Genomic DNA, 102,952 nt, shown 5'->3' with positions numbered 1-102,952 from the left:
TTGAGACCCCAAAAGAGTCAGTCAGGATTGCTTGTTTCAGCTGTCTCTATCCATTTAATGACACGTACTGCCTCATGACCTGAGCATCATGAAGTGTGCAGGAATGATAGATATATCTACCAATATGCTCTGATGGAAGCTTTGCTTCCTTGCTCACACTTTATATTTCAAAATGGACCACACTCACTTTCCCTATCCTCCTTTGGAAATGAAACATGTCACTCTTTAGCCATAGTGATCATTGTCCCATTTAAACATTTTTACCTACAAGGGGAAAAAAAAAAAAAAAAAAAAAAAAACAGTGTTACGCCAGAGTAAATATGGTTTTAATATCTTAAAAATAGTTTTCTGAGTGAACATTATTCTTGGCAGATTTCTTATTTTAATAAAGGTAAATAGAGTTTCAAAGCTTGGGTTGTTGAAGCTAGAGTACCAGTACAATATTACAGAAGTATAAGAAACAAACTGTAAGGGCTAGGTGGAAGTAAAACTCAAAAATGCTACTAAACCATGCTATTTTGGGAAGTAGAATTCTAAGGTGACCCTGAGTTTCGTGTCGGTGTCACATGCCCAGAATAATCCCTTCCCTCTGAGTATGGACAAAACCAGTGACTGTGGTAGGATGTCACTCCCTTTTTTGTGTTACCGGAGTCTCTTAGAAAAATTTTGCAGATATAATGAAAATTCAGTCACTTGACCTTAAGTTAGACTTCCAAAAGGAGTCTATCACAGATGGCCCTGACCTAACCAGGTGAACCTCATCAAAGATTCTTGAAAGGTCCAACCAACATAGAAGCAGTCAGAACATTGAAAGCAGCAGAGACCCTGATGTCCTAGCAAATGCCGACTGCTGTGATTATGGAGAACACATTGTACCAGGGAGTAAAGGATAGCCCCGAGGATCTGAGGGCTTGCCCTATTGCAACAATTGGGAACTGAATTCTACCTACAACCAGTGAGCCTAGGAGAGGAACACAGTTCTCACACTTGATCCTAGCCCTGGCTGGCACACTGACTTCAGCCTTTTGTGAGAGACTATGAGCAGAAGACCCAGTGTAGCACTGCCCACACTCCTGACCATCTAAAGTCCTGAACCAATTGGTGCATGTCAGGAGTTTTCATGTACTACATTTATGGTGACTTTCCTTAAAATTGTTATAGCATTTACTCTCTCTCTCTCTCTCTCTCTCTCTCTCGTGTGTGTGTGTGTGTGTGTGTGTGTGTGTGTGTGTGTGTAAACTTAGAAAGGGCTAAACCATAGTTACATACCAAATTTGGTCAGTCAACTTGTGATCTGCTTTGGTTAGAGAAAATAAGTTTACAAGTAAATTGTGTTAAAATGATTAGGCCTTAATTTTATCTTGGATATAGCAATCACTAATTTGACATTAAATTTGAATCAAGAAGTTATAATTAAATAACCAGAAAACTTATGATTCACCTGCAATAATTTCAAGTTTTTCGATGCATAAAATACAAAGTTAACTTCGGGCCAGTCAGAACTTTTTATAGTGATACACTGCCTCCAGACTAAACAAAAGAAAGCAAATATAGAAGATACCCCCATAAAATCTCACCAATATCATCGTAAAAATGTGAGCTGAACAAAGATGGCATCAATGACTATGCCAAACTGTATAGGGGAAAAATGTCCATGAGGCCTCAAATCTATACAAAATACTATAGGTGACTGAGGAAAGCTGGGAGGAGAAGAGCTGGCTTTCCCCAGGGAAGAGCATACCAACTGATTCATCAGTAAGTGCCAAGTAATTTGCCCTGAAAACATACATACAAGTAACATTATAGTAGCTTCATTCACAACCCTCAGACCCAGAAAGAACCCAACAACCTTCAACAGTGAATGGAGAGCAAAGTGTAGCAGGTCCATAGAACAGAGTACTTCACTGTAAAAAGACAGACACTCTTGATATATGTACCCACCCATTCGAGTGATTATGAAAAGTATGCTGGCCGAAAGAAATTTTGCCACGGGTTACTTCTTATATGACTCTGTTCCTGTGTCATCCCAAATACAAGACAATTGGAAACAAATCCATGAACAAGGAGGCGTGACTTCAAAGAGCACTGGACAGTATTTTGGTGAAACTGGTCCCTATTCCAATGTGGCTGGTTACTGTATGAAAATAAAATGTGTGCAGTTCATAAAACTGTAAAGCTAAACTGGTCCACTGCATTACATGTTGATTTGAAAACCCATAAAATAAATAAAACTTAAATAACTCAATTCAATAAAGTAAATAAAATGGATCCAAGGCAATGAGGTAAGAGCCATAAAACTCAAAGAAGTGGCAAACATCTATGCCTTGTTTGATTCTAATCCAGTAGGGCAAATGAAATCATTTAGAGAATATGTTCTTTGCATTAGCATCTTATGATGCAGCAATGTGACTAGAGCATCACCACAAGCTTCCAGAATGTTGTGTCTCACAAGCTGACTCCTACTAATAATTAAGGAAATGTCCACATTATTGTCCATAAATACACTTGTTGCATTAATGTATGTTTAAATGCTGTAACAAACTATTTCCAAATCTGAGTTGTTTAGCACTGTAAAATTTGAAATGTGAGATAATTCACCAAAGATAAGAGCATGGCCTTGTCATTAAGGAACCTGGACTCTAACCATCCAATAACTTTGGCATTTTCAATGGGCTTAATCTACAGGTCTGAAAGTAGCATGTGTACTTTTGTCCACATTCCATGGAAATCTGCTCAACATTCTGCATGGAAAATCGGAAAACTTAGGTTCATTTGTAAGTTCAGGAAGACAAAAAAATTGTCATAAACATTCTTATTCTATGTGCCAATGAAAAGTGAATCTATGTGCTTTCACAATAAGCTGAATAAAGTCAAAATTCTCACTATATAAAAACTTATGATATAAACTTCATTTTATGTGACAAAACATATGATAGTTAATTTCCAAAGCATAATTGTATTGTTTTGGTTTTCTCAAATTTAATTCTGGGAAATGGCTGTAGACTTATTCCCACCCTCAAGCAAGGATGGCCATCATTGTGTACAGTGTGCCTTTCATTGGCTACTTCCTACTTGACCATGTGTTGTTCTAGAAGCTTGTTTATACATATATATATATACACATTTATACATATACATACATACATACGTGTGTGTGTGTGTGTGTGTGTGTGTGTGTGTGTGTGTGTGGCTCTTGTCTGACTGGTGTCTTATCTGTAATAAGAAAGCCACTCTTGGGGCAAGCCTTGACCTAGAAAGTGTTGGTGTGTGGCCTAATGAAGCACAGAAAAGGCAACATGACAAAGCAGGTGCACACATACTGACCCTACAGAGAAGAGGGTGGCACACCCACCATGGCAATGGGGGGGGCATTCAAGGCATGTGTTTTGCCAGCAAGGAGTGAGAGTCAAAGGACCCTAAGGACCACAGCCTTTATTGGGATCTAGGACATGATCACCAATGCAGCTTTCCCAAAGAGAATGTAATGGGTGAGGGTGAAGAGACTCAAATTCTTTGGAGTCCCACAGTGGCTGAGCTGACCCCTGTAGCCTGTCTTCACTGTTCCTGTAGGGTGTGTGTGTGTTAATAGAGCCATTCAGCAGCTGTATCTAGATGCCTCAAAACAATAGCTGTGTAAGCAGATATCCCATGGAGTCACCTCATGGAGCTCGATGAGGTAGACTGGAAACTTGAGATTGTGAGGTCTGAAGCCTACTAATATAACCGCTGATTATTTCCTAGTACTCAAGTGAAATCTTTTACCTGGAAGGGTTGTTTGTTTTTCTAGCTGTTTTGCCCCAGGGTAGTCAATGAATCAATATCCCCGCACTGAAAAATATCCAGCATGTGGTTGATAGGATGAGCCTCTCGGTAATACCCAAAGAAAATTTTTTGGGTATCCTTCTCCACTCTCTCCTGAACACCATAAAACCAATTGTTTGGCTTCTATGGGAAATGTGAAGAACATGCTGGGAGCAGATGTGAGAAGATGGCTGAGCTCCACCAAGGAAGAGAGAGAATAATAGGAATTTTCTAGTCTTTGATCATTAGAAGACCCTGTGGCTCCCCTTGACTTTAACAAAGAGAATTTGTATTGATTTGAAAACAGAGTTTAGATGTGTAGCCCTGGTTGAAGGAAAGCATGCTCCACCCCCAATTTGCTCAGTTCCTTTATCGGACTTGGGGAACGACTTTCAACATGTCTCATTGGCAAAAACATGGTAATATTCCTACAGGGGAAGCCAGAAACTGGTGTCTTTTGTCTTATAAGTATTATCCCTAATAAAAAATCAGGGCTTTGTGTATTTATTTACTGTCAGAAATCAAAACCACTGCCTGTGCATGTACTCTACCACTGAGCTGCACAGCTAACCCCTTAAGACTGGTTAAACTGATATCTTCGTCTTACTCATCTTTCAGTTAAAACAAAAAAATCCACACACCTATTATTCCTGCACCCTGGATACCAAGACAAAAGGATTGTTAATGCAAAACAAGCGTCTGGGTCATACATCAAGACCTTGGCAAAAAGAAAAAATCCTCATTGGTCTGATTTAAACCAAAAGTTAGAGAAAGAATGAGGAAGAGGGAATATTTGTTCCTACAGGCATTTTAGTCATGAAAGGTCTCCTTTCAAACAACTAAGGAGTGATGAAATCCATGGTTATCACTTCCTAAAGAGTCAACCCCCTCCACACACACACACACACACACACACACACATACACACACACACACACACACACACACACATTCTTAGTGAAAATTAACCCCAGATCTAGAGCTGAGCCCGATGAAGCAGACCAGACTTGATTAAATACTTTGATTTTTATCTATCCTCTGTAGAGGGAAAAGCCTTCTTTGTAGCCACAGGGCAGCTTTGATTTGATTTCGTTGTCATAGTGGTACTGAACATAAGGCCTAGCAAATGCTGGATGTGTGCTTTACCATTGAACCATACATCCCCCTGGTTCCATGGAAGGCTGTAGAAGACTTAGTTGTTTTGTCCTCTAAGCTGTTTTGGTTTTTCTCTGATTACTCACAGATGTGAACACATCTAGCTTAGGAATCCTGAGTCAGTAGTGAAAGACCCACAGAGGGCGTAGACCCTCATGCCTCAACTCAGGAAAGGTGCCCCCCCCCCAAATCACTCACGAGAAGCGGTCTTGATGCAAAAGCATGAGGTCTATATTCCAAGTGCACTGGGGTCCACAGCCATACTCCATGTCGGGGTAGAGGACTGGGAACCCTGGGTACAGGATTGAGACAGCTTTTATAGGGTCACAACAAAGCCCGTGCATCATAAACCAATCATCTCATAGCATCCAGTGCGGACCAATCAATTTGAATTATTCAAGCCGGCGTTTAGCCCAGGAAGTCTGCTTTTGCTGGGGCTTCTGAGTGGGGTGACAAGGATCATTTCCTGTGTTCACTCACTCACAGGCACTGTCCTAAACAGCCCTGTTGTAAACAGTCAAGAATGTGACTGCTAGGGGACAGAGTCTGGGGAGAGTTAGGCTAAATTTTTCCATCCTTACAGTAGCATATTTGCATACAGAGTGGGTGGCAGTGCAAAGGCTGCTGCATAGCTGGCTGAACCATGCTCCACTGGAGTATATCCCTTCCCAAGGCCCCAGCAGCAGGGCCCTGGTCTCGAGGGGCACCACCTTTCAAGACATAGCTACCAAAGACAGCAGGACTGGCTCTATCTAAGCTACCATCCCTGGTACCATGCTTCATCATCATGACACAAGCTGATAATCAGGCATCAGTTGTGAAAGACTGGCCAAGTATTCTGTGATTGGCTGTTATGATCTGAAACTTTCTGTTGTAGGATGGTAAATTGACTATAAATCTTCATATCAAGATCACTGACAAAACCTCCATTCTTAATGTCACTGTCACCATGACTACCCAGACACCTGGGAAATCTTTTATTATTTAATATTTACTTATTTTCCTGTATGTGTATGTGTGTGCACCATGTGCTTGCAAGAGCTGGTGTTACAGGCATTTGTGAGCTACTTGATGTGGGTGCTGGGAATTGAACTTGTGTCCTTTGAAGAGCAATTAAACTCCCTTAACCACTAAGCTGTCTTCCCAACTCCAACTTGGCCCTCTTGTTTACCTAATAAGGAGTTTGAGTGGTTTTATTGAAAAGAAGTGTTACAAAATGGTTTCCCTCCTATAGGGGGAATGAAAGTATGTGTCCCATCCCACTCGACTCCTCACTCACAACTTTTGTACTCTCTCCAGCCACATAGACCATGTTATCTTTAGGTTCTTCTCCAGTGCCCTTACCCCAGACTTCATTGTCAGAACTTTGCCTGGATAGACACCCATCTCCTCTTACCTAGAACCCTGTGTTTGGAAAATGTTGGATGTTTAATTCTTTTTAATAAAGAACAATCTATTAACAGCAATACAAGTGATATTTTTGGTGATATATGCTTTATGATTTACTAAAGCTTGCCTGAGGGCACAGAAAGCAAAGTTAGCCACAAGCTATAGAAATTAGGCAGTGGTAGCATACACCTTTAATCCTAGCTAGCCATAGAGCTAGGCAGTGGTGGGACACACCCATAATCACAGGACTCAATAGTCGAGCAGATGGATCTCTGTTAATTTGAGGCCATATGGAGCTACATGTAATTGATCCAGTCCTAAAGAGAAACAGATCACACGAAGGTGATCTCAGCAGTTGGGATCACATGCCTTTAATCCCAGCACTAGGGAGGTATAAAAAGCAAAAGGTCTCATGTAAAGATTTAGTTGCCAGCCACATTGAGTACAGGCAGCAGTTTGAGGATTTGTGGAGCCAGGATCACTCTTCCAGTCTGAGGTAGAGGTAACAGCTAGTGACCAGCTACTTTGCTTATATGATCCTCAGCTTGAACCACAATATCTGTCTCTCAGTTTTTATTAACTATGTTACAAAAATTAATGCTCACAAGATGAACATGATACTAAACCCTTTCTCCAATGGGAAGCATTTATGAAGGATACTGCAGACCTGGCTTTGCCCATTCTCAACATCAACATCTTTGCTTACAGGCATTAGGCAAGGGTCGCCATCCCAATTATCTAGTTGCTGGAAAGATGGAAGAAGCAGTTCTCCCAGACCCTAATAAAGCCTACTTGGAGGTTACTGATAGTTACTGTGTTTTACTTAAAACTGAAATCATGAGACTATGCAGCAGCAGCAGCATGTAGTTCCCAGTATTATCTCTACAGCAACTCTTTTAATGTTTCCAACAACCCCATGGGGAATATTTTGCTATCCTCATGACTCACAAAGAGATAAGTAACTTTTGTAAGAACACACAATATATGTGTTTAGTTTCTAATTTTAAGAAACCTATCCTCTTTTTTTAAAAAAAATATTTATTTATTTATTGTATATACAGTGTTGTGGCTGCATGTTAGAAGAGGGCACCACACCTCATTACAGATATTTGTGAGTCACTAACATGTGGTTGCTAGAATTGAACTCAGGACCTCAGGAAGATCAGCCAGTGCTCTTAACCTCTAAGCCATCTCTCCAGCCTGAAACCTGTCCTCTTAACCAGCACATTTTATGTTGTGAACATTAATTGATTTCTACACTACTTTACCTCCTGCTTTTCTCAGTGAAAAAATCGGTGATTATCCTATCCAGACACTGCTAAAGAACCTATCTTCATTTTTATCCTTCTGGACTTAATTTATGTTGTCAATGTCCAAATGATAAATCGACTTCCTTGTGTCACATTACCATCCCTGTTGGGATTTATTAAACTATGGTGTGTGTGATAGCATCATTTATCAACATAGCTAGGCCAAGACTACATTTCCAAGAATTTCTTTTCCTGTGTGGTTCTTTCTTTATAGTCAGCTACTGGTGAAGTTCTTTTATTTTTTTTTTTTTTATTTTCTGAGAATTTCACATGTGAGTACTGTATTTACATTATCCCCCTTGCCTTCTCCTTTCTCCAACTCCTCATGTCCCCACAACCCCTCCTCAAATTCATGCCCTCTTACTCTTTAATATTGTTGTACATATCACATTATGTAGATACACATGAACAGTCACTATTTTCTAAACATTAAGTGTAAGGTGCTAGGCAATGCTGCGGGGTGTCTATATTACTCCTAATATGCTGGCTGATTTTGTTAATACATGACAGCAGCTAAGCCTAGGAAATCTTCAACTCCTTCCTAACATTCTTCAGCTTCTTTGAATCCTGAGTCAGACATGGCCAGTTGATGACCTTCAGTCTACCAATGTCTGCCGATGATTTATAGCATTGAAGCTGAGACTAATGTCTAAAACGTAGTTTCCTGTTTGTCCTTATAGGTTCCAGCTTGTCCCTGCTCTTTCTTAATCCATCTCTAACTTTTCTTTCTGCCCAATAGACCCTATTATCTAGAGGGAGTATATGGAACATCAAGGGTGGTGCTGGAGGGTTGCTGTGATACATGTAGTCACTGAATGACACAAGATGATAAAAATGTTATCTTGATACTTGAGCTATATTACTGCTAATTCAGGAAAACAGAATGACCATGGGTCTCTGAAATGCTTTGGCTTGAAAATGACAAATGTATCCATGCATATTGGCACATGCCTTTAATCATGGTAAGGTAATTAGGAGTCTGAAGCAAGAGAATGGCAAGTTCAAGGCTTAACTGAGTTTACACAGTGAGCTCCAAACCAGCCTGATCTACATACTATTTGCCTATCACAAAATAAAGGCATAGTGGTGCCTGCCTTTAATTCCAGCACTTGCAAGGCAGAGTCAGGAGGATCTCTGTGTTCTAAGCCAGAGTGGTCCATTTACATAACAAGTTCAGTCCAGCCAGGGAGACCTAGTGGCATAGTGGAACCCTGTCTCAAAACATCAATATATGTATGTATGTATGTATGTATGTATGTATGTATGTATGTATGTGTATATATATATGAATGACAAGTGGGTTGGGGGTTAGATGGCTTAGTCAGTAAGAGAACTTGTCTCAGCATAAGAATAAGTATATGAAACCTAGTTCAAATCCTCAGAACCCACATAAAAACACATGTGGGTTTGCATGTGCTTGTATTCCTACCACTGTGGGAACACACACACACACACACACACACACACACACACACACACACACACACACACACACACAAAGAATCACTAGAGCTTGGGAGCCAGGCAGCCTAGCTTAGGGTTCAGTGATGGATCCTGTCTCAAGGGAATAACACAGGTGTGAAAGCCCAGGACACTGATAGCCTCCTTTGCCCTCCTTGTGTCTGTGGACCTGAGTACCAACATACACACATGGGCATATACAACACATATCATGACATGAATATACACAAAACACCCATTTCCCCCCCCCAAAAAAAAACAGATTATTTCTTCAAACCCTTTGAGCACATTGTCTCTACCCATAACGGGTGCTTGGAATATAAAGGAACACAGATATTCAGTGAAGAGTAAATCTCTCTGTCACGGTTTATATGTCTCTCAGTATCACTTGGCTCCCCCTTCCCTTGTAGTGTATGTCACTCTACTACTCCATCTTCATTCCTTTTATTGAGCAGGTGCACACATTTCTCAGCCACAGTAAGTGTTGGAAAATGATTCACAGGAGAGTCTGCTTCTGGAATGTTACCATTGGCCCCAGAAAAGGTCTGCATGAACAGAAGATGATATATGTATCTGTTGGGGGTTAACTTCTCCTAGACACTAAATGGCTTGAGGTCCTTTAGGTCATCCCATCCACTGTAGAGTAGAAACAACTAATCCAGGATTATTATACACTTCAAACTGAAATTATTCTGTGTAATGTCACATTTTCCATTTAAACCTTATCCCTGAGGAATGATGTTTCCTTACATTCCATTATGCAGAGAAGAAGATTCCCAATAAATTATTTGAAATGAATATTAGGTACTATTTCCAGAAAATATGATCTGATATATTTCCACATATAAACTGCCTTCTTCCACACCCTAAGAGAGTACCCTAAGTACCTCTTAGTAAATGAATCTAGGTCATATTTTTCTTTTTAAATTAATTTTTATTTAAATTAAAAAACAATTTTATTTTACATACCAATACCAATTCCTTCTCCCTCCCATCCTACCTTCCCCCACCATCTCCCCATCCCTTACCCTTTCTGCTCCCCAGGGAGGGTGAGGTCTCCCGTGGTGGATCATCAATGTCTGTCACATCATTTGGGGCAGCTCATATTTTTTCATCTCTGGGTGATGCATGGATGTCTTTGCAAGAGAACCATTCCTGATTTTTCATGGTCCAGAAAGCAAAGAAGAACAACAAATTATCTGGCCTTTTTTCTCTATCACATATTTAGCATGGTAGCAGTAAACTTTGCCCCCACTAGGAAATGGAAGGGACACAGAACAATCATTAGATACAGAAGTTCCCAAATCTTATCCTGCAAATAAGTAGAGGCACTTTTGGTATAAGTGAAGAAAATTAATCTAATTTTTAGATTAATCTAAATTACTCTAAAGACCAGTAATCTTTATGGTCCTGATATCTTTCTTTTGGTATTTCTTCTTTCCATTCTATTCTTTGTCATACATACATTAGTTATTGAAGGTCATATATGACATCTTTCCATATGTTTAGTTTTTCTGCTGAACTTTGACAACTAGATAACTAACTATAGTTTTAAACATATATATACATATATAGTATATTTATATTTAAGTATATATGTTTGTATATATACTTTAAAAAGAAAAATTATACATGTATATGTATACTTAAAAGACAAAAATTATAGTTTCAGGATGGTTATTAAGTTTTAAGTAGTCAAAACATGCTTTTACTGTTTGTTTTGCCAAAACTTGTGACTACCCCAATAGTATACAACTCTAAAGTACCTCATAGAAGGGCTGGAGAAATGGCTCAGCAGTTAAGAGCATTTGATGTTGCTGAAGAGGACTAGGGTTTGGGCCCTAGCACCCATATCGAAACTTGTAGCTGTCTATAACTCCAGTTCCAGGGTATCTGGCACCCTCTTCTGATCTCTGTGGTTACCAGGGATGTACACAGTGCATATGTGTGCATACAGGTAAAACTCTCATGGGTATAAAATAAAAATAGTACTTAACATATCAGTGAATAAGTTGATAAACAAGATATGTTGTATCCTTATAATGGAAGATTATTCATCCAAAAACAGGTTTGAAACAGTAACATGTGCTATAGTGTGGATGATACTAAAAATCATTTTTAAGTGACAGAAGTCAGATGCCAGTGTTCTAAAAATTATACAGCTATACTTGTATTCATACTATAAAAACACAAAGACACAGGGGTGGAGAGATGGCTCATCAGTTGAGAGCACTGTCTGCTCTTCCAGAGGTCCCAGGTTCAATCCCCAGCACCCACATGGCAGCTCACAACTGCCTGTAACTCTAGTAGCAGGATTTCTGACACCTTCACACAGATTTACATGCTCTTTGTACTCACTCATATATGGATTTTAGACATATAGCAAAGGATCACCATCCTACAATTCACACTGCCAGAGAAACTAGGAAATATGGAGGACCCTAAGAGACACATACATGGTCCCTTAGAGAAAGCGAGAGAGGAACAAGATCTCCTAAGCAAATTGGGAGTCAGGGAGTAGGGGGGAAGGGAATTGGGAGAAAGAGAGCTGGAGAAGAGGAGGGGAGAGGAGAACATGGGGGGGGGCAGGAAGATTGAGTCGGGGAAGAATGGAGAACAAGACAGGAAATACCATAACAAAGGGAGCCATTATAGGTTTAAAGAGAAATTTTGCACTAGGGAAATGTCCAGAGACCCACAAGGACCTAACTAATAATCTAAGCAATAGTGGAGAGGCTACCTTAATTGCCCTTTCCTGATAATGAGATTGATGACTACCAGAGCCTTCATCTAGTAGCTGATGGAAGCAGAAGCAGACACCTACAGGTAAACACTGAGCAGAACTCCTGGAATCCAGTTGCAGACAGGGAAAAGTGATGAACAAAGTGGTCAAGACCAGGCTGGAGAAACCCACAGAAACAGCTGAACAATACAAGGGGGAGATCATGGACCTCAGACTGATAACTGGGAAACCAGCATAAGTCCCACCCAGACCCCCCTGAATGTCTCAGTTTAGAGGCCTGGGAAGTCTATGGTACCTCTGACAATGGATCCAAGATGTATCCCTAGTGCAGGAACGGACTTCAGGAGCCTGTGTTCCAAGGAGTGATGCTTCTTTAGCCTGGAGACACAGGGGAGGGCCTAGGCCCTACCCCAAGTGACTTGACAGATTTTGGAGGGCTGCACCCTCCCTGGGGAGTGGATGGGGAGTGGGATGGACAGTATGTGGGGGGGCAAGGGAGGATGGGAGGTAGAGGGAACTGGGATCAGTATATAAAATAATAAAAAAAAATTAAATAAAAATAAAATAAGGAATTTAAAAAAAATAAAGGATAAGAAAAAGCTAGCGATAAAAGAAAGACAAAGACATAATATGATGTCAGAAGGGCAGATTCAGTCCATACTGAATGTGCCAGTTTATTCATACAGCAAACTTAAGTAACCAACCGAAGGTGGGGACAATGGCATAGGACTTCTATTATTATGTATAAAGGGCAAATAGCAATTACTTCTCTTAACAATAAAGGCACTCCATAACTGCAGGTACTCTTTATCTTCTGGGTGAGTTAAACCAGTCTGGGCCCAAGTCTATTGTTATTTTGATAGGAGCCATCCACCATTCAAGGCCCAGGCATCCCGTAGCCTATAAGCTAATGTCTTAAGGACATTAGGAGTGGTTTGAGCTCTCTGAATTTATGGCAACATGGAATGGATTCCATATACCGGTCCTGACACAAGTAGATATAATCCTCCTCACCAAGAATATAGATGCAATGTGTTGAGCATCCACTTTATATATACACAGTAGGAGGGAATTCAGCAGAGGATAAAAAAGGCCATAATCATCTTCAAATTTTTCCCTAAAAAGTTTTGCACAAATAAAAAGTCTTACTGATACCTACACTCTTATTTTGAACTTTACGGTATTTAGGGAGAATGCTTTATTGAAGTAAAATTTGAATAAATATCAGAAGTATCTGACATATCAAGTTTTTATCAAATTTTGGCATATGTTTATATACTTTGTCCATATTTTATCCATCACTCCTTAAAGTTTTCTTACACCACTTTGTGACCTTTTCTTCCACTCTTCATCCCCTCCCCTTAACAATCACTACAAAGGTTTCTGACTGTTGATTTATTTGCACAGTCTATAATACATGAAACAGGGATCAGACAGTATGTGCTCCTTTCTGTGCAACTTTATTCATTCAATATAATTACTATGTAAAGATTGACTGGATCACATGGTAAACACTTCTGGATGAACACTTTTGGAAATGGTCTATCTCTTTTAGCTATATCACTCGACATTGTCCATAGCAGTGTATGAGGTTTTCATTTGAGCCTTATTTTCACCAACAGTTGCATTTGAGTCATTGTAAAGAGGAATATTGTAGGTATGCTTTGATTCCTCACTATGGTTTTCATTCAAATTTCTCTCTAACAGTGTTTCGGTGTCTATTTATCCCAATTACTTTGGCATTATTTCTGGTCAAAGTTCTGCAGGAAATGTCTGTTTATTTTCTTATAGTTGGTTTTGACAGTCATTCATATGTGATAAATACATGATTGCAAAAATGTCCTCTTCATCTACACTTTACTTTCTAGTTCTCCGAACACTGTCTTTTGAAGAAGAAAAAATATTTACTTTGATGAAGTCCCTTTAATCACTTTTTTCCTTTATGGGTTGTATTTTTGATGACACATCTAGAATCTTTTTCTATCCCAGTCCCAGAAAGATTTTCTCCTTTATTTTATTATAGATATAGGTCCAGGATTTCTTTTATTATTGTCATGAAGCTGCTTAATTACTTTTAGCATTATTTGTAGAAAATATTATCCTTATGAAAGACCCACAGAGCGCACGGACCCTCGCGCCCCAACTCAGGAAACGCGGCCCTCCCAAATCACTCACGAGAAGTGGTCTTGATGCAAAAGCATGAGGTCTTTATATTCCAAGTGCACTGGGGTCTGCAGCCATACTCCATGTGGGGGTAGAGGACTGGGAACCCTGGGTACAGGATTGAGACAGCTTTTATAGGGTTACAACAAAGCCCGTGCATCATAAACCAATCATCTCATAGCATCTAGTGTGGACCAATCAATTTGAACTATCTAAGCCCACCGCTTAGCACTTCCGGGGGGGGGGGCGGTGACAAGGCTCATTTCCTGTGTTCACTCACTCACAGGTGCTGTCTTAAACAGCCCTGTTGTAAACAGTCAAGGATGTGACCTTTTGCCTATTTACTGGCTGAGGGCAGGGTCAGGAATTTAAGGTTTAAATTTCTAGCTTTCTATGGTCAGTGGAGACTTAGGGTAAATTTTTCCATCCTTACATTTATTTTACTACATTTTTTATCAGAAAGCATTTGACTACCCCCCCACACACACACATATACACACACAATTTTTATTCAGGTAAATGATCATTTGTGCTATTAGGGATATCTGAATTTTCTATTCTGTTTCACCCATCCATTTGCTATCTTTATTTCAATACCACGCTACCTTCATGAATGTAGTTTTAATAAATCTTGAAGTTACTGGATGCTATACTTCTAAATTTTTTATTTTCTAAGATATTTTTTTTTGTGCTAGGTACATTGCATTTCCAAGTTAACTCTGTTTACTTCGACCCAAAAAAATTAATTGAGTTTTATTGGATTCTACTGAATGTATAGAAATTCAAATATTCTGACAAATGAACTTTAATTTTAGCAACATTTTATTGGTTTTACATCTCTTGGTATTTTTGTTCTGTTGAAGGATGCACCATTTGAAGCATACATTTCAAATTGCAAGTATATTATAGAAACTTTACTAGTTCTAAACTCATTTTCGTAAATACTTCTGGATTTTCTGCAGAAAGAGTCATGTTATATTTGAATAGTCAGGTTTACTTTCTTCCTACTCTGAAAATGTTCAATTTCCTTTTCTTGCCTGATTTCATGAGCTAAAAATTCTAGTACAATCTTACATAAAAGCAACAAGAGTGGAATATTAGGAAGGTGTGTTAAAACACCATGACCAAAAGCAACTTGTGGAGGAAAAGGCTCATTTCAGGTTTTAGCTTATTGCCCATCGTGAAGAAGAGTCAGGGAGGGAACCCAAAGCAGGAACCTGGAGACAGAAACTGAGGCAAAGATCATGGAGGAGTGCTGTCTACAGGCTTGCTTTTCATGCTGTTCTCAGTTTGCTGCTTTCTTTGGCATCCCAGGAACACCTGCACACAGGTACTCCCCACAGAGGGCTGGACCCTCCTATGTTAATGATTAATCAAGAAAATGAGCCACAGAACTACTCATAGACCAATATGTCAAGAGTCGATTCTTCAATATATGTTCTTTCTTCCCAAGTGACTCTAGTTTGAGAAGAAAATGATTTTTTCCCTCAAGTATGGTATTTTTGCTAGATTGAAGTTTCCTTCTAGTCTTATCTTGCTAAATTGTCTTACCAGAAATACAATAGTTTGCATGTGTTGATAGCATAGTTTTTTTTCTTTATTTGTTTGTGAATTTGGGGAATTATCTTGATTAAGTAATAAATGACAAAATTCATTTTTATTCCTAGATAAACTCTAATTGATCATAATGACTCATTTTTATATTAAATATTTTTATTTAATTCCAAAAATTTGAGAAATTTTATGTACACTTACATAAGGTAAATTGGTCATGGTTTTCTCTTTAGTAATGTCTTTTGTTATAAAAATGGTTCTTCAGTTTTTCTCTAAGAGTTCATGAGAATACAAATTCTTCCTTACATAAAAGGTATAATTCATGAATAAAGTCAATTGGGTCTGTAGTTTTCTTTTTGGAAAGGCTTTTCACATCAGAACCATCTGCATGGTTCCATTTAACTGCAAGAGCATCCAGAAATATATGAACACATGGATTCATTACGTATCTGGGTCAACAGACAAGGGAACTCATTGTGCAATTTGAACTCAATACCTGAGTTCAAATCTGCAGCATCAATGTTAAAATCCATATATGGTTGTACATGCCTACAACCCAAGCACAGTAGAGGACAGAGGCAGGTGTACCACTAGGGCTTGCTGGTCACTAGACCAGCTCCAGAAATGAGAGACCTTATCTTAAACCAACAAGGATAGGAGTGATGGAGTATGATGCCCAATATCCTCTTCTCACCTCTTCAAGAATGCAGAATCAAACATAACTATACACATATGTGTGCATGAACCACACACAGGCATACATGAACAATTTAAGAAAAGTGTAAAAAAAAAAGCACGTTATACATTATGCACACATTAGAAATTGCTCAAAGCTTGCTTTAATCTCTGCTGTTTTAGCAGTTGGTTTCTCCTCTCCAGGGCTCTGCCAAAAGACTTACACTTTTATCATACAACTCTGAAAATATCCCATTTCCTGAGCTATGGCTCTGTTCTCTGCTCAGTGGAAACTCAATTTTCTACTCATATGGCTTCTGCTTGACATTTGTAAAGGACTTTATCCAAGTTTAGCTTTGGCCGGGAAAAAATTCTAGAGTAGATCCAAGATAAAAAATGGTTCCTTCATTTTATGGAAACACAAATACCATGGTTCTTCCTGCCTTCTACTATAAATATTCTAGTGTTTGTAGCAGCTTCTCTTGGCTGCAAAATTGTTTATATATTTCATTTCTGCCAATATTTGGGCCACAAAATCCCACAGATATATAAATTTTATTAATATTTTATGTTATTAATATGGATTTATAACTCATGCCAAATAACTTTATTTGTTCATGACTGAGATTATATTGAAAACTATCTTACTCAGGTATATGGCATGTATAGCAAAAGGTATTCATTGTGTCATAGATTTCTGTTGCTATGATAAATGCCATGGACAGAAAAAGCAACTTGGGGAGGAAAGTGTTTATTCCATCATACAATTCCTAGGTCACACTCTATCACTGAGGAAAGTCAGGGGGCAGGAACTTAAAGAAAGAATCTGGAGGCAGGGACTGATGCAGAGACCAAGGAGGAGTGCTTCTTCCTGACTTGCTCCTCCTGGTTTTCTAGTTTGCTTCCTTCTACATCCCAGAACCACCTGCCTAAAGCTAGAACCACTCACAATGAGCTGAGCCCTCCCATTCAAATCAGGAATCAAGAAATTGCTCTACAATCTTCCCTACAGACCAATCTTATGGAGGCATGTTCTTAATAGAAGTTACCTCATCCCAAGTGACTAACTTGTGTCAGGTTGACAAAAAACTATTACATTCTGTTTAGTTGCTTACTCAAAATGTACAGTATAAGCCTAGTAAAGCTACTCTGAAATCATCAATTTAGGACATCCATTTCTGTTTACAAGACAGCTGTCTATCACCTATTATGTTTGAGCCAAGAACAAAGGGAAACACTCAGAAACACATGTAGCACGAATAATAAAAACCCAGAAACAGATACTGGGGTTCAAGCTGAAGATCAGAGAAGCAAAGCAGCCAATCCACCAGAGAGCTTTTTATCTCTACCAAGGCTGGGGAGATTCTGTCCTCAGTGTCACTACAGACTAATTGCCCTGAGATTGAATGTTAGTCTGAGACCCTGCTCCTGTCTTGTATACCTCTCTAGTGCTGGGATTAAAGGTGTGAGCTCTGTTTCTCTTTTAGACTGATTTACTCTCACATAGACCTTAGTGGCCTTGAACTCACAGAGATCCATCTGCTTCTGTCTCCAACATTCTAGGATTAAAGTTGTGGGCTACCATTGCCTCACCTCTATGGATGTGGCCAGTTTTGCATTCTGATCTGCCTCCATCAGTTGCTGGATGGTGCCTCTCCAATGACAACTGGACCAGTCACCAATCTGGTACTTGGAGATGGCCAGTTCAGGCTACTTATTCACTATTGGTAGGAGTCTAAGCTGAGGACCTCCCCGTAGGCTCCAGGGAGATTCCCCTGAGCCAGGCTTCTGCCAGATCATGAAATGAACCCAGCAGTCTCCCTCAGGCCTCTCCCCCTCCATGCCCCCACTAAACTGATTGCTCATGTTCCCATCCCCACCCACCCTCACTCCACTCACAAAATCTCTTCTATTTCCCCTTCCCAGGGAGATCCAGCATCTTCCCAGGAAGTCTCCTTGTTACCTTGTCTCTCTGGGTCCGTGGATTGTAACAAAGTTATCCTTTATTTTATAGCTAATATCCACTTGTTAGTGAGTACATACCATATTTGTCTTTCTCAGTCTGGGTGATTTTTTTTCTTCATCTATTTGCCTTCAAATTTCCTGGTGTTGTTGATTTTAACAGCTGAGTAATACTCTATTGTGTAAATTACCACATCTTCTTTATCCATTCCTTGGTAGAGGGGCATCTACGTTGTTTCAAGGTTCTGGCTATTACAAATAATGCTGCTATGAACATAGTTGAGCAAGTGTCCTTGCAGTATGACTATGCATCCTTTGGATATATGCCAAAGATTAGTATAGCTGTTTCTTGAGGTAGATTAATTACCAGTTTTCTAAGGAAACTCCACACTGACTTCCAAAATGTCTGTACAACTTTGCACTCCCACCAGCAATGGAGGAATGTTTCTCTTGCTCCACATCCTCTCCAGTATTGTGGTTTAATAAGGATCAGGAAAAGCAAATAGGCTGAATAGATGTTTATTCAGGGAGAAATAACTTACAACAGAAACACATGAACACCAACAGGTTCCTGGTCCCAAGGATGCCTTCAGATGCTCTTCTGTCCCTGTGCTGCCAGCAAGAGAGTGATCCAGGCCCATTCCCCAGACCTAGTTCCCCCAGGTAATATCCACCCTTGTCCCCACCCCCAATGGTGACACAGGTGCTGACAAAGTGAATATCTCACTACACTCCAGCATGAGCTGTCACTTGTGTTTTTGATCTTAACCATTCTGACAGGTGTAAGATGGAATCTCAGAGTTGCTTTGATTTGCATTTCTCTGATGGCTAGGGATGTTGAACATCAATTTAAATATTTCTCTGCCATTAGAGAATCTTATATTGAGAATTCTCTGTTTAGATCTCTGCCCCATAACTATATGTATTTGAACTATTATTTCAAGTTTTCCTGTGGAAGAATTTTTAGAACTTATACAAACAATAGAATTAATAACTAACTAAGTAAGAAAAATAGATTTGAGTACTCACCATGTTCTCTTCACTGATTCTGAGTACAAGGACAATGATGAATAAGTAGGAAAATGTCTCCATTTGCACCCAATTTAGCAGAGAAAAAATTTCTATGATGGGTCCAAATAGTTTGTACAAATAAAATCATGCTACAAAGCAGGGATTTTGGTTATCTAGTGATATATACAAATCAGCTGAAAATTTAATAAACACTGTTTCTTGACTGTAAGTCACTTTAGCTTACTTGGAAAATTTTTATTCATAACTTTTTGATGGGGGTTATCTTTTTGTATATATGTTTCTCTTGTTGCTTAATGAATAAAACACTGTTTAGCCAATGAGGTAGGAAGATAGGCAGGACTAGTAGACAAGGAGAATTCTGAGAAATATAGAAAGGGAGAGCCCAGAAGAAGAGTTGCCATGTAGTCTGCCAAAGGAATAGAAGATCCTGGTCCTTCCCTGGTAAGATAAGACCACATGGGAATACTTAGATTAATAGAAATGGGTTAATAATTGAGAGGGAGCTTGCCAATAAGAAGCCCTAGCCACCAGGTAACAGTTTCATAACTAATATGTCTTTGTGTGTTCATTTGGGGCTGAAGCAGCAGAGGGACCAACTAGGTCAGAAAATCCAACAACTTTTCATGCCTCTTCAGTGGGACAATGATTGGAGTTAAGGTAATCTTGGGTATGATCTGCTAGGATTGGGGAAACTTTTCTGAAGGAATGTAATTTAAGATAAGATCTGAAAACAAGGAGATACTATGCAGAAAAAAAAGGAATAGGGAAAACAGACAAAATATATGCAAAGACCTGAGACAACCCATGGGACAGAAAGAAGATGGTGGAAATGATGGATGAGGCAAGTTGGTGTTGTATAGTGGGCACAGACTCCAGATTAAACAAAACTTTCTTGTCTATGTTCAGAGTTTTATTCTTTAATCCATAAACATATCAGAATCTTAAGCAGGTGGGTGGCTCAGATTAAACCAAGTGGAGAGGATACTGAGGTTACAGAAGGAACAGGAATTGATGCAGAGAATGCAGGTGGCCATGAATGGCATTTCAGGTGAGACATGATTGGAGCTGGCATTGGCTAAATGAGTTGCAAAGAAATTGAAGAGACTTAGCTAGAGTCGACCATTGTAAGGAAGAAAAATCAATGGAACTTACAGATGGGTTGTTGGATGGGATTTAGTGGAAGGCAGGAGTCAAGGGTGGATGTGGTGCTAGCCACAGAGACACAGAAAAAGATAACATTTGAAATGTTGAGGTTCAGTATATGTGGAATTAGGGGCAAGCTTAAACAATCAAAATGAATATGATCAGTAAAACCAAGAACATAGATGAGAGCCTAACTATACATATTTATGAATGCATGGTGTCTAGCTAGTAATTAATGTCATACGAGTGGATAAGATGTTGTAAAGAGATGATAGACAGTCTTTCTTGTGTAATAACTCTGATGATTTTCCAGAGAATGATCCAGAGAATGATGAATTGCCAAAAAGAATGCAGAGAGAAAAAATAGTCTAGTGTGGTTTACTGACAGCCTAAAGCCGGTCATATTAATAGCAGTGGTAAATTGTTCTCAGTGTTGAATGTTTTCAAGGGGTATATAAAAGTTATGATTAAATATTCCTGGGGTCAACAGTGTGTAGGGCATATCATAACAGCAGGGTTTTCCTTAGGAGTATGATGCTGAAAGTTATTGTGCCAACTTTTCCTGAGGAAATGAACAGATGTGTCTTCATCCCAGGCCAGGCACTATTGACAGACCAAAAAAAAAAAAAAAACAACCCAATTCCACGCAACTCTAGCTTGGAGCCAATGAGATTACCATTTAGTACAACCCATTGAGAATAAGATATTAATCAAAACCTGGATTTCACAGTACTGGATCATATGCCTTAAAGGCATCATTGTATATTCCTTTTTAAAAGAAGGGAAAATGAGGAAAATAGGAAACAGTATGTTTGTATGTGATACAGACAAAAGTAATTTGGACCCACAATAGGCCTGGGCAAAGGTTGGATATAGAACAAATTATGGAAGCTTTGGGCCACTATATGAAAATATTCTGTAGCATGCCAACAATGATAGTGCCAAATCTTTGTTTAGCTTCATTGTGTTCAACTCTTGTGCAAATCATGTAAGTGTTCCATGAAACAACTTTGCTTTGGCTATTTACTAGTATCAGAGAAAGACTGATCCTTGGAAAATGCTTGGAACAAAAAGTCCCGCAGGATTTGGTTAAATGAAGTATTTGATTAGTTATCATTAACAACATGATGCAAAGCCAGGAAGGACTATTAACTCGTTGTTTTTAAACTTGGCTTCAGCCCTCAGAGCTCTGCCCAAACAGCAGTATTTCTGTGTGTCATCTGTCTTCCCTGAGGACCTCCCAATGAGTCAGAGATAGTCAACATCCAAGGAAAGTCTTTAGAAAAAGGAGGAGAAAGGCCATGGGCACAAGCATGAGTGGCAACCTATAAAGCATGCATACAGAGGAAGCAAGAAGGATGGAGTAAAATGGTGATGTATGTGGCCTGTTATTGCAGCTAGAAGCCCTTTTATATACTCTAGAACTAATTTTCAGTGTAAGATTCAGCACTGATGCTGACCTTTGGATTGATTACACAAATGGGGCATCAAAACTTTCCATCTCCTCCAAATCATCTATCTTTGACTTCAACTATGTCATAAGGCTGTTATTTCCAGCAAATCCTTTCTGGATGAATCACCATTTTAAAATGCTAATCTCCAAGGGATGGACTAAAGCATCATCAGAATTAGCAAAGCTTAGGGGAAGCAGGGAGTTCGGGTTGCAAACTGAAGATGGTGAGGCTGCCTTCCTGCAGAAGGCTGCATCCTTTCAACTGCCTGTCCCTGATCATCTACTACTTCTGCAGATGACTGAGCCAATCCCATTAGTTCTACAAATGGTGTTTGTGTGTGTGTGGGGGGGTACGTTAATCAATATAATGATAACTGCATTGAGACATACCTCTGAGAAAAGTCTGTATGCATAAAAATCCTTTTCAAATTTAGATCTTCAAGGGCACAAATTGATTATTTCCTCGTTGCCATATTAAGCTATTTCTGTCTCTGAAGTGTTCTGAGCTCCTGTTTCACTGCTCTTCTGATAAGAAAGAGTAGTAACTGTGCTAGAAACCAAATTACAACCTAGTTGTATGAAGTCTTTGAAGTTACAGCACTCAATCCTTAATCAAGAAGTCATTAGCCTACATTTCATCACTTTGTTCTATTTTTCTTTTATCCCTCCTGGCCCTAGGTCATGCTCCCATATGTCTTTCATTCTGATTCATGTTCTCTTGCATATACTTCTTCAGATCATATCTGAAGCCAAACTGATATGAGATGCAGATGTTCCTCCACCATTGAGATGCAGACGTTAGTACTCACCATACCTTCCCTGTTTGGCTATTCTACTTTTCCCCTATCTCTTTTCCAACAATTTTGAGGATGTATGGCTGTTGTTTCTGCATCTGTTCATTACCAAAGCTTGAAGGTCATGGGACAAACAGTAGGAGAGGAAATACAATATAAAGTGGAGGAAATCAAGAACAGGCCAGAATGGGACCCCATAAGGAATAACTGGAAATCGTGTTGTTTCTCATTTCTGGCCTTAGTGGTGAGGTCATTTAGCCAAAGTGTGATAGTATTTTGTCTTAAAGATAAGAGCACTGGGAAAGATCATTTACAGACCCAGTTGTTATGTCACGCCAATGAGCAGAGCAGGAATGTGTGCATCTCAGAATGTCCAGTGCTTTCTCTAACAGTTTCAAAATCCCTGAAAATCTCCCCCATGGCTGATCCTAAGTGGAAACAAATGAGAGTGAATTCTGGAAAATGTACCTTAGCTTGAGCAAGTTGCCATATTAGGAAACCATTGAAGTTTACCCCTAATCAACCTTCAGTTCATACACATCTCCTAAACATATATTTAATATCTTAATAAAGATAATATTAGGGCATTGTGCTGCCTAATACAATTACCCCTTGTACAACTGAGAAAAATTCTCTTTTCTAATTTAAGATTACAAAGTTAATTTTTATCTTTGAGTCATGCTCATTTTCTTTCCAAGCTGATTCATACTTTTCCTTTGATATCCTGTCCCTTTCATATTTAAGTTGTGATGTCTTAAGTAAACTTCCTAAGATTTTATTTTGTGGTAGTTAATGAGGTGATGAAAATTGAAAGAAAATAAAAGTATATGGCTACTTTATTTGTATATATGTTCACATAAAATTAAGGAAGGAACACAAGTATATTATTCCTTATATCTACAATGCTCATATGTTCTTAGATGATATCAATAAGGGCTTTTCCCCCCATATTCTCTTCACTCCTTTTTGTTTTCTGCAAGTACTTCAGCTATTCCTTGTTTTTTCTTTAATGGATAGGTGCAAAGCATTGTTCCCAAAAGCTCTGGACATATTAGCAGTCTTGTCTGAGTTAAATTATAATTTTCTATTGATTTTAATATATGACATGGACTATTAAGAGACACAATTGAGAATATCCTATATAACAGGCATGCTGTATTATACACATATTGTGTGATAATTGCAATCTAATATATCTCTGGTAACTTTTTTTTGTGAACAATTGAGTTTATTTTATCATTTTTATTGCATTAAAATAAATCTTTGGCCAGTAGATAAAGAGATTAATAGGACAACAAATTGAGGATGAGTGCTGTTACATTCAACTGACCTTTTGATACTGGAAGAATGGTGTCATGAAAATGTTCACGGTCCCAAAATAGAAATGTAGGATCTTATCTACAAAAGAGTAAAAGGAAAAAAATAAGTATCTCTGGTAACTTTGAACACCCTGTCCAGACAGCGAATTTTCTTTCCTGCTTGTTAATTTAATTTGTTACTGTATCAAGAGTGGACAGGCAACAGTCTCAGCTTTCACTAAATGGAATTTGTGCTGGTCCCTTTGAAACTATAATCTCTCGACCAGCAGATATGGGAAGGTACATTTTGCCAGCAGATCACTAAAGGTGATGTAAATGGTGTCACTCCAATTTTCCTCCCTTTCCTTTCCCTTTCTTTTCTTCTCTTTTCCTGACAGTGTTCCTTTATGTAGCTGATTCTGACATGCAAATTGAAAGTCTTCCTATCTCCATCTCTCAAATCTAGGTAATGTACCCTGCACTGACATAATAACTCTCCCACTTTCAACACTGGCCTCCTGGATTAATGAATATTGGCTAAGTGAGAAATAGCAAAACATCTGTGAAGACATTGTCTAGGTTTGTAAGGTGATGGCCCCTATCTCATGCCAAAACTATGTCTTCAGAGGACTAGTGAACATCTATGAATCCAGGATAAAGAGAAACATGATAAAATCCTTATATGAATATGGCCCACTGCTGAACCTCATTGGTTGTTACTTGAGTTTGAGTTTGGTATAAAAGTTCTGCTCTGTACAGGATGATAGTGAACAAGGTATTCCATATGCTTATAAATGGTAGTTTTGAAAGAAGCATTATGGGTAGAGAAGGTATTCACAAACTAGCTTATTGAGAGGAATTCTTGTGTCCATCTTTCAAAGATGCTATATAGGGATATAAATGCTGCTACTATTTAATTTCAGGTAGTGACCTCAAGTCATACAGAACAACCTATAAAATGGGCCTATTTTCACCTCCAGTCAATTTATCACTTGAACTCTGTGTAGCAGAAGTAGAGGTTATGAACATACAGCTACTTCTTTATTCACTTTACTTGTGCCCCTGGCTTGCAAGAGCTTCATGTCATTGTACCTGTGCCTTCTAGGCCTGCTAGAGTCCTATACCATCTATGCCCCTTCCATTTGATGCTGGAGTGATGCTATGAATGCCTAGGCTTACTGCTTTCCCAGTTTAACAGTATTTCAGTTATGACAAGCAGCTGAGTTTGCATAACTTGCAGGCTCATGGCAAAACCACACACTTTCAAATGCATCAGTCTGCCACTTCTAGCACTGCATCTTCTGAGGTGTATGGCCCCAAATGGCTAAACATCTTGCATCCTAGCCTACACAAAAACTCTTATCTTGTTTTGAGCCCTTATTTAAAACCAGCATTTCCTGGTTCAGAGCCCAAAAGGAAGGTAAAAGGCATCCATTCACTCAACAGCTTCGATTTTAAAGAACACTGAGTAAGAGTCCATCTCTCTGGTACCTAGGCTGACCTTTCTAATTACAACTTGGAAGTAAAATTTTATTATCTACCTGGAATAATTTATGTGTCCACACTTGTGACTAGGGCTTCAAATGTCTGTGGTTGATGAAGTTCACAAATGTCATTTTCTTGGAAAAGAAATCAAAGTCTAGCTGACTCAGAATTAAGCTCTTACTCATCTTTCCTCTCTTCGTCCATAGAGATAGTGTGTCTCCATTTGTTAAAGTTCTCCTCTAAAGCTCATAGCTAGAACTTTGAGAATACACACAGATTGATTACATAATGAAACTATTAACCAGCATACATTTTCAACATGCATGCTAGCTCATGCACCAGAGTTAGAAACTGGTCCCACTGTCAGGGACCTCTCAGATAGCTCCAGCTCCACAACTGTCTCCCACATGCAGAGGGACCAGTTGGGTCCCAGGGAGGTTCCTCATTCATCATAATTCCAACAGGCACATGTCAAATCAACTCGTATTTCTATTCTTTGGAAAGTCTAGTTCAGTTGGCAGTTTATATAGATGCTTCTCTCTGAAGCATTCTATACTAACTGCAGTAAGTACAGATACACAGAGTAAGACTTAGGAACTATTGTAGCAATTCAATAGCCACTTGACAACTGAGAAAGCTAATTTACAAGTGTTCTGTTTTGTATATACTCACTCATATATGGATTTTAGACATAGAGCAAAGGATCACCAGCCTCCAGTTCACACCATCAGAGAAGCTAGGATACAAGGAGGAAACTAAGAGATTCATACAAGGTCTCTCACAGAAGGGGAAAGGAACAAGATGTCCTGAGCATATTGGGAGTGGGTAGGGGCAGTGAGTGGAGAGGGAGTTAGGAGAAAGAGAAGGGGAGGAGGGGAACATTTGGGACCAGGAAGATTGAGTCAGGGGACGAATAGATGAAAGAAATTAAAAAAAGAGAGAAAAAGAGATACCATAATAGAGGGAGCCATTATAGGTTTGAAGAGAAATATGGCACTAGGGAAATGTCCAGAGACCTGTAAAAATGACCCCAACAAACAAATTGAGCAATAGTGGAGAGGCTACCTTTAATGCCCTTCCCTGATAATGAGATTGCCAACTACCTTATATGCCATCATAGAGCCTTCATCTAGTAGTTGATGGAAACAAAAGGAGACACCCACAGGTAAACACTGAGCTGAACTCCTGGAACTCAGTTGCAGAGAGGGAGAAGTGATGAGCAAAGGGGTCAAGACCAGTCTACAGAAACCCACAGAGACAGCTGACCTGAAGAAGGGGGAGCTCATGGACCCCCAAACTGATAGCTGGGAAACCAGCATTGGAATGACTCAGACCCCCTGAACATGGTTCCCAGTTAGAAGGCCTGGGCAGTCTAAGGGACCTGGGACAGTGAAACCAGTATGTATCCCCTGGTGCATGAAGGGACTTTGGGAGCACATTCCCCATGGAGGGATACTCCCTTAGCCTAGGGACATGGGGGAGGGCCAAAGTTAAAGTTAAAACATCCTATCAGTTAACAGGAAATTTTTAGTATATATGTAGTAAACACTGCTAGCAAGAAATTGGTCTACTATACCCAGAAAACATTATTTGCCAGTTAATTGTGCTCAATAAATTTAGGCAAATATAAATCCAACATATCATAGCAAACTCCTCTTATTGCCTATTACTTGGTTTTGTATTTATTCCAATAGGAGTTGATCTTTTGGGTCTGTATATAAAGAAATGGCACAAAACAAAACCTGGGATCATTTTGGCAAACCTGAATGTGGCGGAACCAAGGAGAGGTTCCTGGCTTTTACTATCATGATGACTCATTTTCTAAGGAATAGTGGGTGAGTCACTTAAACTTCCTCCTATCACCCATTTATCATGAGAAGATGTGGAAAGGGACAAACTAGAGATCTGGTTTAAGATGTTGTGGAAATGAGGAGGTGTGGAATTGAGGAGGATGGAATAGGGAAGAGCTGCCCTTGACTTTGACTTTCCTAGGCACCCCTTTCCTGCAGTATGTGGATGACTGTCAGGTCCTGCCCCAGTGCTGCCTCTGGGTGGACAAGTTCAAGGAAAAACAAGGGGAGTGAATTTTGGGAATTCATCCCTTTGTTCTTCACTGAGACCCATTCTGCTGTGGTCCAGGGAACAAGACTGTTGCTGAATTCTACCTCTTGGCACTGCAGATGACTGTCATGTCTGCCAGGCTGTGATGTCAGTGTTTCTCTTTCATTCCCTCTACCACTTTGCCCAGGGTTAGGAAAATCTTCAGAAGACAAGACAGATGTTTGTGTACCTCTGAAGTGTCTTAAAATTTTCCCCTACCTAGACAGGGTTCATATGTAACCCAGGCTGGGCTTACACTCACAATCCTCTTGCCTCAGCCTCCTGAGTGATGAGATTTTTAGATGCGCATGTCATGTCAGCTGTGTGTTTTCAAAAACATTTTCACTTATTTATTTTTCTAACAATAAAAAGAAATATCACACTCTTAAACATTTCAATAGTAGAAAGAAATTTTTAATAATATCAATTTTTCCACTCTGCCTTCCCCATTCTATAATATGTTACCCTGCTTTCTCCACATCGCAAATGCCAGCCTAATAGAAACATTATTTTATTCCTTGTTATTTCATTATACAGGATATCTTGAGGGTAATCTGTGTAAGTACATAGGCATCTTGTTCATTTTTAAAGGCCACCTGTTATTTAGTCATATATGTACTCATAATTAATAAAAGAATTCTCCTCTTAAGGGATATTGATATGTATAGAAACCACTAAACTTTTGCTACTATGCATATTGTTAAGTAAACACTTTTCACACAATCTTTATATGCTTGATGGAGAAAAACACTTAATTTCTAAAGATTCGTGAATTTATCATGTATGGCTGATTTTTAAAACCTCAAACAGGGCATCTTATTTGTCTCTATGTTCTGAGATTTCAAGTCAGTCCAGCATTCTTGTGTGTGCAAGTATTTGGAAATTATTTATTACCCTCCTAGCTTCATGCTCAAGGCCACAATGCATTTTCCCCATTTACTAATAGTATTATAGGATCTGTCTGGCACTGTTTGAATGACTTATTCATTTAATTCTCATTAATCTATAACTTATTTGATAGATTATGAACCTAATTAACTCTCATGTTGTCTGTCAAGATAGTGTTATATGAGTTCATAAACTCATATCCTCACCTTCTTCCGTTATTTCTTCTATCAGAAGAATGATAATAACAACAACATCATCAACAGCAACATCAACAACAATAATAAATGAAAATTAAATTACGATTTGGACTGAGTAACAATGTGAAATACAGGGTCTCCCTATGTAGTACATGCTGGCCTCAAACTTGTGATCTTCCTGTAATTGATGACATGTATCACCACATCTGGCTAAACTGAGTGATTCTTAACACACTTAGTTTCTCATTTTCTGTGACTAAGACAGATTCAGGGGACAGGAGAAAGCCAGATGTTCCTTCTCAATGAATGCTGATCTTCATGAAGATACTCCACTTCAGAGGCCATATCAGAAAGGAAGGCCACTCGACAAAGCTAACTTAGACCTGGAATTTAGGGTGCGCATTAACATTTGCTTATGGGCCTAGAATAATTGTTCTTATCTGGGAGCAATTTTTGATGTGTGGGACTTTTGTTAATGCCAGGTGACAATTGTTGGTTGTCACAGCTGGGGGTTGGGGGTTGGTCCTGGTGTATAGGTGCTGAATGTGCTGCTAAATGCCTTTTAATGCTCAAGGAAACCCTTTCCCAGGAAAGGAGCCTTCAGCCCCTAATATCAATAGCATCCAGCTTGAGAAAGCCTGTTAAGTTATCCTATTCTAAAACCAGTGACACTGAGAATCGAAGACTAAAAAGATACACTGGCTAAAGCATTGTGTCACATCCTTGAGGATTCGGATTTCATTGGTCCAGGCTAGAATCTTAAATAGCATTTTAATGAAGCTTCTTTGGGGTCTGACCAACCTGTCACAGGATTGACACCTACTTTCTGAAGTGTCTGATCTGAGGGAGGCCACAAAAGGGCCCAACCTCCCCCATATTTTGCAGCTGGAAGGCTACTGAAGGAAGTATCAATGGCAAAACCCAAAGGACACAGGAAGACATTCACTCAAATACTGGCGAGGGTAATATGGAAGCCCAAGTTTGGGCCTTTAGTGAGAAGTGGCAAAGACCCTTTTGAATAAACAAATTAAAAATCTTCTAGGTCACATCTACCCCCCCCCCACCAAAAATAGAAGAAAGAAGGAAGGAAAGGAGAAAGAAAAGAAAAGGTCTTCTGGGTCATTGCTCTCAAAGACCTTGACTTGGCAAGGAGAAAGATACAGTTTTGCAGTGGGTATGATTTTAATCTAGTCACACAGCTCTGTGAACTCAATGGCAACTAGCTAGGTTTTATCTTACCCCAAAGCCTCAAAGAAACTGGATCCATCCTGGGAGCAGCCTAGAAACCCTATACTGATACCAGAATGTTGCCAAGCCTGCCCACAGGGTGGAGCCACTGGGCTGGTCCTGCTGTTTCTGAGGGTGGTTTATAGCACTGGAGATGGACACATTTGGCTGCAGGAAACAACCACTGAATCTGTAAAGTTGTAAGTAGACAGAGAACTTCAGTGCCTTATACTCCCCATCAGCTGATCCTTAAATCCCATTCTAAATAGCAGCATAGCAGATGGTCACCAGGCCTAGCCCTTGATTCGTTCCTTTGCAAAAGAGAAACATAAAACCCTGTAGTATGGCCTTGGCGCTCCTGTACTGGCACACCTTGGTTCCATAACACGTTTCTGAGAGGCTGTTTTTTCCCTGGTACAGTGGGCATAATAATGATGAAATTCGAGGGTAGTCATGAGTGTCAAACCAGGGAATGTGTCCAGCTCTAGAGGGTAACTCTGGAATCCTGGGTTGCTTCTTTTTCTATGTGTCCCACAGGGACTACAGCCTTCTGCACACATGCATTCGTTCCAAGGGCCCAGGATCCTTTAGGTCCTGGAGATACTAGCTTTTTTGTGGGAGCTGAGGGGTATGCAAATGGAGAAAAGTATACTTTTGGATGTAATGTGTTTCTACGGCCTCTCGCTGGAGATTTCTGCCTCCGAGTGGAGCAGCCCAATTTCCAGAAAGAAAGGATGGAACAAAAAGAGAGGGGGTGGGCAAATGGTGGGGCGGGGAGCCCTGAACCACTCTGTGTTCCAGGGAGGAGGAAGGAGGGCAGGCCCAAGACGGGAGGGAGGGAAAGAAGGAAGCCGAGGAGGAGTTTTCCAGCCTGGCCTTAGTGGCTCTGGCTCACTGCACAGCCCCTTGGTCTCCTGGCTTCCTCCCTCCCCTTAAGTGTGCTGCACAGCCTGCTGAGCCAGGGAAGTGTCCGCTCGCCATGGGGAGCCCGGGACTCGGGACTATGCTGTGGCTGCCTCAAGCGCTGCTGCTGCTGTTACTGGTATTGCTGCCGCGAGTCCCGCCGAGCCGGGGCTTCCCAGGTAGGAGTTAAGATGGGGGTGTCTCCCCAGCGGTACACCTAGGAACTTCGGAGCCCTCTGCTGAAACCCCTCGCCTCAAACAGTGGGAGGCGTGAAGGGCGCCCTTTGTTTACTCTGAATTCAGTTTTCACAGTCCCTGGGAGCTGTTGAAGTGTGGGGCTCCCGACGGGAAGCATGGAAGAGAGTGCTATCAGATCTTGCAGCTCCAGGAACCTGAGCCTGAGCACCTTCTGCTCCCTGGGCTCCGAGGTTTAAACCTCTGGAGCTGCCATTGGCTTCACCAGCCTGAGGGGCCTTCATGTGTCCTCTTGTCCTGTGCCCTCCCCGCTTCCCCAGCCACTCCACTCCCCTCAGTGCTGCATACTCCGGAATTCCGAGAAAGTTTGCTTCTCTGAGGGAGAAGTGCCAGCTGAGAGTGGTGACATGTGGCACGCACTTGGTTAGCACCAGGGAAAGTGGGAAAGGCTCAGCATTGTGTTGGAGGGCGTGGTCTCCAGCATTTAAGGGCACCCTGGTATTTACTGAGTTTTCACAGGGCAGGGAAAATTTTCTTTGCAAATGCCTCTTTAAAAATCCCTGGTTATCAGGCCCTCTGAATGTGGATGGCAGTTATAGTTATGTGGCTTGATCTGTTGGCGGGGGTGGGGGGTGGGGTGGGGGAGTGGCTGGCAGTGGGACCATGAACTGGCCTTTTGGAGCCCATTCCCTCTGGTGGGATACCTTGCTCAGCCTTGATAGAGGATATCCTGACGGAGCTGGGAGGGTTTGGTCCTGTCTCAACTTAATATGCCAGGCTCCTGACTCTCCAAGGAAGGCCTTAACCCCTCTGAGGAGTGGATGGGGGGAGGGTGGGATTGGGGAGAAGTGGGGGGAGCTGGGGTAAGGGGAGCGAAGGGGAACAGGGGTTGGTATATAAACTGGAAAAAAAACAAAAAACCAAAAACAAACAAACAAACAAACAAAAAAAAACTCTAGTTAATGTCCTCACAATGAAATGTTAACAGAGAGCTTCTGAGGGGCAGGGCACCCTGTGGCCTTGGAATGAAGAGTCAATCTTCGCAGAGGTTTTAGCTATCTGTTAATAGAAAAGTGGTGACATGAATTACAAAGTATGCAAATACTTGTCTATGTGTTCGACATCACAGTGGGTAGTTTAAACCTGAGGCTTGGGAAGAAACACGGAGCTGAGATAAAAAGATAATGAATTCCTAGTTAGGGAGCTGGCTAGATGTAGATTGAGGTTACTTTCACAGTGAATGAATGAATGAATGATGTGTGATATAAAGACAAGATTTGTGTTTTGAGCTGATGCTTGCATGTTTGCAGTTTTGAAGGAACTGATTAGGGGCAAAGTGCAAAATATGCTTTACCTCCGTTGCTAGGGAAGTGTCATTTTATGATTTAGTGTCCCCATTCCCACCTCCTTGACAACAAACTGTGTTAAAAGGAGCTTAGAAGGGAAGGAGAGACAGTCTAAATGAAAGAATCTCAATTTCTGGTTGAGCTTGTTCCAGGCAGACTCCCTTCCTTTTTCATAGGCTTTTCCTCCTCTTTCCTGTTGCCCACCTCCTTTCTCTCAGCTTCTACCCTTATATAGTATAGCTTGCTGCCAAGCCTCAGACACCCACAGAATCCTAGATTGGCCAGCTCAGGCATTTACTACTGCTAATGTTTTGGGACTCGCCCTTGGCTTGCTTGCTCAGTTGGACAGCATGAATGTCCCTCCTCCCTCAGCCAGGCAGCCTCCAGGTACCTCCCTGCTGCTGTTTCTGCTGATTCCTACCCTGCCATCTGGCTTTTCTCAGAAGAGAAGAAAACATTTCTCTGGAGACCCCTCCCATTTTTTTCTAGCGTATTTCTAGACGTTTCGTTTTTAAATTAGTTATTTTGTTCCTCCCCCCCAAACCCAGCTATAGACCTCACACTGTGACTTTCTACACTACAGAATACTACTCAGTTGGAGCCCTGTCTTGCCAAGTCCCAAAGGAGTGTCTTGGGAATTGAGCTCTGCAGGGGCTGTTGAATCCCAAGAAGAGGGGATTTCCGTTCAAGCCAGAGATTGTAAAAGTCTGGGGAATACGCCGCCAGACTTGTACATCTGGAGGAGAATCGTATCCTCTGAGTTCACTATTAGTTGTGGGGTGACAGGTTTTAAAGGCTGCACTCCCACAGTAAATGGGCACCATGTCTCCATGAAAGAAGATTTGGATCTGGAACCTCACAAAGAAGGCTAGGAAATTTGGGCCCCATCAGCGCCATCTAAGCTCTTACAGCAAATCTGTCAGAGAAAGGGCAAATCATTCCCATTACTACCCAGAGAAGCTCTCTGGGGTTCTTCCAACCATGAATTTGAAGCAACTTTTCTGGGCCTCAGGTGTAGTCCTTACAGTCTAGCAAAGACTGTGTGTCTACTGAAACCCACACAAAGCATAATAAGTGCTCCTAGCACAGTTGCCAGTGTTTTTGTTTGGATTATTTAGATGAATGGGACTTTTCATTAATTCTATTCTTAAATGAATTCTTGTAAGCCTCTGTATGTCTCGGAGTTTGGAAGTTCACTCTACCTCTTGCAAACAAAATTGAGGGTGGAGAATGAATGCTGTGGCCATGGAGAAAGGCTTTGTGAGTCCTCCTAGTACTGGATGAAACAGGTAAAGTACTGTGGGTTCATCAGGAAAATTTAAAGCCCCATCAGACCACAGCAGTCAAAGCAGTATTCGGAACTGCCACATCTGGAGTTAAGTATTAGGAGCTGAGCACCTGGCTCAGGCTCTACAATTAAGGTCTCACCAGAAACGGACTAGAAATTTCTATTTGTGTTTAAGGCATATAATCAACTGACAAAATTACTCTGCAATATAAAAGGGGATCTGGTAGAGAGAGGGGGGCATTTTCGTCTGGCATTGTTTTTGTTGAAAACACTTCCCGTACAGTAAATTGTTGCCACTTCACAGATTTGTGAGTTGAACAAGGGACTGAAACCATCATTAAGACACCAATTTCAGACCTTCTTGCTTCTTCAGTCCTTGCACCATAATCAAATACATCCCTCATCCCTTCGTCCCTTCTAGATGACAACCATAACAATCTCTGTTAGTCTCTCTGAAGCTAACTCATTGTCCTTTTTTTGTCAGCCAAATACTGGTCTTTTAAATGCAGTGTGTGTGTGTGTGTGTGTGTGTGTGTGCATGCGTGTGCGCAGGTATGTGAACATGTGTGTGTTCTATAAGTCAGTTTCAGGTATCTTCTTCTGTTTCTTTCCACCTTATTTGTTCTCTGAGGCAGGGTCTCTCATTGAACTGGGGGCTCATCAATTGGGCAAGATTAGCTGGGCAAAGAGGTACAGGAATCCTCTTGTCTTCTCTTATCCAGTGCTCAGATTACAATTGTGTGCCAACATACCTAGCTTTTTATATAGATACTTAGATCTGAACCCAAATTCTTATTCATATGTGGAAAGCACTTTACTTACTTAGTCCATATGCAGTGTGTGGCCCTATAGCAATTTAGTTAAGTTTTCTTTCTTTGTAGATGCCATTGCCTGCACCTTGGAGTGACTCACACAGTCATTCAACTGCTCAAAATTCTTCCCATTATTTACAGCCTCTACGCTTTGGTGAAATTAACTGACCAATTCTTCCTCCCTCCCTCCCTCCCTCCTTTCCTTCCTTCAGTCCTTCCTTCCCTCCTTTCTTCCCAGTGATGGGGATGGGACACATGATCTTCTGTATGTATGTATATGCTTTGTGGCTGAGCTATAATACTCCAGCTCTTGAAATTCTTCTTCTTGATCACTGAAAGGGAAGTCTCCTATCTTTCTTTAAAAATCCCAGCTCCCTGTGGCTGTTTTGTGGTCTTTCTCATATATTTCATGCATTGTATGTTATGCACTCCTCTTCTAGATTTTGAGTTCCTAAAAGCTATGCTTGTACTATGTTTTACCACTATCTGTATTCCTGAGAATGCTTAGCAGACTACCTGGTACTGATGGGTATTTGTACTTATGGAATTTAATGGACCCTGAACCTCTGATGATCTGCAAGAAAGGTGCATGGATGGGTAAATGGGATTTCGTGGCACCACAAATATACACATATAGATATGGCTTGCTGGCCACAGAGGTTCATTTCAAATCCATGAGTACCCTCTGTTTAAGCAATAACTGTCTCTGTTGGGGGCTGTAAGATGAGAGTGCAGGCATGAGCTAGAGTTTGCATTTATTTTTGTTGGCTGCTTTATTCCATATCCTTCCAAAGTAGTTGACCGGTTCCCTTAGTAAACACATGTATGTGTGCTACATCAATTCCCCTTTCAGTAAACACAACTAAAGCTAGTAATTGAAAGCAAAGAGAGTTTCAAGAGGTTTAGTGTTGCCAAAAGTGTAACATAGTATGGAGTTTTTAGCAGCCAAATTATGATTAATATTCAGACTGAAGATTCTCTTACAAAATAGCAGTATGAATAATTGCCTCTCCAGTGCTAGTTTGTAGGGAGGTACTTGAGCCAGCCTCTCATCTTCAACTGTAAGATTTTGGAACTGCCAGCTTCAGTGGGTCTTTTGCTTTGAGAGGGGCTGCTCCTCTCCTGGGATATTTAAATTCTGGTCTGAAATAGAATTGGTTCTGGCCTTCTCTAATGAATTTTGAGCTTTACTCAGAGACTTCCTTTTTCAAGTGGACATGAATGATGAAGAAGTTCTGTGCTTAGAAAAGAGGGCTTCACAAGGTATTCAGTTCCTTCTTTTAAGTACCTTCCTATCTTCTGGGGAACTAGTCACAGTCACCTAGAGTGGTAAATGTGTGATTGGCTCTGGAAGTACCGAAGAGCCATGCAGGAACTTGGCCTGCATGTTGAATGAAGGCTGATGCTTGGAAATGTTGCTGCCTAGATGCTGATGCTAAAGATCCATTGTTGCATTAGAATAACTTTGGGCTTTTGAAATTTTAACTAAAACTCTGGGCAGCTATCCCTACCCCCATGGGGGAAAGCACTTATCCCATCTAAATCTGCTATTCACTAGATGGTCTTCCTGAGCTGAGTGAAAATGGACACTAAAATAAACAAACAAATAAACAGATAGATAAATACACACAAGATGAAATTACCAGAATAGGAGAACTTTAATTCAGCAGTAGGTGGAGGTGGCTTCTCTACTGAACACCAACTATATAGTTTCCAGTTCTCATTTGAAAAGCAACAATGGGCTAAGTGTGGCTCAAAAAGGTATACCACACCTGATTCCCTAAGCTCAAATTCCAACAACCCCCCCAAAGGTAAAAATAAATGAGAAATAAAGAAAAATATTAAACAAAGTAGATATAAACATAGATTGAAATTGTTTCCTGCCCTTGATTATCACAATGTCTGAGGTCTGGAGAAGATATTGAGCTAATATTTGGAATGCAGATGGTCTGAAGTAGTTGTGAATAAGACCCAAACTATTCAAGTTTATATATCTTTGTGGCATTTAGCAAAATTTCTAAGACTGCTTCCCAGTGGGAAAGGAATGGAAGATAACAAAATGTCACTGAATATTTATAATACTCTTAATAAAATAGCCAATGGGACAGGAGGGAAGTCTGGTCATTCTTAGCTGATGAGGCCTTTGGTCATCAAATTGCCCTAGAGCACAGCTCTAAGAGATTTAGTATCTCTGGGAAGTTGAGAAGTTCTGAGGGTAAGGTTCCAAATAAAGATTTAGAGAGAAAAGGAAGTTCTGAGGGTAAGGTTCCAAATAAAGATTCAGAGAGAAAAGCTTGCACCCTGTGTCCTTAGGAGTGCTGCTAATCCGACAAGTGCTCTAGGTAATAAATGGTTACACCTGGATCTTAAGAACACATGGCACACTCTGTCCTCAGAAAGCTCCAGAGCACACATTCCTCAGCCAAATGATGTACTCAGTCATAATTCTTAGCTTATACTGGATGCTTTTCCAGGGAGAAGATAAATGGGGTTGGACCTAATGCCTCGTATTAGGAGTTGTCAATTGAATATATTTGTTTAAAAACCTTTTCATTAATTAATTTTTTTGTTTATTGTATATACTAACCACAGTTTTCCTCCCTCCTCTCCTTCCAGCTCCCATCCACTCCTCCTTGATTTCTGTTCAGTAAGGGTAGGCTCCCCATGGGTGTCAACAAAGCATGGCATATCAAGTTGAGTTAGGATTAAGCTCCTCCCTTTGTTTGAAGGCAGGGGAAAGCAACCCAGCATGGGGAATATGTTCTCAAAAGTCAGCTCAAGTGTTAGGGACAGGTCTTGATCCCACCGCAAGGAACCCTACAAATAGACCAAGCTACACAACTGTCACACATATGTAGAGTGCCTAGGTTGGCCCCATTCAGGCTTCCTAGCTGTTGGTTCAAATTCTGTGAGCTCCTATGAAGCCAGTTTAGTTGCTTTTGTGGGTTCCCTTGTGATGACCCCTTGGTTCATATAATCCTCCCTCTCTTAACAGGATTTCTGGAGTTCAGCCAAGTTCTTGACTGTGGATCTCTGAATTTGTTTCTATCAGCTACTGCATGAAGGCTTTCTGATGACAATTAAGGTAGTCATCAATCTGATTAGAGGAGAAGGCCAGTTTAGGTGCCCTCTCCACTATTGCTAGGAGTCTTAGCTGATGTTATCCTTGTGGATTCCTGGGAATTTCCCTGGCACCTGGTTTTTCACTTACCCCAAAATGTTCCCTCATTAAGACATCTCTTTTTATTACTCTCCACCTCTGTCCTATCCCCAGTCCCTATAATCACTCATGTTCCCATCCCCTACCCCCAGTTTACCCAGGATCTCTTCTATTCACCTTCCTGTGGAAATCCATGTATCCCTGTTTGGACCCTTCTTGTTACCTGGCCTCTCCAGGGCTGTGGATTGTAACCTGGTTACAGCTAATATTCACCTATGAGTGTTTGTCTTTCTGGGTATTAGTACCTCATTGAGGATGATTTTTATAGTTCCATCTATTTGCCTGAAAATATCATAGCATTGTTTTTTGTTTGTTTGTTTGTTTGTTTTACAGCTGAGTAATACTTCAATGTGTAAATTAACACATTTTCTTTATTAATTCTTTGGTTGAGAGGCATCTAGGTTCTTTTCAGGTTCTGACTATTATGAATAACACTGCTATGAACATAGTTGAGCAAGTATTCTTGTGGTATGATTGAGAATGCTTTGGGTATATCCTCAAGACTGGTATAATTGGGTCTTGAGGTAGATTGATTACTATTTTTCTGAGAAATTGCTATATCTATTTCCTAAGTGGCTGTACAATTTTACATTCCTGCCAGCAGTGGAGGAGTATTCCCTTTATTTCACATCCTCTTCAACATAAGCTGTCACCAATGTTTTTGATCTTAGCCATTCTGATATGTGTAAGATTGTATCTCAGAGATCTCAGAGTTTTGATTTATATTGTCCTGATGACTAAGGATATTGAACAATTCCTTAAATGTCTTTCAGCCATTTGAGATTCTTCTGTTAAGAATTCTCTATATAAATCTGTACCCCATTTTTAATTGGATTATTTGGTACTTTGATGTCTAGTTTCTTGAGTTATTTATATAATTTGGAAATCAGTTCTCTGTCTGATGTGGGGTTGGTTAAGGTCTTTTCCCATTCTGTGGGCTGCTGTTTTGTCTTATTGACAGTGTCCTTTGCCTTAGAGAAGCTTGTCAGTTTCATGAGGTCCTATTTATTAATTGTTGATCTCATAGTGCTACTGGTGTAATATTCAGGAAGTTATCTTCTGTGCCAATGCATTGAAGGCTAGTCCCTACTTTCTCTTCTGTCAGGCTCAGTGTAACTGGTTCTATATTGAGGTCTTTGATCCATTTGCAGGGTGAAAGATATGGAACTATTTGCATTCTTCTACATGCCAACCATTTGTTGAAGAGGCTTTCTTTTTTTGTTGTATGCTTTTGGCTTCTTTGGCAAAAACCAAGTGTTCTTAGGTGTATGGATTTACATGCTGTTTTTATTACTATAGCTCTAAAGTAGAGCTTTAAGTCAGGGATGGTAAGGACTCTGGATGTTGCTATATGTCATAGGATTTTTTTTATCTATCCTGGGTCCTTTGTTTTCCATATGAACTTAAATATTGTTCTTTTGAGGTTTGTCTGTAAAGAATTTTTTGGGATTTGATGGGGATTGCATTGAATTTGTAGGTTGCTTTTGATAAGATCACCTTTTTACTTTAAACTCAACAATTCATGAACATGGAAGATCTTTGCATTTTCTGATCCTCTCCAATTTCTTTCTTCAAACACATGAAGTTCCTGTCATATAGGTCTTTCACTTCATTGGTTAGAGTTACCCCAGGATATTTTATATTACTTGTGGCTATTATGAAGGGTGTTGTTTCCCTGATTTCTTTCTCAGATCATTTATAATTTGTATATAGGAAGGCTGCCAAGTTTTTTGAGTTAATCTTCTATTTAGCTAAATTCCTGAAAGTGTTTGTCAGCTGAAGAAGTTCCCTAGTAGAATGTTTGGCATCTCTTATGTATATAATCACATCATCTGCAAATAGCAAAAGTGTAACTTCTTCCTTTACAATTTGTATCCCCTTTATCTCCTTTTGCTGTCTTATTGTTTTAGCTAGAACTTCAAACACTATATTGAATAGATATGAAGAGAGTGGACAATTGCAGACTGTTTTCCTGGCTTTCAAATATTATTGTATTAATTTTTCTGTCCTGTTCTTATAGTGACCTGTAGTGTGATTAGTCACATGTACCAGCAATTTGTTTTTTCATGTCACCATCACAATGAACCTCCACTTGTGTTTAGTGGATACATCTTCAACGAAGTTGCACCCTAGTTTCCTCTAATGATTGGCCTTGGTCTGTGACTTACTGTGTGTGCAACTGAGCTGAGTGACCCTGCCTGGTCCAGGCTTCCAAAAATATTCAATCACACCAGTTAAATTGGAGTCACAAGGTGATATTCAAGCCAATGGTTTTCAGAGCCATTGTGGACTGTTGAAGAAGTGATATTGTTCAAATTCCCCATTTTCTGAAACTCAGTTCCCACATGGTCATTCCTTATAGGAATTCTGTAGACCCATTGTCACTGACTCAGTATTTGTCAGGTCAAGGCTGTGGTAAAATGCTGTTTCTTCTCAGATTTTTGACTCAGCTTTTTAGGGAGTAGAATCATATCATTTCAGTATTAGCTATGTACAGTTCTAATGTCCTCATCCATGTAGAGTCTTATTAATTTTTCTATTGTCATAGCTTAGCAGGGAACCTGTCTCCAAGAGGGTAATGACATGCCAGTAGGAGATGCTTCTGGCCAGCTTCAACCCACCCACTTGGATGGGTGTCCTGGGCTCTATTTAGATTTCTGTAGAAGTTTCTTTTTTTTTTTTTTCATAACCAGGTTCCCCTGAGCAGGCTGCCTCTTTCATCTGCTGAATTTATGTTTTGTGTGACTACTACATATTAAGCACTTTTCTGGGCATAATAACTAGGGAAACTTGAATAAATTATGCTGCAACTCTCCCTGAGACCCCATCCAGCATGTAATTCAGCATCATTATTTATATGAATCCTGAGTGTACTCTCACTCATCCCTCTTTGGTTGGGTTACTTGAGTATTTCTCAGTGGTTTTTGAGAAGCTCCTGCCTCAACGCAAGCTCTTGATCTCTTTAAAGGAAATTAAGGTTCCATAACCTTTGTCTTTACACCACTTGTTTTGAGTTGCACACCTGATTTGTGGTGACATTTTAACAGCTTTACTGAGACATAATTCACCTACTACACCATTCACCCATTTAAACTGTGCACTGCAGAGGTTGTAGCATATTCATAGAGTTCTGTATCCATCACCATAATCAATTTTAGGGCATTTTTATTATCCCCCAAAGTAACCTTATGCTTTTGGCTGTCACTGTCCAAACCCTTATTGCTTTGACTACTAGGCAACCACTAGCCTATTTGCCTCTGTAGATTTGTCTATTCTTGACATTCTCTATAATGTAAAGTTATACAAAACATATCTTTTTGTGAGTTATGACTCTGATTTAGCATAATGCTCCTAAGGTTCATCCTTGTTGTCACTTGATTCCATCTTATAATTATTCCATTCTATGAATATATCCAATTATACTTACCTGTCGATCAGTTAATGCACACGTGGGTTGCTTCCACCTTAAGTCTCTTATGAATAATGTTGTGGTGAAAATTTGTATACAGATCTTTGTGGGGACATATACATACACCCTTGTCTAGATGCCTAGGAATGGAACTTCTGGGTCATATGCTCACTCTAAGATGAAACATCCAAAGATCTACCAAACTTTACCACTAATAATGTATGCTCTAACATATGTACAATCTCAGCATCATTAACCCTTACAACTGATTGTCTTTTCTATTAAGTGGCATCGTACAATCCATGCTCATTCAAAGTTTCCCCTCATATATTGTGTGACTAACCTGTGTCTTTTCTGCAAACAATGGACGGATACTGGCCAAAGAAAGACAATGGTGTCTGGTCTTTCATTGCTGGGTGGAGGAGTACTGCTAGCCAACAATGAACCTCTCAATGAGTGAGAAAAATATTCCCTGTTACATGGGCATAGAAATCTATCTGCAGACAGATTTAGAAACAAGGGCAGGCCCAGAACTCAAGACTGGGAAAGGAAAGGCTGGATATTGTGGTGAGCTTGGTTGTTCTTTTGGTGGATATCATGGTATGTGAAACTATGTTGAATGGCAGTGGTTTAGCCTCAAATGAGATAAAGCTATGGATCTGGTATTATTTTAAAGTATTGATTACTTAAAAGGAAAACAAAACAAAAGCTGTGCTTGCATTTCAGCATGATTCTTGCACCCTTGGCTCATCTGGAATCAAGTAAAAAATTCAGCATGTAGGCCTCTCCTAAGACTTGCTGAATCAGCATCTACATTTTAACAAGATCCTGCTGAGGATCTGTAGACAATGAAATCTGAGAACTGGTCTGATGACTGAGCACATCTCTTTGCCAAAACAGATTGGCTTGTCTGTTTAGAAATGCCACACAATGGCTCACTTCCTCTTCTATCCCTTTTGTGGTTGGTTTTGTCTTCAACATTGAATCTTCTGGACTTCCATTTGTAAGTCCTTTACATTCCTGAGATAAACATGCACACCATTAGATTTCTAATCCCTTCTCTAACTCAAAACACAAGCCTTCAGGACCTCAGCAGTTTGTTTGTTTGTTTGTTTGTTTTATGGTATCTTGTTTTGCTTTCTCTCTCTCTCTCTCTCTCTCTCTCTCTCTCTCTCCCTCCCTCTCTCTTTCTCTCTCTTTGGGGGGCCCTGGACAATTTCTTTTTAAGTCTGCTAATGGGGGCTTGCATAACTTTCCCTAGCAGCTACAAATTTTATCGAGGTTTTTTTTTGTTTGTTTTGTTTTGTTTTTTAAGAACAGTAAGTTGGGTCTAATGGCACAGCTCAGCTCTGTATCCCAGCTACATGGGAAGCTAAAGTAAGAGTATTAGTGAATTTAAGATCTGCCTGGGCTAAAGAGTAAGTACAAAGTCACCCTGGGGAACTTAGTGATAGCCTGACTCAAAAAGCAAAAAGGAAATTGGAGATATGGCTCACGGAATAAACCAAACCAAAACAAACAAAAAAAAAAACCCCTGTTTTCCTTGCACATTCAAGGTCCTAAGTTTATCCCCCAATGTGGAAAAGGACAAAGAGGAAGGGAAGAGGAAGGAGGGGAGGAAGGGAAGAGGGAGAGGAAAGTAATGCAGACAAACCAGGACTGCTGATGCTACTCCTCCTCCTAACAAGACTTGATTCTAATTATTCTCAGAATAATAGAACTAACTGGCCCTTAAACACTGCGGTTGAAATTACCTGTCTTCATACTAGAACCCAATATCAATGAGGTTTGAGGAGCTGGCAATTGGAGGGTGGGTGAAAGGAAGACCAGCGGTCCCGAGAACATACCAGTGCTTACTTTAGGCCCTGAAAATTACACAAATTGGAAAGGCTAGAATGATTGAGTTGTTTAATAGCATCTAAGAGGGTTATTTGTGGTTTATGTTGAGGTGGGCATGTGGTTGTGCACCCCACAATGGTCTATGGAAGACCCAATTGCAGAGTCTGGTGAATTTTAATTTGATAGATCTGGAGTAGGGAATAGTTAATTTGGGTACAGTCTGCAAATTGGTCCAGTCATGCCACATTTGCCCCCTCCTGTTTTCATATTATTAGTCCCGTAAAAGTTTTAAGTGGTAAAAATATTCAAAAGAACATTAATAATTACTTTCTTATCATTGGATCACAGCTGGATTAATTCCCTTGAGTACAGTATGTGCCCACTTGGTGAGCTAAAGATGATATTGACTGGTCTTGACAGAGATCATGTCTTATGACACAAAAAACAGTTTGACTGAAAAGTTTGCCAGTGCTTAATATTAGGTCTTGATTTGGAAAGTGTAACTCGAGATTCAGCTTTAGAGAAATGTTGGGTTTTGAACAGCACTCCAGACCTATGAAATTGCAGACTGCTTTTTACTAGCGATGCCTAGGTATTTGGAACTGCTTCTTCCTCACCAGCAGACTCAACTCGGGACTCATCTTGGAGATCTATACAATTATGTTATAACTAACACTGTACTCAATCTATCCAACACATAACTGTATATCTAGTTTTCTAAGTTTGGGACTGTAACACCCAAATATCCCAAACTGTCTAGAAACTCAGTTCTCATTGTATTCTTTCCAGTCCTTGCCTAAGTACCAATGTTCTAATCCAAGCTAGAAATGGCCTGACCTTTGCTACCTGTTGATAGATTGATTTGATGTTGCCAGGGTTGGAGGCTGAGCACTCTGATTTCTCTGGATCCATTACCCTGCCAGGATCTTGTGATATGATCAGGCTCAAAGCCCTCTAATGTCTCCTACACACTTCTTTGAAGCGCTTCCCAGAGGTACATAGATATCTCCTGCTTATGCATGTTGTATTGTCATAAAGTTGAGACATGCTCAGTACTAAGGTCTACTACAGTTTTTTCCCCTCCTAAACTCAGAATGAAATTTGGTTAGCATTGTGGTGATATTTGGATGTGAGACTTTGAAGAGATTAGTAAAATACCAGGAAGGATTAATTCCTTTCCCACAAATGGGTCCTTACTTTCATAGGACTGGATCAGGTATAGTGATTTTGGGTTATTATAAAGCAAGACTACCTCTCATTTGGTATCTACACACACACACTTACCCTTCTCATTTCAAGCAAGGGTTGTTATACAACACGGTGTCCTACCTTAAACTTCCCAGCCTCCAGAATCACCAACCAAAATAAGTGTATTTTCAATCACCCGGTCTCTGGTGTTTGTCTATAGCAATAGAAAGTGGCCCCAAACACAAGGTTGAATATGTGTCTGCATAGCACAGGACTCTCAGAATTATCAATATGTTAATATAAATTGTTACCCTCTGGCAGAAAACTGAAAGAATAATCTCAAATCATGACTCCCTGACTACTTCTAGCAGCAGCTCCACCCAAGTATGAGAGGTATATAAATTCTCAGGCTCTATCCTAGGACCACTGAGTCAAAAACAGGGTCTTAAGAAAGCTGGGGTCCAGTAGTCTGTTTTAATAGACACTCCAAGTACTTCTCACACAGTCATATATGAGAATCATTCCTGTGGACAATCTCAAATCAGTTTTTCAAAACTTCTAACTAGATTTGTGTTTCACATGTTGTTTTTAGTGAGAACCGTTTATTCATTTTAAATTTTAGAACAGGGCCCTGGGAAACACCATCCTGGTCTTACTGAGTAAAATGAACGCTGCAAGCTTCAGGAGTAATCCTGAGTTCAATCATCTCTCTGAGATTTGCCTTCTGAAGCAGTTTGTATGCACACTCTGTCTGAAAAAAAGTTCTCCAGATCAAAAAGCAGCAGCAGATGACTGATGCAAGTACATATTCTTTTTTGGTTTTGTATTTTTTATCTGAGACAGTGTTTCTCTATGTAATAGTCCTGGTTGTCCTGGAACTACTTCTGTAGATGAGGCTGGCCTTGAACTCACAGAGATCTACCTGCCTCTGCCTCTCGAGTGCTGGGATTAAAGGTGTGTGTCATCACTGCCTGGCCTAAATACATGTTTTCTTTACAGTGTGTTTTTGTGTACTTAAAAGTGAAGAAGGCTGATGTAAGGAGTAAGGTTTTTCCTCCCGCTGCTGGTCTTGTCCTGCCGCCGCGCCAGTCCCAAATAACACACCGAGACTCTGTATTAGATATAATGTTGTTGGCCAGGTACTAGTTTTTTATTGGCTAGCTCTGTCTTAAGTATTAACCCATTTTTGGCTTCCACGTGCTCTAATCTTACCAGGGAATGGGGCAGGCATCTTGTCTCCCCAATCTCTCCATCTTGACTACTCTTTACTACTTTCTCTTTCCTCCTTTTCTCCTAGTCCTGCCTATCTAGCTTTCCTATTGGCCAAGAGTGCTTTATTCATTAACCAGTATGAGAAACATATTTACAGAATGACATCTTTCATCATCTCCTCTTTTCTGTCTAAATAAAAAGAAGGGTTTTAACATTAACATAGTAAAATATATCACACAATAGTTATCAAATAAGAATCACAGTTAACAATATTTAGTCCATTAACATTTAGAAAGATTTGAAGAAAATATTTCATCATCTATTCTCTCTTTGTGTGTCTAAAGTCTTTGTAACTTATCTTTAATCCTAACTAAGGAAAACTATAACCATAACTATCTGTCTTCAACTCCTTCAAAGACCACAGAAGGATAGTATATAAACTCTAGAAATGACAGAGACATTTTGCCTTGTCAGTCACCTAAAGTTCTTTGGTAATCTTTCATCTTCAGCCCATATACCATAGTGTGTCTGGCAGACTCTTCAGTAAAGTAGGAAACTTTAAACTGTCTTCTTGTATTGGCAGTTTGTCAGTCATTTTTTCTCTGTGTCCTGCAGACTGTCTGGCAGACTCTTCCATGAAGCAGGACCTCTGTAGCAATGTCCATCTTGAATCAGCAGTCACTTTTCTGTGGGTCCTTCATGTCCAGTTTATACTTCATAAAGTCAAATAGTCCTGACAAGAGCAGTATCTTGTCAAATTGGCTAGTCTTGCCATATTAGAAGCAAACTCCATAATGCGTTTTTTTTTTTTTTTTTTTTTTTTTGGTGTCCATCTTTCTTTCTGATGCAGTGGTGTTGCCAGGAGCAGTTATGTCTCACTGTCAAGAAAAACCCTAAACCATTATAAATGCCATATTCTGTAGGTCTTTGAAAGGTTTGAAGAATTTCTATCTATTTTAAATACATCTTTGTGCATCTTAAAAAACTTAACTAACTTAACTCTAAGCTTTGACTATCATAAGTAATTATAATCTGTACTACATTATACATTTCATTTGTAAATGAAATATATAAACACAATGCCTAAACAAAAGGAGAAATATACATATCATAAAATTGACCTTAAATTTGTATCAATAAATGAAAATCCATTTCAAAACAAAGTATTAATATCTATACCTTAATCTCCTTTTTACCTTTAAAAAGAATTGGCTGTGATCATTAACCATTTATAGCCAACCACATTTAAATGAAAACAAACATTTATAAACAATATTTGGGAATTTGGGCATCATTCTTTCCAAACTACTTCCTGCTGGTAAAGGGCGCTGTCATGGGGGATTCTAAGAAGATGCAGAAATCCTGGCTGTAGTCTGCAAGGCTGCTTTGTCCAAGCTGTTTTAACTGTAGGATCACCTGGTACTCTGTTTCAGGGGGTCTGGCTTGATCAAACCACATTAGTCTGGAAGGAATCCACAGCTTTTTATTTTTTGTGGAAACAAAATAGAAATCCTTTCCCCCAGTAACTTGTCCTTAGACTTAAATTTTGGAGTCAAAGCAGTGCTTTATTCATTAACCAGTATGAGAAACATATTTACAAAATGACATCTTCTATCATCTCCTCTTTTCTGTCTAAATAAAAGAAGGGTTTTAACCTTAACATAGTAAAATATATCACACAACAGTTATCAAATAAAAATCACAGTTAACAATATTTAGTCCATTAACATTTAATAAAATTTGAAGAAAATATTTCATCAGGCTGAGGAACAGCCCGGGGGCTTGTCCTTCTTCTGTTCGTAGTTCATCCTTTCAGGATCTGACTTGTGGGTGACATTGCTAGTTCGCAGCCAGGGACTCTCTGACCTGTAGGCAGTGGCTCTGTGACCTGTGGGTGACTGTGCTAGTCTGCAGGCAGTGACTCTTGGGCATTTTAGAGTTCAACTTAATGATGTTGTAGAGAAGGTAGAACTCTGATGAACACTCTTAAATGATGCTTTCAAATGTGATGAAAAGAAATTGGAGATGCAGCTCAGTGATAGAACACTTCCTCAGCAGTGCAAAACCCTGAGTTTGAGCTCCAGCACAGAAGACAAAATAAAAGCAATTGACATTTATTGTGAAACCACTCAGAGACCTGAAAAGTTGGAAGTACATCCACTCTTCATTTTCCTCTGGCCTCCCGTTTTCTCCCTAAAATCACCACTCTGTGCAGTTTGGTATAGACTTCTAGGCATTTTTTCTCTGTGTGTGATTATTGTAAAGACACAAGAGGTTGTCAAAAATAATGAATTACCACATGGAGCAACAATGATGGCAAATACATGCAATTATCTCATTTCTCAGGAAACAGAGACCCATGAGATGGCCCTAGATGTGAGCATGGTCCAAGAGGAGACATCTCTCTAGCTCTCTCCCATGCTCACTAAATCAGGTACCATGAGTCCTCGGACAGTGTCTTGGTCCATGGCTGCATCCTCCCTTCCTTTATTCAATTTCCATTGTGTCCCTGGCAATCTGTGTGGACAGTTAAATCTTTGGAGGACCATATGACACAGCACAAATTGCTTTTGTTCCGTCATCTGGTTTTACTTTAAAGGGTAGCTTTCCTCCTTCTGTCTGTGTTGAGTGGGAACAGTTAGGTTTCAGAGCTTTGGAAATGGTTCTGAGTGGAAACAGGAGCTGGCATTAGTTAAGGGCCCCCGCTTTCTGCTGACGTCCTCACTTTTTGGTACCTGCAGTTTTCCTGCTTCTCCTCTGTCTCTAAGATCTAAACAACTGGCAGAGACACACTTGGTCCTTCAAACTATTAAGCAATAGGAGGCTATACTGGAAAAAATGTTCTTTCCCTTTGGATTAGAGTAATGCCTTCATTTATAAAGTTATCCTTTTAGCTTTCTTTTTTTTTTAGATCTAAACTATGGCTGCAATTATAATTTCACAAGCCACATGCTGTCTTCATTGTCTGTGCTAATAAAAAGCAGAAGGGTTGGAGACTAAGGGTACCATCAACGCTGCAGAAGGTTTTTCTATGGTACTCTTCACCAGCAGAGCTTGACTAGGGGATGGAATGTTGTCCTAGATGAAGCAGCTATAGGAGCAAGGCTAAGTCTAAGAGTTCAAGCTACACCCACCATACCACCCTTTTTTCTTGATAAACAATGGACATATAGGAGCATTTTTGATGGAGAAAAAATTAACATAAGGACAGAGGTAAAATTCCTCAGTAAGATGGAACCCCAGTCACCCACAGTGGTAAGCCTCTTCAGTTGCCCACTAAGCGGTGTCATTTTGGCCTATACTTCCTTCTTTGCCTTTCTTTGTCTGCCCATAATTATGCTTTCTGGGTTGCCTCCCCCAAATAAACTATTTGTGCCTTGCTTTAAGGACTGCTTTTGGAGAAGACATACATCGGCTATGCTGGAATTTAAACCCAGGAATTTGGTTTCTGTTCTGAAGTTATTTCAACTGATAAGTTGGTAGCTGCTAAATAGAAATGTGTGATAGGGGTTTCTGTGATAGAAGCTTGACGGTTGTTTTTCTTACTATTATGCAAGAAACTACCTAAAATTTGGTGGCTTAGATCAGTGACAACCACTTACTTGCTCATGACTTTATAGTTTGGTCAGGGCTCAGTGTGGAATGCTCATTTCTCATTGGCATGCTGTTGGTTCTGTGGCTATATCCTGGGCTGTTTGGTCAAAGATGGCTCCTCTCACGTATTTGGTACTTCATCTGCAATGCCCAAGCCCCCCAATCTCCACCTCTTTCAGTCTTTCATTGATCAGACTAGTCTTTATAGTTCCCAACTGTCCAGTAAGATAAATGGAAATCTTTGTATTCAGCTAGCTTCTGATAGAGTAAAAGCAGAGCCTGTTGGGTTTTGGTTGTAAGGCATAGGTCATTGGAATTGACATAGCATCACTTTTGTTGAACTTTATTAGTTAAAGAAAATGACAAGACAGGCCACGTTTTAGGCTGGTGGTAACAGTAGGTAGATTCTCACACCTAATAGATTGAAGTAGTAGTACGAGTGGGAGAAATTGATGCTAGTCAACTATGAAGGAACTGTACTACAGCATTGGTTTGGAAATGCAAATTAGAGATATGAGTTTAATCTTCTGGGTATATTCTGATTCAGGAATAGGCTCCCAATTAATTATGCAACTCTTGTGGCTTGGGTATGAAATGGCCCTCACAGGTCATGAGTTGAAGTTTTATTCCCAATGCTATGTTCAGAAGTAGGGCCTTTGGGAAGTGACTGAACCCTGAAACCTCTGGCATAGTCAGTGGATTAAATCACTGACAGTTCCTAATGAAATGGCATATTGAGAGGCGATGGAAATTAGATGGGCCTCGTTGCAGTAAGTGGATCACTGAATGCATTCTTTTGAATGATATACCTCATTTCTGTATCTTTCCTCTCGTGCTCACTGTCTCCTGACCAGCATGAAGTGAGAAGCTCAAATCCATGTTCTTTTGGCCTTGACATTCTGCCTTACCACTAAGTAATATACTAAGTATACATTTGGCATACACTAAGTGGCCAAATGGTCATGAATTGCAACATCTGAGACCACGAGCCAAAATAAATCTTTATGTTGTTGACCTAAAGTATTTTGTCACAGTGAAGAAACAGGGCTAGCACACTAATGGTATTAGACTCATTAGGTAGAATGCAGCATGAAGACAAAGAGTGTATTCTTGGACACTGCACATAACGGAGTCAATCAACATCTCTGGAAACATGCAAAACTCATTTCACCACCTACCTCCCCTTCCCTTAGATCGTCTTTCTTCCTTCATCAAGGCAAAACATGATTAAATGGACATTTACTAAAAATAGAGCATAGATTTAAATTAAACTTCTAGGACTTCTTGATAATACCATCAGAAAAACTGTATGTATAAGGCAAGATGTTTTTAGATATGACATCTAAAATGATCCATAAAAGGTATGATGTGCTTCATCTGAATTACAATCGTTTACTCTTTAGAACATACTGGTAAGGGAATGAAGAGACAAATCACAGAATGGAGATAATCTTCCTAAATGACATGTCTGTTTAAAGAGCTTTCACCCCAGATGAACCAAGAACTCTCTAACTCATTAACAAGGAAATAACCAACCCCATTATAAAGAAGTCAAAATGTTTGAACAGACACAAAAAAAGGATATATGAGAATATGCTGGACATTATCATTCACCTACTAACAATTGGATGAACATGGCTGATAAAACCTTTGCTTATATCTACCAAAAACATGAACACCATCTCTTTTTGGAAACTGACTTTTACTGTACAGTGCAAATATTGGGAGTGGTTATTACTATCAAGAAGGGATTTGCACAATTTCCAATCCCTATGTAGAGCTAACTACCTATTTTATGTCTCCCTTACTAGAATTTATGAGACACACATCCACAAATTGCTAGCCAGGAACTTTAAGTAACCACTGGCCACCAGCAATTTGAAGCAGATCATTTACTGTAAGCTCAAGAGCATGTGGGTGTCTTCCACCATGCTTTCCCAAGCCTGTCTGGTTACTAGGGCTCCCTAAAAACCTCCCTTTATCTACTTCTTCTGTCCTAATGTACCTAATATTTTCTCATTTCAAGGAACTTGCATCATTTTGGCCTTATGACATAGGGCTTTAGTGTCCTCACTACTATTGGTACTACTAATACATAAGAGATTTATGTCACATTGGAATATTTTTTCTTTGAATTCACTTACACTCAGTGCTAAAGTCTGATATGTATTATTTTACATTTTAGAAACAAATTCTAAATTAGATGTTCAGTAAGAATGCTGATCATATGAAGAATAAGAAACAACCTTTTTCATCTAGTTTGTAAATTTGGAACAAGAATCCTGGATGAACAGCTGCAATGTCCCAAACAATTTTCCATTATTGTGATTCCCAAAGGCCCTCTTCATGCACTTAACATTCTGAAAATTCCCAGAATGAAAAAAAAATATGAGAACATGCAGAAGTTTTGTTTAGACATGTATGTATTTGTGTACTGTGTATTTACATATATGTCTACGTGTTTACAGTAGACATACAAAGTAACAGGTTTTATTTAACTATGACATTTCATACATACTTTATTTTGGTTGATCTTTCTTCCCTACTTCTCTTCCAGATGTGCCTATGCCTACCAGTCTCCTGTTTGTATCCCAGTAGTGCCCTATCCACTTTGACGTCTCTTGTATTTGAGCACCCTCTTTTATCCATCTGCCATAAGTCCTCTTCCTCTCCTCTCATGATCCTCTTCCTAGTTTTGTGACCTATGCCCAGTCCCCCCACACATACATATACACTTATAAAAATTAAAAGTTAGGATTCACATATGAGAGACAACATGTAATCTTCATGTTCCTGAGTCTAGATAATCCTACCTGATATTGTACTTTCCAGATTCATCAGTACTCCTGTGAATTTCATGAATAATGAAAGAAATGTTAAATGAATAAGGACCACATATCAAATGCAGATGTGCTTCAATTCATTAGCCTGCTCATACAAGTAGTGAACAAACCTTCCTTCCTGTAGCCTGAGTAAAGGAAATTGGGGAATTTGGAAAATTCAGTGAAAGATTCAATCAAATCTTTCATGCCATTTGATTGATTTTTTTTTGTATTGGGATTATCACATATTAGACAGCTTTTAAACACACCTGAAATGCTCTACCTGTCCGTTAAAGAGGCATCTGTGAGGACCAAGGTGGTTTCCTGTGCAGTGAAGCCAGGTCACACCACTTCCTGCAGCAGACCAAGTCGTACTACTTCAAGTGTTTAACTCAACTTTTTATGCAATCTAAGGGATTTCTTTTTTAAAAGTTTTATTAGTTATGTATTTTTTTTTTTTAGGTATGAGTGCTCTGTCTACAAGGATGCCCGTATGCCAGAAAAGAGCACCAGATTCCATTATAGATGGTTGTGAGCCACCATGTGGATGCTGGGAATTGAACTCAGGACCTTTGGAAGAGCAGCCTATGCTCTTAATTGTTGAGCTATATCTCCAGCTCAATCTAAGGTATTTCTAATCAGGAACAAACCAGCCTTTTTTCTTTGAAAAAGATTTACTTACTTTTACATCATGTGTATGAGTGTTATGCCTCCATGTATGTAAGTGCACCACATGCATGCTATATATCTGTGGGAGCCAGAAGAGCCTCTGATACCATGGTCCTGGAATTACAGATGGTTCTTGGTCACCATGTGGTTGCTGAGAAGGAAACTTGAGTCTTCTGCAAGAGGATTAGGAGCTCTCAACCACTAAAGCTCCTCTCCAGCTTCAGCCTCATGTATTTATGTTAAGCAGACAACTTAATTCCAATGATAGCTGAGTTTCAGAAAACTGAATTCCTATTATAATATTCAGGCTTTATTCAAAACATCAGGAGAAGTCATAAACTCTAATTTCATGGCTTCTTTTAAACCGACTATGTTTACATGTGCTTCATCATTTGCTCATAAAAATAACTCATGTTTGTAAATCACCATTAAAGCTTAAACTTGAGAGCATCTGTAATTGTTTGAGTGAGAATGCTAAGATATTGAGTTTTCAGTCTCCAGTTGGTGGACTATTTAGGAAGAAGTAGGAGGTCTTCTTGGAGGACGTATGTCACTGGGGGTGACCTTTGAGGTTTCAAAAGACCATGCCATTCCAAGCCACCTCTTTCTCCACCTCCTGCTTGTTGATTAGGATGTAAGTGTCTGCTTGCCACCATTGTTCCCTCTCTGATAGCCGTGGATTGATCCTCTGAAATGATAAGCAAGCACCCAATTAAATGATTTCTTCTAAATATTGCCTTGGTCATGGTGTCTCTTCACAGCAATAGAACAGTAACTAAGACAACATTTAGCATCATATCTAAGACCTTTTCTCATTTCTCTCCTCATCTGTTTCCTACTTACACTCTTGATATGATGTCTTTCCCTTTGTTACAATGCCTGTGACTTAACTATAAAGACATTCAATAGGATGTACCAATTCCATATGCATTTTAAACTTTCTGAAAGCTGGTGAGGGTGGCCAGTCATTTAGCAAGCTCATAGGGTAGAGCTTAAGAACTCTTAACATCCCACTCTACTGATTTTTTCAATTCAAGCCCAATGAATAATATTTATTTTTATTTTTCCTTTTTAACGAAGTTTTTCATTTATTTTACAGACCAACCACAGTGTCCTCTCCTTCTCTCTTCTTGTTCCATCCCCCTAATTCCTATCTATCCCCTGCATCCAGTCTTCCTCCATTCAGAATGTGTCAGCCCCCCCTCCATGGAGTAAAAATAAAAGCATGTCATATCGTGTCATGTTGAGGCAGGACCAAGCGCTTCCCCACTGTACTCTACTGATTTTTATAGAAAATCTGTGTGGCATTCAGAGGATAGCACAGAGGTATTACTTTATTTATTTTTTATTTTTTGTATGTATAGTGCTTGAGTGTGTATACATGAACATGTATTATGTACATGTTGTTTTCTGCCTTATCCATTGATGCAGCCTATCAGCTGAATCCAGAGCTTGCTGATAGGCCTTGTCTAGCTGTCCAGCTTGCTCCAGGGATACCCTGTCTCTGCTTTCCAAGAGTTGGAATTACAAGAAGTTTACCACACCTACCTGACATTTACCTGAGTTCTGGGGATCCAATCTTTATGCCTCCTGCTTACACAGCAATTCCTGTAATTACTGAGCCATTTCCCAACTGCTCCCTGAGTTTTTGATTCACTCATAATTTATTTCCAATACTTCAGAAGTATACGCAAGGAAACCAAATTTTTATGCTAGAACTTGGAGTGGTGGTAGGATCTGGTTGCATTCTACTTATTGATTTGAGTGATGTTACATGGGTATGTTCAGGTTGTAGAAATTCATTTACTAACTTGTGTGCTTGTAAAAGTAAATAGAATGTGTAGAGCTGTGGGGCTGCTTCAGTTGCAGAGTTCTTGTGTTACAGTGTTATGACATTTGAATGTAAAATCTCCCTTATGTCTGAGCTCTTGCTCCTTGGCTGACAGTATGGATGTAGGAGGTCATGGAACCTTTACGATTAAGGTAGACGTGGGACAAAAGTGGTAGACTTTTTGAAATTCTAGCCCAGCTCTGGTTCCAGTCTTATCTCTGCTTCCTGATCAGCCATAACATGAGAAGCAGTAGTCACCTGCCCCCATCACTGTGGAGCCACTACCACCACAGACACTTTTACTGCCATAATGGCTTGCTTTTGATAGAACTGGGAGTCACAATATGCCTCTCTTTCTTTATATATATATATATATATATATATATATATATATATATATATATATTTTTTTTATTTAAATTAGAAACACACTTGTTTTACATGTCAATCCCAATCCCCTCACCCTCCCATCCTCTCCTATCACCCCCACCAACCCCCATCCCATCCCCTTTCTGCTCCCTAGGGAGCAGACTTCCCTTGGGGGAAATCTCCAAAATCTGTCTTATCATTTGGAGCAGGGCCTAGTCCCTCCTGGTGTGTTTAGGCTGAGGGATTATCCCTCTATGTGGGATGGGCTCCCAAAGTCCATTCACCTCTCTTTCTTAAGTCATTTTTTAAATGTTCTATCACAGCAAAGAGAAGAGTAAATAACACACAAGATTTACTCAAAGCCCTGGATTGCTCCTCTGGCACCATAAAAAGGTGTTAAACTTGTGGCAACTAGGCATAGTGGTAGTGGTGGTGGTGGTGGGGGGAGTTATATCTATAATACTAGCACTCAGGAGGCTGGGGCAAGAGGATTGTAGGGTTGAGGCTGGCCCTTATGTAGAGAGTTCCAAGTCAATCCAAGCTACAGATAAAGACCCTTCAGGGGCAGGGAGAAAGAAAAGGCATAGAGAAAAAGAAACCATTTCAGTAGTGCCTGTGTTAGGGAAAGCTGGGAAGACCAGTGGATTGTGACCCCGACCCCTGAGTTTTACTTGAATTTCATGGAAATATTTACTAATGCTGTGTTGTGTAACAAGTCTTCTCCATCAAGGATTCACTTTCCTCCTGCAGCCTTTTTTGTTTTTTTTGTTTTTTTTCTTTTTTCTTTTTTTTTTTTATTCTGCTCTCCACAGCACGTTTCCCTCCCCTGGCGCCCACATGATGTTTGTGCCATGAGTGGCACAGGATCTACTTAAGAGGAGGCATCTGCCACAGAGCAGAGGCACAGTGATAATCAAGTGGTGATTTTGGCCACCACCCCAGGTTACTCACTTATTTAATATTCACTATCCGTGCTTCCACAAGCCAGGGCACATCTGTCTTTCTCTTCCCTGCAACATCTGCAATGAAGAGCTAATTTTCTAAATGACAGCTCCCACAACTCTTGTTTTTTCTCTCTCTTTCCCTTTTAAACATTAATTCCATGACACATGAAATTAGTATCTTCTCTCCCTGTCTCCACAGCACACAAGGGACAGGAGTCTGTTTATTACCACCAACAGACTGAAAGCCATACATCTTCCTTTTCTCCCTGGAGCTGAAGTAATTATGCTTCGTGTGTGTCATTAACTTTACGCAATTCTCTCTCTCTCTCTCTCTCTCTCTCTCTCTCTCTCTCTCTCTCTCTCAAATTTTAGAGACTTGTTTTATTTCTTTATCTTTCTGCTCACCACTTCCTCCCAAAAGCTTGATTCTCTATAACATACAGATCCATGTGGCATTTGTGTGAGAAACATTGACACTAGAGTTTCATGGACTCAACCTTGGAGTTAAGAGTTCCTTCTCATCCCCAGTGCAGCAAACCTTCCCTCTCTCACCAGCATGTTTCAGCCTCCGGAAATGCTTTCTGGTACACTAAGCTTGGATGGCAGCGCATAATGTACTACTTCACTTTGGGATGAAACTAATTCAGCAAAATTCTAGCCGCCATCCTTGTTCCTCCCTTTTAGTTCCGTACAAAAGCCAAGTTCATTTTGCTCTCATGATATTCATATGACTAAAAAATAAAACTCGGGAGTTAAATATTAGGGAATAAATCTGAGAGATCCATGGAGCAACAGGAAACCAATCACCCCCTCTTCTCCACTTTCCCTGACTGAAAAGGCTGTACATCTCTTTAGGCCCCTCCTTATTCCTTCCCTGTGCCCGGTTATCTTCCTCCAAGTCCACCAGAAAACTCTGTGGTCCACTCTGGCCAGCAGAAAGTGGACTCCACCTTTTGAATCAAGGTCAGGACTCCATTGGTGATCTTGAGGCAAAAACACAAACAAATCTCCCACAACGCAATGGCCATTACATGGTCAGAACACAGTGATTGTATTTCTATTAACTCTGATTATCTACAGGATACACATCTAACTTTTTTTAACATTTAATAAACTACTTATTTTTTAACTTGTTATAAAATCTAGTTCATAGTGTTTTGTTTGACCATTTGCTTCCATTTATTTGTCAGTGTTTTGAGCCAAACTCTTGGTATGCTGTCCAGGCTATCCCCAAACTCCTGATCAATCTTTCTACCTCAACCTTCTAAGTAACTGGAAAGATAAATGCTTGCTGTGAAGCCTGGAACCTTTGTCTTTTGTCTTTTCCTTTTCAGCATCTTTCACGGTGTCTCTGTCCTTCTTACGGTGTAGCTCACAGAACTTACTTCCAAAGTCTCACTTGGTCGATTCTGTTCCAGAAAAGCCAGACTTCTATAGTTTAGCCTCTGTCCTCTTTCAGATCATTGTTGATTTGCTTTCTCCTTATTTTTTTTTTCCAGAAGTTGCTTTACCTTCATCATGTAGGTAGCTGGCTAGCTGGCTGCTCTCTCCAAAGTCTATGAAGGTAAATCTCCCTGCATTATGTGTACAGGTTAACATGAAAAGAAAGATACAAGGTTTCAGGCCTGTATTTCTATTAAACTCCTGCGTGTTTAAAAGGAAGTGCCAGCATTGATGATTTGTTTGCGTGGCAGTTTTGAGCATCTGTAGATAGCCTAGACAACACCCTGCACCATCTTCTCTCAGCTGAAATGGGCAATTTCCACAACTGTTTATGGTTTGCTGCTCAGATGTTCGCAAGTCTCAGAGGCTTTCTTTTCATGCTTTGCTCAGTGCCCCCAAGACTTTGATCAGCTGGAAGTTATGGAAGACTAGGAAATTAGTACAACTGGACCAAGAAGGGGCAGGAGTCAGTAGACAAACATCTCAGCTGCCCTTTCCCTGGTTTTGTCTCCTACATTTCCTCAGTAGATATAAGTCTAGGATACCTCTAGAAGTATCATGCTCAGGAGACTACCTTCATGAGCTTCCCCTACTTTCTTTTATCATGCTCCCTACTTTATGGCTCTGCTTCCAAGAATCACTTTCCAAATGGACTACCAGCATTCAATTTCTTGTCTCAGGTGGGGTCTACTTTGGGAGAAACAAAACCCATGAAGATATCCACTCCAGTTCTCATCTACAGATTTACTTTTCCATTTCTAGTTCTTATTCTTTCATTCCTAGAACTACACAGAGATCTACAGAATACCTCCTGAGAGTACAGTACCCATTCATGGGTTGTGAACTTGGATAAGGGAGTATTAATCAGTGCTTTTCCAAGACTAAATGGATTTCATTGTGAAAAGGCATCATACTTTATTTGTTGTTCTGTAAAATTTAGATTTCAGTTGTGTAAGTCTATATGTTTTTTGGGTCACAATATGTAACACATTTCCCACTATGCTTTATAATAAAAAGAAAAAAATAAATATTGTTCTCTGCTAACAGAATTCACCAATTAGTAATTCCTTGAAAGATTAATATACATTTATACATACTGCATTTATAATATCAAACATGGCATTCTTTTGGGTAAATCAAGAAATAAATGACTTTGGTGTGATTTGTTCTTTTTTATTTCTCTTATTTTTAAGATTATAATAAAATTACATGATTTCTCCTTTCTCCTTCCTCCCTCTAAACCATCCAATAAAGTCTTTCTTCCTCTCTTTCAAATTCATGGTGTCTTTTTTCACTATTTGTTGTTACAAACATGTATGTATGTTTATAATTCCTAAATACATAAATTTAACTTTTTAAATCTTCATAATAGTACTTATATGTATGTATGTATATTATTTGTGTTCTTTATAAACCCATACAAATTCAAAATGATCATCATTCTAAACATATCTTTCAATTTTGGGGACAATAATATAATTTCGGGTTAAGTGCAATGATTGAACTGAAATTTTTATGCCTGTAGTTCCCACACATCATGTTTTAACAGCTTTGAGATTTACCCAGCTCTTATCTTTTAAAGCAAGGAAGTCTCCCTGGAACTAGAAATTTGAGTTCAGGAAAAGTAACTGTTTGTGGTCTTAGTGCTATTGAGTTCTTAATTGGTGCCTTTTTCTAGCACATATGATAAAATGAGAAAGTTTTGGGGGGGGACATCTTGAAGAAGAAGTTTTGGTTGTCCCAGAAGAAAACTGTTAATAACAGCTTGTGAGTTGGCTATATTTCCAAATTGGGTTTGCATCAGGACACTCTCCATCCTTGATGTTGGTGCCTGCATCAGATGATCTGCAAAAGCCTTTCCAGAGCTAAGACTCTAAGTTTATTGGCAAACATGACTTCTGCTTGGAAGCCCAAATGGTTCTTCTTAAGTGCTTCTAGGAGAAACAAATTCTGATAATTGCAAACAAATGATAAACCAAACTAACAAGCAAGCTCTTTGAATTAAAGCTATTTAAATGGCTACAACCTAATTTGTTAAATTAGACATCAAGCAGAACAGAAGAATATTTATACAATATGTCTCTATTTTGTTTGTGGCACTGGGGATTGGACCAAGGACCTCACATGTGCTGGGCAAGTATACTACCATTGACCTATGTTCCCATCAATAAATTATTTATATAATATGAATAAGGTAAAAAATATGCTGTGAATACATCTATGCTTACTGGCTAATTTAATAAGGACACAGTCTCCCAAAGAACATAAGTATGACTTTGTAGTGTTTTCTTATCCTGTATACATGCTATGATTTCCTCTGATTTCTCAGGTGTAACCAGTATCCTAAATTCTGCAGTTACCATGTTTTGATTTTCTTTATATTATTACTGAATATATTTCTATTTCAAGTAACATGAATAAAAGCATGCATTAGTATAACTGGACTCATACTGACTCTATTTTTCCTACAGTTTACTTTTATTTTCATTTACTACTATATTTGCATGAGGTTGTGACTTAGCTGAAGAACACTCACATTACTTGGGGAATTCTCATTGTGTAAATATGTCATAGTTCATCTATGTTACTCCTTATGGTTTTATGGACTTATAAAAAGTGCTTTTAGTAAGAAGACAAGTCTTGTTCCTTGGTACAGAATTTTTCCAGAATTCATTTTTCCAGGAGTGGGTTTCCTGGACCATAGTCACGCACGTCTTTGATTTTAGCTAGTAATATCAGGTTGTTTACTAAAGATATTATATTAATGTGAATTTGTGCTACCAGTTTGTGCTTCCAATGCTTGACATCCTTTGTCAACACGTGATAAGATATTTACTTCATGTTTTGAACCAATAAATGTGAAATAACCTTGGCATCTGGGAGAGGCCAGAGAAGGTAGGATGTCTTCTCTAATATATCAACTTGAATAGTCTCTTGAGTTTATCTTCCATAATCCAGGACTCATTAGTGTACAGAAATCAAAGCTCTTTCTTGGCAGTATCTGGCTAGCCTGGCAAGATCCTGATGCTTTAGAAGTTTGGGCCCCTGCCTCTCCTCTGCATTTTTCAAACTCAAAGTAAAATTTGAAAGACCTTTACATGTCTTGTTCATCCAGGAATTTTAGCAGCTTTTCCTGTGAGCTTAGGTCAAGTGGGTCATTACATTACCTGAAACAGACTTCTAAAATCTTGATTTTGAAATTGAATCCCTTTTAGCTTAGTTTCTTTTCATTGTATTTTGTGGAATTGGGTGAACATAACTTAGTAGTTGTGTGTATTGAAGAACACATTAACTCTTGTTAACTGCCTTCCTCTGATTTACAAGATAGAAATTTATCAGTGGAGGTGGCTAACCAACCATTTCATCAAGAATTTATAATAAAGTGAAATTGCTATTTTGGTAATATTTGGGAATTGTGTATATGTTCACCAAGAGAAGAGAAAAGATCTGGCTATTATGGTGCCCATTCACTGCCTGCTTTAATTTCTTACCTAGAGTTCCTTGCTCAGGATGTCATTGAAGTGAATGTGCTTCTGGGAAATATCAGCATTGCTGATCCCTTGGAAAAACACACTAGATGTCCATCATACCTAGAATGCAGAGGCTCCACGCACTGTCTGTGTGTCTCCACATACCTTGATAGATGTTGTAACAGAGTCTACAGATTATCAGTTTGGAAACTAGAATTGTCATCAGTTCAGTTCTACATTGTTCTATAATTTCCACCAATTTGAGTCTCCGTGAACATCATGAATAGTAGCAGACAATATATGAGAACATTGAATGAAAAATGGATGCTTTCCAACAAGAGAAACTTTGCAGAAACAAAACCAAAACCATGTACCTCTCACTATAGGCAAAACTCTCTTAAGTCTTTCATGAAAGGTTTCAAGTGAAGTCGAAGTCATAGTCCAGAAAATATTCCAGAGGAAAAGAATCACAGATGTTCTGTAGCTAAGGAGGCTGTAACCTGTCACTTACAGGAATTTCATAATGTTCATTTCAGGGATTTGGAGGAAGCATCTTTCTACACAGTCTCTTCTCTTCCTCTGTACCATTTAATCTACTGCATTAAAATATCACTCTGCAGCTGGCAATTAAGGGCTGCTGCCTACCACTCTCGGCACACAGTGCAATGATTTTACTGTACTTTCTTAGTACCTTCCGTCTCTTCAATTCAGTTATTCTCAGTTTTGCCATGATCTGCCAGAATTTTGTAAATTATAGCACTGATTGACTGCCAAGAACTATGTACCCATCGTAGCTTTATTTGGGCAGTGTTTTTAAGCCTTAAATACAGTATCTGTTTCTGTAAGTACACCCTTCATGAGGGAGACAAATGTCTCTCTCTCTCTCTCTCTCTCTCTTTTTTTTGATACTGGGCAGACGGCTTGAGCAAATGAGTAGTGTGTTCCCTAACATCTTAAGAAGAAGAACCCCTTGAAAGGATTCTTGTGGAGAAGGGCGCTTCACTGTAAGACAAAGCAACCTCTTGTCATATTCCCTGAAGTGTTAGTGCTTACCTGAAGAGACAAACCCTGCATACTTCTAAGACAACTTCTGAAAAACTTAAACAGTATAGACTCAGAGCTGATGCAGAAATGTAAACAGAGAATCTCAAGTGAATTGAACCTCAAGAAATTGAGTTTTACAAACTGGTTAAAGCATAGGGCATGGAGGCCCACATTTGTAATTCCAGAACTTGGAAGGCTGTGGTGGGGGATCAAGAATTTGGGGCCAGATTTGGCTACACAGTAAGTTTAAATATGTTTGAGATTCAGGAGGTCCCTGGCTCAAAAATTAATAACGATTATTGGGAAAGACAAACTAGAATGACTAGTTTAATAAAGAAAATAGGCTGGAGAAATAGCTCAGTGGTAATAAACTTTGTTCCTCTTGTGGAGGACCTGGGTTAGATTCCTACCACCACACATGGTGGCTCACAACTGTCCATGACTCTATTCCCAAAACATATGATGCCTTCAGCTGGGCGTTGGTAGTGCACGCCTTTAATCCCAGCACTTGGGAGGCAGAGGCAAGCAGATCTCTGTGAGTTCAAGGCCAGCCTGGTCTACAAAGCTAGTTCCAGGACAGGCTCCAAAGCTACACAGAGAATCCGTGTCTCAAAAAAAAAAAAAAAAAAAAGATATGATGATGCCTTCTTCTTCTGACCTTTGTGGGCACAAGGCATTCTTATGGATCATATAAATGTTGCATACAGAGAAAACACTCATACACATATAAAAATAAAATAGAGAAACTAAGAGTAGGGGGCTGGTTTTCATGTGGCCCATACAAAAGGACAAAGAAAGAAGCCCAGGCACTCCTTTGATGTATGATAGGATTGGCAAATGATGACACCACTGACATTTGAAAAATATCATAAACTGAAAAAAATTAAGTTCATTTAATTGAAAGTGAGATCATTCTCTGAGCTATGAACAAGGTAACTAAGAATCACTGCCTCTCCCAGGAAAGCATCCAAGTCATTGGATGACACTTACCAAATGAACAAGGTTTCACTGAGGACTTAGAGGCAATATATGAAAGAACATTTCATTTATATGAAAGAACATTGTGGCTTTGGAAATTGCACACCATGCTGGTTGTTTATTGCTTGTTGGGGGAGGGGAGATCAAGCTGATTCATTCGACTGCGTTTTTCCCAACTGCAAAGGCTGAGGATGAGAGGGAAAACAATTTGAAATTCACACTGCACCCTTCTACCTGCTCTTGCACCCCATTTTTCAAAGAAGGGAATTGAAGCTCACAAACAGAAAGTACCTTCAGTCTGGGCCATACATTTAGTTAGGAGTAGTAACTTCATACCATGTCTCTCAACATTGTTTCCTACTAAAGAGGATGACCAAGAATAGACAAGAAAGTCTAGTATCAGCCTTATGTTCCATGCGACATACCACCTAGGTCCCGAAGAAATCAGGTGGAAGCAAAGCCATCCTCAGCCAGCTCCCAGAAGCCCCTCTCAAGTCTTCCATTCTTAACAACAACAAAGCCAATCAATTGCCTAGATCAGATCTTTGAAATCACCATCTTGGTAGTTCATTTTGCTAAGACACACAGGCAGGAGTAAACTGCCATTGTGACTTCTTGGTAGGGTGAATACATGCAACTAGTTCAAATGAGAAAAGTTTTGAGGGTGAAATCATGCAGTCTTAGTCATAATGCTGAAAGAGAACCACATAGGTCGTTGAACATGTTAATTAAAACTGGGCTGTGGTGACAATTTCACAATATTCACCATGAATAAATACATCTGTATGGATCTCTAAGTTAGTAATAATGGAAGGCCTAAACTAGGACTGTGATGTGCAGAGAACTATATAAATCAACCCAAAATGCAAAAATCAGCAGTTTTTTTCTGTTTCATGGTACTGACACTTTCAATTCTATTTTTTTTCCCCAAAACTACTGCTTTTGAGTAACTAAACAGTCAAACGGTCGTGCATACTACTGTAGTTTATGCTGTTGCAGGAGATGAGCCTGGGGTGGTAACAGAAGATAGAAGGTAGCATATGAACTCATTCCACTGGAACAGTCTAGTGAATCTTCTCCCCTGAATGGAAACATTGTCAGTAAACATTTTCTTCACCTGTTCCTTATGTTTAGCCAAGGGGTCTCTGAAAGCTTTTGCTCAGTGTACAAGGATCTTCCCCAATGTGCATCCCTCTGCATCCTTGCCTTCGGGGTTTTGTCTGTTAGTCTGCCATGTGAATATGAATCATCAAACTAGAGGCTGGCAAACAAACTAAAGATAAAATAACTTCTTTAATTTTAGTGTGGTATTTTTAGGAATATTACACAATGAAATATTGTTGGAGTAGTTTAGGTTTAGAAAGATGCTATCTTTACTTGGTTTCTTGGAAGGAGAAATTCAGATGAAAACATCAAAAAACACTATGTTTTTTAGAGGGGTTGGAGGCCTACCTTTAATTCTCGTAAAGGGACTTTTGTATGACAAAAGAAACACTTTGTTGCCTTATTAGTTTAACCAAGAATTCTACAGCCAAAACTTTGGTTTCATCTTTGGATGTTTCCTTGGCAGTGCCCTGTATTTGATCTTTGTTCAGAAGCTAATGAAATATGCTTTCCCCTGATCAGCAGAGAGCATGGTCCCAGGTGTTGCCTCATCTCCAAATTGTACAAACACTCTCTGTTTTGTTTTACCTGTACATCCACCCCTGTGATACATTTCCAATTTATAAATTATGCAAAGGGATGGACAATTTTAGAATAAAATATTCATATATGTACTATAATAACTTATAAAATAATCACAACTCTATTATAGTAAGCTATGAAAACGTGGCTTCTCTTTAAAACATATTTAATACTATGCTCATGAGCCTAGTGGTGATGTGAAGCAAGCCAATGCCTACAGGATGAGATGAAGTGAGCTGAATGACTAAGCTGTCACTCACGCGCTGCTTGTAGTCTCTGCTTTTGGAGGTAATAACAGCCTTCGTGATTTCCTGGATAAAAGATCTGTTGTTGTTATAGAGCATAGCAACCTCAGTATATGAGCTTTTTCTTTCCTACCTTGGAAACTTTAGCCTTTTAAACTAAAAGCAAAACCTTATCACTTCTCTCTGATATATTCAAGTTGCCAGGCCCCTGTGTTTTGAAGCAATCATTAAGTAAAATAGGGCCAAACGAACACTATGATACCATAACAATTGATTGTTATGAGTACATTTTCCTGGCCTGGTCCCAGAGCCACACCAACACCAAATAACACACAGAGATGCTGTATTAGATATAATTCTGTTGGCCAGTTATTAGTTTCTTATTGGCTAGCTCTGTCTTAAATATTAACCCATTTCTATTAATGTAACGTGGTCTTATTTTACCAAAGAGAGGGCCGGAGGTCTGCTCTCTTTCTGTCCTACATCTTGAATCTTCTCCTACCTCTCCCTGACTCCACCTTGTCTCTTAGTCCCACCTATCTTGCTTTCCTATTGGCCAACAGTGCTTTATTCATTAACCAATAAGAGAAACATATTTAGAGAATGACATCTCCCATCAATTGATCTTAAAGCAAACAGCTCCCAAATGATGAATGAGTGAACATTATAAACAATGCACATACTCTGGATAAAGATGATTCAGGTCCTAGGTCAGATCATGTGAATTTGTCATGCTGTTTAGGATGGTATGCACTGTAAAGCCTCAGCATAAACATTCTTGGAATTTTTCATATAATATTGTTGAGCCTTAGTTGCGCATAGCTGACAAACTGCAGAAAGTAAAATATTCACTACCTCGATCATAATGATCACATTTAAAGTGCCCAGCATCTACATGTGGTTACTGCTTACTCCATTGGGAATTGCAGATACAGGTCATTTTCATCACTGTAGACTGTCATTGGACATCACTAGTAAAGCAAAAGTCGACCTAATCTAATGTAAATAAATATTTATTTTGCTGTTTATTTGTTTAGTTCTTGACACATGGTCTCACTCTGTTGTCCAGGCTGCCCTTGAACTTAGGGCAGTTGTCCTGTCTCATCCTCCCAGATGCTTGAAATGGAGTGGTCACAATGTCCAGTTTCTTCTTGCTTTAAACATGTTTTCTTGCTTACCCCACACTAAAAAGACTCCAGAATTAAGGGGATATCACATATTTCTTTCGAAAATATGTTAGCATGTGTAATAGTAAAGGGTGCTATAAAAGCACGACTCTTAATTTTTAATGTCACAGAGTCTTATTAAGTTCCATTTAATGCTATCATCTTTTCTTCCAGGAAAGTGAGTTCATATACTAAAAGTGTGTTCAGGGTGATTCTGGAGTAGTCATTGGTACTGAAATGAAGCATCCCCAGCACACAGTGAATTCTATCTACTTTCTCAGTATAAAATATTAAGAATGCAGAATGAAGTACAACATTACTAAAATGTAAGTCCAATTCCAATCCCTTTGATTGATGACATAACACAGAACCAATACATCTGCCAATTTAGGTTATGAATCAGGTTGAATGAAGAGATCCTTTTAGCCAATTGGCTTTTTTTCCCATTAGTCTCAAATCTTTCCCCCACTCCCCACTGAATGGTAAGACACCTTATGGAGGAGGAAAGGAACACTGTAGTCATCTTCCAAACTCTAGATGCCTCCTGGAATGCCAATGCAAACAATGCAGAGTACTTCAAGGCCTTCATGGTTTTATCTATGTAGACATTACAGGTGAAAGGGAGAGAGCCCAGGAAGACCCCTCTTTGAACTATGGTGAAGTCGGGAGCAATTACTGTGAAAAGACCTTTGGAATTGGAAGATGTTTGTGCAAGGAGAGCAGAATTACAAATGGTATTGGCTTTAGGTATAGCTGAAGGACAGAATCATCCATGGCGTCTCATTTCAGAGCCAACTTGCCTTTGTGTGGAAGAAGCACAGGAGCGGGCTTTCCAGAGTGGTAATTGGAACCATCTGCAGACTGAAATGATTAGATCATATTAAACCTCAATTAGGAGACTCAAAAAGGGATCACCTTTTATATAGAGACCTAATGAGAAAAAAGCCCTTCTGCTCTATCCACTGTCTCCTTTTTTCCTTCCTTCCTTCCTTCCTTCCTTCCTTCCTTCCTTTCTTCCTTCCTTCCTTCCTTCTTTCCTTCCTTCCTTTCTTCTTTCTTTCTTTCTGTCTGTCTGCTATCCTCTCTCTCTCATTTTTGTTTTGAGACAGGGTTTCTCTGTGTTCTCTCTCTCTCTCTCTCTCTCTCTCTCTCTCTCTCTCTCTCTCTCTCTCTCTCATTTTTGTTTTGGAACAGGGTTTCTCTGTGTAACAGCCCTAGCTGTCCTGGAACTCACTTTGTAGACCAGGCTGGCCTGGAAATCACAGAGATACATCTGCTGCTGCCTCTTGAGTGCTAAGATTAAAGGCACCTTTTTCTTCCTTTCTTATCTTGTGGAAAATCTTTAGCTAATGTGTATGGTTCTTTTTTGCTTCCTGAACTCATTGAGTTTGTCTTTTACTTTAATGTCTCCCTTGGGATTTCTGTTTTGTAAATCGCTCACCAGGTGATTTATAGAAGTTGATCTATATATTCAGGTTGAACAGAAACTGTAAATATTTTTAGAGTAACAACTAAATACCCATTTATTTTCTCTGAACTTTTTTGAAAAATAGATAGGAAGTCTCCATTCATGTTTATATCAGTTTGGATGTATTCAGCTGCAAGAAACACTGAAAGGACATTTATTGTTGACAAAATGACAGAAGTCATTGATAGCTAAAGATTATTTAGTGGCCAAATAAGATCACCAAAGATCCCAGGGTTATTTGTTTATTTATCCATCCTTCCATTCTCTATTGAAATCTGCAATCCTAAGACTTTGTGCCTCATGCTAACAAAATGGCTGCTGCAGTCTCAACCATTATGTATATATAATACCCTCCAAAGTAGGAAGGGAGGAGAATCTCATCCTTTAGAATGTGTGTTTATTTCTCTTGGGGTATGTATGTCTTTGCAGTATGGTCCTCCACAAACAGAAATATTTTCATTAGCCTAATGCTAGTTCCATGGTGATTCCTGAAGCAAATATTGGAATGGACAAACTATTTTAACATGGAATCATGGTTTCTTCCCTGAGAAAGGGTAGCTTATAGCTAAGTCAACCTCTAATATTTTGTTAAGGAGAAATGACTAGCCAAGCCTGGTGGTGTATGCCTGTAACTCTAGCAAATTGATAAGCAACAAAAGCAAGAGGATTTTTTTTAAGTCAAGGTTGTGCAGACTACAGAGCAAGTTCAAGGTTAACTTAGGCAATTTAGCAAGACTCTGTCTCCAAACAAATCTCATCGAAGATATAGCTGATAGAATGCTTCCCTAGCATACTCCTAGGTTCAATCTCTGGTATTAAAAGAGATAAATTAATCAGTTAGTAAGCAAGAAGTCTTGGATTTGGTCCTCAGAACTGCACAAAAAAGAAAAGTGAAAAGAAGGAATGGGATCCTGGCTACTGGACATTGGACAGGCAAATTCTGCCATACACAGATCCTCTATCTTCCTCTTCTCCTCTTGTTCCTTGCTTGCATACTTACTTTGGTACTATTCAAGAGACTACTTGCCTGTCTGTAATCCCAAAGCCTATCACCCTGTGTGCTAAAATGCAGGAGCAGAAGGTAGTAAGGCTTACAGAAAATAGCATGATGGGTTTTAAGGTCAAACAAACTAGATTTGAGTCTCCAATTTACCATTCATAAGCTGTAAAGCCTTGGACAGGTGGTCTAAGCAGTACCTGTCATAGGCTCACACTATGTGTTCTCTTCCTAAGACCATTCACTTGGTCAGAAAACACCTTTCTGTTAAGTGAAAGAATGAACTATTTTATAAGTAGAAGAAAAGTTCAAATGTAGCAGCTTTCAAACTCCTTACTCAGGACTGTGCGGGTGGCTTGGGGGTGGGTGGGGATGGGAAGAGGAGGGATCAGGTAGCAGATGGAGGATGGAGGGAGAGAGTACTGGGAGAGACTGTTGGAATTGGGGGTGGTGTTGTAGAAACTTAGTGCAGTGGAAACTCCATGGAATCTATGAGACTGACCCTAGCTAAGACTCCTACTAATGGGGGATAGGGAACCTAGACTGGCCATCCTCTATAACTAGGCAAGGCTCCCAGCAGTGGGCCTGGGACATCAACCCAGCCACAAAACCTTCACCTCTGTGATGTACTGGGGTAATAGAGGCACAGAACTTGTAGAAGTGGCTAACTAATTACTGATCCAACTTGAGGTGTATGCAATAAGAGGGACTCCAGGCCCGACACTGAGTGGATGGCCAGAAACCAGAGGCTGAATAGACAAAAGACCTAGGTTAGAACCAAACAGAGCTGGCAAGAAAAGAAAAGGTCAAAGAAATGATTCATAATGATATTCTGATATACTTATAAATTGTTGCCTAGGCCAAGGGTCATCAGAAAGGTTTCATCCAGCAACTGATGGGAGCACATGCAGAGATCCACACCCAAATATTAGGCAGAGCTTGGAAACCCCACAGAAGAGGAGTAGGAAGGATTGTAGGAGCCAGAGAGGTCAAGGACACCAGGAGAAACTATCTACAGAATCAACTCTTCTTATGGGCTCACAGAGACCAAAGCTGCAACCACAGAGCCTGCTGGGTCTGAACTAGGTCCTCTGCATGTATATTATGGTTTTTTAGCTTGAGGAATTTTGTTGGACTCCTAACAATAGGAGTGGGGATGTCTCTGATTCTTTTGCCTGCTCATGGGACATATTTCCTCCTACTGAGTTGACTTATCTAGCCTTAAGGTTTGTGCCTGGTCTTACAGCATCTTGTTATGCCGAATTTGATCGATATTACTGGGAGGCCTGTTTTGTTTTTGTTTTTGCTTTTAAGGGAAACAGAGGAGGAATGGATCTGGGAGAGAGAGGAGTTGGAGGGGGGCTGGGGGTAGAGGAGGGAGGAGAAACTCCAGTCTGGGTGTAATGTAAGAGAGAAGAATTAAAAAATAAAACAAACTGAAATCATCATTCAGCCTACCCACATGAAAGTCCCTTCTCACATTGTCAAAAGATTTGTAGGTGGTGGCAGTTACTAAGAGAAAGCTGCTCAATTCTCTCTTACTGTGTCAAAATGCTTGAGAAATGATCACTTAAAGTATGAAAGGATTCTCTTGGTTCACAGTTTCAGTCCATGGTCAGCTGTCTCCATTGTGTGGCAAGGGAGAACAGTATAGAGAAGCACACAGATCAGAGAAGGCTGTTCACTTTATAACATCCAAGAATGGGAGGAGGCAGAGCTGGAGTCCCACTCTTCTTCAAAATCCCATTACCAAGGACCTAAGGACCCTCCCATTCGACTCCATTTCTTAACAGTTTCACAACTTCCCAATATTGCTGCCCTGAGAACCAAATTTTTGGACACACAGGCCTTGGAGAACATTTTAGAACCTAACTGTAGCAACAGAAAAAAAAAAAAAACACACTCATCACTGAATGGGTTTGCTTAAATATCTGCCAAGGTTTAATGTAGGAAACAAAATACTCACTGGGTATTTTGGGCTAAAGGGAAGTAAATAAAGGGATAACAAAATCAGATGCTCTCTAACAAAGGAAGTCAGGAAGTCTGTATCAATGGTCAAATGTTATCCTGATGTTGTCACTCTAAGGTTAGGAAACTTGTTTCTTTGACTACTATCACTACCAGTGTCACATTCTGTTTATCCCGCAATGCTGGTGAGAGGATAGTAGACAGAACATTTCACTTTTGTCAATGTATCCATTAGAGCATATTTCTTGCATCACATACAACCAAGGAAAAGAATAATACTTTCCTTAAGACCACCATTGGTTAATGGGATTTCATGGGACTTAAAAGTTTCTGTCCATGAACCAGGTCCCCTGAACATGGATGTCAGTTGGGGGGGGGTTGGGCAGTCTATGGGGCCTCTGGCAATGGAACCAGTATTTATCCCTAGTGAACAAATGGATCTTGCGAACCCATCCCACATAGAGGGATACTCTCTCAGCCTAGACACATGGGAGAGGGCCTAGGTCTTTCCCCAAAAGATGCGGCAGTCTTTGATGATCCACTATGGCCTTACTCTCCCTGAAAAGTGGATGGGGGATGGGATGATGGGTTGGTATGGAGAATGGGAGGAAAGGAGGGAGAGGGAACTGGGATTGGTATGTAAAATAAGATTGTTTCTAATTTAAATAAAAATTAATTTTAAAAAAGACATAAAAATACTTCTCTTCTGCAAAGAACACAATTTGAGCAAAGAGGCAGGCATGGGAGAACAAAATCTTTACATCCAATTGAGTGTCTAGATTATATAAGTAACTCCAACAACTAAGTACCAAGAAAACAAATGACCTAATAGAAATGGGGCCAAAAACTAAAAGAGTTCCTAAAAGTATGACAAATGGCCAAGAATTATTTTTTAAAAATGCTCAACATCTCTAGCTATCAGGGTGTGATGCAAACTAAAACTGCATTGAAATGTCATCTTTTCCCAGTTGAAATGGTTAATATAGAGATAACAACAAAGATTGACATGGTTGTAGAGAAAGCAAAACATTTATTTACTCATTGAGGTGGAAGTGCAAACTGATGCAAACACTATGGAAATAAAAAAGCAAAAATATAGGAACCATGCAATCCCTCTATATCACCACCATACACTCAGAGGACTTTATATCTTAATACAGAGATATCTGACCATGTATATTCATTGCTGCTCTATTTACAATAGCCAGGAAAATAAAATAGCCTAGATGCCCATCAGTTAATGAATGAAAAATGAAAATGTGGTACATTTATCCATTGAATAGTATCCAATTATAAAGAAAAATGAAATTATGACATTTCAGGTAAATGGCTGGAGCTGGAACTAATAATGATTCTGGGTGAGATAACCCATTTTCAGATATTCATGTTGAAATTGGAGTTTCTCTATAAGTCAGGAATGTAGTAAGGGACCATATTGTGGGGGTAAGGTCTCAAGAGAAATGGGAAGAACACAAGTGAAAGGGGGATTAATGGAACAGCAAGGGCTAAAAGGGATGGGGGATAGAAAGACAGGGCAGAGAAAGGGATTAGGAGAGGATAACTAACCCAAAAGCCTTTTGGAAAGTCATATGAAAACTCACTACTGTAAAAGTTTTCTATGATATGTACCTATATAAAGAGACTTTAAATAGAGCTACCCTATATATAACAGCGTGTCTTAGTAAGGGTTACTATTGCTGTGATAAAACAGCATGAGCAAAAGTGACTTGGGAAGAAAAGGGTTTATTTCACTCATATTACAGTTGGATCATTAGAAGCAATGAAGACAGGAATTCAAACAGGGTAGGAACCTGGATGCAGAGGTCTTGGAGGGGTATGGTTGACTGGCTTGCTTCAGATGACTTGCTCAGCCTGTTTTCTTATAGAGCCTAGGACCATCAGCCCAGGGTTGGCACCACTCACAATGAAATGGGTCATCCCCATTATTCACTACAGGCTTACCTACAACCTCATTTTCTGGAGGTATTTTCTCAGTTGCGGCTCCCCTTCCCTCTGATTACTTTAGTTTGTGCCCAGTTGATATAAAACTAGCCAGCACACAGGGTGACAATTCTTCCACAATACCACAGGCTAAGATATACAAAGCCCAATTCCAGGAAGGAGTTATCTCTTTTGGATTTATTAGTTAGTTAACACTTATAGATCTCCAAACATTATAAGGTATTGTCGTTGCTCTTAGTTATTGTCTCGAACTTGGTGACAATACCTTATTGTTGAAGATACCATATATTTGAGTCACAGGGCATGGAGAAAGCAAGCTGGTATTGACATGGGTATTTTATCCCTAATAGCATTCACATTGCTGGAGGGTTCAATGTACACTACTTAGGGAGAAAAATAATCAATACTTTTACCCAGCTTTGAACACCGTGAAGCATAATAACAACTGGCCTGGCAAAACACTCCCACTGGTGTAAAGAGTGGCACAAATGTTATGGGAGTAACCAGCTACTTTCTGATTGTATTTAAAGCCTGCTTGACAATGATATAGTATCCATTAACCGAGCCAAAGTCTATGGCTGGCTAGGTCATAGGTCCTTGGGAGAGAATCTAATATATTATTCTGCTAAACTGATAAAGTAAATGGCCTCCTAAGTCTTATCTATATCCGTAGTGCATCTTTTAACCTTCACCAGAAAAGCTTCTTTCTGCAGTAGGTTGTGATCAATACAAAGACTCACTACTGGTCCACATACAGAGAATAAGATACTGTGAAGTACTCAGTCCTAAATGGGATGTATGCACCACACTCTTGCAAGGCTCCCGGATCATCTCAGAAGAGGACGCAGAAGGACTGTAAGAGCCTGTGGCAGTTGATGTCTGTGGTGAAAAAGTTTATGTGAGACATGACAATGCTGTTACACACATGAACTCACTGCAGTTGTGGCTACACGCACAAAATCAAGTGAGTCAAAATTCCAGCATTGGTGAGGGAGGACCCATCCCCAGCTGAAGTGCTCTTGCAGTTGGTGACTTCTTGTAGCAGGCTTTTTTGGATTGTCATCCCCCAAATCATGACTTATTAGCACAGAGACTTATTAGCTATGAATGCTCATTCTTAGCTTAGGCTTGTTTCTAGCTAGCTATTTTAACTTAAATTAACCCATTTGTATTAATCTATGCACTACCCCAAGGCTCATTTACCTCATCTACATACATTTTATCCTGCTTTCCTGCTTCTTCTACACCTGGCTGACTGGGCTCTGGCTGCCTGATTGGCTTCCCTTTTCTCTCTACCCTCCAGACCCTCCTCTGCCTAGCTAATGGCTGTTCATCTTTTAATTAGACCAATCATGTGCCTTAAGCAGGCAAGGTGAAGCATCACACAATGTTACATAGTTAAAGAAATGCAGCATAAACAAAAGCAACACATCTTTATGTATTTAAACAAATGTAGGATAAATAAATGCAACACATCTTTACATAGTTAAACAGTGTTTCTGCAACACAAACAAATGGAGTACAAATTTACATAATATTCCATTCCACAACAACTTCTGTGAGAGGTAGAATCAGGTTTCTTCAGGGATACAGTCCCTGAGAGACTGCCCATCCTCCAGTAAATGGGCCTTCATCCACTCACATACATGAATCTCAAAATGGAGTCAATGGGGAATTGAGGGAAGGAAGAAGGAGGAGAAGGAGAGATCACATGAATTTGGAAGAGAAAAATGGAAGTGAAAAGTGAAGTGGAAGGAATGGAAATGGGTGGATCTTATCAAAACACATTACATACATGTATCAAATTCTCAAATAATAACAAACACATAAAAAGGAATGCCTTCCCTTTCATCTTCCAAATCTCTAAAATGTAGACTTGCACGCAGGCTATGAGTTGGGGAATCTAGGAACTGTGCTTTGTAAACTTCCTACCTCCATAACACTGAGAAGTGAAACAGAAGATGCTGTAAATGGGAGCCCCTAAACAAGTTTTGCTACGGCTCATCTATTCATAGAGATCTATAATATGATAACTTATTCCACAAAGGATTTTTTTGTGGTTGAAAGTAGGTCACTGTGAAATACTTCTTTGTGGTTTCTGGTTCTCTAAGCCTTGACTATCTGGTGGTATTATTATTATATACATGACAAAAGTGCCTTCCACAAAGGATTTGCAAGTCCAGATCAGCTAAGATATTTGACCTAGGCATCAAGAAATGCAAACATTGCACCAGACAATTAGTATTAAGTGCTGTGGGCAGTGGTGTTATAGTGCTCGGGAAATATGGAGTTCCTCAGGGAGCTGAGGCTTCCTCTCTCTGGATCCATAAAATAGTAAGAACTGAGAATGTTGGCCTGACTGTTGACATGTTTTATTGTAGAAAAGATCAACCATGCAGGTTATATTTGATCATGAGACATATACTTCCATTTTTGTCCAGGGAAGTTGTCAGTTACATGCTAGACAACCATATATTTCCAGACTTTGTACAAGTCATTGAGTTCTTCAAATCTGGCCCAGAAACGCAGGTATATGAAACTAAAGAAATTTCTCCTAAGGGGAAATATAGCTCATTCTAAGGACCTTGGAATTTATGGTTTGGGGGTTATTTTCTCATTGTTTTTGAGCCACGAAAACCATTAAAATTCCTGCCTTTGAAAGTTTAGGGCTGGAAATAATGGCATTTTCATAAGCACATGGGGATAGTTAAAGTGAACTACACTGATAGGATTGGTCTAGGGGAAAGTGTGGAGAAAAGGATGTAATCTGAATCCCCAAGGCACACTTATGTCTACATGGCAGACTGATGAGAAGCTGTGTCCAGAGACTGATCAGAACAGAAGAAAAACCAAGGAAGCCAGTGTGGACAAAACGCTTATGGGATGGGTTGTTGCCAGTTCATGCTGAATACTCTGGACTATAAAACAAGGGTGCCAAGAGGAGTGTGTGTGTGTGTGTGTGTGTGTGTGTGTGTGTGTGCATGTGTGTGTGTGTGCACTGCTCATGGTGTTGTTTCCATTAAAATCTCAGGAACGAAAGATTCACATGGAATTTTGTCATTTCCTTGAGATAGACTTGGAACAGTGGAATGATTGGATCCAGTGATCTAACGGCAGGCTTTTTCTATATGCATCTAGGTTGCATTCATAGGTTTCATGTTCACTATTTGACACGGAACAAAGAAAAGTCTGTAACTTTGCACAACCTGGGTATTCCAGGTTGAGGAGATCTGCAGCTGCGCAGAACAAAGGGATGGCCTTCTCTGGCTGGCCAATGCTCTCCAAATGGTCACATTTCAGTTGACCTCCTCTCCTTGCTGTTTATTTCCATACTCTCCATCTCTTATTAAGAACACCAGTGAAACAGGGGCCGTTATTATGAGCTCCCTCTACAGAGAGGTTGGAGGAAACTCCTAGGAGAGATGTTTCTTTTCAAGTTCAGTGGAAGGTATCTGGGAAGTAAATGTGTGGCTAAAATGGCCCAAAGTTAAGGGTTGGTGACCAGACTGAAGTACCTAAATGTAGCATTGCTGTGTTCAAGTCTGAGATTTACTTACTGCTTCAAGTGTTAAGGATCTACTACTTCTGGAAACTCAGTATCTAGAATCTCAAAATGACTTGCCTTTAACATCCAATTGACTTCATTGCAAATAATACTGTTTTTTCCCCACTCGGAGTTTATAGACTTTGACAGTAAGGGGGAACTGAATAGACACCCAGTCCTCAGTTTCAGCCTTCATTTCCTACAGATATCCCAAGGCAGCTGTCTATTTCTTTTGTCATTAAGATAAGACATTTATTTCCCTTCTTGGCCTCCACCCACTTTCATTACAGCAGATGGACCTGTTTCAGGTACTGCAAACACTAGGTTCTACTGGGTTGTCTTTGTCTACTGGAGGAACTGAGGGTTGAGTCTGAGTCACATACATTTTACAGCATCTGCTCTGGCTTGAGCTTCATATACATTGGCATCGTCTCAGAGTGAAGTTGACTCTCTTTTCTTTCATTGGAAATTTTCAGATGGCCCTGTGTGATTCCAAAAACAGTCTGAGGTTCATTTTGATTGGCTGAAAGACTTTAGCAATCACAGCCTAGCCAGGTTCACTCTGAGAGGTTCCTGTGCCTTCATGAATGGCCCCAGAAGCTTCTGCTCTTGGTTCCGCATTCTAATTGCATGGATTATGCCAAAGCAATGCTTGGAAACAATGCATCCATACTGTGTGGCTTTTCTTGCTGCAGTTTCTGTTCTCTTTTTTTATTGTAGGATCTGGAGACTCACCACTAGAAGATGATGGAGTCTGGTACTCACACTCTCTATATAAAGGTGAATGCTTTGCTTGTGTGCTGACGAGGACCTGCTGAGGTCAGGAGAATTTTTCTTTAAGGCTGTGCAGAGCAGACCATAAGAAAGTGACCAGACAACACATTGCAGTTCTGATTCTCTGTCCAGGAAGATAAATATTTACAAGTAAATGTGCATAGGCACTCATCCTTCCGAATGGGAAGCAAAGGGAAGAAAAAGAAATCCCAGGAGTGCTGCCTTTCAGCATCCCGTGCTCATTTTAGTCTCCTAAATCTCTTTGCTGTCCTCACTTCTGCAAAGGCAAGCTGGAGCTGATGAAAGTGAAAATCAAGCCTGATTCATACATTACAGCTACAACTGTCCAGAGAAAGCCTCCCAAGGGCAACTCTGCACCCAGTGCTGCTAATGTATAGACCGAATCGAGAATGAGAAACTTGATTTTCATGAGTTCATCTCATGCTCTCTCTGAGCCCTGTGTGGCCCCTAAAATGATAAGTAAAGTGTGTCATTGCTCAAATGAATGTTAACTTAATGATAAGAAATCCAGCTCTACACATTTCCATCAGTAGCCACTCCCAGCAGGTCTAGAAAGCCTAGTCAAGGACCTTCTCTACTGACTCAGGTAAGTATATCCACAAATACTCCTGCAAATACTTCTGTTGCTGCTTCCATGAAGTCAGGGAGCTCAGGGTGGAAATGAAGGTAAACTTAAATGCTTTTTTCTTTTTCCTGAAATTGCTCCTTCCTATTGTAAAGGGAAACTCTGAAGGAAATAGGCTGGTAAAGTTTCATTTTGACATTTGGCCCAAGAATGCATTCATACGCTAGCAAGAAAATACTAGACTAGACTGTTGTGAACTTTCTCAGCTAGCAGGGAATTGAAATAGTTCAGTTAGCCTTTGCCTAAAGACTGTTCTCCAGTTTTCCAGAGAAGTGGGAAGTCTTTGTAAACAATGACTGGTGCCTATGCCCAGGTGTTTTTCCATGTTTGCTAGGTGTTTTTCCATGTTTGCTTTGATTTCTAAACACAAAAACTCACTTGTCAAATACTGTCTCTCTTCATTGTCTTGGGCATTAAGTAAGCCAAGCAAGCACAATTTTTAGTCAGATGTTTGTAGTAAGGAGATACTCTGATACAGAAATCTTCCAGAAAGGTTTTTTTTTTTTTTTTTTTTTTTTTTTGTGAAAGCGTTTTGAGTCCCTAGTTGAAAAACTTTCTTCGAACTTATGCAATATAGAGAGACTCTCTACTTATATAGTAGGGGTTGTCTTTAGGGCATTGTGCTCAGTGTCTACCCTTACCTCATGGTAGATCATAGACCTTCCCTTGATGTCTAAGAAGTCTAAGACTAAATCTTCTCATGATTAATTATTTTTGTTGTCAGTTCAATAGCTTGCTGGCAGCAATCATCACAATATACATTTCATATGCACACACACACACACACACACACACACACACACCAAGCCATGTTAACTACCTTCAGTTTTCACAGTAGAGAGTTAAGGATTTTCATTTTTAATACTACTGTAATGATGAGTATTGAACTTCAGGCTTCATTCATGCTAGGCAACTGCTCTATTCAAGAGTTATAGCTCAGCTTTTAAATGTCAATAATGTTAAAAGTTAGAGGTCACTCACGATTAACTGTGAGGTTAGCTATGGAATATTAAGCTCCTCAGTGTCTGGCACAAAGTAGAAACTCAATAACTGTTTTGAATTAAATCAAATTTAAGGGAAGAGAGAAAGATTAAGTAGCATGCATTGGGTTCCCAGGATGTGACAGTCTATTTATTGATTTGTTTTTCTTTATTTACTTACTTGAGTGCTGTGGATAGAATTTGGGCTTAACGATTTTATTTGAGATAACCATAACATATTCACACTAATTGAGGGAAGGAGACGGTACATGGGGATGTGTCAGTATTATCTATCCCCTGTTTATAGAAGAGGAAACCAGGGGTTATAGAGAGTAGTAGGAAATGAGTCCTGTCACTCAGCTGACCAATGCTGCACTTGAATCTGAACAGGTGTTTCGGCTCACATCCGTAATGCACTAGTAGTTCCTCATGAGTCTGCTGCCACATGCTGCCTACTCCACAGACTCCATTTGATTCAAGTGCCTAGCACCTTGGTCCAGTGGGATGCAAAGGCTTTCCTGGTTAATTAGTTTGGATGTCTGCTTGGTAAACCCTGTCTTAACTCCAACAACACATGATCTTCTTTCTTCTAAACCTTTATGTTAAACATTTTGTTAATTCACTTGGACTACCGCATGGTGCTTATATGCACTTTAACTGCAAATCATTTACTCACATTCCTATTGTTGGTATTAAACTGTCAAAACACCTTCCAAAGATTTGACTTGGAAAGTAATAAAAACCAAAATGCCTTTTGCAAATAAATGAATCCAAGATATTTTTTCCTCCACATGGTAACAGCAGCCCAACTTTTGGCTATGTGGTCAGAATTGATGGAAGAATTTGAGGAGCCAAAATAAGGGAGAAAAAAATCTGCTAATTTCATGCTGCATCCAAATATGTAAATTTGTGATATACAAAAGCACACACAGATCATACTCACATAGAACATAAATATACATAGTAAATGAATACTGCTTGTATAACTTCTTCCAGAAAGAAAGAGTTCCAGGAAGGTTTGTAGGCTTGGTGTGGGCTCTTTACATCTATATCCACATGGTGGAAGTGAATAAACTCTAGAGTAAGCTCTCGTCAATCTACCTAGACCATCTAGGGACTGTTACTTGAATCCTGAGTTTCAGACCCAGTAGCAACTTTCTGAAAACCATTACATGACAAAAAAATATCAGTGAAAGGGAACCTGAAAGCATCAGAGTAACAACAGTGCTCTGTTGCCAAAGTCTGGACTTATCAGCAGCCTTTAGGAGGCAATTCCTAGGCAAAGAGGAACAAGGCCCATGTTCCTTCCTGGCCACATGATGGCGAACTTACTCCATTTACTGGCAACACAGGTGCCTGTGGGGAATGAGGAGTCAGGCAGCTTTAGGAAAGAAGTGTTTGTTCAAAGTCTTAACTCCACCCCACCCCAAGATGTGAGGCCCCAGACAGTGGTGTGGAACTGATAGACTGGCTGCTGCAGGAACTTCCCCACTAAGAAAATAGTCTTGTCTTTTAGCATGGCACTCAAAAGACGGGAGAAGTTCAGCATTATTAGTGACATACTAAGTATGCTCTGGCCTCTGGCCAGCTGTCCTACTTTGTTCCTCTGCTGCTGTGATAAAACACTGAGCAAAGAAATTTGACGAGGAAAGGCTTTTATTTCGTGTTACAAGTCCATCATCAAGGGAAGCCAAGGCAGGAACTCAAGGCAGGATCCCATGGAGGCAGGAACTGAAGTAGAGACTGTACAAGAATGCTGCTAACTGGCTTGTTCTCCATAGCATGCTTAGCTTGCTTTCTTACACATAATATCCAGGTACACCTGCCTAGAGTTAAGACCACCTGTCTCTGTGATCTCGGTGATTTCTCATCAGTAATTAAGCAAGGCATGCTCATAGGCCAGCTGTTCTCAACCCATGGGTCACAACCCCTTTGGGGGTCCCATATCAGATATTTACATTACTATTCACAACAGTAGCAAAATTGTAGCTATGAAGTAGTGACAAAAATAATTTTATGGTTGTGTCACCACAATGTGAGGAATTGTGTTAAAGGGCCACAGCAATAGGAAGGTTGAAAACCACTGCCATTGAGCTATCTGATGGAGATAGTTCCTCAATTGAAGTTCTGTCTCTCATGATTCAAGTTTGTGTCAAGTTCACAAAAACTACCCAAAGTAGCCAAAATAACACTCCTTATGAACACCTGTGTAGCTTAGTTCCAATTAGTAAACAAGAGTACTGTGGTTCTCTTTATAGAGAATATGCATATAGCTGGGAGGAAGCCAGTATGCTATGCACAGATGGCTCGGGTGGAAATTCACTATGGTGTCAATTAGTCTCAAGAGATTAGAATATCACGAAATACGAAGAAGGAACAAGTGTTTATTGAACATTTACTTTGTGCTCAGCACTTTGTTAGGCAATGGATATAGTCTTTATCCCTTTTAACAATTGTGTGTTATCATTGGCACAGGTGCTTGGAGAGTTGAGGTAGCTTGTCTACATCCCACAACTAATTAGAGGCACTTGGATTCATGTTGAGTTATGTCTGACACCCAGGCTCATAGCCATAACATCCTCACCACATCCTTACCTACAAGTATCTAATACACAGTGCACCTTTGGAAGTCCTGAATCTGGACTGTAGCCAATCTGAGAGTGCAAGGGTAAAGGGCTGCATTGTCTAAACCTGTCTCCCTTCATTTGTTTCTGTCTGTAGACACTCCATGGTGCTCCCCCATCAAGGTGAAGTATGGGGATGTGTACTGCAGGGCCCCTCCAGGGGGATACTATAAAACGGCCTTGGGAACCAGGTGTGATATTCGCTGCAGGAAGGGCTACGAGCTTCAAGGCTCTTCTCAGCTGATCTGCCAGTCAAACAAGCGCTGGTCGGATAAGGTCATCTGCAAACGTGAGTAGACCAGACGACCTGTGCTGAGTCTTCAGGGGCAACACTGTTTTTCTACGAGATGAAGCTTTTCACTGGTGATTTTTAAGCCAATTGATTTCCCTGTTATAGCATAAGAGTGTGTGCTTCTTTTGGAAAGAAGGGTATGGTGCACTTTTGGGGGAAAGAGTGTATGAGACTTTCTCCAGCACACTGGTGATATTTGTTCAGTAAATACAGGGTTCTAAAACATTGCTGGCGATTTAGAAACAATAAGACACTTTTAGGGCTTGCCAGAATACCACAGAGGTAACTGGGTAGAGGTGAAAGTCATGGGATAGATGTAAGATGCCCCTGGTAGTAGATTAAATAAAAGGAAAGTCAGGAAAAACAAGTGTTCTGAGGAGTGGGACTTGGCCTTGCAAGGAAAACTCACTAAAGAAGTGGTGCTTAATCTGTGTGAGGGAGTGGGTCCGGGAAGAAGTTGATGCTGCATTTCAGGGGCAATGTATTAAAGATGGTTTGTGTAGTTCCTTGCTTGCTGGCTAACTCTGGAAGTAGGCAGACTGCTTTCAAGACAAGTCCAACTACATTAAAACTGTAGATGGTACAGCATTGGTGAAGCCCGTTTTTGACACATTTATTATGCAAAGTTGCCATCCCTTAATGATTTCCCAATGTTTTCCAAGTATTTAGCATACATTCAAGTTTTGCTCAGTATATGCGAGATATGGTTGGGGAAACTGAGGCTCAGGATTGTAGTCATGTGGTCTAGAATATGTAGATGATATAACTGGATCTGTGTAGTATACACTTAGCAATGTTTCCCTGTGTTCTAGTTCCTGCTAGCTTCCCCACATTCTGAATGCCTTGTTTTTTTTTTTTTTTTGTTTTTTTTTTGTTTTTTGTTTTTTTTTCCTAGAACTGGAACATGAGCCCAGGGCCTGGCAAATGCTCGGCAGATCTGCCACTCAGCTATATCCCTAGCTTTAAAAACAAACAAACAAACAAACAAACAAAAAACCTTTTCATTTTGAGGTAGGATCTCAACAAGTTGAAAGGTTGATGGAAACTCAGTTTGTAGCCCAGGCTGGTTTTGAACTTGCCATCTTCCTTCCTCAATGTAAGGTATCTGGGTTTGTAGGTCTGTGTCACAAGATACAGCCACTCCTGCCCACTTCAGCTTTCTTTAGAGAAGAAAAAGAAACCTCTTACAGAAAACTCTTTCTTCCTCCTGTTTCTCTACCTTCCTTTATTTGTCTATTTATTTATTTTGGTTTTTGATACAGGGTTTCTTTGTAGCATTGGAGCCTGCCCTAGAACTAGCTCTGTTGACCAGGCTGGCCTTGAACTCACAGAGATTCACCTGCCTCTGCCTCCTGAGTGCTGGGACTAAAGGCTCTGCCTCCTGAGTGCTGGGACTAAAGGCGCACACCACCACCGCCGGGCTTATTTATTTTTTTGGTTGTTTAGCTATTTATTGTCATCTAAGAAATCTTGCCTTAGACTCCTGCATCTTGGAATTACAAGTGTGAGCCACCAGCCCAGCTTTTATTTGTTTGTTTGTTTGTTTATTAATTTATTTATGTATTTGTACAAGGGAAAGTCTCTCTCCTATAGATAGTCTGTCCAATGACTGAGTGGTAAAGGATGGTTCCAGGTGTGAAGGCTGAATGGGAACTGCCATCTTCCCTCCAGGCTGCCCCTGAAGAAGCAAGCTGAGGCTAGCTGCTATCCACCACCCTCTGCTGGTGCCCTCATCTTTATCCTGTTTCCCCATTTTTTCACTGTCTACCTTTCTTCCAAAAGTGTTAGCATGCAAACCCTTCTCTCAGGCTTTGCTTCTGGGGAATGGTGTGGCTAGGATGCCAAAGCCACCTATTGTGATGTGAAACTTAATGTCTTCTGTGTGGCATAGAAGGAGTCATTGTTTAATGTCACATGTTATACTCCAGCAAACTCTTCCCTGCCTGTTTTCAGAGTGTCTAGATTCTGAACTTGTGAACAAAAACTAAGAACCATGGAACATCTGATTCTTTCCATTTCAGAAAAGCGATGTCCTACCCTTGCCATGCCAGCAAATGGAGGGTTTAAGTGTGTCGATGGTGCCTACTTTAACTCTCGATGTGAGTACTATTGCTCACCAGGATATACATTGAAAGGGGAACGGACAGTCACGTGTATGGACAACAAGGCCTGGAGTGGCCGACCAGCCTCCTGTGTGGGTAAGAAAATGTCACAGGCCTCAGGGGCCATATCTTGTGAGAGGAGCAGTGGTCTTTGTTGGTACAGTACACACTAACGGCAACAACATGTTTGCAATCTAAATAGCCAGCATTGCATTCAGTAGCTCCTTGGCTCCTAGGCCCAGTCCAAGACCCCAGTCTCTATCTTAGCTGACTTTAATGAAGCCTGCTTCCAGCTGACCTTTGTCAGTTCTTAGACCTGCTGCTATCCTTCCTGAGAACTGATGAGAAATGTGAATTCTCATGTCCTTCTCTACTTCTTGAATTTAAAATTCCAGAGGTGGGCCTCAGCACTTTGCATTTTGGAGGCCCTCTAGTAATCTTAAAGTATTCAAATAGAGGGCCACAAATACCAAGTTCTGATTCTCAAATTTTCAGTGCCTGGGAATTTTCTAGAGACCTTGAGAAAACTGCAAATTTGAATTTAGTAGGTATTGGGAGCCAGGCTTAGGAGGATTGGTAGGCAGAGTTTTCGCCAGGAACACTGGCTCTAAAATATAAACACAGAGATTTAATATTAATTAAAAATGCTGGGCAAATAGCTCAGGCTTATTTCTAGCTAACTATTACAACTTAAACTAACCAATTTGTATGAATCTTCATTCTGCCAGGTGGCATTACTGCTCTTTCAACTTGTACCTCCTCCTGTTTCCTCTCTGTGTCACTGACTTGACTCCACCCTTCTTTTTACCAGTGTCTGTAGTCTGATTTTCCAGCCTAACCTTATCCCGTCCAGCTATTGGCCAGTCAGTTTATTTATTAAAGCAATCACAATGTCATATATTCATCCCGTAAGAGAAGGTTTCTGAATCTTGGAACAGCAGACATTTGAGGTCAGACAATTTTATTGTGGTTGTTTACCCTTGGCACCATGTGACATCTAACAGTGTTCTTGGATTTTAACCCACTAAGTGCATAGTGAAAATATCCCCAAGCTCTGGCCCCAGCCTAGTTGTGGCTATCAGAGATGTCTCTAGACATTTTTTTCAGTGACTCTGGGGAGGAAAAATAACACTTCCATTGACAACCACTTGCCTAGGCGCGGTGGATTCTCACCATTGCTACTTGTAATTGCCCCCTGGGTACCCTTTGCTGAAATAGCTTAGAGATTCTGATTCAATTAACCCAACGAAGAGGCAGCTGGAGGAAGCCAATGGTTCTAAAAGCGTCTCAGATAATTTTACTGCTGGAAATCTAGGATCACTCTCTGAAAGTAGCATTAGAAAATCCCAAGGAAAATGCAAATTCCCTGCCCACCTGAAATGGACGAGCTTAGAAACTCTGGAGTTGTGCCCAACAATCTGCTTCCATGAAAGCCAGCAAAGGTAATTCTGATGTGAGCTGAAGTTGGAAAACCTGCTTTAGGAGTTCAAATTTAGGAGGGAGTTTAACATCATTCTACTCAAAAATACTGTCCTTGGATCAGATGCATCAACCCCAGGAAGAAGACTGCTGGGTAAACAGAATCACGAGATCCCCACAGATGTAGAAATCCAACTTGGGAGTCTGGTATTTCATTAGACATTGAAGCACCCAGCTCTAGGGAAGGTTTTTCTGCCACTGGAGCCTGAATCTCTGAAGTGCTGGTATTATACTGAAGTTCCTCTGCAAGTGGTTGTCACAGAGCATCATTTACTCCTAAACTGTGGGCGCTGCCAAGTCCTGCCCTTGGAGAACATGAAAACGCAATCTCACATTGTTTTAAAATGGATTTTTATACATTCTTTGAGAATTACATACAATGTATTTTGATCATATTTACCCCAAACTTCCTACCCACCCCCACTTTTCTATAGATAAGAGCTGAGCATAGACTAGAAGAGCAATAACAGAGAAATAGTAGTGTCAGCCACAACTTCCATATAATTGACACCATGATAGATGAGAAGGAAAATCTCAGGAGGTAACCATTGAAGGTGCTACCACAAATATAGTGGCTTCTACTGCCTTCCTGGCCTCTATCTCAACTCAGTGAAACCTGTGTGGTACCCAGCTGACAAAGGAATCTACACAAATATTGTTTTAAGATTTAGTGCTGGCCCTAAAGGGGACAGTATGGCAAAGCAGAGTGCCAGAAAATATTTGGCAGAAGCACCTTTCTCTGAAGATGTGGCCTCTACACTGCTCGGCGAAGATGGATAGAATGTGCTGGGGGTGGTAATGAGATCTGGACATGACAATCACCAAGTCCCCATGTTCAGAGCAGAAGGGCACCTCACAGATGCTATCTTTGCTATGGATCTTCATGTGCTTTGCTGTGTTCAAACTAACTCTTGAAAACAAACCAAAGAAAATCAATCAAATATCTTGTACTGGAGGGAGCAGAGGTCACGGTGTAGGAGAGGAGAAGCCCGGAACTCTTTCTGCTAAGCAAGCTTTGGCAGAGCACTCTGGGGACATATTGTTCAGATTTCCAGATTTTGCACAACAATGGAAAGAAAAATGCTGATTGTTCTCAAAAAGCAACAAGCATGTCTAAAGCCAGACCAGATGGCCCTGGAACTTGCCCAGAGGGTGAGGGAAGGAAGGAAGTATGAAATGAACCCCAATTTCAGGCAATTTAATCTACCGTTTGTTGAGATAACTTCAAAGTATATTGGAAGAATGGGAATTGTGTATGCAACTAGGTGGTAATGGGAAATAGGGTGCAGGGTATCCAAGAGCTTAGAATTCCAAGGTAAATGAAAAGAACAGACAGAGTAGGCAGGCACTGCTTTCTGTGACTTCAGTGACAGACAAACTTGAGTTTGTCGCCAGTGAATATTGCTCCAAAACTATCATTACTTCTTTGGCTTCATTAATAAGTTTTGCTTGTGAACTGGCAGAAATAGGTCTCCCTGAGCATAACTCAGAGCCTCAGCCTATTTTAGGAGCTGACACATGGCCCTTGAGTTGTTTCCAGGTTTCCACACAACCTTAAACAGCACATTTTGGCCCAAACTGCTGAGTGATGAGAAAGCTAACCCAGTTCTCTTGCAAACTGGGAGGGAATGGGAGGACTGGGCTTTCTTTGACTCCAAGGTGGTCAGTTCTGAGGTCTGGCTAATTTGTAAGTGCCACAAGTCAAAATTATTTCTCTGTCTCAAACTAAAGTCAAGTTCAGGTATTTAAGAAATGAATAGGGTCATATGAGTGGAGGGAAGGCATACTATAAGCCGCAGGGGAATGAAGTTCAGAGGCCCTTTCCTCTAGTGACTGACACTAGCATTGTATACTGAGATATTTTAATTTCTGTCAGTTTTCATTTATTTGGTTTTCTAGCACAATGGACAGTAAGAGTGAACACAAATCCTCATTAAGAGAATTCATTTTAAGTAGATGCACCTCTCTAGTATGGACCAAAACATTTTCCTTCTCCAAAACAATAAGAAAATAAACCAGATTTAAAAGCATGGATGATGAACATTTAAACATTTAAATGCCTTTTGACATGAAGAGAATCCCCATTTTGTTACTTTAACAAGGGACAATGTACAAACCAGCCTGGTTGTTGGAATTCATCTCTTTTTGATATTTTCTACAGAGTAGAGTGGACAGTGATTCATAACACATATTTTAAATCCAGGAGTAAAATATATCTTTGAGACATGAGATATGGAAATTTATCGCAAAAAATTTGCTGTCTGATGGCTTGGTTTAATCAGTGACCCATGGAGATATTTGTTGGGCTTCAAGTCATTGTCCCATTGCTACAAAATACCAGCAGGTTGGGAATAAATGCACCACTCCATTGTTACAGATTATTTTATACGATTTTTTCTAGGCTGGTAAATACACATACCATCAGGAATATGATACCAGTTTTACATCTGCTTGGTTGATGGAAATACTGGCCCCATTTTTGCCTCATATGATTTACCACTGTCACTGAACAGGCAGACTTTCAGCGAGTGATCTTCTCTAATGAGTTTATGGTCGGGCACCTTTGGCTGTGGTGCTTGCTCTTTGCTTCTCTTCTTGTTTCTGGAAAGTTCCTTGAAATCTTGTAGTGCCAAATAGATGGAACCACTTTCCAGAGGCATCCACAGGGATTGTCCTCTGGCTGGAGAAAGGCAAACAATTGAGCAAGTTTTCAGAGACAAGTTTTGTTCTGCCCTCGGCACTCATTTGCTTCATGTGCCCCCACTAAATAAATTGTTTCTGGCCTCCATCACCACTCTCCAATTCTTTTTAAAAATATCCTTTTATTTGAAATACAATTGCATAGTTTAACCCCTCTATTCCCTCCATCCAGCCCCTCCCAGGTACATTCTCTCCAGTCTTCAGACTCTTATGTTTGTCTCACTCATCTGTTGTTGAGTAACAGACTGCCCAGAACTAAGTGGCTTCAGAGAACTCAATTATTAATCAAAGAGACACTGTGGGCTGGAAATTTGGGCAGTGTCCCACAGGGATGGCTACTCACTGCTATCTATAACGGCTCAGGTGATAATGATTAAGGGACTGCAGGATCCAAGATGGAACTCCTGCACATATAAAACACTAGGCTCAGGAAATCTATATTGACTAGAGACTGACTGAATCTCAGTATTTCCCCTCTTTGTTTTCTTACCACCCACTGTGACCCAAAACCATTTGAATTGCTTTACTGTACAACTGCCTCCAAATTAGTGGAATCTGAAGGTGTCAGAGTCAGATACAACAGCCTAGGTTTGAAACTGACAAAGAATTTTTGAGTTTATTGTTAGTTGTTGACCAAGACATTGTCCCTATGACTTTCCCTTATTTCACACATCTGTCTGGTAAAACGTATTATAGTTCCTGGGTAAATAGTTCTGTTGCCAACATTGATACATCACAGTATCTCTGATTATTGTATCTTCTACTCAGAAAGGAAACTTGAATGCAGAGAAGGGACACGATTTGTCAAATATTTCCAGTGAATGGTACAGGGAACAGAGAACAGGAGTTTCACAGAGGCTTCAGGATTTCCACACAATAACTGACTTTGTAGGCATCTGTACTTCAAGGGGAATAGTAATTATATTTCTATAGTAACTTTTTCCACTTTATTCATGAAATGTATCATAACTATAAGAAGCTATGGTGTCCATGAGTAACTGGGAAATAATAAGCTAAGTTCCCCAGAGTACTAGCATCCACAGCCTGGTCTTATCAACTGAGATAGAGGACAGTTGCTCAAGGAGGATCTAGAATCCAGTTTTTCTGATGCTCTTTGAGGATTTGAATGGAAGCTGTGGTAAACTGTCTCAAGAGAATACACTTAGAAGTTTGTATGCAAAAACCAGGTCAACAACACACAGAGGGGGGAAGAACCTGAGTTCTTAAAACATGGAATGGTATATTTAAATACCAGGACACAAGGAACTTCTGAGAGAGAAGACACATTTTCCAGTTTATAAATGGGAATGCTAGTAGCATTATTTAGTTGCAAACTTAGTACTTAACATTAGGTGTGAAAGTTCAGTGAAGTCATGGAGATAGCACTTAGGCTGGCATGGGCACATAGGGTTCATACAATATTGCTCCCTATATGGTATGACTTATATTTGTTTCATGTTTGGAGAACCTTTCCTTTTGAACAACTAGGCCACTTTTGACTGGCCATTGTTAGGCAGACAAAAGCTGCCTTTGGGAAGCTCCGAGACTCTCCCCACTCCCAGATGACCTACTTTGGAGTGTGCTTGCACTGTCAGCTCACCAAGCAGACACAAGTAAAACAGACAGTGTATCATCCACATTAAGTTTACCTGATATAGAGTCCAAGAATCTTCACTTGTAAATGACATGGAAATCAGTAATCCATCCTCAGCCCCTCTTCTTCAGCTTTACCTTTTATGTAAGCATAATTTATAGAAAGCAGTTACCAGCTAGCTCTGAGCAGTGGAAAGCAGACATTCAACAATTGTCTGATTCACCCAAAACGTTGAAATGCTTGCCTGAATTATGAAAGCATGTCTTCTATTTCCTAGCATAGTAATAAAAAATGATTATTTTAAAGAAATTAGCAACCTCAATTTATTTCGGATAGATTTAAGTGTATTTCATATATTTGTGACACATATACATTATTTTATTAGTTTTTAAAGCATAGTTTTCATGTTTTAATATCATTGGAACTGGGATACATCTTATATATCATGACATAAATAAAACAAAATATGCTATTAAATTTAAGATCAGTGTAATAAGGCTGCAAATTCACAGTCCATTGAAGCATAACATAGAATAAAAGCAAATTTGGATAAAAAGTATTCAATGTTTATTATTTCTTATAGTATATAAAATGAGCAGTCCTTGGATAAGATACAGGGAAAATACATGGAGGCATTTACTTCATGCATTCAGTCTGGGAGATGTGATTCAGTAGCAGAGAAGACATTAAATGTTTGCCCAGATTGTAATAGTATTTAGATAATTATTGGTTGGTATGTAAAGCAATGCAAAGCTGACTGCCACATGCTACCTTTAAATACATTCTCAACCTCCTTGACATCAAGGAGAACTGGTAAAACTCCCAAGTTCCTCCTATGCCTTCACTTCAACTTTGATTACAGGTAATACCACCCAATGTAGAATTGACATTTCACTAACTTCCAGCCCTCATTATCATCCCATCTTGATAATGAGGGGGTGAGTAATTAAAATATTGCACCCAAACCCTGGGGGTCTCAGTGTGAACACATATAAACAGAGAAGTGGTTCTACTACATATCCATGGCCTCCATGTTTGTGGTTCTCTGCTATCTGCTATATGTAATTTTTGGTGAAATTAGCACCCTAATCCACTGTAAAACCTCTTTTAGCATCAGATTCACTTTCACCTCAAATGCCAGAATTTGGAATGACAGCCTTCGATAAAGTTGACACTCTTGAAAGATGTGGTGCATTGAGTTGAATCACAGCAGGTGATAGTGTTCATACATTTGCTTGGTGTTCAGCAACACTATCTTTAAACCAGGTAGTGTCGCTACAACTGAATGGCTTCTGGCTTTAGCTACTGTGCTGTTGCCAAGTCAGTATGCAGAGTTAGGAACTATATACCGAGTACATGCAGCAATGGTAGAGAATGGCAAGTTTGTTTTTGTGCAGGTGAGTTCTAAAAGGTCTTTAAAACTCAACAAGAGGGAAAGGACAGGATGAAAGGACAGATGAGAGATCCAGCAGGAACAATCTCTTTGGAAACAGCAAGTGTCTAAAGGTCTTGTTTGTCAGAATTTGAGTGTTGACCACCAGTTTAATAAGCCATTTCTTGGTTGGGTTATGTTTTCAAGATATGGAGCCTCCAAGAATCAAGTGCCCAAGTGTAAAAGAACGTATTGCTGAACCTAATAAGCTGACAGTCCGGGTGTCCTGGGAAACTCCAGAGGGAAGAGATACAGCGGATGGCATTCTTACTGAGTAAGTGAAACTTGGCAACTGGAATGTTCTCTCTCTCTCTCTCTCTCTCAACATACTAAATAGTTTATTTGTACATAAAAGCATAACATACATAGTATTTATAGTTTGTTTATTGTCTGTCTTTACTACAATACATTCAGTACCTTAGACCTAAAGGCATATAATCAGTTCTTAGATTTCTGCAACAGTTGAGTCTTGTATAATAAATTCGAAACATAAAATTTCAGATTACCATGTGACCCCTTTTTTCTAAAAGCTTTTCAGTTTTGTGGAGGATTTGCTGCTAGGGTTAGAATTATGATGTTTAATAAAAGGACCGTAGTGGCCCCTCACCCCCTGTTTAGTGCAGCTGTCTGTCTCCAGAGTTCAGCAGTTTAGACACAGTCCCACAGACTTGGAGCAGGGTACCAGGAGGAAGGCACTGTGGTAGCATGGGTTCAGAGAAAGCTGACTTGTCTCCTGCACAACTCATGTTTGGGCTCCTTGCCTTCCTATCACATAGCCTATGACTTCCCTCCCCAGTATCTAGCCCAAGCTACTTCAACATGGTCTGCATCTGAGGGAAAGGGGATAGTGGCAAGCTCTTACATGGGCATTTCTTTTGAGTCCCCTTGATGACTCCTGTGATTTTCATAATGAGATGGAGTCTCAGAGAAGTGAGTAGCCACTCTTATTTGAAAGATTACTCTTTTCGGGCTCATCTGAATTTACATGTGCTAATCAAGGATCTTAAGATCTGAAGGCATTTAAAGTCCAAAGTGTCACCTCTGAGTGATGGAATTTCCTGTGACTTTCCCAAGATTTCCCAATTTGCATGCTTTGTTAGCATGCTTCACATATGTGTAGTATGTTCCCCAATGGTGACAATGATAATTTCACATGGACATTGTCATCAAGTATCATCATTTCTAAAATCTGCAGTGAGAAAGTCAGTTTCCTATGCATTAAAAAACTAACCAAAAGCTGTCATTTGATTAGGTTATACCAACTAGTGTGGTCAAATAGCTAAGAAGATAGACGCTATAGTCACCCCTTGCTGTGCAATCTTGGCCAAGTTCCTTAGCCTTTTGTTGCCGTAGTTTCCTTTCCTGCAAAATGAAGACTTCTACTTCCCTAGTAGGAATTCTATGGGAATTAAATAAAATAGTAAATAATAAACCATGCCTGATACACGTACGATTTGTATAAAGCAGGTGACAAATTTTGCTTTTACTAACGTAGTATTAGGATAGTCAAGGGTTCACAGAGAATTTACCATTTGCTCAGAAAGGGCTTCACTGATCCAGATAGAAGAAGCAAAGAATATTCTAGTACCTGTTGTAGACCCAAATTGCCAAATGGCCAACTGAACTGGATTTTGCTCATAAAGCATTGTGTTGTCTTCCCAACAGGGAAGTCATGCAGACTCGTCCCCCAACCCCTATTCTATCCTTCAGTAACAAACCAAGAATGAACAAAAGAATTGCGAACCTCACCTTAGCTAAGGTCAAGCTGGTCCCATGACATGGAGGGACGTTCAGGACACATCTCCTGGAAGACCCTCTGTCTGTTGTGTTTCAAGGGCTCAGATGCTGCTCAGCAGCAGCGCTTCCCTCTGTCCTGTGCAGACTCAGAGCTCAACAGCCGCTCTTTAGGTACACAAGCATAATCCTGCATATTTCTGCTTCCTTCCTTAAGTGTTATTCTAAAAGGCCTCCCTCCAGGCTCAAATTTTCCAGAAGGAGACCACAAGATTGAATACACAGTCTATGACAGAGCTGAGAACAAGGGCACCTGCAAGTTTCGAGTTAAAGTAAGAGGTGAGATTGTTGCTTCCTGATGACTGCCAAAGAAAGATGGACCAGGTCCCCAAACCACAGTGTTCTGGATGCACCCTGTAGTAGGGCTACTACCAGCTTTGGATGAGGCTTCGGTGATGTGGAGGGAAGCATTCCATCTTAATGGCAAGATTTCAGTATGGGTCATGTAGGAAACAGGTCTAGTTCCACAGGAGCCCAAATCTGTCTGTCTAAGAAAACTACCACTTAATAATTTTTCCATCTCTGAGTTAATATCTTCCATAACTGTAGTGAATAAGCAGAGTGATTAGGAGTCTTTCAGACTTTTGGTTACCTGAGAAAATATTTTTTGAAAACTTTGTGTTTCATAGTTTGGACAGGCAGTCAGTATCATTTGCTATTAAGGGCTCAGGCTCTTCATCTGTAGCATGCTAACACCACTATCTCAAGGGTCCATCCCATTGGTGTGGATGGTGACCATTATTGACCATTAGGGAATAGTCACCCTAACCTCCCACTCATTTCACTAGTTGACTTATAACTTCATGACAAACCTTGGGCCTCACCTTCTCTGGTTACTTTATGGAAGAGTGTTCAAGGCTAAGGCTACTCTGGGTTTGTGTCCCCTACAGTCAGACGCTGTGGCAAACTCAATGCTCCAGAGAATGGTTACATGAAGTGTTCCAGTGATGGTGACAACTATGGAGCTACCTGTGAATTCTCCTGTATTGGTGGCTATGAACTTCAGGGTAGTCCTGCCCGAGTGTGCCAGTCCAATCTGGCTTGGTCTGGCACGGAGCCCACCTGTGCAGGTACGTGTGCAGTTCTTTCTCCAGCTAGCATCAGAATCTGAAACCCCCTGATTCCAGAGCAGGCAAAAGCAGCCTTATTTCCTGCACATCATAAAGTTCAGTGTCATCTCTGCCCATCTGAGTGGGTAAAAAAGGTACCAAGCAGCTAATCTCACCTATCTCCTTGTTTTGCTTTTGCCTGTTCTCTGATCCCTGCTATATTAAGAAACAACCTGGAGGCCAGACCTCAGGGCCAGCCTTTAGTGACATTAAGCTGTTTACTTACTTTTCTCCCTCCACTTTAAAACAGGAGGAGGATTGAATTTTCAATGCTAGTACACTGCTGTGTTTAAACAGCATAATTCCTGCCTTGCATCATTGGCTTGAATGTCATACATATCTTGGGCATTTGAAATCCTTCCTCCTGTGTAGAATGAGGAAAGTCACACCTCTTCTAAATGTGATCATCCACTGAATGCTACAACAGAGCAGTTCCTGGTACAGGGTAAGCCTTCAACTCATGCCAGCAGTTCTTACTGTTAAACACCAACTGAACTAGGCATAGCTGAGAGTGTAAAATCTAGGCTGCCTAGGAAACTCTAGACCAATGTTTTATTTATATGCTTCCCCTGTTCTTGATGCCAGATATTTTTTCCTTTGTCCCTTCTTTAACCCTATCATTCAGAAAAGATGGATGAAACTCTTCAATTACATACATTGAAGCACATATGTCTCAGAATCCTCAGCTAAGTATTTACTGTCCATTTTTGTGACACTGAGGCATGGAGTATATTGTTAAATAATCTCATAAATCTATATAACTACTAGCCATATATGGGAATGAATCACTTGAAATAAGTCCAAATTCAGGTATGTTGTCCGTGTAAAATATACACCAATTTAAAAGTCTTAGCACAATAAAGAACATAAAACATCCCTATTTTTTTGTATTAGTTGCATGTTGACATATTTGGATATGTTGGGTTGACATATAAAGCTATTGTCACATATTTGTTTGTACATTTATAATGAAGCTACTAGAAAATTTTAAATTGTACAGTTATATAAATATATTTCTATTGAGCAAGGCTATTCTAGACTGTGAGCCCCAAAGGCAATGTTAGAGATAACTGCCTCTCATTCAGACAAGTAGCCCAGAAGTTGACACATAGCTGTCACTCAGTGTAGTTGACCAAATGAAAATGTAAATGAAAAATGATTTTCAAAGCTAACTTGAAGTTTAAAATAATAGCACCAAGTTCATAAAACAAACATAGTGTGCTCTTATTTTTCTTCCGTAATTTCTTTTTCAGGGGCCAGACTGTTTGCTGCTTTGTGTATTGAGCCAACTTTTCAGGGCTGTTTGTCATTGATCAGTTTCCATGAAAGAATAACTAAACTGAATTGATTCATTTTCTCCGGGACCATATTGAAAGAACAATGAATTTATGTTAGATTAAGCAACTAAGTTCAATGGGATTTGTTACATCAGCAAGAGAAAACTGGGGCACCTTGTCTGTCTATTACTGGTGCTTCATGAACTCACTTCTCAAACCAACCACTTAACATTTGACTTCTCATCTCAGGGTCTACTGAGGGTTTTGTATATGCCTGGCCAAGTTAAGCCAGAACTTAGAGGGCTTTTGAACTTATGTGACCATTTCTGATTACAGCTATGAATGTCAATGTCGGTGTCAGAACAGCAGCCACCCTTCTGGATCAGTTTTATGAGAAAAGGAGACTCCTCATTGTGTCCACACCCACAGCTCGGAACCTCCTCTACAGAATGCAGCTGGGAATGCTGCAGGTGAGGCCTTGAGGCAGAGCTAAGGTGGGAGGGAGAAGCCCACTAACAGGAGGAAGACAGGCACTTCACTAAAAGCAAAGGCCAAAGTCAATGCCTAATCCATTTACGGTGGGTTTAAGGGACCAGCACTTTAGAGACAGTCATTCATTTCTGGTGCTGGCATATAACCTTATTAACATTGACTCCCCAGAGCTAACCCAATCATTCTCCAACCAGCAAGCTTTGTCTGTCTTTGCTAATAAGCTTAATTGGCATGTTGTCCAGGCCTAGCCAAAGAACAATTGTCTTTGCTGATCCTGTCCAGCACATTCATAGACTGGAGGTGATCAATCAGTTATCTTCCCAATAAACTAGCTAAGGAGACAAAAGGCATCCGAAAGCCTCAAGGGACCATATCTCTCCCTGGGAATTTCACCTACTCTAATAGAGAGGCTGCTACTAAATGAGACAATCAGCATGTTGGGGGAGGGTAGAGTTTGCAAGGGATCACACTAGCAGTTGCCTGTTGTTGTCTTGAAGTTGCATAGCAATGAGGGGCTAACCGCTGAATTCTAAAGAAGCAGGGTATGCTGCACTTCTTTTCTAGGATCTCTTGTTCATTTGTTCCTGTTAGAACAGTCTTGGTTTAATCAAAGGCAGCAGTTTACTATTCATGGCAGGAAAAATAGAACAAACAACAAATCTTTCTTTCATTATTCTTTGTCATCTGAACAGGTTGCCCATGAACTGTGCAGAGCCATATGAAATGTTTGGGTTACCTCTTGACAAGAACCAGATTCACTGAATCTGTATCATAAATCCCTATCACCTACTTGCTCTTGTATACCTCTGTCTCCGGGTTACTGTTGCTATGTTGAAACACCATGACAAAAGCAACTTAGAAAGGAATGGTTTATTTGGCTTATACTTCCACGTTCATAGTCCATCAATAAAGGAAGTCAGGACAGGAACGTCAGCAGGGCAGGGACCTGGAGGCAGGGGCTGGTGTAGAGGCCATGGAGTGGTGCTGCTTACTGGCTTGCTCCTCATGGCTTGCTCAGCCTGTTTTCTTTTTTTTAATAAATTTTTATTTAAATTACAAAAAATCTTATTTTACATACCAATCCCAGTTCACTCTCTCTTCCATCCTCCCATGCCTCTCACTAACCCTCCCCATCCCACCCCCAACCACTCCTCAGGGAGGATGAAGCCTTCCATGAGAGATCATTAAAGTCTGACACATCATTTGGGTCAGGACCTAGGCCCTCCCCCCACCCCACCCCCGTGTATCCAGGCTGAGAGAGTATCCCTTCATAGGGAATGGCCTCCCAAAGCCCATTTGTGCACTAAGGATAAATACTTGTTCCATTGCCAGAGGCCCCATAGACTGCTCATTCCTCCTAACTAACACCCACATTCAGGGGGCCTGGTTTGGTCCTCTTCTGGTTCGCCAGCTGTCAGGCTGGGGTCTGTGAACTTCCACCTGCTCAGGTCAGCTGTTTCTGTGGGTTTCCCCAGCAAGGTCTTGACCCCTTTCTTATAGAGCCTGAGACTACCAGCCCAAGAAGGGTACCACCCAACAATAGGCTGATTAATCACTAATTAAGAAAGTGGCCTATAGGCTTGCCAACAGTCTGATCTTATGGAAGAATTTCCTTAATTGAAGTTTCCTCCTCTCAGATGACTTTAGCTTGTGTAAAGTTGACATAAAACTATCCAAAACAACCCCCTTGCTCCTTATAAAATGCAAATGTATATACTTACCTGGTTTTATGGTCCTTGGCTTAGCAAAATGAATAAGCCAATAAATTTGCCTTTCTTCTATATCAGTAAACATTGGCTCATGACCAATTTGGCCTGTTGCTGCTGGGTTTTGCAAGCTAGATTTTTATTAGCCACAACTCCATTTTTTTCACCTGCATGTTGGTTATGACTACTTTTAGGTTGAAGTGATAGAACAGAATTCTTAGTTTACAAACCACCGAGTCACTGTAAACTTGAGTATTTCCTATCCGCCTCTGGAGAGATTTTTATAGCCCTCAACCTTAGCCCATCCTTGTTCCCTTGGGCTCTAGATAAACTGGCTAATTAGATAGTTGGCTATGGCATTTTGGATCTAGCTATTCTTATATTTTATCCTCTCACCAATGTATTCACACTCACCTTCAAGGAAGACTTGGTTGATTTAGTAATACTTGTGTTACTTCATATAGTGCTGTTGAAACAGTGCAGTATTTAAAATTATTTTTCCCATTCAGTCAGATTCATCTTATTTATCTTCTGTTAAGGTTTTTGGCTTTGATTGTCACTGCTACTCCTGGGGGAACCTCCTACCATGTAGTGGACTGAGCCACATCCCCAAGCTTCTTGCCAAAGGCCAATGAACAGCTCAGGAATTGTTTATCCTTGTTTTCTTGGGGTTTAGGTATGGGGAGCATAGGGTAGGGGTATGTGGAGGTTGGGTAATTAGTGAAAAAAAGGGAATTCTGGAAAATATTTTTTTTTCCGAGACAGGGTCTCTCTGTGGAGCCCTGGCTGTTCTGGAACTCACTCTGTATACCAGGCTGCACTCCAACTCACAGAGATTCACCTGCCTTTGCCTCCTGAGTACTGGGATTAAAGGCATGAGCCACCACCTCCCAGCTGGAAAATATTCTTAATTCCTTATAAGAATGAAGTTAGAAACCTCAGGGTGAGAATAGGGCTAAGGTCTTGGATGCTTTTTAGGATATTTGACTCAAGCAAAGTCTCAACAGGTCTAGAAGTACCTTAGAGTAAATATTATGTTTAGGTTTTGAAAATCCCATTGCCAGGTTGTTTTGTGTAATTCCACCAGAAAGGCAGTTTCATAGGCACCAGATTAGCCTTAGGTTTTTGGAACAGTTTGGAGTAAGCAAAGAAGCACCCACAAGCCCATTGCTGGGGTGCCAGTCTGCAGTGCCTTAGTTAGTCTCACACATCCCCTGTTGGTTCCTCCTCCAGCAAGCACAGTGTGGCCTGGATCTTCGACATGTCACAGTGGTGGAGCTGGTAGGAGTGTTCCCAACCCTCATCGGCAGGATCAGAGCAAAGATTATGCCTCCAGCTCTAGCCCTGCAGCTCAGGTAAGGGGGCCTTCTCCCCTTAAATTTCATTTCCTTTGAGTGCACTCGGGTCTCACCATGGCTGCATTTGTATCTGCCCAGGTTCTGTGACTTTTTTCTATTCAGTATTTAGTTCAGGCAACCTTCAGTACTTAATTGCTTTTATTCTGGGAGTATTATTATCATGCTGATTGGCATGTTCCTGCATGTTCAACTGATTTATGCAGTGGAAAATTGCTACTGTTTTCCCCCTCCAGCCTATTCTCTCTCTCTCTCTCTCTCTCTCTCTCTCTCTGTGTGTGTGTGTGTGTGTATGTGGGGGGGGTTAAAAGGAGAGGGGGACCTGAAAACCAAATGACCTAAGCAGCAGTCCTTGCTTATATTAGGACAGATACTAATAGGCCCTTTCAAGCTTGATCTTTTTTTTTTTTTTTGTCCATCTTTCCAGAGTACTTGTACATATCCTTGTTTCAACAATTGTATCTCTTCTCTTTTCTGACATACCAATAAAGCTAGAGCCCTGATATCAGACTTCAAGTAATGTATTAAAGTGAGATTTAACAGCTAAAAGGCAATTTCAGAATAACCTACATTTTTTTCTTGTATCTTTTGGCCACATTGAGATGGGTAATTAGGGTAAATTAACACTCCCTAAACGTCTTCCTTTCTTGTTACTGAAAGTTTCTGTTCTCAAGGCCCCAGAAGCCTCATTGTATTTTAGAGTCCCACATGGCTTCATCATCTTGTAGTTAACATCTGAGGCAGGCATATTCTTTCAGTTTTCTGAAAATGGGAACAAAGAAAGTAAAAGGAAACAATGGTATTAGTCAAGTTTTTATTTTTATATCAAAATATCAGAGATAAGTAAGTGCTACAATTGTCTCTTTTGGTCATAAATCTAAAGACTACAATCAGAGATGGGTGAAACCCATTGCTTCGAGTCCTTAGGGAAGGTCACCCGTCATGGAGGGAACATATGGTCATGTACACTGCTTATATCAAGAGCCATGAGACAGGGAGATAAAGAGACTAAGGTTTCATAATCCTTCTCTGGGAGAGGCCTCCAAATGGCTTAAAATCCTCATGGTAGACCTCACTTCTCAAAGAGTCTACCATCTTCCAATAGTGCCACTTAAGTAAGCCTTTAACATGTGAGCCTTTGGAGGACACTTACCACTCAAATTATAGCATACCTTTCTGTGTTTACACATTACTTATACCCCAGTCCATTGGCTAGAACTAATCACATAATTACAACTGAACTTGGAATGAGGCTGTGGAATGCAGTGGTTTGCTATTTTAATGAATACAATGAAATGGCATTTGGTAAATTCTACCAAAGGTGTTCAAATAAGTTCAAAAAAAATTCCCTAAGAGTTGTATATCACAGAGAGATGCCCTGGTTAGTTTTATGTCACTTTGAGACAATCTTACATCATTGGCGAGACAGAACTTGGAGACAGGAACTGAAGCAGAGGCTATAGTGGACCACTAATTATTGACTTCCTCCCATGGCTTGCTCAGCTTGCACTTTTATACACACAGGACCACCTGCCTAGAGGTGATACCACCCCCAATGATCTGCCCTCCCCACATTAATCATAAATCAAGGAAAGGACCCACAGGCTTGATACATTTTGTTAAGTGAGATTATCTCTTCTCAAATGACTCCATCTTAGGTCTAGATGGAAAATCAAAACAAAAAAAAAAAAAACCATAAAGACAAACAAACAACAAAAACACCTTTACATCATAGGCTTTTTCAATTACTTAAACAAAACTTGTTGCAGGGGACTGAAGTTTGGTGGATAAAGTGTTTGCCTCATAAACGTGAAGACAAGATCAGATCTTTAGAACCCAAATGAAGTCTAAGATGGCCTGATGGGCCTGTCTGTAACTCCAGCCTTGAGAACAGAGATAGGGATCTCTGGAGCAAGCTGGCTATCTAGATTAACCCTATCAGTGAGCCCTGAGTTCAATTGAGTGTCCCTAATTTGATGAATAAAATGGAGTCATTGAGGCAGTCTCCTGATGTCAACCTTGGGCTACCACATACACACATATGTACATGTTCCTGTACATAGATGGTATACTCACACACAAACAGACACATATATAACACATACATGTTCACACATAAAAATAAAATTTGTTCCAGAGTTTGTAAAATTATTTTTTAAGATAATAGATAGATGGTAGACACAGATATACACATACACTATAAATACATAATTTTGAGCTGTTTAAAAAAATGAAGAGCAGAGCTGACAAGAACCAAGGACAGCACTTTAATAATCATATTATTCTCAGAATTCTCTGGAAGGTGACCCAGGAAGAGTTCCTTCCAATATGATAATAGTCATTATGTAACTCAGAAATACTGTCAACCTTACCCTCAAACCAAACCCACAATCCATGAGGTACCCTATCACCCATCTCTGAGATGTTCGTGTTGTCTCAGCTCTAGTGGGACCTACTCCTATTGCTGTTGCTGATGTGACCATTTCTCTTCTCCCATGGCAGTTGTCCTTCCTTATATTCTATGTTAATCAAGGTACAGGAGTCCCATGAAAAATGTAGTCCCAGGGATGTTACCACTTTGGCCTCATAACTGTTATAAAACCACATGGGGCAGTGTTTCATCCATCTATCTTCCCTACAACATTGTTCAAACCTTTGTCCTTCCAGCCTTGCTCAGTTTCTCACTCCTCTGCTTTCCTGGAAGTCCCTTGTGCTTGAACTTACCTCAGATGCTTAGAGTATGGGATAGCTGGTGGAGGCAGTGTAGTCATCTTCTTTTGGATTTCTAGTCGATAGATATTGATTAGCAAGTTAGCTTTCCACTGTGGAAAATATTAATCCCCCCCCCACCATTTCACAGAACTGCTTCTTGAGAAGTACTCAGTTTATATTTTATGCAGATATATTTATTAGTTTTTCAAGTTACCATGAAAATAAATGGGTTTCATTAAGGCATTTTTGTACATGTATGCTATTATATTTTCTTCTAATTCATTCCCTATCTCTCACTGCCCTACTCATCTCACTTGCCTTTTCTTAAGAAAAACAAAGCAAAACAAACAAGCAAACAAACAAAAAAAACAACTTGGAGCCATTAATAAGAGGAAAATATCACTTTAAATTCACATGGCAGAGTATGTTCTGCCTGTTACATAACCTCAAACCATTTCAACTGGAACAAAAACCAGGAGAGGAGGTTGGGTTGCCTCATTATCTCAATGAGCTCAGCTGTCTGCTTACTTTCTCTCTTGGCTTTCTTATTTAAACATGCTGGTATTGCTACAAAACATCTACATAGATGAAATACATATGTTGAAAAAAAACACCACACAGTTGAAACCATGCCAGAATATTTCGAGAAATTATTTGTGGTACTAATTATATGCAAATAACTAAGAATGTCTGGGAGCCCAGACTGTTCTAATTGCATTCCTGAAATAGTCATCACTATATGTTTTAAATGTTACTTTAATCAAGTTTTCTTCTTCAGGATTCTTCAACCTTAGCTCTTTCAACATTTGAGGCTGGATTTGTCTGGTTAGATAGCTGTCCTGTGTACTGTAGAGTAAATTTATCAATATGTCTGACATTTATCAATTAGATGCTAATAGTATCTAACTCCCTTCTTAGGGCAACCAAACGTGTGTTTAGACAGGGCCAAATGTCCCAAGTGGTAATACTCTTGATGATATGCATCACTTTTATAGTTCTAACATCTAGCCTTGTTCTACATGCTGTGTACCAACTTTTGGTTTATTGTACTGTAGACAGCTTGAGATCTCCCAGACAATAATAATCTAAAGCAGAGTTTTTTTTCTTCTGAATAACACTTATCTGAAGGTATTACTAATAACATAGACTCTCATTTGTTAGGAATGAGTTCATACATGAACAAGTTCTTTCTGAGTAAGTTTTCATGTGATGCTATGGACCCAAGGTTCACACTTTGAGTAGTGGGGACATAAAAATGATTCAGTTTTTCATGGCATCCAGCATTTCTCTGCAATGTGTTACTAGAGGGCTTTGCTTGCCCCTAGAAGTCTTCGGGGTCAGGGTTTAACATAACCAATTCTTTTTGTTTATTCCAGGCTGTTGCTTCGAATCCCACTCTACTCCTTCAGCATGGTGCTAGTGGATAAGCATGGCATGGACAAAGAACGCTATGTGTCCCTAGTGACACCCATGGCTCTCTTCAACCTCATTGACACTTTCCCCTTAAGAAAAGAAGAGATGATCCTGCAAGCTGAGATGGGACAAACTTGCAACACCTGATGTGTTGTTATATTTGCGGTGGTTCCTCATCTCTTTTTACATAGAGCCTTACCTACTGCCTGTTTCTGGGAAGGCCTTAAAAATTCCCTTGATGTACAGATTTTCATTTGTAATTTTTAAAGTCTATTTTATTATGTGCTTTCTTTGCCCTTAAAAATTGGCACAATGTTTTTATTTTGTTTGTTTGATTTTTTGTTTTTTTGTTTTTTTTACTTTGAAATGTTTCACTTTCTAACTCTCCCTTTAGTCTATTGTGTCTGGTTAACTCTATAACTAGAAACTACAAAGACACATATGCACTTTTATTCATTGTGCAACACACTTTTCTTTCCTTATATTGCTTATATAACACTTTTGTTAATAAAATATTTTGAAGCAAACTTACTAAAACTCACTTTAAAAAAACAACCAAGTTTACTTGCTTCATGTGGTCAGTAGTTTTTTTTTTCTAATTTAATTTAGAATCAATCTTATTTTCCATATCAATCCCAATTCCTTCTCCCTCTCATCCTCCCATTCCCCTCACCAACCTTCCCCATCCCTCCCCACATCCACTTCCCAGTAGGGGTGAGTTCTTCCATGGGGGATCATCTTTGCTTATCACTCCTCCCTTTCTACAACTGGACTCCAGGAGTTCAGCTCAGTGGATCAACAGTTTTAAATGTGTGACTTTTTTTTTTTTTTTGGTTTGTTTGTTTAAGAAAGGGAAACTGCTGGAGAAACCCACAGAAACAGCTGACCTGAACTAGGGGAGCTCATGGACCCCAGTCTGATAGCTGGGAAACCAGCATAAGACTGACCCAGACCCTGTGAATGTGGGTGTCAGTTAGGAGGATGGAGCAGTCCATGGGGCCTCTGGTTCCTAGTATGTGAATGGATTTT

General features: G+C 40.0%; 1 protein-coding gene across 1 annotated transcript; it reads left to right on the top strand.

Annotated features, from left to right (window-relative positions):
• The first annotated feature begins 30,809 nt into the window (after positions 1-30,809).
• Srpx (sushi repeat containing protein X-linked) lies at positions 30,810-102,450 on the top strand. Its single transcript, XM_051177955.1, has 10 exons — positions 30,810-30,912; positions 76,163-76,222; positions 80,564-80,755; positions 82,780-82,956; positions 90,213-90,339; positions 92,017-92,138; positions 92,750-92,929; positions 94,582-94,715; positions 97,677-97,798; positions 101,887-102,450. The coding sequence occupies exons 1-10, from the start codon at positions 30,810-30,812 to the stop codon at positions 102,068-102,070; spliced, it is 1,401 nt and encodes a 466-aa protein (XP_051033912.1). The 3' UTR covers positions 102,071-102,450.
• Positions 102,451-102,952: the final 502 nt, after the last annotated feature.

This window comes from Phodopus roborovskii, unplaced genomic scaffold (genome assembly GCF_943737965.1).
Source record: "Phodopus roborovskii unplaced genomic scaffold, PHOROB, whole genome shotgun sequence".
Classification (NCBI taxonomy): Eukaryota; Metazoa; Chordata; class Mammalia; order Rodentia; family Cricetidae; genus Phodopus; species Phodopus roborovskii.
This window is presented reverse-complemented; position numbering and strand designations above follow the sequence as displayed.

What these genes read in the sequence shown, in the direction of transcription:
- Srpx (XM_051177955.1), top strand. Translation starts at nt 30,810, where the DNA reads ATGGGGAGCCCGGGACTCGGGACTATGCTGTGGCTGCCTCAAGCGCTG. An exon ending in GCCGAGCCGGGGCTTCCCAG is followed by an intron (nt 30,913 to 76,162) that starts GTAGGAGTTAAG and finishes TTTTTATTGTAG; the next exon opens with GATCTGGAGACTCACCACTA. An exon ending in GCGGATGGCATTCTTACTGA is followed by an intron (nt 90,340 to 92,016) that starts GTAAGTGAAACT and finishes TCCTTCCTTAAG; the next exon opens with TGTTATTCTAAAAGGCCTCC.